Source organism: Centroberyx affinis, unplaced genomic scaffold (genome assembly GCF_046629955.1).
Source record: "Centroberyx affinis isolate AG114_WGS23_722 - 3 ecotype Tasmania unplaced genomic scaffold, CSIRO-AGI_Caff_v1 ptg001738l_1, whole genome shotgun sequence".
Classification (NCBI taxonomy): Eukaryota; Metazoa; Chordata; class Actinopteri; order Beryciformes; family Berycidae; genus Centroberyx; species Centroberyx affinis.
In genome coordinates, this window is record NW_027280142.1 from 113,640 (window position 1) to 257,818 (window position 144,179).

The 144,179-nt window shown below is 42.7% G+C and overlaps 7 protein-coding genes across 12 annotated transcripts; 1 reads left to right on the top strand and 6 right to left on the bottom strand.

The window, feature by feature from the left end:
• Positions 1-812: 812 nt before the first annotated feature.
• On the bottom strand, positions 813-61,896 carry chchd6b (coiled-coil-helix-coiled-coil-helix domain containing 6b). Its single transcript, XM_071528914.1, has 8 exons — positions 61,462-61,896; positions 60,555-60,645; positions 60,022-60,076; positions 58,010-58,169; positions 34,457-34,540; positions 27,935-28,005; positions 16,290-16,425; positions 813-1,113 (listed from the first exon to the last, which is right to left on the bottom strand). The coding sequence occupies exons 1-8, from the start codon at positions 61,543-61,545 to the stop codon at positions 1,090-1,092; spliced, it is 705 nt and encodes a 234-aa protein (XP_071385015.1). The 5' UTR covers positions 61,546-61,896; the 3' UTR covers positions 813-1,089.
• A 186-nt stretch (positions 61,897-62,082) lies between these two features.
• On the bottom strand, positions 62,083-69,752 carry tpra1 (transmembrane protein, adipocyte asscociated 1). Its single transcript, XM_071528898.1, has 11 exons — positions 69,599-69,752; positions 68,353-68,536; positions 67,889-68,021; positions 67,359-67,445; positions 66,612-66,684; positions 66,376-66,455; positions 66,110-66,220; positions 65,945-66,005; positions 65,607-65,709; positions 64,833-64,913; positions 62,083-64,621 (listed from the first exon to the last, which is right to left on the bottom strand). The coding sequence occupies exons 2-11, from the start codon at positions 68,523-68,525 to the stop codon at positions 64,351-64,353; spliced, it is 1,173 nt and encodes a 390-aa protein (XP_071384999.1). The 5' UTR covers positions 68,526-68,536; positions 69,599-69,752; the 3' UTR covers positions 62,083-64,350.
• Positions 69,753-69,972: 220 nt separating this feature from the next.
• On the bottom strand, positions 69,973-72,844 carry trim107 (tripartite motif containing 107). Of its 2 annotated transcripts, XM_071528907.1 has the most exons (3): positions 72,705-72,844; positions 71,547-72,047; positions 69,973-71,495 (listed from the first exon to the last, which is right to left on the bottom strand). In XM_071528907.1, the coding sequence occupies exons 2-3, from the start codon at positions 72,034-72,036 to the stop codon at positions 70,405-70,407; spliced, it is 1,581 nt and encodes a 526-aa protein (XP_071385008.1). In that variant the 5' UTR covers positions 72,037-72,047; positions 72,705-72,844; the 3' UTR covers positions 69,973-70,404. The 2 variants fall into 2 exon arrangements, with proteins under 2 accessions (XP_071385008.1, XP_071385007.1); XM_071528906.1 differs by having other exon boundaries at positions 69,973-72,047.
• A 185-nt stretch (positions 72,845-73,029) lies between these two features.
• Positions 73,030-87,450, bottom strand: LOC139651970 (phosphatidate phosphatase LPIN2). The gene is made up of 20 exons (XM_071528877.1): positions 87,410-87,450; positions 83,645-83,845; positions 83,397-83,492; positions 82,985-83,262; positions 82,364-82,471; positions 81,931-82,039; positions 80,814-81,780; positions 80,548-80,641; positions 80,096-80,283; positions 79,859-79,952; positions 79,671-79,740; positions 79,358-79,450; positions 78,845-78,903; positions 77,796-77,946; positions 77,480-77,628; positions 77,061-77,147; positions 76,745-76,897; positions 75,878-75,992; positions 75,230-75,333; positions 73,030-74,883 (listed from the first exon to the last, which is right to left on the bottom strand). Exons 2-20 carry the CDS (start codon positions 83,834-83,836, stop codon positions 74,733-74,735), a joined length of 3,258 nt encoding a protein of 1,085 aa, XP_071384978.1. The 5' UTR covers positions 83,837-83,845; positions 87,410-87,450; the 3' UTR covers positions 73,030-74,732.
• A 2,720-nt stretch (positions 87,451-90,170) lies between these two features.
• myl9b (myosin, light chain 9b, regulatory) lies at positions 90,171-96,366 on the top strand. The gene is made up of 4 exons (XM_071528884.1): positions 90,171-90,261; positions 94,033-94,236; positions 94,687-94,848; positions 95,107-96,366. The coding sequence occupies exons 2-4, from the start codon at positions 94,053-94,055 to the stop codon at positions 95,280-95,282; spliced, it is 522 nt and encodes a 173-aa protein (XP_071384985.1). The 5' UTR covers positions 90,171-90,261; positions 94,033-94,052; the 3' UTR covers positions 95,283-96,366.
• Positions 96,367-99,861: 3,495 nt separating this feature from the next.
• Positions 99,862-104,905, bottom strand: LOC139651973 (homeobox protein TGIF2). The gene is made up of 4 exons (XM_071528880.1): positions 104,646-104,905; positions 102,259-102,500; positions 100,093-100,988; positions 99,862-99,994 (listed from the first exon to the last, which is right to left on the bottom strand). Exons 1-4 carry the CDS (start codon positions 104,662-104,664, stop codon positions 99,862-99,864), a joined length of 1,290 nt encoding a protein of 429 aa, XP_071384981.1. The 5' UTR covers positions 104,665-104,905.
• Positions 104,906-110,612: 5,707 nt separating this feature from the next.
• dlgap4b (discs, large (Drosophila) homolog-associated protein 4b) lies at positions 110,613-137,891 on the bottom strand. 5 transcript variants are annotated; one of them, XM_071528890.1, is made up of 12 exons: positions 136,701-137,891; positions 136,264-136,478; positions 134,049-134,150; positions 133,078-133,228; positions 131,245-131,497; positions 130,545-130,697; positions 118,799-119,247; positions 117,925-118,013; positions 116,473-116,966; positions 114,449-114,540; positions 111,991-112,161; positions 110,613-110,978 (listed from the first exon to the last, which is right to left on the bottom strand). In XM_071528890.1, the coding sequence occupies exons 1-12, from the start codon at positions 137,889-137,891 to the stop codon at positions 110,736-110,738; spliced, it is 3,603 nt and encodes a 1,200-aa protein (XP_071384991.1). In that variant the 3' UTR covers positions 110,613-110,735. The 5 variants fall into 5 exon arrangements, with proteins under 5 accessions (XP_071384991.1, XP_071384992.1, XP_071384993.1 ...); XM_071528891.1 differs by lacking the exon at positions 134,049-134,150 and having other exon boundaries at positions 116,473-116,960; XM_071528892.1 differs by lacking the exon at positions 130,545-130,697 and having other exon boundaries at positions 136,677-137,891.
• Between the last annotated feature and the right edge of the window lie 6,288 nt (positions 137,892-144,179).

Below are 144,179 nucleotides of genomic sequence, written 5' to 3' on the forward strand. Positions count from 1 at the left end.
AGGAGTCAAACTGTGATCAATAGATCACTCCTCACAGCTATCATTAACAACTACACTCTACTAAAAATCACGCTGACTGCCACTTGTGTGTGTCCAGGAAGGAGTATGTGTACACATATTATAGGTTCGTTAACATTCTGTGTGTCGGCTGTGTGTTTGTGTATGTGTGTGTGCGATAATAAGCCTCTGTCATTCCGAGGGTGGCCAAGCATGTCCATATATAAGTGGAAATGTGCCTTAACTGAGTCACTCACACACACACACTCACACACATATACAGGGAGGGGGTTAAGTGTGTGAGTACTGAGTAGGGCTGTGAGCTGTAGCTCTGTGTGCTGACCTTCAGGGTTATCTAGAAGGTTCCTCCACACCTTGCCGCTAGCGCCAACCCTTGCTGTCGCCATGGCAACGCAGCTAGCAGGGACAATAGGTGGCCGGTCCAGTTGTGTTATTTCATGGGCACGCGTTCACGCAAACACCTTCATGTGAGGACACACACACACACACAGGTTCACCACAGTGGGAAAACAGACAAGACAGACACACACACACACTTCTCTTCACTGTACATCTGTCCTCCACTTCATTTATCCCTCATTTCCCTCGCTCTCTCTTCCCTTCTCTCTTAATGAAACCATGAACACGGCACGCAATCACGCCCCGGGGCCTGCTGAGCATTGTAGGAAGGGTGCATACGACCCCATTCTCTGTAGTGGGAGCGTTATTAGCGCGCCGTGACAAGAGACAGCAATTCGCCACCGGACACACACACACACACACACACAAAGACACACAATCTGCGGTCTCATCACCACCGGATCACTGGGATTTATTTCAGCGACGGCAAGGGTGTGCCAGCGCAACTTGACAATAAATCAACACATCATACACTCTCGAGTGACAAGTCAAGATAATACACTCCAAAAAACAAGATGGATGGTGGGTGGGTGGGTGGGGGGGGTGTTCAGTGATGGTGGATAAATAAATGGATGGACGGATAGGAGAGGGACAGAGGGAGGCAAGAAATGGACGGATGTGACATCCTCTCTCCTTCCCTTCTTCTCTTCCAGCTCTGTTTCTTTGGGTTTCTCAGCCGTGGTTGGTCAGTATGGTCTGTAAGAGAGGGAGAGAGACGGGAGGAAGAAAGGGGGAAAAGAAGGGAAGAAAGAAAAGTCGTCAAATTCTAAATTCATATCAACTAGAACACAAAGAATTCTGCAATTCACAGAAAACAGGTTGCATCATCAGCAATGGGCTGTACCGTGCAAAAATACAGCTATGGAATCATGCTAAAAGTTACCCCAAATGCTCTGCAACAGCCTGACTGCTGCTAGACATCAGTAAGGGACAGCTGAGACACTCTCCTGTTTTGACTAAAATTCTCTCTTAGCTAGAGACTTACGACCACATGGTGCGTAAAGTCAAACAAAAGTTTAGTAATATTTCTGCAGCAAGGAGAGAGCAGTCTTATGCCCAAACACTATGGCGTCCCAAGAGAGAAAAGTGAGCAGACTCACTGCATGGAAGTTGTGGTGTCCCCAGTATAACGCCTTGTAGGCTACATTCAGTGTTGTGTTGTATTGACTGTACAAATTTGATATCAGTGTAGCCCATCTTCACGCACACATGCGTGTGCATGTGCACATGTGCAGGTGTGTGTGAATGGAACTGTGATTTGTTTGGAGTGTTGAGTGCGACCCTTGTTGTAGAAAGGGTGACCTTTGCCCTGGAAATGTTTGGCCTGTGGCGAATACAGCTGGCCTACAACTATAGGTGGCAACACAGAGACAACAGGGCAACTGCTAAGGGGTAGGACACATACATACACGCACGCACGCACACACACACACACTTTCGAGCACATATTCATGTTCAAACGTATACACCAGTAGCTGTGGGGAAAGGCTGAAGTTAACGGATTATTGCCGGAATACTTTGGCCAGACTCTTATGACCAGACCTGAGTGAATTCTCGTGGATTTGCTGTGCAACGGTTTACTGTGATAACAGGATACTGTCTAGTGCAACAGACCGAGTAATCATTCAAACCCTGTCCTCTCATCCCCTCAGGAAAATGAAACCCTAGAGCAAGGCACTTAAACCCCAACTACTCTAGTGGAGCCACTCAGTGACTAACAGGACAAGACAGGTACTGAGGACCTCCCATGTCCAGAATGAATGTGTGTGTGTGGACGTAAGGAGGGAGCTGAATCTTCGTGGCCAAACCTTTACCTAAGTGCCAGCATGATTCAGTATTCAGTATTCAGAGGAGCAAAACAAACACAAAACCAAGCAGTTTTCAGCTGGCACCAGATATCTAATCCGTAACGCACAACTGGTAGGATATTGATGGGAGGAATGTCGCGATCAACCCCAACAATTCTTCCAACAGAGAGTCATACCATTTATTTATTTTGTGGTGCAGAAAGTGCTTAGATTTGACTTGACTTCTAGGTGAGAATGGTATATTGATCATGATATGGTGGCATGTGACTGCAGGCTAGCTAGGTTAGCAGCAACGTGATACACATTGCACACAGTTGTGGTGCAACAAGTTGAGGGAGACAGCGATAGAACACAGACTTCGTGTGGAGAGTTGTGTTTTGTGTGGTTTGGTTTCTTGGTATGCTCTAAGCACCTTTCTGCTGTTGAATGTAGTTACTCTGGCAAGTTCACCTGCTGTTTATTGGGCGTTCCAGTGTCTCAGCACGGTGGTCCCTCAGGGACAACACTGAGACCTCCAACACCGCTCTCTCTCTCCACAACAACTTGAAAGGTTGGTTTGGTCGTGATGCAGCGATCTCGTATGGGATGCTTCAAATCGAACTCTTGGCAGCACAGCACAGTGTGTTATTTACAAATGTGCAGCAGTTTCTCTCTTGTGTATTGCAGCTTTAACAATGGCTTACTTTTATAATGTTATTTTTAGCCCCGCGACAGCATGGGCTCTATGGATCGCTTTGTCGGTCGGTCGCTCGCTCTGTTCCCCACTTTATGGTCACGTGGGTGAAAGTGTGCAGCAGGGAGTTAGACTGCAGACTCTCAATCGGGGGACTTTGGGAGCAGGCGCGTCCAGAAAAGGCAGCACTAGCCCAGTTGGCGAGTGAGATTGGGCAGCAGATTCTCACTGCCATGCATGAATATACACCAATATTTAGTTAAGGTGTTTTTCAGTGCTTCTCCGTCAGTTGCCTACATTCTATTTTTTCGGTTCCACCTTAAAATCCATGGGCTCCTCACTGCCTCAGCCTGCCTATCAAGACTCTGCACTGTTGCCATAGTGCCAACGCTCAAAGCTGTTACAGACAGGCAGGCAGCTCTAGAAGAATAGGATGATGAAAGGACTATGGACGAAGAGAGGGAGAAAGGGGTGGTAGTAGTATAGGAGGAAGAAGAAGGAAGGAGGAGGCTCCACTAATTAATTAATTCACAATTCTCATAATTTGAGAGCAATGGGTGGTGGGGTACTTGAATAAAATGTGAAATAATGCAAGAAGAATACGAGACCAAACGTGATTTTTTTTGATTTTTTTCATAAATTTTTGTATGTATAAAATTTGAAAGCATGATTTACCTTGTTAAACTTGAACATTATATTACTTATATACTGAGCTAGTAATAATAAAATATGAAAAATAAAAAAGAACACGTGTGATTTGCATGTATGTATCTAACTTTAGAGCATGATCTGCCTTGTTAAACTTGAATATTATATGATCTTTAGTAATAATTTGACCAGGCTAGTTAGGGAGCTACTTACTATAGCTACTACTACTATAACTGAATTATAATCCCTCTGTTTCTACCTTCTAGGCTTATATCTTCCGTTTACTTTCTCATCTATCTTACATGATCGTTGTATATGGTGACAGGAATATTCATCATTCGTCATGGCACTGTGGCTCTGACTTGCACTCCTTGCTAGTGGCTGCTTGTAATTTTGGTGATCTGAGAATTTAAGCTCATTCTACTATTGCATTCGTTGTGTGTTGTTTTGGATAAGCGTGTCAAAGAAATGCATGAAAAATCTATGTTTTTAGTCAATTTGGCTGGCTAAGATGAGATAGATACCCAACTCATATTGTATGATATAGTTCCTCAGTAAAATATGACTGTGGTTGTAAGACATTTCCCTTGCCACCTACTTGGAATGTCACAAATCCAAATCAAACACAGCAGACAATGCCATGTGATAACTGCCAACAACTTTTCCTGACAACTTAGCTGACAATTTAGACTGGTTTCTTGCTGGAGACATTTCTTTGGCACAAGATGACAGACATCCAACTTGTGTGACATGTGTTGTAAAAAAAAAAAATTGGTAATTGACATATTAATATTAATATTTCTGCACTTATTTAGCAAATAATTTAGAAGTATTACTCTAATTTCATCAGTCATTATGTTAGGGTAAGTGTTAACTTTATCCATTTTGATATCTCATTTTGGAACAAAACTCTGCAAGGCAGTCTTGTAAATTTGAGGTTTTTGTACCAAAAGACTTTTGAAATGACTTTGGCAAGATTTTAAAATGAAGATTGTTAATGACTGTCTGACATGTGGCATATGAAATGCTCATAGCTGTAAGTAAGCCCATTATAAGGTAAAGCTAGGCACCTCATGTGTCAATACAGATACAAACATACAGACACAAGCACACAATAACACACACACACACATAAACAGGCACAGAAACACACACAAACACACACATAGACACAGGCAGAAAAACACACTCTCACACACACATACACACACACACACACACACACACACACACACAGACACGGGGCGACCCAGGGTTAGTGAAGCATTAGCGAGTGGCTGCTGGGTGGGCTAGTTGGCATGCTAACTACCTCGGTGCTATGCTGGCAGGCAGATAGGCAGGCGGCAGGCTGGCAGGTTAGCTGTTCGCTTGCCAAGTGCATCCGAGGGCATCGCGGCCTGTGCCATTGAATTGGAGATGAGCGGCAAATGTGACAAGGGGATTTAGCTTTGGTGTTCCGCTCACGTCCCGAGATATAAAGAGGAACAGCGTGTGTCTGCATGTGTGCATGAAAACACACTGTGTGTCTGTGTGCAAGTGGCTCTGTTTGTGTGTGTTTACTTATGAGTGTGTGTGTGTGTGTGCGCGCGTGTGTGTGTGTGTGGTGGCGGCAGGGTGTGTTGGCATTACCAGTCTCATATGCAGCAGTGTGATGGGGCACTGTGCCTCATGCATAGTGTATGAAGTACAGCCCAAATCCCAAACTGACCCCTAGCACCTTCAACAGTACACACTTAGCTCAATTTGGTGCCCCAGGCTAGAATTTGGACTGGCGCCACCTACACTTGGTTCATTTAAAGACAGAAACAGCTTTTTATGCACTACACCTTGGGTGGGGAGGGCAGCCAGAGTTTCCAGCTCAAGGGCCACATTGGGACACAGAAACGAGATCGACAGCCATATACAGCGAGGCCTCTGGACACAAATGTGGCAAAGCAAAGTCAGGCAGATGGTAATTTCTTGCGCGGTACAGTTTAGAAGCTTTGTGAACTGGATAGGCAGTTTTTTATTTATTATTTAGCATATTAGTTAGCATAATGCCTGCCCTGTTTGTGTTTATTGGATAGGTCTGAGCAATATGGTATCACATGCAGACTTCATATGAGATCTGTAATTTTATTATGTGGTCTTCATGTAAAGTCAAAGATAAACATGATCTGCTGTTCTTTCCTCTGCTCTCTGTCCTGACTCTATTAGTTGGAATTAATTTTTACACTCCGTTAGTGCAAGAAGAGAGAAGTTGAACCACCAGCTTCACTTCAATACCATTACCTCTTACTAAATGAGTTGGAGAAGCAGCAGTTGTGATTATGCTTTATACACACAAAAATCACAGATTCACACACAGACACACACATCACACAGACACAGACACACAAACACGCTTTCTTCCACCTGCCAGTTTCTGTCCAATTAGTGTTTAAAGGGTGTTGTGTTTGTTGGCTAGATATCAACTTTGAACTGCAGCAGTGTAAAAGCAACAGTGTACACACACAGGGTATGTCCACACTTCTGCAGTCAAAGGCTAATGGGTAACATACAGACAACAGAACCACATGTAAGGACACATCTGCACCACATGCAAGCGAACACACACACATACAAAGACACACACACACACGCACACACACACACACAGTTGACTGACTCACTTGCCTTTTCTCTGTGAAAAACAAAAATAATAGGAGGGTAGAAAATCAATAACTGTCTTCTCGGCTCAGTGCTAACAGCACTCAGCACTCCCTCTCTCTCTTCCTCTCTCTCTCTCTCTCTGGAGGGACGGAGACAGTTTTCAGGGAAGATTGTCACTCACCCACTTACTGAGTGGCCGTGGCTATGGCTGCTTGATAAACACTCAGCCATTCACTGATTACACAGTCAGTAAGACAGTCAGACAGTCAATTAGTCAGTCAGTGAGTGAGGAAGATGCTTAGTCAGTCAGTCAGTCAGTCAGTGAGTCAGTCGGTGAGTTATTTGGTTTGTTGGTCGGTTGCTTGCATTTGACGATTTAAAATCATTCATCAACAAGACAGTTGGTAAATCTTTCAGTCAGTCGGTCGGTCGGTCAGTCAGTGGGTCAGTCAGTCAGTTGATTGGGTGCCCTTGGATACTCAGTCAGTCAGTCAGTGAATCAGTCATCAGCCATTAAATAGTTGAAGAAGACAGTCATTAATCAAATGTATTAAATACAGTCGCTGAAGTGATTTGAAGTGATGAAAAGTCATTTGATGACTGGGTTGATATGAAGAGGTGTAATCAAGCTGTAAACATTAAAGGGGGGAGGGGGGGGGGCTATACTAGAGTGCGTATTTTAATACTCAAAGAAGTAATTAACTGAAATGTGTAGACATTGCCATTTTGCTATAGTTCCTACCCAGGAAAATCACCCCTGTTTCATATACAACAGTTAATGACATAAAAATTACTGATCGTGAAATAAAGTGAAAAATACTCCCACTTTAAAAAATCTTAAACTAAAAACAGCACAGAGCTAAAAACTATTCCGTATTAACTAAAACCTTGATATGCACATACACTGGAGCCCAAGTGAATCTATGTTGAGTTATATAATGAGTTATTCTCATATCTAGTTAAATGTGACCAGACAGGTTAAGGTAAATTATCATGATGCTGGTAATGATATAATGAGAAAGACAATTCTGTTCAAACCTGTAAGAGTAAAGAAACACCTCCGTCTTCACCTAGTGAGTCCTTCTGTCACAATTTGCCCAGGCACCTTGTCTTTACCCAAATGAACTAAGACACATGACAGCTCGAAACCAGCATGGAGAATTGATCACATATTACAGAGATGGTGGTCAATGGGGTGTAGCATGTATGAGACATTTAGCTGGATGCTGATGGAGGGCAATATGGATTTGAGAGAGGGAGGGAGGAAGGTAGAGAGAGAGAGAGAGAGAGAGAGAGAGAGAGAGAGAGAGAGAGAGAGAGAGAGAGAGAGAGAGAGAGAGAGAGAGAGAGAGAGAGAGAGAGAGAGAGAGAGAGACTGTTAGAGTGAGGACTAGGAGAAGCGGCATGAGAGAGAATAGCTAATCTTTATGTGGCATGTGCCTTCACTAGGTGGTCGCCTTGGAGATGATGGATGTGAAGAAGAGGTGGGATGGAGGGAGGGAGGGAGAGAGAGAGAGAAAAGAGACAGAGGCAAATATGTGAGCTAGCATGTGTGTGTGTTTGTGTGTGCGAGGCCATGATGGCCATGATGACCATGATGCATATGCTGATGCAAATACATGTATGTCTGTTTTAATTCATGCGTGTACTTTGTGTGTGCTTGTGTGTAGCCATATGAATGCATGTACATGAGATACATAAGAGTGTCCACTTACTTGCATGCATGCGTGTGTGTGTGTGTGTGTGTGTGTGGTGGCATGTGTGCATGGCCATGCACAAGAAGAGACTGCATGCTTGAGTTTATGAGTGTGTGTGTGTGTGTGCGTGCGTGTGTGTGTGTGTGTAGCAGTGTGCTGCAGGACCAGAGCAGTGCTGAATAGGGTGGCTCTGTTATCAGATTAGAGTTAGCAGGCAGGCCAGGGCTCACAGTGGGGCTCACTGCCTGCTACTACTGATAGCCATACACACACACACACACACACACACACACACACACACAAAAATATTAATTTCTAATCTCTCCTTTCTCTTTCCTTATTCCTCTCCATTTTACAATCCTCAAATCTGACATGTTTTTTGTCTCAGTCTCTTCCTTCTCTCCCCCAGTTCTTCCATCCCTGTCTCTCTCTCTTTCTCTTATAGTACTGATTGACAGAGCCCCCTCCTCTCCTCTCTTCCTGCTTTCTCCTTCCTTCAATATTTTCTGCCATTCCCTCATCCCTCCCACTGACAGAACTTCTCTCCTCTTCTCTTTCTTCCTCCTCTCTACATTTCTTCCATCTCCACTCATCCCTATCTCTCTCTCTCTCTCTTTGCCTTTCAGCATTCTATTAACCCTTCCTCAGTGACAGACATTCCTAAGCCTCTTTCTCCCTCCTTTTCTTCTCTTTCATCACCCTCTCCATCCACTCCCCCCTTGATGGGCAGCCTCTATCTCTCTTTCATCCCTGCTACAAAGCCTCATCCCTTGTTTTTTTTTTCTTTTTAGCTGGAAATGATAGAATTGCCCCTCTTCCTATCAATCACCTTTTTCGTCTGGACGAAGAAAATGTGGGGTAAAAAAGCCATTCAGCTCATTTTAAGGGGAATGGAAGTGTAAACATTTTGAATGTAGTTTCAGTGGTGGCCCTACTTTTAAAAATGGACGGCTCCCACGCAAACAAGTGTGTGGTTAGAAGATGTCAACTGAAATATTTTGAAGAAAAGGAAATACCTCTATGCAGACACACAGACATGCACACATCATATACCCAGATACTGACAACCACACATATGTACACACAGTTGATGGAAGTGATGTTGAGCGCATTTAAACCCAGTGGGACTCATTTGCAAACCCAGCCACTCAAAACTCCTGATTCATCTCTCACACACACACACGCTTTCTTACTAAAGCTCTGAGGGTGTTAAAAGGAGTTCCAGATGAGAAGATGGTGGGCCAATGGAAAGGAGTGATGTTCTCGCACACACACACACACACACACACATATATACATATATCATATTTGGTTGAATTAGGCCCACTACAGCTCCAGCAGGCAGAACCTCCCCCGCTGTACCTGCTGTCAGTGCTGACATTCACCCACACTGGACTCAACACTACACTGACAGTGCATCTACATTTAGGCTTGCACTTCACAACATCTCACCCAAAAATGTTCAACCTTACCATCAGGCTTAATAAGTAAGTTAGTGAGACAGCTGACCCTTGTGGCTTGAAACAGCCCACTCAGCAGTTCAGAAATGTAACTATCAACAAGTCTACAGGGTCGGCTGACCCTGCTGGCTTGCAGCGAGCCCCTCAGCTGTTCAGAAAATGCAGAACTTTGCCAAACTTAACTATGTGAAAGAATTACATCAGGAGCTGGAGTTGAAAATGTCAGCTGAAATATTCTGAGGAATGGACATACACAGACATACACACATTATAGATGTAGACCTGACAGACACATATGCAGAGAGATGCAATACACACATATACATAGATAGTTAATCTGTTCTTGTGTAACTTGAGAACTGCTTTAGTACACCTTGCTGCTTCCTCCTGGTGATGTATTTGCTCTACTACCAATATCTTTTCTAAAGGTATTGGATTGTTCAACAAAGGTTTGCTTGCCAAGACCAAGGTCTTCACAGCCTTGTTGCCTTTACCCTACAATATCCCTAAGTGCTGATTGTACTTGCCAAACTGTTTCTTCAGGGTTTTTGCTGCAAAGGAACATTTTTGATGGCCAACAAAGCTGTTTCTGCTAGAGCTAAAGTGTAAAAAAAACGAGGAACTGAGGGGGAAACACACCACTTACAATCATTTGACTCAATTTCAAGTGAATAACACCTATAATACCTGAATATCAACAGTCTGCTAAACAATCTCTCGCATTTGAATTCCTCTATTAGGCTAGATGGAAGTAACTCAAGTCCCATAAAGTGTGACACGGGGACTCCACACCATTTCCTAACAAGTGAGCTACTCATTCACTTGCTAATCAATTTCATTAAAGGAATCTCATACACTATATATGTACAGTATATACCATACTATACAAAAGCTGCATCAGCCCAAATTGTAGACACCAAAACTTTAGCTTGCCTGGTGATATTGACCTCTCTATACACCTAAAGCATCTTACCACATCCTGCCTTTGTGCTATACCATCTTCCTAAGCTTTTGACAAGTTTCTCCTATATTGTTGGGAATACTTCTGTATCAATGTCAGAATCTTTCCCTGACACTTTCCCCTTAATAGAGATGATTTTTGATTTGCATTGCCTTACTTTCATCCTAGCCCACTGGAAGATATCACTCAACTTGCCAACTTGCAGCCTTTAGTAGGAGGTGTTGTTGTAGACATAGTTGTCATAGCATCCATACACCCTGCTGCCTTCGCCCACCCACAACCTTCCTTGATGCCCTAATGATTGCCTCCATGCCATATATGAGGGGAGATTGTGCACCCTGCCATGATACCAATTTCCAAGCACTGCCACGCTGAGGAATATACCAGTGTTGTAGAGCATATTTGTATGTCTTGAAAATAGCCTTTAGACAGATTTCTGATGATGCTTGGTAAAAACAACACTATACATAAAAATAACACCATACACACATGTACAAACACACCTCCCCCACACACTCTTTCTTTCCAGCGACGCTCCAAATGCCCCAGTTATCAAGGCAGAAATAGAGTGGCACTTAACCAAGCATGTCAGAGGCCAACACACACACACACATACACACATGCACATACTCAAACGCACACACACATGCACTGAGGGTGGTCAAACGCTGCGTTCAGGAGAGAGAAGGGTTCAAATGGGTTAAGTGTGTGGAATCGAGTGGCAAGTGTTGCTCTGATGCAGTTAGCCCCTACTGATAGAGTTTTAAATGGCACGACGCTAGCATTAGCATTCTGCAAATGGGTGCTGCTGGAGCCTTGGAGTACTGTGGAGGAGGGCGAGTGTGTGTGTGTGTGAGTGTGTCGGGGGGCGGGGGACTTAAGTGGTGTTTTTAGAAGTGTTTGTTCTTGAATGTGACTTTGAGGGCGGCTGCGTTTTGTTTCACTGAGCAGGAGGTTGAAAGAGAGAAGTGACGACGAGAGGTACACACACAAACCCTCTCACAAGCTTACACCTACACACACACACTCACAAACCACATATACTAGAATATAAAAACGTCCAACGACAACGACCATACAGTGGCAGGCTATAAGATATTATCTAACGTCACATCAAAGAGAGACAAACCCCACTGACCAGAGATTCATGATAAAGCAGGGCCTTGGTGTGCTGACATTTACCCTGTATCCCTCACACACACACACACACACACACACACACACACACAGAAGGTCCCATATGCATGACAATGGCCCAACCAGTGACATTGACAGGAGAGGGAGTGATAGGAGAGAGGAGGGTGCAAGGCCATATCCTGAAGTAACTGTCTTTTATGGATGGCAGAGGGCAGAATGTGTGAAAAGGACTGTGTGTGTGTGTGTGTGTGTGTGTGTGTGTGTGTGTGTGTGTGTGTGTGTGTCTGCGCGTGTGTGTCATAAAACATAAAAGAATTTATGAGTGACATATAAGCGGGCTGTGCCACTGTAGATAGTGGGTTGGGTGGACTTCAAGAGGGAGAGTGAGAGACAGACAGAAAAAGAGAGATAGATGTTCTAGTGATGTTCAGATCAAGACACTGGCAGAAAAAAAAGACAGACAAGCAGACTGCTGGTTTCATTGGCAAATTGATTGACAAACATGGACAGGCTGACAGAGACATACAGATATATAGAAGCTGCATGAATGAACAGTTGGAAAGGTAAGGAATACCTACAATCTGTACGAGCTGAACTGGGACGGAGCGGACCCCAGTCCAGGATGGATGTATAAGAGCATGCTTGCTGCTATGACTCTTATACGCAAACTGTAATTTTGGTTACATTTTTCACCATGGCACCCCTATGTATATGAATGTTGTTTTGTTGAACAGTGAACGATGCAAAATAACTGGAAAATACAGAGATGCTGAGTTAAAATATGCAACTGAGAGGAAAGATTTAAGTTGTAGGCAGACAGACAGTATTTGACAGGCAACTAGAACCAGAGAAGGATAAACAACCAAATATATTCAAGGGAAGGGTGAAACACAAGGCATCCACTTCAGACAAAGATTAATTTTGAGGGGAAAATATAGCATTCTCTCCTTTTAATCATGCCTTCTACAGTAAAGAATGCGTCTGCTTTAGAAAATCCTTACAAACACATTCAGATAACAAAAGAACAGAGCTTTTAAGCTGTCGGGAGAAGGTTTTCACAAAGCTGCCTGTCGAGCGGTCATGTCACTGTTGCACAAAGCTGAGAAATGACTGCGTCCAAATGTTGTGTCTCTTCTCTAACTCACTAGTTATTTTATCTGCCTGTGACCAACCAATTTATTTTGTTTGTTAGTTTGAACAAAACTGACCTCTTTCCCCACTGTAGCGTACACTTCAAATGTATTTTTATATGCTGATGCGTTGCCGTCCTTTAGTGTAGCAGAGAGGTGGACTTTTCAAAATCACCAAGGGAAAGTATGTGAATCTAATGACATTGGCATTTAATAGCCATATACTGTAACTTGTAATAAAGATAAAATATGAGCTGATATGATGGACGAATATAATTATCTACTTGACAAAAATTATCAAACCTTTTGTACCACCTGTGGGACAAGCAGATTAACACCTTGTTCAGCAAAAGGTAAAATCTCCTTTATTAACAGTCATAACTTTAACAAATGTGTCCTTCAGGGGTTACATAATGTTATATTTTATAATGAAACATGATCCAATGCTCTCTCATGACTAAATCTGCACTGCAGATTGCTCCCTGTCCACCCTCAACCACCTGCGGCAATACTGAAACTTACTGAAACAATCACCTGCGGCAATACTTAAACTCTCATCCAAGTCCTGTACTCTGCCAAGCTGCTGGCCCTGTCAGATCCATTTATAGACAGGCAGACTGGACAGCTGCCTGCGTGTCCGGAGGGGTCCTGGGACTGCCCACTCATTCCTTTTCATTAAGGCTGACTGATCGAAAACCTCCAGGGGCAGCTCCACTCGCCTCCCTTCCCTTTTCAACCCTCCCTGGATATAATATATATGCTATATTATATCCATTTTGGCAAGTGAGTTGTAACTCAGGGTTTGTTACTCAATATTCCCAGAAATTCAAATGATCGTATCCTGAAAAGGTGACAACAGTCTTAAAATAGCTAATATATCCAATGGTATAATGAGTTATACTTGCACGTCAATCCGTTTTTTAGCTGTGGGTGCTACATTTTTCAAAAGGTATAGAAAGTTTACAACAGCTGACTAGATCTGCACTCCTTCGCTTAACCATGTATCTATCTTAACCCTCCATAGCTTCCTCATTCCTCGGCTACTTTCATTGATGCCAACATCCTCCTCTTCTTGCTCCATACACGACCCCGTCCAATCCATGCCGCTGGCGTTAAAGATGCTCCAAATGAAGCATAAGACCGTAGTGTAATATGGATGCAATTATCCCAACAGCTAGAGGTTTTAAAATAGAGGCTGACAGAATCATAGGGAGAGAGGTTTTAGCTCTGAAACTACAGTAGAATATTACAGTAGGCTAAAGTTCACTCGCTGGATTAACAATAGAAGCGCATTGTTGCTTGAATAAATATGTGTGAAATGTCTAGGTTTCTGAAAGGGGCCTTTCTAGGAATTTGTGGGTCCAACAAAGAAAACAATGGCTCTGTGGATATGCAAGCATGCAAGCAGAGCATCTCTGGGTGAACATGAGAGGTAGAGCACCTGACATGTTAGCCTAGCCTAGCCAAGGCCTGACAGAGCTCCATGGCCAGCAGTGCAGATCGAAGCTAATGCACTGGCTAATGTGACAAAGTGTGCAGTGATGGGCAGTGGAAGGGGCTTTAATATGGGGAGAGGGATGGATGGATGGAGGGAGGGAAGTGGAGGAGAAGAGATGGATGAACAGTGACAGCAGCATGGAGATCCAAGGATGAGCATGTAATGGACAAGATTGGTGGATAAGAGAGAAATGAAGGGAAAGGGAGGGTTTTATTTTTTGTTGGAGGACGGTAGTTTAATACATATGAAGCCTTTCAAATTTGCACCTTCAAATCTTAAGTCTACAAACATTCATGTGCCTTTTTACGTTTGAGCTCAGGATAGAGCGCTCTTCAGAAGTCTCAAAGGTCAACTCGAAAATCCAACAGTCTTCAAGAGAGTGGCGCAGGTCACTCTTGGAAAGGAAGATTTAATCTCTGTCAGATTAGCCCAATAAAGAAAGGTTAGATAGAAAAGATTCCAGCGATAAAATGTTTCAGATCAAGAGTTTGCTTCCAAAGCTAGATAGCAACCATTTGAAAAAATAAATAAATAAAATGCCACCACTCTTACAAAATTATTTCTGGCCGAGAAACGCTTGGATTTTTAACAAGTCATTACAGTTCAGGACCATTGATCAGTTGTGGCCTGCGGTGCCAGACAAAGAAATCGATAACACTAATTCTTAATCTCCCTCCAAAGCATAGAGCACTGAAACATTTGGGTTCTGGACTACCGTCTGATTGGGACCGGACCTCATTCATCAGCATCAGTCAAATCTCCTTGTTCTACCTGTTTGGGAGGTAAGAAAGACTTTGCTCTTGCTCTTCAGAGGACAGTGGAGGTTCCAAGCCTTTTCTGGCTGGCAAACAGCCACCCAGCACAGGAGCCAAGTTTTCAGCAGAAACACTCCTCCACACTCTGGTGCTCAAAGAGGGACGGGTGGGGCGGTGATACGTTCGATAGAAACTGAAGGCTTCTTTTTCGTTCCTTTGCTCTCTTACTCGCTCTCTTTTCTGCCTCCCCGATGTTTTCTCCCTCTCTTTCTTTCTCTGGCTCTCATTCTCTCTCACTCCGTCAAGGATATGCCTGATTGAATCTGAATTAAACAAGTGCTGCATGTTGTACAAAGAAAAGAGAAAACAGCTTGCCTCCGCTCTTCACTAGTCTATTCTTACAAAAATAAAAACTCACACACTTGAATTTATACAACAAATGCTCACAAACATAAAAATGACTCACACACCCACGCATACACACATATACACAGGTTGCTTTTTTTTACAAAGAGCACCATCCCACTGGCAAATGGATCTTTTGAACCAGCTTAAAAAGACTGATTGCTTTTATTGTGAGCCTTTGCCTTGCTTTTATCGACCGTTTAAACTGCCAAATTCACCAATTGTTGTTTTGTGCCTTTTATCTACTTTGGAGCCATATCAGTGCATTTTGTCATGATAATAATGTGCAAATTGCCCTATTCATTATTGTTTTTTGATGGAGAAATTGGGTAAAATAAGCACTTTGTAGATAAACGCAGGGTCTAAACGCTTTTTGCAAAAGCATCAGCAGAAAGCAGAATGCATTTCAAAGCACTGAATGCCAAAACTGATTTTACTGCACTAATAACAGTGTAATCTTCCTATCAAAATGTTCCAAAACACAGTGCACAGTTGGCGACTTAGAAATAAGCCCATCAAGCATGTCCCATTGATTTAGGTTCCCATTTGAAGTGTCATAGTAACCAACAAGCAGATTACAATTCTCACAAGTTAACTGTTTTGGTGCAAAATTTACTTCAGCAAGGGGAAAATCCCTGAAAGGACTGTTTGCCTGTTTTTCCTTTCCCCCCCATTGTCAGTGCAATTGTCGAGTACGTGTCTATTCTTCTTTGCTCTCTTAAATCAGATTAGAAGCAATCGAGAAATGTAGTTCTGAAGGAAGCGAAGCTACTCCAAGTACTCTCTGGCCAAGTATGATTACTCAAGGGGTCGGAGAGAGGAGCGATGAAGGCAAACAAACCAGTGGGAGTGGGGAATTGATTGAAAGTGGAGAAGCGTGGTGCTCAAATGCCACCTATCATACAAAAGTACATTCACACATATTACCCATATAAGTGACTCATACACCCACGTACACACACTTTCACACAAATATCCTATTCAAATAAACACACCAGCTAACTGGGACACACACAGTCTTTTCTCTCTCTCTCGTTCTCCCACGCCCACGCACGCTGCTCTTGCCTACCTTCTTAGCTTGCTGGATGCAGGTCATGTACTGTTTGGCCAGGCCGGAGCAGTGCAGGGTCTGCTGTGGGTTTTCTCTGTAGCACTGGAGCACCTGGGTCTGCAACTCAGCGCAGACTGACGCAGTGTGCCGGGGCCTGGGCGGAAACAGAGGGGGGAGAGCAGGGTCAGTGTGATAATAACACAGCTAAAGGGAAGGATTTGCACTGTCAACTCAGACAGAATTTCTTTAGTTAGGTGCTCAAATTCTATTTCAGCAGAGTCTCTTTTGCAGTAACATTTGTCTCCTCATCTGAAATGGATCCATGGAATATGGATGGACAAGGGACTGCCAAGACGAGAAGTCACCTGTCTAAACAAGGGTCCATCTTTCACCGGGTGTTACTGCCATTCGGGCTGCAACCATTCAGCAATAAAAGAAATCATTGATTAGTATTTCCCACTGTCGATTCTTTCTCAGACACTCAAGCCTACTTCTTACGGTTTGTTTGTATTTTGAAAATTACCGATGTACACCGCAGTTCTAAGGACGAGCCTTTGACAAGCCTTCAAATCAAACACAAAAGAAAAGTGTTGGAATAGTAGTAAAAGTAGGAACATGATCGACAAAATTTTCTAATTAAAAATATGTTGCAACATTTTTTAGGTAATACAGTTCCAAAATGAAATGTAAGAGTACATGTAAGGATTTGCACTAGATGAAAAACAAATAGTTGTTTTTCCATAATGACAAAGTACATTTGAATCCAAAGCTATTGCACACCTTTTCCTAAAGGCTTTCCTAAAGGTCCTTTCTCTCTGGCTGGCTTCACAGAGATGCTCTTGGATTTTAAAACAAAACATCGGAACATGGCAGAGCACCTGCACAGTAAGTGTAAATCTGTTTAACATTAGCTTCAGTGCTCGCTGCATGAGATAACTTTAGATGCAAAATATTTATTATGACATGTTAAGAAAACATCCTTAATCTTTAGACAAAACATTGCAGGGCTCTCACTATTATTCCAAGCTAATGTTGGCAGCAGCAGTAAAGATAACCTTAGTTTCAGTTTCTATCACAGATGATGATCTCCACTGTTTGTTTCTTCTTCTCAAGAATAATTATCAGAATAATTGATTATCAAAGTAATTGTTTGTTGCAACCTAATTGTCGTACTAAAATATCAATGAAAACTGAAACTGAAAAAATGATCTGTGGCACAGAGTTGCAAAAAATTGGATTAGAGCTGGCAGTGTGAAATCAAGCCACAAAGACTTTGTACAGGTGTATAAATAATACTGACTTCCTAAGTTAGGCTTAGTTAAAACAACAGTTACAACAGCAGTAACAATATCTGGTTTGTGTCAGGAAACATTGTGTAGAGTAAAAGGGAAAAAGTACTTGAGATTGTTTGGGGTTTGTTTTGTTTATATAGTTGCAGTTGGAGAGGCTAAGATACTTTCAAAGGCTTCAAGGTGCAGCCCATGGAGAGAGATGAATTATGCATTGACAAAGCAGCTTAGGAGTCAACGTCAAACTTTCTCTTTTCTTATCATCTTCTTCACACATACAATACATGCGTGTAGACACAAGCACACAATCACACACATGCACATACACACAAATACACAAACATACAGGTAGTGAATGCTAATCCTACATGAGGGTAATCCTTGAGTGCTCCGTTGCTTGTGGTAATTTACCTGCTGTTGTGACAGAACTCGCTACTGGGAGGATAGGGATATGCACATGCGCACACACACACACACACACACACACACAGAAACAAAGACAGAGACACACAAAGGCACACATAAATGCACTTTATTATCCCCCTGTATTGCATCTTGTATAACCTCTCATATGCACAGATATTGCCCAGTAAAATTCTCATTAATAGGTAGCTACTCGTCTGATTGAATAAATGAATAATGAATGAAGATCATCATGTTATCTCAGTCATTTCTCAGGCTGTATACAACACTACTGTAGATTCTCCAAGTATCTGTAGAAGTGATTGCATTAAGGAATGGTTTTACGTTGAAGTGATTGCATTAAGGAATGGTTTTACATTAAGTCTTCACAGCTTCAAGTCACAGCTTGTTAATAGTAAGGCTAATGTGTGTGTGTGTGTGTGTGTGTGTGTGTGTGTGTGTGTGTGTGTGTGTGTGAGAGAGAGAAAGAGAAGAAAGAGAATTAGTGTTCAATTTGATAAGGAGACGCATGGCCGCATTTGACATGATGGGCCATGCCTATCTATTCTAGGAAACTGACCACTTGAAATTCACACACACACATGCGTGTACCTACGCATGCACACACACACACACACACACACACACACACACACACACACACACACACGCACACACACACACACACACACACAAACACACACACATTGGGCTGCCCCTCAAAGCAATTACAGAATCATGCATCCTTCACATATGAATGAGCTCAGTAGTCCCTGCATGCACTGACAAATAGACACAATCTATTTGTGTGTGTGTGTGTGTGTGTGTGTGTGTGTGTGTGTGTGTGTGTGTGAGAAACATGTTTTGTAAATGCACCGCATGTGTGTGTGCATGAGATAAACTGTACACATGGAGAATTTCTCTGTACTGGTATGTTTATTGTGTAGAGATGCTGTAGTCACTGTGTGTGTGTGTGTGTGTGTGTGTGTGTGTGTGTGTGTGTGTGTGTGTGTGTGTGTGTGTGTGTGTGTGTGTGTGTGTGTGTGTGTGTGTGTGTGTGTGTGTGTGTGTGTGTGCGCGCGCGCACGTGCTTGTGTGTGCAGCAGAGGATAGAGCGACAGGATTAAATAAATCACTGGCGGAGAGAATATTCATGAAAAGAGAAGTGAATGCAACCCGAGAGAGAGAGGGAGGGAGCGACAGTGACGTATGGAATGATGACAAATAACCATCGCAGCTTGCATGGACAAACAGTAACCCATGGCAACCATCCCAATCCCCATTTTCCCTTTGCCACATCGCATGGTGTGACGTGCACTTGGCGCTTGGGATGCCAGTTGACTATTAGCGCTCTCCATATGATGTTTGGCTAACAGTCATTCTGTGCAACTATGTGGGAGTTAGTCCAGTGAAAAGGTGCCATCAAGGCCTCTGTGATTCACTGGCTGCTTCTGATAGAATGGACAAATGGTTTCATTGAGTTGGAGCAAATCAGATCCACTCATCTGAGCTGTGGGTTTCAGTGATTATTAAACAGAATTCAGTGCTTAATAGCCTTACTATATTCACACTTCATGTATATGGGATTTGGGGCTGAATTACTCTCAGTCCATGTGAGACAGGATGGGATTCGTCAAGGTAAGTCCTTGAGTACAGAGAATATTGAAAGCTACACTGAAAAATCAAAATGCTATTGTGTTGTATTAGCCAGCTTAAAATCTGTTGCCAACAGTTTCAATCACGTGATTAAAATGATATCACTGGTTAATGTCAGATTTCGCACTTTGACAGTTGGTGGCCATTGTGAATTACTCCCTAGGGACTAAGAGATAACAGCAACAATAGCCCCAAGGCATTAATCCAAGCCCAAGTAAAAAAAAAAGAAAAGAAAAAAAAGAAAAAACTCTTTCTTCTCTCTATTCAACAAGAGAAATTTTCTGATAGCAGGAGTGTTTTAATAATGGAATCTGAAGCAGAAAATTGCCTCTGCTAATCTGCACCAACTGCCTCGTTTGACTGAAATTAAAGGTGAGCTCTTATTAGAAAAACATTAGCCGCCCCAGCTAGTTTGATAGCTAACTTCTGTAGGCAAAAGAGCCAAAACAACACTCCAATTGCTTTCTGCCTGTGACGCTTTGCATAAATAAGTGCCGTGTCAAGGGAGAGAGATTAGGCTCAAATCGTTAAAGTTTCTCATTATTTTTTGTCTCACCTTGGCAGCGTGTGGTTTTTATGAAGAAAGCTTGAGTTCTGCGCCACTGCAAAGCCTGACATTGGGGAATAAAGCAATAAGAAGAAAAGGGAAAGATCATAAGGGCGTAGCATTTTATTATTCTCTCTGTGTATAAGTTGGTGGGTGTTTGTGTTTGTGTGTGTGTGAGGTGTGTGAGAGGTTATTAATGTATGATGACAAGGATTTGGGTTCCTCTAAACCAGCAGCCCTGGCAGCATACTTCTGATTTTTAATATTACGCTGAGTGGAGGGGAAGAGAAGAGAGGATCAAAGATGTCATGGCTGGGGTGAGATCAAAGGAAATGACAGAGCATGTCTCTTGTATTGTTAGAGGCTTTATAAAGCTTTTATGATACTGTCATAAGGATAACGTTCGTGACATTATATTTTAGCTTGTGGAAATCTTACTTGCAGAATCACATAAAATCAAAACTACAAATTTTGTCCATAAGGCTAACACAACGCTGTCTGAACACTGACATAACTCAGTAGCTATGATTATTCTGGTAGTCATTATAATAATAACTTATCCCACCATTAAACTTATGCAGCAAGCGTAATCCTGAGCTCACAAAAACAATGTGACAATATGACAACACCCCAAAAAACTTCACGAAGTTTAATCTCAACTCCCTGGAAACACTTTACAAAGTCTGTCTCTGTCTCAAAAGGGAATAGCAATCAAAAACAACTACAAGCCGTGGACTGAAGACAGACAGAGCTCCGCCCGTATCTTCATACGCTGACAGGTGGAGTGCTGAGGGGAGATAGGAGTGTAGGAGAACAATTCACACTCTGTTAGCCTGGCTGATTGATCCCCACCGAACTCCCTTAGTGGGAATATGGGGAGAGAGAGATGGGAGGGGATAAGGAGAGTGTTTCATTAAAACAGGTGACATGCGGGAACAAGATAAGGTGCGCATGTGCACGTGTGTTTGTGTGTGACATCTCAGCGCTGATAACTTTTCAATCAGGAGAACTTGCGGTCGGACGGCTCACTCGAATCGCGAGTGACGTGGGGTGAGACATGCTCTTTGGAGCGTTCGACTGCTATCAACCTCCATCGCTAGCCTCTTTATCGACAACAATTTCAATTCCAGTTCTGTGTCATTTAATTTGTAAGGTATGTTTTTTTTTTTTAACAACTTAACTTTTCCTCTGAAACACAGTGTCCGCACAGGGAAAAAGAGTAATGCAATTTCACTGGGTGAGCAAATTATTCTGCACAATATAATATACTGTTACCACATTACTCGCTCACTTAAGCCTCTCATGGTGGACGCTGCATTGCATATAACCCATAGCAACCTATAGCATACCTGGCTGAATGCATGCAGAGTGATAGGTACGGTCTATTGTCCTGGTGTCCTTGTACCATTTGTGCCAATATGCAATTATATCACTACAGAAAATGTTGATACTTTATGTTCCTGTACCAATGTATGTTTTACACATAATAAAGGCTATGGCCCAAAGAAAATGTGCTGTTTAATGCAGTGGTGAAAAAAAGAAAAGTATAAGCCAGTGCTGAGATGAAATTAGATTTGTGGATGGAGTGATGAGCAAAACTGGGAGCAAGACCTGTCTAACTCCACACTGGTCTAATTGTACAGACCAGTAAATTTGACCAGTGTGTGTATTTGTATTCTTGTGCACGGCTGTGTTTGTGTGTGTACGCATTAGAGAAAGAGAGAGAGAAAAAACAAATCGCTCCACTCCTCCGAACTCGCGATGGCTGTAAATAATGTCTGTAACCATAGTAACCATAGTTACTTCAGACTGATATGGTGGCTACCATCTGTGTTTTCAATTTACTTGACACTAGTAACACCAGTAACCAGAGGCATCAATTTATCCGTAAGATTTCAAACACCCTCTGGTTTCTTTTGGTACCGCTTTGCTTTTTTTGTATTCTCTCCTCCGCCCATACACTTCATATCAATGTTGTCTCCCGTTGCAACCACAGCAATCCTCTGCCATCCGTCATTTCTTCAAATGAACGAGGAGGGAACGTTATATAACCTAAGTAGCGCCGCACCTTACGTCACTTAACAACCACTTGTCCAGTGCGCTTCTGGTACACACTATGCAGACTAATAGCATCCGCACTCAAATTTGGTAGCCATTACTTGAATTTTTCAGGTAGTGAGTGCGGTTGCAGAATGTGGTTGTCACTCTCCTTAATAATCGAACTGTCTGTGAACCTTGCAGGATTGAGCACTCCAATGAGGAGGGCCAACCGTATATAGCTGCAGTGTGTACGTAGCCTATTATGTACTCTAGACTCAGGGAGGGAATCAGAGAGGCAGAGGGAGACTGTGCAAGTCACTGTAGCTCTCTCTCTTAATAGTGAATCTTTGTTTGACCACAGCGCAGACAGATCCTGTCTCTGGTAATGGCTAGGCTTTTACTTCTTTGGAAGACACAGAGATCCTGGAGTACAGTAAGCTACAAGCCCGCCTCACTAATTGAACATGCTACACAGGCATACACAGGAATGAGTAGACACATTTAAAGCAGATATAACAAAGTGGGGTTCTAACTACAAACTGTCAGCGGTTACTTCATGGTGAATCATAGCACAGACATACACCTGAGGTTCACTTAGGATCTGTCTTTGCTAACACTTTGAGGGTAAAAAGGTTTTTTAAGAGGATTAATGGATTTTTCAGATCTTAAGGTAAGCTAAGCTGCAATGTTATGGGTCTCTTAGCTGAGGTGTTTTTGGAGAATATTTGTAGCTTGATACCCCAAGGCAAAGCTAATGGATGAACTCCTCTGAAATGCCTCATGTACTTGGGCAAGGCAAGCAGCAAATGGCAATAGATAACATTTTAACACTCAGTATGTCTCCACTGGAGGAAAATGTTTTGAAGACTGACATGGTCTATGTAGGAAAACTGAAAGAAGGAAACATCCCAGGGGGTTTTGAGTTTTCATGCCCTGGTGTTCACAAAGTATCCTTCCAGACTGTGTTCATTCATGGGTTTTTGTACATAAAATTATCCATGAAGACAAACAGGCCTCTCTGAAATGATTTGATTTGGCACTTTTTTAAACTGTTGCCCTCAGACTGAATGTATCTGGTCCTGGAATCATGGCTAGGTACAGGGTAAAGAAATGGCAGCCACAGTGGGACTAACCAGCCAGCCTCTACAACTCATCCAGAGCTGCTTCCCACCTCGTCTTCAACCTCACCAAACTCTCCCATGTCACTCCCCTCCTACACTGGCTGCTAGGGCTGGGCGATATGGACCAAAAATCATATCTTGGTATTTTTAGGCTGAATGGCGATACACAATATAATAATATACAATATATCTCTGTATTTTCTAAGAATTGGGCTAAATGTTCAGTTGTAAGTAGGGCTGGGCGATATGGACAAAATCAAATATCACAATATTTTTGACCAAATACCTCAATAGGGATGACTATTGGTGCTTTCACAAAATATTTACACAATGAGATTTTTGATAAATAATCATCAGTAATGTGGATATAATGACTCAGTGGGTAAAGGCAAATAATAGAACAGCTAGAACAGTCTGGTAAGTTCAGAAAATGACATCACTTTACTGTAATGCAGCCTTTAAAACCAGGAAAAGACAACACTTATGCCATATCACGATATTACGATATCCAAAATCTAAGAAGATATCTAGTCTCATATCACGATATCGATATAATATTGATATATTGCCCAGCCCTACCGGCTGCCCATTGTTTTTTGTATCAAATTAAAAACCCCAGTGCTGGCGGACAAGGCTGTGAGGGGATCTGCACCCCCATACCTCCTCGGTCTAGTCCCACACACCAGACTCTGCTCTGCGTTCTGCCACTGCCGGCTGCTTTTCTTAGCATCTTGGTGGAAAAATGCTCTTTTAAATTGTGTGTATATGTCAAATAGCATAATGTAAATATTCTGTGCTTGCTGGGTTCAAGAGTCAAACTCTGAATCATTTGCCAATCCTGGGATTAGAGCCCAGCACCCTGCATGAAGGTCTGCTGCTCTACCAAGTGAGCTAAAGCACCAGTGTGGCTGCCTGAGAAACATATAAGTATTGTATCTCTGTATTCTGTGACTATATGCGCAGTGTTTGGGTTTTTTTCTTGGTGCTGACTGACTCTACCAACTGACAGATGACTTATACCCTTACATATTGCATTTATTTTATTAGCATTTCACTCTTATGTGATCTTTCTATGGTCACAGGAATATTGTAAGGACTCTAAGGTCCTGACTGTTGCACTCCTTATTAGGGTTAGGGTTAGTTGCTTGTCATTTTGGTGAGCTTCAAATTTAAGTTTATTCTACCGTTGCATTTGTTGTAGGACATTCTAGATAAGAGCAATGCAAAAATTACAATGTAAAAAGTCTATCTTTATCAGACAGTGGTTTGGCCTGCACATCTCTCTCAGGACATACAGGATGCAGTATAACCAATACAACCAATACAGTACATACAGCCTCAAGAGAGGAAAGGATGTGGCAACAAAAGAAAGCATTTTTCACAAAACCAGGAAAAGAGAGAAAAGGGGAGAGGAAAAGAAAGAGCTTGAATCAAAAAAACAGAAAAGAAAGAAGACAAAGGTAGAAACAGTCAGACGCAGTGAGAAAAAGGAGCAGAGGCAACTAAAGAAAGACAGAAAAGGGTAGAGCAATGGATAGAGAGAACAAAGAGGGAATATGATAGAAATAGCAAGTGAGAAAGGAAAAAGAGACAGATTTAGAGGCAGAATTGGGGACAGGGACAGAATCTGTGACAAAGACAGAGAAAGAGACAGGAAAAGAGACATACAGTAGCTAGTTGAAGTGTTGGGCTGTGCTGCAGGCCCTCCACTGCTTCCCCTCCCTTCAGTAGTGGGTAAATAGAATAATTACTGGGTGGTCAGTGTAGTGTGAAATGACAGCGTGACCACGGCACAATGAAACACTGCCCAAATACTGACAGAACATGATGAGCACATGGCTGCCTGAATACAAAGTGTGCCTGTAGTGTGGCAGAGATAGAGAGAGGGAAAAGGGGTGGAAGTTTGTGTGTGCATGTGTGTGTCTTTGTGTGTGTGTGTGTGTGTGTGTGTGTGTGTGTGTGTGTGTGTGTGTGAGTGTGTGTGTGTGTGTATAAACCACAGCAGAGGCACTGAAAAATAATGAGCAACACACTGTGGCTGGACAAAATGCTCCTCCTTCAGCGAACTCATGCTGAAATAATCTTCTAACCTCTTCAATGCAGCAACGGAAAATTGGAATTTTTTGTTAATGTAATAAGTTACACAAAAATTTGGGCCTGAATTGGATGCCATTCAACCCAGTGGACCAGGTGCATGAAGATGGCAGCCTCGTACCCATCATACAGTGCAAGGATGGCAAAGTGTCCAAACACCAACTTTAACCATTGCCAGTTCAGAGATGCTGGGAATGCGTTGGGCTGTGGGATGGGTGGGACGACCAAATTATGTCAAACCAGAGGGCTGACATCATTATGCCCCGGGTCCATTAGCTCCATAGTACTACTACTGTTGTTACTTCCACTACTACAGCTACTAATAACAACAATAAAACATCTATTAGGTGACTTCTAGGACAAAAAGGAAAATGGAAATTAATGTCACAGTTGTTGACATTATTTAACTTACATTAGCAGGTCCAAGTGCATTGTTTTGCTCTCCCTGACGGTCTTTGTCTCTTGAAGTTTATTATGGCTGTTTTGCTACTTTTCCATGTAGCAAAGCACTACTAGCTAATTTGGATCTGCACACGCACGCACACACACACACACAGAGGCACGTGCACACACTCCCACACACACACGCACACAGAAACCAAACTAGCATTCTCACCTTGTTAGGAAATAATAGATGTATGCAGATTACAATGATATTGTAGAGAGTTCGTTGAGAATCCAATCATGCCCCTGCGCCAGGATCACATCAACAAACCATTAAATGACTTCAACCACAAATTTACTCTGCCTTCATTATCCAATGGAAAGGTCTCAAACTAATCAAATACAGGTGTGTGGTCTGTATACATAACAAACTGCAAGGAAAGAGGAGGAGGAAAGGAACACTTGCTGTATCAACAATGAATTATTTCACAACCGTGGCTCAACTTTCAGAACAGAAAAGTGTACTCAAACAAGGGCCTGGCGACCATTTTTAAAACGTTAATTAATTAAACACTTACTAATTAAACCAATATTAAATTACAGTGCTGTTCTGCAGGGAGGGCTCTCTCATTTTTCTGATTTTTTTTCTTTTTTCTGGCAGATCTTGAGTGCCACATGAGACTTAGATACATTTAACACTGCAGACTGGTGAAAATATTTGGGGAAAACATCACTATCCTCACTGGTTATCAGCACATATGTAGACATATGTAGAAATATGTTTAAAGTGAGAGAATTCAAGTTTTAAGGGTGTACAGCAGGACATGAACGCGAGAGAGAAAGAGAGAGAGAGGATGGGGGGTAGGGAAGGAAAGGCTTAACGGGTTGATGAAAACGCTGAAATCCAAAAGGTGAGGATGGAGCAGGTGAAAATAACACAGTCGGAAAACGAGCTGAATTAATTAGCCAGCTTTCATCGGTTTAGTGATAATCATTCACCGTGCACATGGGAAAAGGGAAAATGAATGGCTTTCTGACTAAATTGGATTCACTGAGCTCTCTCTCCTTCCAAAGAGGGGTTAGAATGGGTGTGCCAGCGCCAGTGTGGTGGCAATCCAGTTTCGAATCAAACTGACCTGGTTTTGACAGCAAGTGAGTTCTGAACTCTGCCATCCCAAAGGACAACTTCCGCTCCTTGCAAAATCCTGCTCTTTCCATTTTCCTACCTGGAGATTGTGGCTGCTCTTTACTGGACAAAACTCTCCCTCCAAAATGCCAAGTCTGTTGGTAGCCAATTTACTGCCATGATTGCCACCCTGGTGGTTGCTACAGCACTCAACTACCAGTGACATTTTGTATCTCTGAGGTGGAATAGCAAGAGGTGTAGTGTAACGTTATAAAAAAAGAACACAAAAGATGTTAATGTCAAAATTATAATACTCATTGGAAAGAGTGGAAAGTGGACTGTTTAATATTCCCAATATGCCACATGAACTCTGCATTTCTGTACAAAACCATACACCAGATGTAGTGCCCATGTCAATTCCATTCACAACAGAGAATGCGTATCCCACACCAGCTAATCAGCTTTACACAATTCAAGCTGTCTTTCTGAGCACAGGAATTAATAACAGTGGAATGAAACCACAGAAAATTACACTCTTTCACACATTTCATAATTTCCCCTCATTCTTGGCCATGGCTTACAAATAAAAGGGTAATTTACAGATAAGGAGAGACAAAGAAAGAAAGAAAGAAAGAAAGAAAGAAAGAAAGAAAGAAAGAAAGAAAGAAAGAAAGAAAGAAAGAAAGAAAGAAAGATCCCAACGCTTTAGGGCTGGAGTGGGTGATACTGACTTGTAGATGACAGGTATTGTACTGTCCTCTTTATAGGCTTCTCAACAGACTAGCGGGAGATTTATTTGGAGATTATTTACGAGTATATCCACCAAATTCAACCACACACAAGTCACCTTGCCCTGACGTATTGGGAGTCATCTAAAATAGGCTCATATAATAAGGACATAATTGGGCTGAGGAAGCAATAAGCGAGCAACAATATAATGAGTGTTCTGAAAGGTTCTTTCCAGCACTGAAAATGTTGCCGTAAGGCTTATTCACAGTATTTACCGGATGTGAGCCTCAGCCTTGGTAGCTGCCTGGTTGTACTGTTCAGTTGTCTGCTTGTAGTTGTCAAGGTTCTGCAGAGAGAGAGAGAGAGAGAGAGAGAGAGAGAGAGAGAGAGAGAGAGAGAGAGAGAGAGAGAGACAGAGAAGACAGAGAGAGGTGAGACAAGTCATATTAAGGCAGTATTTTATTGCTCTGCAGACTTTCCACCTTACATTTTTTTTACCTGACTATAATGAATGTTCTCAGGAAGTGGGCTGCTCAGGCATATGCTGTTATTAATGATGTGACAACTTGTTCCCAGGCTTTAACAATTTCCAGATCACAGCATTATAAAAAAAAAAAAAGAGCGTTAAAAAGAGAATGAATTTGGTCCAAGTCAAAGTCTTCAAATCAAGTCCCGCCAATTAGAGACTAACAACTTGCACGTTTAAGCAATATTTCCAGGGTTACAACTATTTTATCGACTTCCAATGAGTCAAGCCTCATTTCAAGCTCTAATAAGCCCACAATGATAAGCTAAATGCGTAAAGCACCATCTGAAATGTCACATTCGTTAAATTAGCAACCTTTAAACCTTACGGCACCGCTAACAAATCTGAATGTTGATGGCCTGTTGGCACCCCATAAAGTTTTATTTCATGCGAGGAACAGTGGCATTTAAACAGCAATTACTACATAGATGGAACCCGTGCCTAGAGGGCATGGTCATAGCACCTTCATCAGTGGCCATGGTGTTAACTACACTGCACTGTGGTTAGAGCTGCTTGCAAGGTGATGTGCTGGCTACGAATGATAGTCAAGAGTGGGTAGTAATCAAACCAACATATTCTGAAATATTTTTGTGGATATTTGGGCATGAGCGGTGCTGATTCTGGCTCTGGAAAATGGTAATCTGTGTTTATGTTATCTGCCCTCACCATATGGTATACAGTCTGTTCTCTAGAATGAGTCCAAGGTGTGCAGTATTTTCAACCCAGCTGACAACCAAGAGTATTGAGAATATGTTTCAGGTCATCGGTCCCATGAGATAAATGATCACCTAACAGACTTTGTGTCGGAACCTGTGAAATATGGTTTGCCTAAAATACCCCAAACACAAAGCCAATCTCTCTCCTCTCCCTCTCTCACACACATTCTCCCCTCCACCCTGTGCAGTAATCACCATTTTAAACCAATAACCACAGCACCCGTGCTTTTCCTTAATTATCCCGTATATTCCCAATAGATGGGGTGATAGGAGAGGAAGATAATTGAAGTGAGTGAGCGGGGAAAGAGATGGGATCAAACACAAACCTCCTCTGCAATCCCTAGTCCTCTATTCCTCCAGTGCCCCTAGTCATTTTCATATCTCATTATTTCACACTGATCCGCAGACATGGTACTCCTGATCTTAATGTCTGGTTTTGGAGAAGATTGAGGTAAAGTCATAGCCATCTTTCCAGTAATCCTACCTGGTACTACTCACTACAATGTAATAATCTGCCCCTCTCTCTTCTCTCCTTTTCCTTAGAGGAAAGACAATGATGCGGGAGTCACAGGCCTAGTGTGGAGGAAGGAAGGAGGAAGACTGAAAATAACGCAAAGTGAAGGACTTCATACAAACTGCTTTGTAAGGATACAAACAATGTGAATTTGTCCAGGTAGAGTTTACCTCTCTTCCCTCTTCTGAGTTTGTGTTCCATTTTACCTGACCAGCTGCATCCTGTAGTGGTATTTCACAATGTGAAAATGCCAAACATCCCTGGGTGTAAGTCTTTATCCCTGCCAGTTATGTTTGTTGGCTGTGCTATATTGGATTATCCAGGACAGGACTCAGGATTAGGCTCCTGTTGTCACTAAGTCTCCCTATTGCCGGTGTATCTGGACTGGGTTTAAATGCCACACCTCCACAGGGGGGCAACTACAGCAGCTCCAGAGGCTGAGAGCAAAGAAAGTTAACTTCATGCCAACTTACTGGCTAAGGTCCCTTCATCCCAGCATCATGTACCTATGGTATTTCAGACCTCAGCCTTCCTGGTCAGATGTAGCATTATAGCTACTGAGTATTAAAAGTTAAAAATAAATGGCCTGTGATTTACCTTCATTTGACAGTGGTAGAGACAAAACCCTAGCTTCATGGACATTAAAAAGGCAGGAAGTCTCACTTCTTGTTGGAGAAGAGTTAACTAATACTTTGGCTGGCTCTCTGGGAATACGTAGTAAGACGTTACTGTAGCCAGATGTTAGCGACTTAGCCTTTAGCTCCAGGCCAAGGGCTCAGTGGGTACACTCAGCAGAGGAAAGCTGAGCTGAAAGTTGAAAGTCGGCGCTTAGCCTTGTGGGACAGCTAGCGTTCGAGCCAAGATGAAAAAGGGTCCACAGGGGCTTAAAGCCCATAGGTCCCACGGATTATGGGGGACAGAGGGAGTAGGGCACAGAAGATAAGGGGTACAGCTAGCAGCTGGTTTAAAGGTGAAGTGAACTTCTAGCAGATGATGTCCATTTTCTGCAAAAAGCTCCGTCCCTGAGGTCTGGAGGTGTCAGGGAGCAGGTGATGTTGAGGTGAGGTAGTGACAGAGGTAGCAGAGGAAGGCTTGTGGTTGTGGGGATTGGCAACCTGGCATTAACTGAGAGGTGAAATGGTTTACAGTGTGCCACCAGTTTCTCATCTCATGTCTCAATTCTCTGCTTTGAGATTTATGAAATGGGAGATGGGAAGGATGTTGTTCCAGAAGTTACTTAAGTAACTCACATCTCTGGTCCTACTAATGGGACAAGGGAATATGTGGAGAATGAGAAGAGAGGGAAGTGTGATGGTAGCGCTTGGATTGACAGAGGTACAGTGTATACAGTTGAAACGGTAGGGGAGTGGGATGTTGTGTGTTGTGTGTGTATGGCGGCATGTGTTTGTGTGTCTGCATTGACACAATAGCCCCCCTGAGCAACAGCCCCAACCCGGCTCTCATGACACCAGGGAGGTGGCAGCACTATCACTGGCATACACACACTCTGAGCTCTTCCCAGTCATCTGCACCAGTGGGGACAAAAGCCCAATGTGGAGAGACAGAAAGAGGGGGAACGATAACCCTCAATGGGGGAAAACAAGGTTTTGGGGGTGTTGGAGAAGCTCATGGAGGGGATTAGTGTGAGTGCATGTGTGTTGTGTGTGTGTAAGCTTGCATACATGCAGGTGTGTGTTAAATGTGTATGTATATGTGTGTGTGTACATGGCTGTGTTCAGTTGATCCTTGCATGCACACTCGTCTGAACACCCTCCAGCAGCTGTGGATTGAGATGGGCTGATGTCAGGATTTGGGGTGGGGGTGGGGTGGGGGGTTTCACGCTCCACACTCGGACGGCGGCGGATTAATTTTTTTTTCGGAGGCAGGAGTCGACAAAGGGGGGAAGAGGGGATTAAAAGAGGTGAATTTTAAACGGAGACTTGTTTACAGAGTCGCTGGGGATGTTGCCACAGGAAGACAGATATACTCCACCTGTACACTAGGAAGAGATTAGGGAGGCATCCGCAAATAGAGAGAGAGAGGGAGAGAGGGAGAGAGAGAGAGAGAGAGAGAGAGAGGAGAGAGAGAGAGAGAGAGAGAGGGAGAGAGAGAGAAAGAGAGAGAGAGAGAGAGAGAGAGCTTGGCACAGAGAGAGGAAGACACAGAGGATGTGCTGGTATGTTTGGGAGGGTGCTACCGTTGCGTGTTTGAGATTTCCAATTTGTCTTTTTGTGTGTGCGTTTGTGTGTGTGTGGAGGAGGGGGAATGCAAAGCTGTGCATTGAATTGGCCACTCTATCACAATTACCTCTGAAGTGACAGCAGGCACACAAACCTGTCACAATAAACACACACACACAGACACACAAACACACAAGCTGTTTTCTCATTTGTGTCAGTAGTGGACTCAAACAGCATCCAGAGCCTTTAGACAAACACACTGTGGGTTGTTATCACCTTTCATCCCTTTGGCAAACTGGACACCAGTGTGTGATTTTGTGTCTGTACGTGTTTCATATAGGGAGTCAACACACACACATACACACATACACACACACACACACACACACACACACAAGCGCAGCCAAGTTATCAGCCTATTAAGGGGCAGCTGCTAAGCCAGAGTAAAATGTTGATTCAGGAGAAGATCACACACCAATTACCAGTGGATTCTCCCTCTAATCTGGCTGGCCTTACCTTTGGCTTGATTCTTTGCTTCAGACCATCAAGACATCAAAACAGCCCAATTGCATGTGTACGTGTGTGTGTGTGTGTGTGTGTGTGTGTGTGTGTGTGTGTGTGCTTGTTTTTGAGTTTGAGTGTGCATCTCAGTATGCAGTTGCAAAAATCAATGAGGTTCTAGGGAAAAGCTCCAACCTCTGAGTCTATCTAAAGAATAAAGGCATTGACTGGTATGCACGCTCAGACAATAGCATTCATCAGCTAAAGATTTCCGCTCTGCACTAACAGGATCTGATACAATACTGATGGTGAAGGAGGCTAAACTGTGGCAAGTGTCATTGAGGACACGCCTCTATCACAAATTATGTCAAAAGTGAAACATATTACTCTTGGCATTCAATTCGTGTCTTTGCGCTTATGGATGTGACAGATGTCAATGCGTCAGTATTCAAGTTTTAAGTGGCCATTTATTTCTGCCCAACTGGAATTTGCAACAGGTATGAGAGAACGAAAGGAAGAAAGATAGGCAGGAAAAAGGAGAGGAGGCATGAAAGGATGCCTGGATGAATGGAGTGATGGATTAGAAAATGAAGGAGATGAGCGGGGAGAAAGGGAGAGAGATGGACGCCGGCTCTGGATAGATTGTCTGTTTAATGCACAGTCCATATAGCCTCTTTATCTCTCTCTCTCAGTGCCTCTCTCTCTCGCTCCCTCATCCGCATGCAGGTCAGCTCCTGAGCGAGGGATGAAAAAAGCGATAGAAAAAGGGACTGCGGCGGCGAGCGGAGAAAGATAGAGCATCCTCCACTCCTCTGCCAATCAGTCTCTTCCGTCAAGCATGGCGGCGTGCGCTGCTTGCTGCACGGTGTACAGGGGCCTTCCATTTAACTTGGCTATGTAAAAGGTTTTCTCAGAGGCCTAAAGGAGGCGAGTGCCAGGGACTAGATAAGGTCCCCTGGTCTGCTTGATGGGCCCCACTGGAGGGAGGGAGGGAGGGAGGGATGGGTGGGGGAGTCAGTCAAGTCCCAAAGAGTGTCTACTGAATACTGCAGGGAGAGGTGTGGGTTTGAGGGAAGCATAAACGTCTGTGAGTGTGTGTGTGCGTCTACCTAGAAAAATATGAGTGACTATAACCTTTATGCACCATTTCACCCCTGCATGAAATCTTCATTGCTTTACTGTGTGTGTTGTTTTCAGCTCATGTCTATACAGTATATCACAAAATGCCAATGAGGGTATTCATGCCCTCTTTCCTCTTCGTCCTTTGCATGTTTGCATGTGCCTGCTGTCTCTCTTTTCCCGTTTCCCTTCCCTTCCCTCCTCTCTCACTCTCTCCATTTACACTCCTGCCTCTTGTCCTTTCTTCCTAGCCTCTGTCCATCCCTAAGAGCACAAAGCACTTTGCTCTGCCCTTGAATCACACACCCGTACCAACCTTGCTCCTTACAAAGCCTGTCTTTTAACAAATCTGCCCAAGTGTACTGTGTCAAAAGCAAGCAACATTTATTAAGCCACTGCGCCGGTGGCTTTTATGGGGTGAAAAATATCAACGACGCATTAGTGCTCAGGTGGAGGCAGTCTGAGATGGAACGCAGGTCATAATTTCTTAAAAGCACACAACAAACCATTTCATCCTCTTGTTTTTTTGTGTGTGTGAAAAGATCACAAGGCTGTCGGCAAAAGGACACGGTGATGAAAAAAGCATGGTACATTTGATTAGGCGACTGAAGCACTCTCTGGGAGATGCCATTCTGAAACCTCTCTCAAGTGCTGGTCCATCAACAGCGAGTCGTGACTCACAACTGCCTGCTGAAACTTTCAATTAATTTACATCTACATTTTGACACTGGTTTGTTGGCTTGACATTTCCAGGATAGCGGAGAGTGCCTGGCGTCTCGACGAGACTTTACACTCCAAGCAGGGTGAGTACTATGCCACTTTAAGACGTGTTTTGATATTTCTGATGTGTGAAGACTGCTTTTCAGTGAAAGCTTACAGGATGTTTTTATCTCATTAGTGAGGTCTCCCGTTATACACGTCAACTTGTCAAAGTGCTTGCAGCATTTCCTCTGTAAACTTAAAAAAAATTACTTATTTATACAGCTTGGCCTCATTTTGGCCTCATGCAAGCCTTCTTCAAATCTTATAGGACCAGAACCTACCAAAGTACACATTTATTTAAAAAATAAGACACTACTTATTGAAACAGCTGCATTGGCTTAATTTACGATCGCAAATATAACAGAGCACCATGAATGCGCCAACAATTATTTTCACTGAACTAGGAATGCTTCACCATATTAAAATAATGAACACCTTTCAGATGAGTTCTGGTTTTGAGGAAGGAAAATGGTCCTTACCTTCTTCTCCAGTGTTGTTAGTTGTTCTTTATAGAAGGCGGAGATGCTGGCCAGCTCCTTCTCTTTCCTCTCCAGCTGTCTGGCCTAAGAAAGATGAAGGACAGAGAGAGAAGAAGAAGAAGACAAAGAAGGAGGAGAACAAGAATAAAAAGAAAACAAAACAGAAGAAGACAAGCATTGCAGATTTTAGTAAAAAAAGAAAAAGCAGATAATAAATGACAGCTGTGGTAGACGTTCTTATTAACAGATGACAGTGTACTATGCTCATTTATAGCATGGCCTGTGTGAATACCCAATTCTGACTGGCTGGGCAGGTCTTAATACATTTCACAGTCATTCAACCTTTGTCAATTAATGTGCTATAAAGATGGAAGCATTCCATTGAGCCATCAGGTGATGCACTAGCATCACAAGAATTTGTAAACACGTTCTGCTGTTGCAAAATGTATGAACCCATATACAAAGAATTTACGCTAACAGACATGCTAGCATCATCTGGCACCAGTTAAGCGATAGATGGTTACCAAGTACTTGCCAAGAAAAATGCAAGCTACATGGGGATCTTAGCAGTGTAGCAGTGAGCAAAGCACAAATAATATTTTAGTCTAGAAAAGATGAATTAGCAGCACTGATATAATTTTTTCAAGTGGCCATGGGAAAAGTGGAATAATACACTCCCAAGTGTGTGTTTATGGCTTCACGTCTGGGGTTCTTATTTTTCCTTCCATCATCGTGTATTACCCCTTACATCCACTACTCTATGGATATACCACAAATCTATGAATAGACAGCATGAAAAGTACATCACATCAACACCACAGATGTAGTAAAACCCATGAAAGAAATGGCTATTAAAAAATTGATAAATGTGTACATAAAATGGGTGGGTCCTTCTCATGCATCAGAACTTACAAGACCACTCAGGTGGCATGTGACTGGCGCGGCGGCTGCAGCGGCTGACATGGCGAGGTTGGCGTTAGGATGAGGTGAAACGCTCTAATATGCCCGCTGTGCCAAACTGTGACAGGCAGCAAGATGGCAGATTGGCTGTAAGAAGGCCCACTGTTTGGGCCATGGCGTAGCAGCATGCAAGCAGAGGAAGATAGGAGGCAGACGTCAAAGAGATAAACAAGATTCTTCGCGGTGAAAACAAGTCGCCGGCTCATCTTAAAATCAGTAATCTAGGTGCACTGGGGATGTTCATTTAAAGAATGAAGGTTCACTGAAGGTGTAACTTGACTTTCCCCGATGGAGCCAACTTGTTTTTACACGCTGAGTCAATGTCATTACACAAATTCATAAAATGGAATAAAAAAATTTGAATTTATTTATGCCAAATATTAACTGAAATTATATTATAGATGTAGCCAGGCTAAAGGGTAATGGAGAGATGTAGCAGAGCTGCAAAAACAGAATGAAAGAGAGGGATAGTCAAAAGAGATATGCATGATGCAAATTTAAGACACTGGCAAGCATTAGCATCATCAGTACAGGTAATTAACAAGCAAACTACGGGGATCCTTTACCATGCCATCAGCTCAATATCTTCACTCACTGTGCATCACTAATCCATCTCATTTTGAAACATCCAATCACAATAGTGCAATGACAGTTTGTTCCCAATCTCTTTATGTGAGAACATGACTTCAAATGTCTTTCTGTTAAAGCACATTCCATTAAAACCCTCAGGGGACAAAGTTTCAAGTGAATTGAATTAAAATGATTTGATTTGAACTAAATAAGCGAGCTGAATTGAGTGACAGTGAGTTGCATATACTGTGTAGAAAACTCTGTGGCCTGGTCAAGGATCTTTAGTGCAGTGTTTCCATTCATCTGTCAGGAGTTTGGTCACACTGTGGAGAGGATGGAGCTGATCAAAGCGGGACCTCGGCACGGAACAGGAGTACAATCTGAGTCATATGACGGCAAACATGCACCGCTCTATAAAGGGATATATAGAGCGTGGGGTGCATATGATGGCTGAATCCTCTCTGGAACGTACACGTTTTAGTCTTATGGGTTTACTCGTGTGAGCCTGTGTATTGATATGAGTATCAAACTATGCTAGGCCACACATGAACACACATTGTTTCCAACCAATAAGGGTAATGAGCGAGCTGGTGCCATGGCTGTGTGAACATGATATGGTGCATGAGCACGGCTGGGAGCGGGGCATGCGACAGGGAGCAATGGGGCAAATAGACCTATGTAGCATTGAAATAGAAAGCCAAGTGTGTGAGATACACATACGCACATACACACACACAAATAAATATACACAGTCACACGCAAATGCATAAACATGCACCCAGGCAAGCACGCGCACACGCGCGCACACACGCGCGCACACACACACACAAACACCACTATTTTATGTCATGGTATAATGGTGACTGATTGCTGTAGCCGCGTTGTGCATTATTGTGTGTGATATGGATCAGATGGAGCAACAGCATCTTCCCTGGGAGATCCACTGATCTTATGTGCTCTGAACTGATATGGTGTGTATACTGTACAGGCACATGCGTGCACACTCTCTCACACACACATATATTGATGTTACATTTAATGTAATCCAATCTAATCTTATCCTAACTTAACAGGCACATGCATCCCCAAAGAGCACACCTGCAAATCCCTATACTGTGTTCACTGCACTAACACACTTTTTCTTTCTGCAGCAGCTGTTTGATGCTTGAGGGCTGTGTGTGCATGTCTGAGTGTGTGTGTGTGTGTGTGTGTGTGTGTGTGTGTGTGTGTAAAATCACCTCTGCCGGCAGCACAGATGATGTGTAATTTTCTAGCTGAATACCTCCCAAAGTGTTGTTGTGTGGAATAGTGGCGGCAGCACACTCACAGCCTCGCTTTAATGCACAATGAAAACATGACATTTGAATAGGAGAGAGAGAGAGAGAGAGAGAGAGAGAGAGAGAGAGAGAGAGAGAGAGAGAGAGAGAGAGAGAGAGAGAGAAAGAGAACAGGAGAAAGGGAGAGAGTTTAAAAAAAGAGGCACCAGCATTGCTAGTGTTGCTTACCCAAGCATCCATTTCTGCTGGCTAGGAGAGAGAGGAGCAGGGGTGAGAGAGACAGAGAGAGTGGAAGGTATAAGAAAGGTGCGGGGTTGAAAGAGATGGTAATAGAAAGAAAGAGGGGGATGAAAAAAGACAGGTGTAAAAAGGGAGAGAAGGAGGGAGGTGAAAAGAGCATGTAAAATGTAAGGGTGAGAAAGAGTGGTAAAGATAAATAAGGGAAATAGGCCCAGTCAGAAATGAAGGGGAGAATGAGAGAACATGTGGGAGGAGAGAGAAGAAAACAAAGCAGTACAAGAAAGAAGAGAAAAAAGGAACAAGGAGGGAACAAGGTTAGTGCAGCCAATCACAAGCAAACTCATTCAAACAACAGCATTAACTATAAGTTACATGTGTTAGGTTGTGAATTAGTGGTTAGTTTGTGATAAGAGCTAATAGGCCAGATGTCTACTGCTGTGTGTGATGTAATTCTGGTCTCCAATACTCTCACAATGCATCACAACACATGTCCCAACATCCATGTAAGTAACTACTTAGCTTGGTAGATTGCTAATGTATTTGCATGCTCAAATGAAAATCGTTCTATGGCTCAGCATGACTTTCATTGTTTTCCTTGCTGTTGTCGTGGTAACGCATGATCTACAGAGATGCAGATCTGGGGGACTGAGTGGACCAGGTCCATAAAGATGGCAGCCTCCTGGACTGACATCATTCAGTGTTGTCTAACCATCCCACAGGGCAATGCGCACCCAGCTGTCTCTCTTCCTCTCTGTTTGAACTAGAGAAAGAGGATGTTGACATTCACATGTTTTCACTGTGAGACAGGTAGGCTATGATAAAAATATTGACTTTTGTGCAGGAAGCTAACTTAGTAAAGTGACTATAAACAACTAAATCAGTGTTAATATCACTTGCATCGGACATTTCCAACTCGTCAGTGGAACACCAAGTACTGTTAATGAAGAAGATCAGCCGAGACGGAGTTGGAAATGTCCGATGCAAGTAATACTAACACTGATTTAGTTGTTTATAGTCACTTTAAGTTACAGTAACAGTATTACACTCGCTTCAGTACAAGTGAACGGCAGTCGGCAGGCAGTGTATTGACCGGAACAACTGGTAAAGCAAAGCATTATGGGAAGGGCTAAAATCCAGTATGCGTGACAAAGGAATTGCAACAACATTGACAACTCTCTGGCACAGCTTATGGTAGCCTACAATGGACAGAAATATAAAAGTCACATTTTCACAACAGAATGAAGAAGTTAGCTAATTAGAGCACAGATACTGTATATCAGAAACATCTAGTGAAGAGGTAATATATCATGATACTGCTTTGTAATTTGCTTCTTTTTTTTCTTGGGGAACAGGTAATTGACCAATTTAACGTAACTTTGGATAATAACAGAAATTACACAGCTGGGTTACACAGTGTAGCCCAGCTGTGTAACTTACACTACCAACTGAGCCACTGTACGTCAAGACAAGCAGTGCATACACATGGTCAAACAAATGGACATAATGCATGGTAGCACTGAAGCTTACACCAAAAAAACAGTCCAGCAGGACTGTCTGCAGTAAACAAGGAATAACGTCTTTTTGGCACAAGGTGTTGCGAGCTAATTTGATAAAAAAAACAACAATAAAATCAACTGGACTTCTTGACTGCAAGTTGATTATGATTATGATAGATGTGAAACAGTGGTCTGCTATGTGAAACAACGATCACACCTAGCCTTGACCAATCTGAAATGAGTATTCAACAAAGTTGTATAATAATATAAACTTAATGCATGGCTAAAGTGGTCCAGATTAATTCCTGTGGCAACATGTCCCACATTTTAAAGCAAGATGAAGAATTACCATATTTAAGCAATAAGCAACAAGACACTTTTGCATCAGGCCTAACAATGCCTCTAGGTTGTTCTAAAATCTCTGTAAATAACAACTTCCAAGTGGGTTACTGCTTTCAGAAAATGGCAGCAACACATCAAGATAATGAAAAGTGAATATAAATATTCAATGAATCTTTTTTTGTAATAAATAATAGTTTTATTGTTCCACAATATAGTTCTACTACAGGTATGAGTGGTTATTTTCTGTTGGCACATTAATATTTAAATTAACTGTTACTCAATCACAGGTGTGTGTTTATTGGGTATTTTACAATGTCTGTGAACAGGACTCAGAACTGAGACCAGGACTATCCGTTGAATAGATTGATTTATAGGCCTCTGTATGTCTGTGTCTAGCAAATGCAGTCATAAAGTGCACTATTATGTGTTACAATACATCTATCATCAAATGAAATAACGCTCAGCTAAAGCACTATAATATACACACCCACAGGACACAAACATTTGGGTGCGTCTAGCCTTAGTCAAACCAAGTGCTCCCGGTCCAGCATTAGACACAGAATAGAAAGGGATAGATTAGAACAGTGGGCGGTTCTAATGTTGCCATGCCTCATAAAAACACCATTCAGTTAAATGAGGTGAGCTCACACAGCCAGTTGTCGCAGTCTGTGTGTCTGTGTGTGTGTGTGTGTGTGTGTGTGTGTGTGTGTGTGTGTGTGTGTGTGTGTGTGTGTGTGTGTGTGTGTGTGCGTTAGATAATCTGTGTAACGGATACAGCCGATGCCATCTGTTTAACCTCCCCACTCTTCAGTGGCTGGCCCCTAACTGAAAGTGTGTATATGTGTGTGTCTGTGTGTGTATTTGTGTATGTGGCCCCCAACAGAGTGCTCACAGGAGTGTGGAGGGCCCATTTACATAGATGATACGCTCTAGAAGAGAGATGGAGGGGCTTGTTGAGATACAGGAATACACACGCAGACAGACACAGACACACACACACACATACACACACACTTTGGTGCAGTCCATGGACCATAGCGGACAATGGCATTTCAGGTCCATCCATTGGTAGTACTGTGGCTCCCTGGTGACCAGTCAGCAGCTTCACTCTGAACACCCAGAGTCTGGATCAACTGACGAAGCAAACATATGGCCTCGAAAGTATTCCAAATAGACAAAGGACCACTTTCACCACGATGAAGTAAAGGTGCTACGTGTAGCATTTTTAAACATTAACATATCATTGTCAAATGAATTGTGTTGTGATTAATTGTATTAGCAAATTACTGTAAACAAATGAGACCATGAGGAAATGATTGGTGGCCTCTATGCAGAGTCCACAAGATGTTGCTACTTGCCCCCCTGATAATGTCAAGTTGAAACATACTATGTGCTGGAGCTAGCATAGACCTCCATGCGTGTTAAGGCCTTTTAGGGCGCGGCAACGGCACCCCTGTGCCCTGAAACCCATTACTTTCTATGGCTTGTGCTGTGCAACGACGGCTTTGTGTTGCACCAAGCAAAGTGCAAGCAAGTTTGTGCTCAAAGTGCAACCTAGTTGAACTTTTGTGGTGCGTGCTGCCCCATGCTGCCAACAGAAACGCGGCACCCAGCCAGCCAGGCACTGAAGGAAAAACGGAGACTTGGCTGTGTCTGAATTCCCTGAATTGTACAACACCAGTTTCTGTTTATATAGAGACCTCGGCAGGAAAACCCTATCTTGGAAACAGGTTTCCAACCAAGAGGGAATAACAGGTGTGTTTTAACAATGCAAAGCCATCTATAGTCCCGCTCATGCTAGGGCATGCTTTTTAGCAAGCGAGAGATACAGTACATCACCATTGCTAGCAACAGCGAAATGACGAGTTTTGTCCACCAAGTGGCTAGAAAATTTCCGATAGAAAAACATTGCGTCCAATCTGAAAAGGCCATTCCCCTCCCTGAAAAAACTCCTCTCTGTCAGGTGAAAAGAAAAGTCTGGACACTCCATGTGTATAGGAGGAAACGTGGTAGTCTACACCCTCCTAGGCTGACATGGGGGTCATGCAACGACGGGGACCATGGAGCACAATGGGAATTGGCAATGACAAAATTGGGAGACAATAGGGGGGGAAAAAAGCAATATTCCTATGTGTCATAAAGCAATCCAACTGATTTTCTGCTAAATCTGACCCAGTCACACACAATGTAAAATCCAGTTTAGAGGCTGCCAGTCTTCTCAGTGATGGTTTTGTTTGTTTATGGCAATATATGAATGCCTCAAAATTAATGTGGTAATGATTTATTGAGGTTAAAATGTTACACATAGCATCTAGTCGTGGTTTAGGACTTTTTTTTTTACAATGGAAATCTAAACTGACAAGTTTGAATTAGTGTGAGTTTAATTTGAATCCATGTCTGTAAAGGCAGCTCTAAATATCTCATGTTACAGCAATTCCAAACAATACAGTTTATTTGGTCCTATAGCTTAATGAATTGACTAACACTGTCAAGGTTACCAGTTTGATTCCAACTAGGGACACATGCTAAAAATGTATGCACGCATTGTACTGCAAGGTGCTTTGGATTAAAGCATCCACCAAAAGGGCATATACTGTATGTACTATGCTTCATATAATGGTACTTCAGCTCGCTGAATTCATTGTACTAGTGACTGAACCAAGCAATAACTAGTTGTACAGATATATAAGATGTATAAATAAATAAATATATGATATATCATGTTGACGTGAACTTCTGGGACAACTGCAATGTCTCTGTCACTGTGGGTTAAAGTGTTTTAGTTTCAACCAATTATTTTGTATCCCCAGACAATGGCATTTTCATTGTAGCGAAGGATTTAGTCGGCAGATACTAGACACTCCACCACCACACAACCTGTAGGTCCCTTAGCAGTGGGCTGGTATGGGTGGGTATGCCTGCTGATGCCCCTGCTAGACACACACACACTCACACACAGATTTAAAGGATCTCAATACATTTGATTTTCTGTGCTGAGCTGAATCATATTTGCTGTGGTTGTACCATGAGGGTCACCAGATGCACCAGCTTGGCAACGCTTCATGCCTGATTTAGACTTGAAACCCCAATGGTCTGGCAGCATGGTGTATGTGTATGTGTGTGTCTGTGTGTGTGTGGGAGTGAGAGAGAGAGGGGGAGACAGAGAATGTGACACTATGACTGTGCGTGTGTGTGTGTGTGTGTGTGTGTGTGTGTGTGTGTGTACGTGCAAATGAGTGACAAAAACGTACTGTTTGTGTGTATGTGTGTGCATGTCACACCAAGAGGACAAGACCTTTTGGTCTCCAACACCACCTCACATGGAGAGAAACGCTTCCTTGGAAATCAATTATGTAAATGCTGAATTATGCAAATACCACATTTGAATAAATCTGTGTGTTTGGGGAGGAAAGGTTTTGGCGTGGCTTTCTACTTGGAGTAAGGACTGGAGAGAGAGAGAGAGAGAGAGAGAGAGAGAGGGGGGGGGGGGGGGGGACAGCTAGGTTGAGGATTAGGCTTGAGAATGTCACTGGCAGACACAGTTTGTGCAGTCAAACTCCTGATTTGGCTTTGTAATTAGAGAGAGAAAGAGAGAGACAGAGAGAGAGAGGCAGACAGAAAAAGGCAGACAGAAGAAAATAGAGAGCTAATTCACTGACAGCTTTCTTCCCGTCATATCTCTATGGGAATTACTACGTTAAGCACATTCATCATGTGTGCCAGTAATAAATGCCATTGGTACAGCTGAGCGCTCTCACCCCAGCCCTCGTACGGTTTATGTTGATGTTTGGCTGAAACTCCTCAGTGTTTGTGTGGAACTGCTCTCAAAAGGCACACTGTGTGATCCATAGCCAGCTGAATGATGTGCGCGCGCACACACACACACACACACACACACACACACACACACACACACACACACACACACACACCTACACACACACACACACACATACACACAATGGAGTTCACCTATATTATGCTACTTTGAGCTGCATTTCTTGTATGAAAGGTGCTATACAAATAGAGTTTATTATTATTATTATTACTGTATCACTTAGAATGCCTGACATACTGTAAGGAAGTACTTAACATTCAACAGAGGTACATACACATCGTGACATACACTGAATGTACAAAATATTAGGGACACTTTTCATGACGCACACTAAGTGTGTTTACATGCAAATTATTAACCCGGTAGCTGGGAATAATCAGGTTATGGCAATAATTTGATTGACACGTTTACATGCACTCTAGTAATGCAATAACAGGGAAAATGGTTTACATGATTCAGTCATAGTTGGATTTCTCTTCTTAAGGAAGTGACGTAGAACTCAAACTTCCTGCCAGTTGTTTTGGATTTTGAACATGGTGCTGCACATCCAGTTACATTTGCGCTCATGCACAGATGTAAAAAGAAACTAAAGAAAACAGGCTAAGGGTATACATGAGCCAAATAATTCAAAAGATTGGGAAAAAACCAAGCTGTGTTAATCGGGTTTCTCATAATGCGATAACGGCCTTTATCCGACTTGAATCCGACCACTTGAATAATCTGGGAATTGCCTTAGTGGACTATGATTGGTTTATTAGTGTGCATGTAAACGCGCTCACTGATGAGATGAATCTGGGTAAAATCTATACCAATCAGGAGGAGATGTAGATAAAAGGAAGCAGATGAGTTAGACAAGCTTTGAGACAATCGAGATGTGCATTGTGCAAAAGGGGCTGCAACTCAGTATCAGGAAGATGCCCCCAAAATTGTGTCCTTCACGAATGTAAACAAATGCTAAACCACAATGCAAACAGGAACTGAAAAAGCGAAAGTGCATACAAGGTGATTTCCACAGGTTAAGCCTACATTGACAAGTAGCTGGTGCATTTCCACAGACACACTTGGAGTCAAAATATCACATTGCTGCTCTCTCTCACACATACACACTCACAAATGCAGAAACACACACATGCACTCCATGCGCACAGCTTCTATCTGGAAAGCAGGTTCAAATACATATGCATGCATCATCACACAAACACGTGGGTTTGCACACACCTGTATGCATCCACATACATACATATACACACGAGCGCACATGTACACTCTAGACATACAGTAGAAACACCAGAGGCATGAATTGGTTAGTCTAGCTGTTTGCTCATTAAAAGTGTGTTCTCCTCACATAGCTGGGGGAGGCTAAATGAATTAACACTTAATCATCAGTCTGCTTCCCCACCATAGACTGGCAGAGAGAGAGAGAGAGAGAGAGAGAGAGAGAGAGAGAGATGTAAATTGAAACAGACAAAGAGTAGTGGTGGGAGGGTAGGAAAGATGGACGAAATGACAGAACATGAGAGTAAAAACAGAGGGAAGGTGGTGAGAGACAGAAAGAGAGAGAGGGGGGGGGGGGCGGCTAGGTTGAGGATTAGGCTTGAGAATGGAGGAGGAGAGGAGAAACTATAACCACTGGCATCTTCTCAACTCATTTGGTCCAATTAGGATTTTCTCGCATTCAGCTTAAAATAAAGTGATTTTCCGCAAAGTGAAACTTTTAAGTCCAAAGATCCAACTTCTCTACTAATGAATTTCAAAATGCTTTCTTTGCTCAGGAGAAACTGTATTGACTACAGCAGTTTGACCCAACTGGGTTCTGATTAGGTCTAGCAATTTAAACTCACCAACAGGAACATGTCCAGACAGTGTTTTCAACTTGACTACCTGTACAGTTTCACTTGGTTACATTTGACACTTGGATTCTACTTTATTGACAGGTAGGAACGGTAGCCAGTAGCCACAGGGGACAGTTAACAGTCCAAATGTCAAAATATTAAATGTTTATGATTACATTTCAAAAATCACATTAAAAGGAAATGTGACACTAACTTCACATCAAGGTCCCCCCCCCCCCAAATGCTTTAATTAAACTATAACTTTCACTAGAGTATACCAGAGCCCAAGACAGTAGATTCAATGTCTCCAAACACAACTAGGATGCTATTGGGGGCCGACAGCAAGGGTATATCCCTGAAATTCCCCAATCCTCGAAGGCCCCATCAAGTCAAATGTAATAAAAAGCCATTCAATTCATTCCCCAACAATAAAGGGTATGTACCTTAACTATTTTTTTTAACGCTCAATAATAAATTTAACTACTAATTAAATATAGCCGCAAGCGGTGATGGCTGGGTTCATGCCAGTACAGCAGCCAGAGCTGAAACATGGAAGTTTGCATTAAGATTACTGTCAGTCAGTCTTGTCACATTAGGCTGTTGAGCAATCAGGCTCCAAGCTATCAAGTTCTGATACTGAACAATATAATAGCAAGTTAAATCAATATCAATATCCAACTTCGTATTGGCTTTACTGTGTCTAGCTGTACACTCAAAATGCCACTGTTGGGGGCGCCCTGGTGGCTCACTGAGTAGAGTGCATACCATAAGGCTCAGTCCTTCCCGCAGTGACCCAGGTTCGAATCCAGCCTGCAGTCCTCTCCTCGCTCTCTCTCCCATACCTTCCTGTCTCTCTCTCTCACTATATCTGTCCAATAAAGCATAAAATACCAAAAATAAATCTTTAAAAAATCTGGTCGGATCTGTATGGAAATTGGTGTGCATGTTCCACATAAAGGTTGGAACATGATTACCATACCACTTTCATAGCGATTGGTGAAATTCTGTTTGAGTTATACACCAAAATGTCATAGGCCATGCCCACTTTCACTAATGACACCAAACTTCAGATTTTGCCTAGGACATGGTCCTAGAGCATGTGTAGCGAATTTCATGCAATTTCACCAATTGGATTAGGAGATACAGTTTTCTGGCCTTTGTGGCGCCCCCTATTGGTCAATATTTGAATGGCTTTGCACACATGTTCATTCATTATATCTGAACATGTTGTCCAAGTTTCATGATGATTGGACCATCTACCACAAAGTTATAACAATTTAGCTTAAAGGCCATGCCTCCTTCACAACTTTAAGAGTTAATATCTTCAAAACTACAGTAGATACCAACAATCTATGAACAAAATTTAAAGAGCGTAGGACGATAGATGCTACTGACCAATTGTGGTGGTAATCGGTCAAACGGTGTAGGAGGAGATGTTAAAAATTTGTTTTTCAAATAATCCAAAATATCTCAAAAATTTTTCCAGGTGGACCGAGGGTCCTTATGGCAAATTTGTAGAGTACAGTTAGGTGGACATGTGTACCAAGTTTCATGTAAATCGGACAAACGGTGTGGGAGATACAGCCCTTTAAACTTTTTATTTTTGACCTTTAATTATAGCCCCACCATCAGACCGATTATAATCATAAACACATCAAAATCAATAGAGTTCTTCCTCTAGGGGTTATCAATGTCCATACCAAATTTTCAAAGATTCTTATAAAAACTGTTCAAGTTATCGTGTTCACACGAAGGATCTGCGGCGGACAAGACGGTGGATGCGGCGGCAGCGGGTTATATCCCCGAAACTCGATATAATAATTATGTAAAATGAGGCTATACCACAGGCAGAAACAGAAGGGCTTTATTTGTTACTACTGCCCTATGTTTCGGATCTTCCAACATGCAGAAATACTTCTTCAAAAAAGCATATGTTCAAAACATGAAAGAGGTATGCCATATGCTTTTTTAGACCCATACTGTATATATTTTGCAGGTGAAATGTTTTACATTGCATATCAAAGATGTTTTCCTTACAAATTTGCTTCAATGTCTCTTGATAAATGAGAGATATGATTCACAATCTGTAAAAAACTCAATAGATCAATTGTTCTAACCTCATACTGTTAAAGCAGATAAACTGCCCTATAAATCAAATCCACTTCAATGACATGGGATTTACAAGATTGTCCACTGATAATCTGACCCCAATCAATGCAACTTGAACAAACCTCACCCATTGCTACAACACTAAACGTTACTTCCCTGTATAGGAACAAACATCTGGAAACGTTATTTTTCCGCTAGACAATAATTTTCGTCCGACTGTCTCATTACATTATGACCGCTTTCTGATGGGAGAGGTATTCCACTCCTACACATTTGGCCTTTGGACCGGCAGGATTAGCGCTAGGCGTTCCCCCCTCTTTCTCTGCTCTGCACCGATCAAAATCTCCTCAGCCAGTGTGCGCTCTGCTCGTCAGCAATTACCGTCACTTGAGACGATGGAGCTGTGTGTGTGTGAGTGTGTGTGAGTGTGTGCATGCTCAAAGGGCTTAGCTGCTTTTACATGCAGAAAATATGTCAAGTCTGTGATTACACTAGCTGATAACAACTGGTTTAGCCGTGTGTGTGTGTGTGTCTGAGGCATTATTGTATTGCCTATTGCCAGTTCCTATGGGAGAGATATTTGGAGCGTGTATCTGTGTGTGTGTGTGTGTGTATGTGTGTGTGTGTGTGCGTGCGTGTTTCTGTGCAGCTCCACAGTATGTCACACCTGCAGATTTAAAAGCCATCACTATGGCAAGGGCTGACGTTCGCCCACTCAATTTCAACATAAACCTCTCTCACTCTACTACCATCTCTCATCTTTGTCCTTCAATCCATAACTTTTCTTTTTCATTCATCTCTCTCTCGCCTCTCTCTCTTTCTCCTGGATTCTGCACGCCGCCCTCCTTTCTTTTCTCCTTCCCATCCTGAGTCCACTGCTCCCTCTCTTCCTCTCTCTGCCTCTTTGTCTTTGGCTAACAAGCAGTGTTAGCTATCTAGCTGGCTGGCTGTCGGAGTCAGACATCTGAATCCATTACCACGCTCCAAGTCTCTCCTCTCCGCCTTTCAGCTCCTATAGTCTGTCCCTGTCCACATTTTCCAGCAGCTAGCTAGCCTAATGCTGCCATATGCTGGCTGCCCCAGCCGCTGCCTGCTATAATGTTGGTGACAATGACTCTTCAGTCCTCTCTCACAGGTGTTCCCTGGGAGAAAGAGGATGCTGGTAGATGGACACAGACAAATATAGTGTTCGCTGTGTACGCACATGTATATATGCTCACAAATACACAGATGTGATGCAGTCAGGGGCTTCTAGAAAGAGGAGAATCCTTCATTTCTGTGGTGGTTTTGTAATAGAGATGCTGCCTGTGTATGCGTGTGCATGTACCTGTATGTGTGTCTACATTTGCAACCAACATGTAAGGGATGATGAATAAACATCGGATGAACGCACACTGTTGTTGGCCGATAAAAGATGCCGCCTCCAGGTCAGCGGGTGACAAGCTTAGAGTTGTATTTCAACTGTCTGATTTGTATTGTCTGGTAATCTGCTCAACGCTTATGTGCTATAATCTGCTGAAAAACAACGGATGCACAGTTCTTATTTTAGGTATATGCTGTAGACTTGGGTCAAAAGAAAAAAAAAATTCATCCAGATATTATTTTGGGATTGGCTGAATACACTTGAACCATCCTGCCCATGGTGCTAGAAAGCAAACACTCAAAGCATCTGAAGTGATCTGAATTGACAGATTGACACAGCCATTGGCCAGTTTGTCCAAATTCAGTGATAAGAATGGTGGGATGTTAAAATTGTTTGTTGCCTTCACATTGCAACTCAAATCTATGATTAGTCAATGTGATACAGTTTCTTTCAAAAATGCCACTGCTGAGATAATATTTAAGATTATCAACATTTCAGTTCTCTGTCTATGTCACCAGGGAGCTAAAGGAAAATCTAAAGGGAACCATAATAGGAAGGTTATTAGGAGTGTGCTGATCCAACAGTACATAGATCTACTCACGTAACACTAGAGAGAATTATAGTCTGCTCTGGGCTGTGTCTTAGATGCAGCAGGGTGGCTAGAGAGAGCGTTCTGTAACTGTAAGGTCACAGGCTCAATCCCTGCAAAACACAACATTTCCATCCTTGCCAAGTGTCTCTACACTGCAGCAGGGTAATACTGTTAACATGTGTGACATCAGCCGCTGAGGTCTGAGTGTTTGTGTGATCTCGTCTGACTTTAATGAATGTTGGGTTTTCGTGCTGGTTTTCATCATCTTTCTTTTGGACAAGTCAAACGCTGTGCTGTGACTCATCTCTCCTCATCCTGCCCCACACATACACACACAAGAGGGACAGGGAAAGAGGGGGTGAAAAGAGAGAGACAGTAAGGGAGAAAGAGAGATATAGAGGATAAGGAATGAGAGCTGGGAGAACATGTTGCCCAGGAGCACATGTTGCTGTGCAGAGCACGCATCCATCCTCCTTTATTTCCCCTAGCAAATGAAACATGCTTCAACACTGCCTTCTAGTGACCATTAGAGGAATTACATCATGTTTCCTTATCACTTCACAACAAGCTTGCTCCTTTATCCAAATACTAGACTAGTTAGCCCAATCAATAACCCATAGCATGCAACCAGAGGTGTTGATGTGGTAAAAAAGTTATTATGTCTGACTTCACAGCAAGGGGATTCCCTCACCATCTGAAATGATTTTCACATTTCTTCACATTCCTATTAAATAAGTATCATCCGACTATAGCATTTACCAATACACAGGACATGGTGGAGCTACCAATTTTGCTATTAAACTTGAAATGTACAAGACTGGGAGGCCATAGCTTTTTTCTACTAAGCTTTTACTGAGCAGTACCCTCAATTTGAAAATCAATAGTTGCGCATGGTAACTCAGATCAGTGGTTCTCGAGGGGGTTCCAGGGGGTCCCCAGCAAAAAGGGGAATAACTTATTTTCACTATAATTCCATCCATAAGTAACACAATGACAGAATGTATGACTATTTTGTCATGGGTTTCATACACTTTCTGTAATAAAACATCTAAAAGCAAAAATCTTATCAGATGGGGGACCCTGGGACAAAATCTTATCAAATGGAGGTCCGTGGTCTAATTTGTGTCAGTTTGGGGGTCCTTGACGTGAAAAAGTTTGAGAAGCACTGGCTTAGATCACAGGTGGAGCCTTTTAACAGGGTCTACTGGCTTAACGACTCATCTAGTTGCCTCAGCGCACTGAAAATGTACATGCTCATGCTCAGCCAATCAGGGTGAGCCTACACAACCCTGTGACGCTCCACCTTATATAAGTCAAGTACCTACACTCTGCATCCACCTTGTCTGCATCCATGTCAGCGACTCGTGGAGCAGCAGGGTGACTTAGAGGGCTCTGCATGTGATCATAGAATAGAGCTACCATGCGTAACTATCATTCTACTTCACACAGTCTTCACCCTCTAATGGGGCGCTATTGGCTTAGGGGGCGAAGCTCGATCACTACGCCCCCTGCTGTGACACTAACATACCGCATCACAAGCCTGATTGACTGTAACCAACTGTGCAAACAAGTACACCAGTTTGTCCCTCTCCTTACATGCTGATCAGTGGTAAGGGAACAACCCTACTGCAATGGCTTTAAGTCTTTGAATTGAATTCAATTAATGCTATACCCATCAGTGTTTAACATGTGGGTCTCCAAGCATAACAACCTAGACTTACTGATGATCCAGCATTTTAAGACCATCACCATAGTCCTCCTATTCGCAGGTCCTGTGTTCCAGAATCAAGCACAGACCTGGAAAAAGACCCAGCCACATCCAACAATAATAATATCTGATGAATGGACAGGGTGTTGACCAAGACGCAGCTGTACAAATGTCCTCCACACTTATTCCACTGAATAAAGCTGTTCACACCATGTGTAGAATGCCCTGGTATAGCCACAGGAGGGTCTCTGCCCGCCAACACGTAAGCTTGTGAAACGCCATCACAAAGCCAGTGAGCGGGCCTCTGTTTAGACAGGGGCTTGCCAACCACTGTCTCTCTATAGCACACAAACAGCTGTTTGTCTGTGTGCGTCTCGGCATAGACGTGTGCGCCACATAACATGCCAATGTGCTCAGTGGGCAGAAGCAATGCAACCTTTCCCCTCTCTCTCCAGCATGTTGAGGAAGATAGAATGCATCCAGCTGATTAGGTCCTAGACCTAAAAGAACTTTTAATGTTCTTACGCATAACTGGACAATTGTAAATTGTGCAGTTAATTATAATTTCATGTGTATGCATATGACTGCTGATCTCTGCTCACACTCTGCACTTTAACAGCAAAAATATGCAAATGGACAACTGTTCTGGACTGTCTTTGTGTCTTTTTATCATGTGATATGTTTATTCAGTGTCTTGTTTTTAATGTTTGTTCCTTTTAATTGTGTCCTTGAAATTGCCCCATGCAACATAGTTAAAAAGATAAAAGTTGTACTAAATGTATTTGAACTGGAACTCTGGCGCTCCGTGATGATGCTGTCCACTATTAGTTTTCCCCTCTAGACAGGATGACAACATGCCTTTCCTATGTGCAACTAAAAGCAAATCCCACAACAGGCAAGTGGCAAACGTTCACCTGCAACCCCCACACAGCAACACAACAGGTATCAAAAACCTATTCCTCTCATCCATCTAGGAAGCTTTGGAAACTCAATTACTTAAAGCAGATGCTTGTTCCTGTGTGTGTTTGTGCGTGCGTGTTGTTCGGCACTGAAAGCCTGTGCATACTAATAGCATTTTATATGCGGCACAGATGACACCTCCAAGGCGGAGAGAATAGACAGGGAGAAGAAAATGAACACAGGAGGTGTTAATGAAAGAAAGGAGAGGAGAAGAGACTAGGTGCTAATGTAACTTGTCTCTTCCGTGACTTTACTCAAGGTTTAACTGTTAGCCTGCCCTATACACAATGCTAGGCTTCAGTGTACTATGTGTAGGCATTTATATACCACCCTTACAAATATGGCATAGAAGGAATGGGGATTATCAAGTGTTAGGAGGGAATGGATTTTTCTACTGAACAAAAAAGCAAACACTACAGTGACATATGCTGTTTTTTTAATAGGCTTTAATGATTGATAAGGACTGGATTAGTGCAGCATAGATAATATTCATGTTAAGAGGATATAGGGATTGAACAAACGTGAATGCTCCTCATTTTCAACTGTGCAAGCTGGAGTTTCCCCCCCGTTCCTCTAAGGTAAATCAACGCAGAAGACGTGCACGCACAGGTACACACACACACACACACAGATACATACATACATACACACACATATATACACACACAAAAATAGTCACAGCGGTGGCGGCTGGTGCTGAGACAGGAGTAAATGGCTAATGTGAGTGTTTGTGACAGGCAGCCTGAGGCAGAGTGGGGAGCAGCTCAGCTCTCTGACAGGTGTTCCCTCCACACCTCGCTCACCTCCTCCTCACCCCTACACTACCACACAGCCTGCATGCTGGGGAGCTGGGAGTGTGCAGGGGTAAATAGGCTGGCTACATGTGTGTTTGTGTGTGTGATAGTGTGAGGGGAGTGTGTGTGAGTGCGCGCATGGGTGTGTCTGTGTATTTTTGTGTCTGCGTGTGTCTGTGTGTGTCTGCTTTTTCCTCTGAGAAATAAGGCAGTTCCCAAACTATTCAAAGTGGAGTGTTTTATGGCGGAACGGGGGAAGGGAGGGAGGTAGAGAGACTTTTCCTTTAAGCCTCCAGCTGCGTTCTTGCTGGTGGATGTGAGGTCGACAGAAACGGGAAAGCTAGGAGGGAAGCCCACCTGCTAGGCGGAGAGATTTGAAGTAGTGGAGGAGCGCTTGAGTCAAATTCCCATGTACTTTGAATGTCCTCAAAAGTTGAAGCATTGCAACAAAAAAAAATAAAATAAACCAAGCACATCTTTCTTTTTCATGTTTGGAATAAATTCAGCTAGGTTTTTTTTTCTAGGTTTTTAAGTACATGTGAGATATGAGAGGAGGAAGAAGTCAAGCTGGAGAACAATGAATGTGTTAGAGAAAAACAGTTGAGGAGAAAAACAGTTGAGGAAAGTGAAAGTCAGAGGTGAGATTGAACAAGAGGGACAGGTGAGAAAGGGGCCCCCCTCCTTTCTCACCTGTCCCTGGAGATGGGTTCACATAAACACTGAGAAAGTTAGATGCCAGCACCCTGCTCTCTAGGGTTCATAAACACACAAACGAGTGCGCACACACACACACACACACACACACACACACACACACACACACACACACACACACAAAGAGTGTAGTATCATTAACACCTGAACAAAAGTTCACACACACACACACACACATAATTCTACTCCATCAACACCTCCATGCAGCAAAAACCTCCTTCCATTTACTTAGACACCCACACACATCCAATTCTATTCTATACACCTGTACACAGCAAAACATTAAGCTTCCTTTTTTTTGCACGTGCACACCACACACACACAAAACCTTTTTGTCTGCATCTTGACATGAAGACGCTCACACACCTGCCAAACACAACCATCATCAAAGACAGTTGGGTCAACACATATTTTCTACCCTGTCCAACCACTGGCAGAATGCACACAAACGCACATCCACACACACACACACACACGATGTATTGACTCGTCCTGTCAGGAAAAGTAGAAAACAAGGCTGTGAAGAAAGAGTGTCGAGTCTCATTGCGATGCGACATCATTAAATGTTGGGAGCCCATATCACTGTAAGCTAAGCCAATGGCTTCATTCAATATTCATTACAGCTAGCTGGCACACCGAAAAGATGCTGCAGGACAAATCAATTGTAAGAGACAGAGAGAAAAAGAGAGAGAGCGAGAGAGAGAGAGCGAGAGAGAGAGAGAGAGAGAGAGAGAGAGAGAGAGAAAGCGAGCTGTGGGGAATCCACCATGTTTCATTGTAGGAGCAAAGTGAGTGGTGCATGCTGTATGTGACAAACACAGAGGAAGGAATCGCAAATTAATGATCTGCAATAGATCACTGCTCATCAATATACGTGTCAGTAACACTCCCTCCAGGGTTAACACAAACAGACACATGCACATACAACACACACACTCTTGCATGTCTCTTGCATGCAATGACAAGTACCGTCACATACACATGCGCACACACACGCGCACACACACCCACGAACACACACTCCTAGGTGTAAACCCTTCATCACGGTGTGGAGTGTGTCCAGCTCGAGATAAGGGCTGTGGCGGCATCATGCGGCCAGTCAAGCATATAGAAGCTGCTGTGTGCTTTTAAATGGCCACTTCACTCCATCTTCTATCCAAATCCTCAAGAGTCTCTCTGGGTATCCCTTCTCTTTTATTCCCTACACTGCTGGTTGAGCCACTGTCACACTCATTTAATCTGATCATTCAATCTGTGACAGGAAATTATTTCAAAATTCTGTATGATACATGCACATTACAAGTGGTTGGGACAAAGCAGGACTGGTTGTGAGACAATACTTACGTCCACATGCACACAACAATCAAATTATGGCTCTTACTTTGATTCTGAGAATAATTCACTTCTTAAGCTGTTAACATACGTAGCAGAAGAGGGCTTTGTTCATATTCCTCTTTTCATCCAATCTTACATACTGTGATGAGTGATATACACTGTTGAAATAGATCGTGCTTGCTCCCCTATAGGCTATAAGCACCATCAGTGAGTTCCCTCCTCTAATAAACTGCAGCTATATTGCTCCCTTATCATTCATGTTGCTCCCACATCTCACTCTCTCACACAATTTATTCAGTGCAGAGACCCACAGCATGAAGTCCAGTTGTAAGTTACATAACTTAAAAACTGAAAACTCAGATGGACAAGCTTGCTCAGAGCATGGTGTTTACATGTCCACACAACCCTCCCAGTAATACTGCAGTACTTTCTAATCACAGTGATGATACTGCAAACACAACCTTAACCAAAGCAGCATGACTTAATAAAGACGTTTACATGACCCATATCTTAACTGTATTCCCATACTCACATTAAGATGCATCACTGGGGTAGGGCTGGGCGATAATTCAATATTATTGTTTATCGTCTTTCAGTGGAATCATATCGTGATGATATGAAGATATTTTAATATCGTGACACACATTTCTGCTGTCTAAATTGATGATGACAAGCAAATTTTACTTAAAAACTCTCATAAAATGAGGTATGGTAGGAATATTATTTGAATATTTCTGTTTTGTTTGACATCACACCTAACATTACCATTCAGTTCAATGAGATGAACATTAATTTGATTATTTAACGTGATTTTGCATACATGAACCATATCGTGATATATATTGACATAGAGAAAAATCCTTATGATTATCATGATATTGATTTCAACCCTATCACCCAGCTCTATTGGGGTGCCTGTAATTATAGCCAATGAATGCCAATTTCCTCCAATCAGGAGGAGCATTTCCATAAACTTTGATTAATGATAGTGGCTGTGGTTTGATGACCGTCACCTGCTACTGGTTGATAATCACCAGTAGCTTGCCTGCCAAGATAGCTGTGAGGTGATGAAGAAATACATTTGGCATGTCAAAAATTCTTGCTTAACAATCGATTTCAGTAAACTGAATCAAGCCTTTGGGCGTCAGTATCAGTAATACTTTCACATTAAGCAGAAAGCAACATTCAGATTGTCCCAGTCTTTTTCCTTTTCCCCAAAGTGGTTGATGGTCTACTTTTACAAAAAGAGTGTGTGATTTGTCCTCTGCAGTACAGAAACGTGGGTTGCAGACATTGCTCATGATATTTTATCTGTAATTGGGTACAGAAAGTGCTATTTCGATGTCTGACCAGTAGAGGGTGCTGATTACCAGCACAAAGGGTCTGTCTAGAAGGAATAGCATAAACATGCAATCCACAAAAGACACTACCAATCCTGCTGAATAATGAGCAATTTACAAAAATGCTATGGGATAATTGTTTGATGAAGTCATGTTTTGATTTTAGCACATTGCCTCATAACTTTGAATTGATGAATTGTAGTATTTCTAGTTGGTATTTCTCCCATGTTTTCTTTTGGCCCATTTCACCCTTTTATTTATTTAAAGGGTTCATTCAGCTTGCGGCCAACAAGTCATTGGAATTAGCACTCACTAGTAAATAACTTCACAAGAGAGAGGTGAAAAATATTCCCCAAACAATCTGCTTTTATGGCTAAAATGTCTCTGAGGAGATGGAAGACTTTACACAAGTGTCAAGTGTTTTTATAGCCAGATATATCATAGGAGGCTAATTGTTGGTGCTGGATGTGTGAGTTTATTGTAATAAGCCAACTGCAGTGAGCATTTAGTGCATGAAGTGGTTTCATTGTAGTACTAAAATAGAGATGCAATTATGTACTGAGCTCACAGTTTGGGTCTTGTCAAAATATCTTACGTGGTCTGTGGAGAACCTTTTATTTGTATTTCCCCTTTAATAAAATCCTCCATGAAAGTAACCTATTTTTAGGTAAACACAGCTAGGAAGCTTTGAAACGCAAAAAAGACATACACTCAGAACTAGATCAAAGATCAAGCTAAAACTACTACTACTACTGTGGCAATGTAAAATGGTGGCAAAACGGTCAAACAATGAACAAAACGGTTATTTTAAACAGATTTTGTAAGATTAACATTCTGCAAAAAAAAAGTGGCCTGAAGTGAACAGAAGTGAAGTTAAGCCAAAGTGACATCAGTTAGTTAGCTTGAACCATTTCCCCAGGCCAAGATGTGCATTATGACATTTGTCTTGTGAAATGCATTTCCACATTTTGTTATATGGATGCTATGCTTGTTTACAATCCTACATAGATTACTACAACATGTGGTATTGGGGCAACATTAGATATTACCCTGTTATCTAAACCAGTGATTCTCAACCTTTTTCCTATCAAGGACCCCTAATTTAGTCCATATTAGAGCCACTGACCCCCACTTCATGAGATTTTGTCTCTCGGACCCAAATCTTAGAATATTTTTATTGTTATGATATATTGATATGATTTTGTCCAAAATTCCATGACTATCTGTGTTGTAAGTAGAGAGATAACAGTCAAACTATGATCAAAATAGTAATTCTTCTACATTCTCTAATTGTGTTTACTTATTGTAAATGAAATAATGGTAAAGTTTAACAATTCATCAATTTGCTGGGGACCCCCTCAAGGACCCCTGGTGGTCCCCGGACCCCACGTTGAGAACCACTGATCTGGGGACAGATAGTGCTGTCCCCAGAGATACACAGATAGACAAAATCACATCATATCCTGTAACTTTGTGGACAACGCTGACAGGGGAAGGGCATCTTTGTTAATGTTTGGGAAACTACTTTGAACAACCAACTAAGACAGAAATGAGAAGTTAAGTTTGGCTGTTCCTGCAGGATCTTCTTTTTGAATTGAGTGTTTGTGGCTCATGTTTCTTGATATTATGATATTATGTCATTTCCCCTGATGAACAGACTGGACATTGGCTGCCACTGTTTGGATTCAATGTGTTCCTACTAATCATTAGCCCTAAAGCTCAAGCTTTGAGTAGAATTGGTTGAAATGATGGATCAAATCCGAGGGAAGAGAAGAGGGAAGCTTTTCTAAGCAAAAATGAGTGTGAAACAGAAAATACAAATAGGGTGTGTCGAGCAAAAGAACCACTTGTACCCTATCTGCTACATTAGACAGATATGATACCAAAAAATAAATTAAATCTCTTGCTCTGATCTTATCACCAGTGTGACTCCCTATTTGACCAAACAGGCCAACTCCAGTCGTAAAACTCACTGCTCAAATCAGTGGTGTAAAGTAGATTATGAGTTTGTCCTGTTAGGCCCTCTAGTGGAGAGCAGGCCTAACTCTGGTATGGCCCCAGGATGACTCCATGCATGACTCACCAGTATTTTGGCCTTCTCCAGCTCTTCGTGGGTCTTGCCTCTCTCAATGAGGAGGGCTGGGGTCAGCTCATCCAGGCCCCATGTGGCTGCGGCAGCCTCTCTCTCTTTCTGGGCCAGTCTGGCCAGCTGCTCCTGCACCAGGGCCTGTTCATGCTCAAACCTGAGGAGGGAGAGATGAGGTTTTTTTTTTTAACCTTTATTTATCCAGGGACAGTCTGCTGAGCATGTGTGTTTTCTAGCGCTGGCCTCACCCTCCTGTCATTGCCGCATGCCACTTCTCCTTCTTTTAGTTTCTCTGTTTGCTTCTGTCATTATTGTTGCCCATGACTCTGTCAATGTTTTGCCCGGCACCTATTGCATGATAAGCCATCCCGGGGGGGGGGGGGGGAATCCCCATTTGCCTCAGCCCGCCCAAGGTTTCTTCCAAGTTTTCCTACTAGGTTTTTCTTGGGAGTTTTTCCTTGTGTGCATTTAGGGTCTAAGGCTAGGGGGTAGGTTAGGCTATGTAGAATAGGTAGATTGTCTGTCTTGCTAAATCTGCTCTTGCCTACCTTGTGTTTTTTGCTATGTTTGTCCTACATAACTTTGTTCACCATTGATTGTGTTTAGTTAGACCTAGCTAGACACATTCTTTGTAAAGTCCTCTGAAACATGCTTGTGACAAAGGGCTATATAAATAAACATGACATGACTTGACTTGACTTGACTTGACGTGTGCTCTTTTTCAGCAAGGCTCTGCTGAAAAAACACAGGGTTAGACAGATATGGATTTTTGAAGGCCAGTGACAGTACCATTATTTTTGGATTGAAGCCAGCAATATCCACTATTTTGAGACAATATTTTTTTACCATGTTCATGCCCAACAGAATTTTGTTCTTAGCAGTGTGGAAAACCCTCTGAAACAGCATTTAGATTGTGAGACACTGAAACATTTTAACCAATGATGATGATGGTGATGATATGATATCACATTAGAATTAATTCGGGTTAAGGGCTTCCCATAGACAAACAGTGTAGTATTGATCAATTACACAGTGTATCCTATCCATCATATTGTAAGTGGATGAAACTGACAGGCCAATATCTTATTTTCAATAAAAGGCCCAATATATCTCTACTACCCAGGATAGCCCCCAGTCTTCCAAGACGGCCACTGAGCACCTTTACTGGATCAGTTGGGTGTCTCGTCTTCAAAAGCACTTTGACGGCAGATGGTGTGGGAGGGGGGAGTATTATTCATTCACTTTCTCGCCCATATCTCCATAGTTGGTCCAAGGATTTGAACCAGAGGCATTCTGGTTCAAGCTCCCTTACACAGAAATCCATGAGGATTGACTGCAATACAGAGTTTTGCTACTGGCAACACTCTCTTCAAAAACATAATTATATTTAATCATGTCTAACAATATCCCAGGAAACAGCATTACAGTGTGAGTGGCTCACTAACATTTGTTGGACTTGCCAGCTGCCAATAAGTCTATAGGCTCAGGCTCATGTGAGCTGGTGAGCATTCCAGCAGCATAGCGACACGTGTGTTGACATAAAAACCTCAGCATGTCTGGAGGACAGTGTAAATCAACACAGAGCGTTGACAGGTCATTTGGCATGTATACATTCCCCATAAACACTGCACATTAGCATCAAGTGTCTGCTACTTTATATACGTCAACTCCACTGGCGATCAGCTGAATGTGGCGGCACAGATGGCTCAACTTAAAAGCTTGTAATCTTCTCCTGGCAAAACCTAATATTTGCCAAGTTGAAGTTGGAATAATGCATTCATATCTCAGGTAGACTTCAAATAGTAGTCAAAGCTATTGCACCATTATGAAAAATTATATACCAAGTTATGCCAAGTTCCCCTCCAAATATGGTGAAGCTAGGTGGCAGCAAAGAGGGTCAGTGGGTTTATCACTCCAAGGTCTGCTCTCTGTTCTCAAACTATTTTAGTAGGTGCACATGCACATATGCATGCATGCACACACCATTCCTTGATATAATGTACACCTACTTTTTGCGTATTTCCTCCTGTATTTCTGCAGCAGAGGGTCCTGTTGGTTTTGGACCTGAAAATCAAATGGGACAAATATTACAGTATGGTACCCCACATTGAAAATACTGTCTTTTCACCACTGCCTTTGTTTACAAAGTGAATTGAAGACATTTTATTCACTCTGAAATTTGTTGGATGTTTGATACAAGAACCAACAATTATGTGACAGCTACATATGAGTTTTCCATGTATTTTGAGGTTGTATAAGAATGTAAACGGACCTATAATATAAACAGACATTTTGAGTAATGAGGGGTTAAACCCATTCCAAAAAGTTTCAAAAACATGTTAAAATATTCCAACATATATGTGCAAATCAATTACACACAGTATATTTACTATATTCTGTCTACTTTTATGAGCAAGAATCTAAAAGTACACAAACAGCAGCAGAATTGACCTTTATCCCAATTCTGTACTCATGATTCACTGTATGAGGTCCCCATGGGGACTCTATGGGTAGTGAGAAAGGGACTTTGACTGGGACGTACTTGGTTTGTGACTGTCAGGCTGAGACGGTGGTGGCTTGGTGCCGTCAGACTCCTGCGCCTCTCTCATCCGCCGCAGCACGTCCTCTGAGAGCTGGACAGGAAGTTGGGAATGAACACACACAACTCTATTTTAAAAGCCCTTTGAAGTGCATACAGTACACGTTTCTGTTCTGGGAGCAGCAGGGTGTCCCAGTGTTTAAAGAGTCTGTACTCAAGAGGACAAAAACATCTGTCCTACTGAAGTGTCCTTGAGCAAGTCACTGACTCCCTATGAGCTCCCAAGGGTGCTGTCAGCTGAACCTGACCTCTGACCTCTGACCTCTCTGAGGAGGGCGACAAGCCAAGAGAATTTGACTACAGGGATCAATTCATTATTTCAGTATTATCGTTATTAGTTGTCCTACTGTGCATATCAGGTGAACACGCTTACAAACTGTTGGTTTATGACAATGATCAGCAATGTGTCTCTATTAGCAACAACGTCGCGCCTAACTCATTTTTGCACCGTTAGTTGTTACTATTTTATTACACTGTAATATCAATCCCATTTGTGACTGCCGACATGTCAAAGCTACCCTGTTGACATTCCGCCTACATGTGATAAGCTAAGCTGCGGGGAAACATGTTGCGTTATGGCTGCGTAAAATGTCCTGGGCTCTCCGCTTAACTAGTTTTAACTACACGTCTGTCTCATTTTACGGACTATTAAGACACTACATGACAGCGGGTTAACGGTGCATGCCTGAGACAGGGGGGATATGACTGAGTTCATTCGAGGACATGGGACCTGACAGCCCATTTTGTTTGTGCACCTCGAACCGACACCGCCACAAAAGCACACTAGTCATGACATTATTATTAGCGTTCAAACTTTACCCCTGAATTTCTCCAATACAACGTAACCTACCTTCACTCCTTGAATGATTGTGACCTTCTCCTCTTCGTCCAGTCCGAATGACACTTTCCTCGTCGTGCTTCCATTGCCGCCCATTTTGACCTGCCGTCTATTTCCACCTGCTTACAAAATTAATAACCCCTGTCCAATGTTTTGACAGGGCCACAAAAAGGAGAAAACGACTGGAGTCGCCGCCACAGCGACCGGTGGGTAAAATACTCCAATAAAGGTCACTCCGTCTCCGCAGTATCGTCAAAGCTCATTGGTCGGATAAAATAATTCGGACCCAATTACATTTGATCATGTATCATAGGTGGACGAAGGGTGGATGGGAATTGTAGTCGTGTAGGCCTTCACGTGAAGCCTCACTTGTAAAGCGTCTATTTCGATTAATAATATTTCAAGAAAAGGAAGCATATCCAGGCTTTATCTAACCGTCATGACATCGGCACATGACATGAGGGAAAATTATGCGGGTAAAAAAAAAAAAAAGCCTTTTCCAAATTGTAGTACCTTAAGGAACCAGCATGTGGAGTCCTATTCTAAAATAAACTGTAGTACCTCCACGAGCTATCACATGGATTCCTATCCCCAAAAAGAAACTACAGATGTACAGAAATGAAAGAAGGCATGGTTTAATTTGTTGCTCATGGAATGCTCAACACATCACATTAATATGGGTTGAATATTCTACAAACAATGCACTTAAATAAAAAAAAGAAAGGCAATTTACATATCATTCGCAAAATGGTTTCACTATCAAACATCTCCAAACATTTTGTGTAGCATGAGACTGCACTTTCATTTCATATCCACGCACCGTGAATTAGGTTCCCGACTCATCAACTCTTGTCACCGCAAACTGACATCTGCACTAGCACTACTGAAGCTGGAAACAGCCCAGTGCCCAAGAGCACTCCAAATTAAATGGAAAATATTTGAAGAGCCAGGCAGAAATACTTTGTTGGCCAGACATATACTCTTTACTGTGCTGTGGCTTTACAATGATGAAAAAATAAATGTCTCCCTATATATATTCTGCATACAGGTCACTACTATATATGATATAATACTGCTTGCTTAAATACAGTGGCCCATCTATACCAAAAGTATATCACTTCCAGGGGAGAACTCAAGTACAAGCAACATTTGCTTTGTAGGCATAAACAAAAGTAAAATAAAAAGGGAATTTCCTAACTTTGATTGGAATGATGTACAGCCACGACAATACTTATATAAGCCCTTTGTAAGTTGTGAAGTTGACTGCAAACTCCTGCTTTAGGTGTGATGTGAGGTGGTTTGAATAGTGATGTGAGATATTGTTGGAATTTAACAGAAGTAAGAATGTAATTCAGTTTGGAGAACCCAACAATTCAATCCTGAAATTTATCAGAAAAGAAAGGAACAACTTTCTGTCCCCTTGACACAAACTGAACATTATCCATCTTCTTTGATGCTCAACATTAAGTTACAGAAGAAGTAACTGCCCCAGCCTCTTTTGGTCAGCTGCAGGAACAAGTTCTTATGCTTGTAATAAGACTGAAACAATATCACAAAAAGGACATCACGGTTATTGTCATCTCTGTGGTTAACTTGAGTGATTTTGTTTATGGTCCAATTTCATCAAGTGTAACTGCATTTGTGAATAACTCTTGCACACAGAAAAGAGAAGTTAGCAGCAAATAAGAATTGAACTTGGCAACAGCAACCATCTTGCAGCAAGCAAACCTACACTGGATATTTTCATATGAAATAAGGGCTTGTCCAACTTGGAATACTAAAAAAATTGAAAACTTCTGCACCTTCTTGGATGAAATCACATACCTAAAAAAATATCCTAAATACATTTAAGTGCCATTTGCTTCTCCACGTTGACCACAAAGTCAACATATCTGCATTCAATAGCGGGAATGATTTCTCTGGTATAACATAAAATAAAGCAAAACTCTAAAATAAATAAAACAGAAAATAATATGACAGGTAGAGATGTTTTGGCCGAGACACAATGAGAAGTCCATTTTGTGTCTCAGCGCTCCCTAGCAGCAAGTCTTGCAGATGCCTGTAGCACTGTTCTTGACCTTTCACATGGGCTACCAAGCCTGTATGTAGAAGGTACTGATTTTCTTATCAAATCACAATGATAGACATGACATCACGCTACTGCCTTTCACATGTTAACAGGAGGGAAACAACAGCACTGACTTCAGAAGTCAAAGAAAAGTCCACTGATCAGAATGAATTAGCATGAATAAGTCCTTGCCCTGTATAGAGGAGGCACGGTGATTCAATACAAGCCGATTAGCTAGTTGAGTCACAAATCTAATACAAGGCAGCTGGTAATAAACTCAGTTGAGTTGCTGTTACTTAAATAGTAAGCCTTGGATGGGAATGTACAGATGTTGGGTTAACATTGAATGAAGATTAATTTTTAACCACAGACTCGAGTACGCAGAGGGGGCTAAAACTTCAAAATCTTTGTGGATACCTGCAGTAGATACCTAAAGCAGGATGTAAGGAAAAAGTGCTGAGACTGGGCAGCAAGAACCAAAATGAAAGGACCTAACAACCAGAATCAATGTGGAGTCTGTAAGAGCCATGATGGGGAACAGCGTCCTTGGTGAGGGGCTACAGCAGCAGCGCACTCTGCTATAGCAGCAGTGTTATGAAGCAGTTGCTCAATTCACAGTACTCCAGATAATAGGCTAGCATAGTTCTCTCCTCACTCATCCAGGCCTCATAACAAGACCAAGGATTCCTTACTTGGCCTCCCACCACCTTATTCTGCAGTTTTCTGGCCCCGTCATCCAAACCCCTACCCGTCTACCACACCATCTTCCCGCATGACTTTCAAGTCCAGCCGCCTATCCATCTGTGACTTCGTCCATCTTCCTCTCCATCTATTCACGCATTGATAGGTCTCCAGCGGTCGCTGTCGATACTGTTAATGCTGCTGGCCCCATAGGGTCCGGAGGCAACATCGTCCAGGTAGGCTCCTACCATACCAGCTATGGCAGGACCCGAGCCGTCAATCTGGGTGGATGAGTAGTAGAGGCCCTGCTCCGTCAGCTCCTTGCGGCCCAGGCTTGTAGAGGAGGTTGGGGGAAGGTGGACGTCGCTTTCGTCTGGTTCATCTACCTGTGACTTATAGGAAAACAGGATCTTGGGCTCCGAGCTGAGGGGGAGGAAAAAAACAGTGAAAGACAGTTGAGGATGGACAGAAAATTGAGAGACAGAGAGAATCATAACACCGCTGATATAAGCCAGAAATGCAGACACGATACAGAGATTGTCAACTGGGGCAGAAAAAGGAAACAAATCAACTAGTCTCAAGTGCAACAATATATACGGCTGCATATGAATTGTGTACGATTATTCTTACGTACCCAAAGAATCCTTTGAGGAATGTGACATAAATGAGTGGAGCGAAGATGGAGAAGTACAGGAAGGTGGTGACGTCCACACAGCTGGTTCAGAAAAGACAAAATAAAGACCCACACAGCACTTCATCAGCCCCATTACAAATTAGGGCATAAGTAGATCAACAGCATCAAAAAAGCATCTCAGACAGCACATTCAATAGGATCTCAGGGAAGAGGTGGGTGATGCTAGTCATTAAAGGAATAGTCAACCCATTTAGTCATGCTAGTCTACCATGATAATAGAAGACCTTGAAACTAGATTTATTGATTAAACTCCCAACAATCTTATTTTTAGCATTTCTCTCTGATTTTAACAGTCACAGACCTTTCTCCAATTTGGTAAAAGGCCCATTTAATTAGCTAATTTGTTCCAATTCAGACTTGTCCTCTTGTCATTACAAAAGGTTAGTGCATCAGAGCACTGGAATGTAAAGCAGTAGAATGATAAATGCTGGTGAAAAAAAGTGAAAATGTGACACAGCAGGGGAGGAAATAAACATAAAAGGTACAAATGTTTATGTGGAATTGATTTAAAAGTAAGTAGACTACAACTGTTCTAATCTAATTTATATTTTGTCTAGCCATTAGTTCAGTCATTTTAGCTTCATATGTTAAAGGCAAGTCCAATGACTCAAACTCTCAACCTGTAAAACCTGAAAATCATATGATATGCATTGCTATGTGGTAACAATACACCAGTGTGCTGCTACAGACAGTTGTCATGAGGAGTATACTGACCAGAGTCCCTCTATGATACCAGCACACAGCAGGGCACTGCCCAGCCCCTGGACTAGGTTCAGTAAAGACAGGATGGCAGCATACACATAGAAGCTCTTCTTAGCTAAACAGAGGAAGCAAAAAGAAGATAGGTTAATAGAGGCAGGTTAATAGAGGCACATAGCTTTCAAAGAGACAGCATTATTTGGTGGTTTGAAGTGCATTAGGGACAGTGCAGCACATCTTCACAGAATGTTTCATTAAAGATTACCAAAACTCCTATTCAAAATCTGATGTGTAATCTTTAAACTTCTTTCTGTCCAGTTACCAAGAAGATGTAATGATATCTTATAACTTACATGGCAGAGATATCTTATCCTTCACTGGAGTTTTAGGTAAAATGACAATCAAAGAGTACACCTGTAAAAAGAAGGATTTCACTATCAAATCAAACCTTAGACATCAGGTATCTGTCATGTTTTTTTCCATGCACTGTTACTACGGCATAGCTATAAGCTACTGACCAAGAAGAAGAAGCAGGAGCTGGCCAACCAGAAGTGTCGTCCTCCGTGGCCGTAGATGTTGAAGTCCTCTGCAGACAGGTGCCTGTCTGGATACAGGATCTCTAGTGTTCCCTGACAAGAACATACATGAGAATGACTTATTGTCCATTTCAGTAATACGAAGAATGATCAAAACCAATTGCAACAACAATTCCTATGCCATTTGTCATCATCATATATCCAAAAGGGTCTATAACATTTTTTAAGAGCTTATCATCCCCCGTTACCTGTGTGATGGAGTAGCCCAGAGCCAGCACAGCAGTGATAGCCAGCACTCGCTTTATACTGGACTTGCTCTCCAGGTGACCTGATTAAAGGAAAAGGAAAGCTTCAGTTGTGTTCCATATATGATTCAGGGCTGAAAAAGCCAATTACAAACTGCGCATTCAAGACAAATTGGTGTGAAAAAGAAACTGAAATTAAAAAGAAAAATTCAGAAGCGAAACTAGTTGAGCAAACTAACCAAAAGCCAGTCCCAGGATGATGACACTGAGCTCAATAGCCAGCAGGAAGAAACGGGTGATTTCCCACAGCACCTACAGGACACAGATCATCATAAGAATCAACTGTGGCACAGAGTAGACCAGCCATGTTATAACACACACTGATCTAGAACAGAGGCCTAACGTTATAGGCCATATTCACATTACTCAGCATTATATAATCCTTTATGTTCTCTTCTTCAACAGTGCATACATGACAGTCTGCTATGGGAACAGCAGGTCACTGTGAGCACCATAGAGATCTGTCTGGTATGTGAGGAATGTCAGCCATGCCTTTAGTTTTCAACATGAAAGCCTTGCGAAGTCATGCAGCAGCTCCAATCAGTCCTTCTGGGCACTTAATAAAAGAGCCGTCTGTGACACGATATGGCAGATGCTAATTCAATCCAGCCGGCCAGCTGGAACTGCAGTGCAGGCTTGCTACTAATATACAAGTATTGATTCTGCAACGCTGCATGACAGCAGTCAATCATGTCTTAACTGTATGACTGCAATTGCGACTGTTTTGCACTGTTTGGAAGAAGCCCAATAACACATCATATAGCATGAGCTCAAGCCTGTACCATTTATGTCCAGCCTATATCTATACCAATAACCATCTTATCACTTATGCACTGTTGGAAGTGGAGTGGGTTAATGTCAAAATTTGCAATCCAATGCCCATGTATGTTCCAAAAATGTTATTTATGCTACATGTGCATCCTTACCTTGTCTATGATGGTGGCAGCACTGGATGCACTAACTGTCATGGACACTATAGCCCGGGTGATTCCCACTGCTGCTACCACAAAAACCTGTGGACAAACAGGTTATGTTAGACAAGATGAAATGTACTGTCCTCAGGACACATGAGAATGTTAAGGGGCCCTACACAACACAGCTGACTTACAGAGACTCCTGTCCCAAGAAGAAACAGATGACAAAGAACAGGAGTAAAACAAGAAAGAGAAATGCATCAGTAACCGTGTCACAAGACAAAGGTTCAGGTTAAAGGCATTACAGGTGCAATGTCTCGACAGTCTTGTTTGGATCAATACCACAGTGAAATCTCCAGAGTCTCAAAGGATTTGCTTCTGCCCATTTGGACACTGATTAGGTTGAACACAAGGTTAGCCTAAGTTTAGTTATGTGTTGAAATATTTCTGTTAATCCATTGTGTTGGAGGATGTCAAGTTCAAGTTCATTAAATACTCATTGCGTTAGATGCTAAACAGTGTGTCTGTGGTAAGTGGCCTACCAGCAGGTAAAAGGTGATGAAGATGGGGCTGGAGGTAAGCCGTATCTTTGCCCTGGCTGAGGGCAGCTTCCACATCAGGAAGATGAAGAAGGCCACGTTGGGCACCAGCAGTAGTAGATCCCAGAACCTCACCCTAAGACAGAGAGATGGATGTGAGGGGGGGAAAGAAGTAGTTTCTAAAGAAGTAGCTGTTTCATCTGCAGTAAAGATCACAGTTGTAGTCGAAATCTAGACATATAGGCTATTTGTGCCATCACAAATAGGTTTACAGATTTTCACTTTACTTTTCACCTTAAACTGTAATACCCATGCTAATGTTCAAGCACTAGAAATATGGAACCTGTGTAATATTTTTATTTCCATTTTTATTTCTGGCACTGTCACACCATGGCTTCAAAGAGAAGGTATGTTTAGCCAGCTGGCCCTTTCTTCATTTCAACAATCATTTCTCTGGTATTGTTTACCTGGAGTCTCCGATGTCCTCATACAAAACCTGTAGACATTTGTGAGGCTTGGTGATGTTGGCCTCAGAGTCAGGTTGCCAGGTTGGGAATGCTGATGTGTTCTCCAGTGGTGTGGGCAAAACACTGCCATTGTATTGCGCGAACCTCACCACAGGAGTCACTGTGGCCAGCATGGTGTCAGGGCCTGGGGAAGAAATCAATTTGATTTTGTCAAATATAAATTAGAAGCTATTCCTCACAACAGCAGAGGCAAAGATTTTATTAGTCGTGTTTGAATATTCAGGATTTCCTCTTGCTTTTAGAGAAGCTTGGGTTGTGATGTGATGTGGGATTTGTGCAGGGAAGATGAGGTTATGACAATTTTTCGTTACAAACAAGGATACTGGATCCTTTTTGAGAGACATTTACAGGTCAATGAGAAGACAAAGCTGGATCCAATTCATATGTCTTATACAAAACGAATAAAAATAGCTTCCATACCACAATGAGGAGAATGGGTATTTTGCACTTTCATTAGTTAGTCAGGTGAGCAAAACTACAGCTACATATGTTGGAAACCCCTAATGACAGCAATGCTGTTTTTGCTACAACGCGTGAGCAGTTAACACTAGCCAGCTGTTTGTTGTACCAGGCAGTCAGGCACCTGTTCAAACTTCTTCCACGTAGGGCAAACATTATGTAACGAGATTGTGTTGATATGCTGGACATGTGTAGTGTAAAATCAAAGTTTCAAACAGTAAAATGAATATAATCTAGTTAACACAACAGATGGCGAATTGTCAAACTGATACCTAAAAATAAGTAACGTTAGAGACGCCAAACACAAAACAGTCAGCTACTGAAAATGTGTAAAATTTTACTGGAGCATTCGCTAAAGTTAGATAGAATTTTGTCAGCACGATGTAACATAGCGTTTAACTTGCCAAACGTCAGCTAGTTTCAGAGGGATTAGCAATATAGTTTAATCAATTGCGACGAATATCAGACAACGTTAGCTAAAGCTGCTACTGCTACTTCTAGCTAGCTAGTCATCTCGTGATAGACCGTTTGTAAACTAAAACTATAGTCTCTGTGCTTCGGTTGGACAGTAACAAGTTTCGTTACTGTTAAACTAACGCTAGCTACCATACTTACAAGCAGAGTACCTCACGTTGGCATCAAAATAAACACCATAATCCTGGTGCCAATGCAATGAAGCTGACCCTAACGTTATGAGAGCTTGAAACTGCAAAAATGAATAGCTTACCAATTCAGAAGTCTCAAATTCAAGGACACAAATGCTCTGCAACGTTTTCACTAATCACACTTTTAAGCTATCATAAACATTGCGGTCGATCAATAAATTGAACGCTAATCGACGACATCGCTGTGCTGAGTAGTTTACTAACGTTACAGCCTAACAAATTCCCCCAGTGGTCAGCTGACACACTCTCGTTGCACTAAACTAGCGAAACACGTATCGCGAGATCAGGTTTTACATGCTAGGAAGAGGTTGTCATCTATAATGCCCATGATGATTCATTTTTTAAATTAAGACAAGGAAAATGCAAATATCACAAGTAACATCGCACAAAGGAATGACAATATGTGGCAAAAATGAAAATCGCGATACTAGGATTTTCAAGGAGTTTATTTATCAGGCACATTTAAGAAGTAAAAGAATCCAATGTAGGCTACTACACAATTGTTTTAAATAGTATCTAGTGCAATACAGAATTACATCCACATTAAGATATTCAGTTCTTGAGGTAGCCCTGAAGATAATTTCATTTTAAAATGATTTAAAACACCATGAACAATTAAACTGCACAGCACAATAGAGTAACTGTCAGAGAGACACTGTAGACACACTGTCCCTCTGGATTAAATGTGTGTATTGGCCTATATATGTTGCTAAAACTCAGAGGTTTTTTACCCCTTATGTGGAGGGGAAAGAATAGTCTCTCAAAACATGTACTTTGTACAATGATTGACTATTGAAAAAGTCCATTGTAGACATATTGTTTTATATCATTATTATTATTGTTGTTGTTGTTGTTGTTGTTATCATTTTTATGAGCAGATAGTAACACGTGCCTTGGGCTGCCCTGACATCATCCTGTAGGCCAGGTGCACAGGCTCAGTCAGGTTAGCCTTAAACGTGTACACATGCGTCTTCCCATTGCTGGAACTGATGTTGTAGAAGCTCAGTCTGTGGGTCTTGAAGCTCAGCCTGATCTCCAGCCTGCGGGACGCTGTGGTTCTCTTCAGCGGCACATCGTGAGCCTGCTCAAAGGCTCTCAGCCGGTTTTCGTACCACATCAGGCACCAGGAGCTACGGCTGCTCTCCAGGGCACTGGGCAGCCCGCTACGCGCTAACTGCCCACTGTAGCACACACCAATGATCCAGGGAGAGCCTTCCAGCTCCACCACCCAGCAGTGATCGCCTCCGTAGAAGCTCTGGCTGCTGAGGACCTGGAGGAAGCTGCTGAACCTCTGAGGAGAGGATGGGTAGGGCTGTTTGGTAGCGCTGAAAGTCACCGTCTTCAAGTCCTCTGAAAGGACGAGGTTGGGGTGGGCTGTTTCGGGGTCAAAGGTCACCTCAGAGGGGTTAAGGACGCTTCGAAGGGAGCGCTGAAGCTCTCCGAGTCCTTCCCTCAGCTCTGCATTCATCTGTTCCAACTTAGGACAAGCCCGCGCTGGGTTGACTTTCGATTCAACGCGGTCTTCCTCCTCTTCCAAAGGCTCGGCCATCAGCTGCACGATGTGTGGTTGCAGATCGTGAAGCTCCTCCTGAAACAGCGCCCCATCATCTTCAGTCAGCAGGGACTCGGCTCTGAGCATAGCCCGCCTCAGCTGCTCAGTCAGCTCAGCAGCCTGACTGACTCGACAGTGTACGCTCGCCTCGCCCGGACACAGCTCTTCTTCAACCAGCTTCGTCACGTCCGCGCTGTAGCTCAGCGTCAAATCCATTACCTGCTCTAACAGCTTGGCCGCTCTCTCCCTCAGCTGGGCATTAGCAGCGTTCACCTCCGCCTCCCATCCCCTCTCTTTCCTCAGCGCACCCTCTGCCATCTCCAACTTGAGGGTCAACTCTGTGACTTGAGATGCCAGCCTAAATTTAGGTTCATCCATTTCCATCTTGGCTTTGGCGTTGCCTTGTTCTTTCTCCAAAGAGAAGGGGTGGCCTGTGGATCCCGACCCAATTTGAAAGCCATCTTTGCCCTTACGCTCCTGAACACCAGCATTTTCTGACTCCTGTAACTCCTTTAACTCCTTTAAAGGACACACCAGGCTCTCCTCTTGGCTCTGGTTGGCTGTCACTAGTTCCTGGCGGTCTTTTGCCTCCAATATTTCTGTAACAGAGCTAACATTACCCTTGAATGTTGCAAAGCTGACTTCCGACAGGTTTGTGGTGGTGTTGGCTTTCCCTGCAGCGGCTTTGTAGGTCTCAACGATGCTGCACATTTTGAAGCTCTTCACCAGGGCTTTGGCTCCTTGGTACTCAGCCTGGCACTCGGGGCAGCAGTGTTGGTCAAGGCCTGCTCCCATGGTCTGAAGGCAGGCGAAGCAGTAGATATGGCCACAGGGAAGAGAAACTGGCTCAGAGAAGAGCTGCAGGCAAATGGGGCAGGTAAGCTCCAAAGCCAAGGCTTCTGGGTGATTCCCTTGAGGAAGCTTTGCATCAGTCTCACTCACTGACATGATGGCGGGCTCTAGAAAAACAGACAAATGAGGGTAAAGATTTAAATCATTTATACACTACATAAGCATATTGTGCATCCTTACGTGCAGCTGTAAGAAAAACTAACTGGAGTTAGACAAACCCTTATGCATGAAACCCCTCACAGATAGGCTATGCCCAAGGTGAGCAAAAATGCATATTACATTGTTAAAAACAGGCCAACCATGGTGCTGAATAAAATTATTTCTGCTGTCCTGATTTAAAATAAACAGAATATTCCGGTTGCAGGAAATGTTTCTAATGCCCACATATGGGCAGGAGCAAGGTCCAATCACACAGGCCATAAACTGTGACTCTGGCAAGTAGCGCGCTTGTTTACTTGTTCGCCGAGTTTCGATTTCCACACAACAGGCAACTCTTACTTCAGCCCAATCTAGATAGCTTTCATTTTCTTCAGTTCCTAAAATCTAACTTACCATGTTTGCCTGATTGCTGTAGCACATACTTTTGATTTCAAATCAACCTTGTTTGCTTAAAGGAAAATATATATTTATCAGCCTATTCTGTGTATGTGTGCATTACACTATTACATTACACATTACGGACCTCCCACCCACTTCTTCACGCTCCTAGAAACGACTAAACATCAGGTTGTCTGTATTTACTTTAAAAGGAAAAACAAACTCACCTTATCCACCAAAACAGCCTATAACCAGTACGGTTTCGTGGCGAGTCTTCCTGTTCAGAGTCAATAAAACGCATCATAGCGCACTGACGTATCATACAGCAGTTACCGATGGTTGGATCAACAGCCAGATCACCACGACGCCTTTCATAAACAGTAAGCAGGCCAACACTTGTCTACCTCATCCAGCTTGTGCACTGCTGTTCACAAACGTTTTGATTTGCCAAACCATTTTCCACTCTGCCCCACTATCTAAAGAAGTGATAATGTGAGACAGGATCAGACATTTAATGTAATTTCTTTATGGAAATACAAATAACATGGGTAACAACCACGCTTTGAATACTGGAACAAGAAAAACAAGAAGTATCATATTTCAAATGTAGTTTATATTTAGATAAATGTGGTTAAAAAAGTACCAACCAACAGTGTTCCTCACCTCCAATGCACTGCATCTCCACAGAGTCCATGTTCTCATTTTGGATGACATCAAAAGATGCTCAAAAATAATAAATATAATAGTATCATTATAGCACAAAGGCACAGTGCCAGGCCAAACCATTACTTATCAATCCCTCTAAAGGCCTGTTTGCTTGTCTCTGGAATGTAACGGACTGTGGATCTGAACCACTTCCCATTCATGTAGTATAAAATCATTTCTAAACTTGGTAGTCTAGTACCTCAAAGGAAGACGGGAACCAAATTACTTTTGTGAAGCACTTGCTTCACAATGATCATTTGCTCAAATCCACCTCCTATTGCAGTCCTCATGTATGACACCAAACTGATGCTAACTAAGCATCACCACCAGATATTACTCCACATCATTCTATAGGCCTAACTCAGTAGTCAATACTACACAAATTAACACATCTTCTCTTCATGCCGCTGCGTCCAAAATCTAGCTTCACATCCAGAGCTCTAAAGGGATTTCACTCTCCTGAGTAAAAATATAATTTCAAAACACTCCTGTGCTTGAACGATTGAACTAACTGCATTGTTCAATAAGAGCAAAACCCAGCCATCTCATACTCCAGTTGGGGTCAAATACACTCTAAAAAATAATAAAGCATTTCAAATACATTCTTAATCCATATTTGGTTGCTTATTACATGGGGCTATTAAACCACCTCCCTATCACACTCAAGTCCAGAGACATTCTCTGTTGTCAGCAACACTGACACACACAATCTTTGGATTTTGTTTTTTGGGTTTTCTCATGCCCTAAAATCACTATAAAAGAGACATTTTCTTTAGTCTTTTCTCATCAACATTATCACTGCTATGAGCTTCAAGGAAAATCAGTCACAGAAAACAGGAACAGGTAGTTACACTGTTTTGGCATTGAGAGGGTTTAGGCATCATTTGATATCCCAAGGACATCTGATACAGCTCAATGTCTATTTCTATAATCTTACAAACTGTTTTTGGTCCATGTTTGGAGCTCAAATGTGTGCCAATGTTACAGTCACCATGCAGATATACAATCTAAACTCATACATGGGAATATTTATGAGACTGGTACAGTACAGTAACATAAAAACTAACATAAAGTACTTTGAGGAAGTTGTGTCTTTGTTCATGTTCATTTTAAGGATGCTCACATATATTTTGCAAATACAAATTGCAAAATAATATGTAAATGGCCATGGTCTGCGTAAGAGCACTGAGATCAAGTATTGCATAGCAGCCTACAAAGTGATTCTTGAAATGTACAGTCCATGCCCATATGATGCGTTAATTTGGCTCTATCTGTGAGTTGAGTGAAAAGACAATTGCCTTTGTGTGTTTCCAGTTGGTTCAGTGTGATAAACAGGCATTGTAGAGCTGGCAGGTCGATCAAAGGCAATATTCAGGCATAGAGGAAAATCTTTTCTAACTCCTTTATGGAAAAAGAGAGAAGGAGAAAGAGAGAATGCAAGAGAAAGTGTACGTGTCCATATGCTTTTGTGCTTGCCCCCCATTTGTGTGTTTGTGTGTGTATATGTGTTCTTTGGGGGGCTTGTGGGGTGGGGTGGGGGTCAGTGGTGTCTACAGTAGTGCGTCCAGGTCCATTTCTGGCAGGGGCTCCCTCCAGTAGGAGAAGTGGCTGTAGTCGGGGCAGTCAAAGGCAGAGGACGTGCAGCCCCTGACAGAGAGGACCGGGAAGAAATGCTCCACGATGTCACCGAGGTGGCTGTACCTGCAACACAAACACACACACACACACACACACACACACACATAGACATAAATGGGTAGGCACACTCAGGAAAGATGACAAGTGACTGAGCATGTGCTCAGGAAGTGGAGTGGTGAAGTTCCCTGCCTCTGGAACAACATGTGTGCCCCTGTTGTCCTAAGGCTGAATCCCACCAGAGCTTTCTCTCCTGTGCCTCCTCTCTTCTGTCTCCCTCTCTACTTCCCCACCGTCTAACTAAAGAATAGAAATACTAAAAGGTGAGTGAACTGCACGCTCTCATAAAAAAAAAGAAAAAAAAAAGTGGCTGTACAGTTGTGTTCCTCTCCATCTTTCGTTGCACACTTACGAGGACTTGTTCCCTTTAGTCTTCTCCTGGATGAGCTCTCCTTTGGGGTTGACAGTAAAGATCCTGGTGTCAGGAACACCAACCTGCTTATAGGCATAGGCATCCTGCAAAACAGAGGGCAGTGCAATGATACAGCTAGCTTCAGTGTCACTTCAAACTTTGCAGTATATACACTAGCCTTACACACTATATACAAGGGTCATTTGGACGAAACAGCAGTAATCTGTCTATGAATCATTAGCTTCTTGACCATGGTTATGCTCAAGACGGACATAACGAGCTTAGCTAAGTGTTTATTGTTTGTCCACATGCAAGCCCAGGCTGTATTTTAGGCTTTTATGTTTCTCACACCTCCTTTCTACCTGCTAGTCTTTCAAGTTTAAGGACGTTTGGGGTGTATTATGGGATGGATGAGATTGACCACCTATTTAGCTATGGATAAAACTAAATAGGTGGTCTCTGCCTTTTTCACCACAGGAGCGATGTCTTGTGATTATGCGCAAGCCAAGGACTGTGGTAGAGGCTGAAAGCACTGCTTTGAAAGCACTGCACACACCACTTAGCCCTGGGAAAGCCATGACTTGCATTAGCCTTGTCACTGAAGGGCAGCGACAGTGCTGAGAGTGGGCAATGGGCAGAGCTGCTTACGTTGGTCCTGTTGCCGAACGCCGCGTAGAAGGGCCGTCTCTGGGGGTTGAACAGGTCCCTGATGTCAGTCAGACAGGCGACCTTAAACACCTCTGGTTTCTTCTCAATCACCTCTCTGCATAGATTAGGACCGACAGTTCATGGATAAAAGTGGATATATGTGTCCTCGACTCCTTGCATACAATTGTGTATTTTACAAAATGTAGTAGCTGAGTATTACTATTTACTGGACACCTCTGTGATGCAGAGGAGAGACCACTAGAGGACAGTAGTACATGGACTTTCTAAATAGTGATTTTTTAACATTTCATCAGTGGATCTGCGCTTTAAGAACAATTTCTTTTGTAACATAAAGATGAGTTTGCGGGCTATTTTATAGGCCAATCTAATTAGCTCAACCCTATATTTATGCTACAAACCTATCAGCCTAGAGTATTTGACTAAGCCTACTTAACACAGATGGGATTTGGAGAAGCTTTGGAAACAAATTATAGGTAGTAGCTTTAGATAATAATTTCTCCAGAATAATTTGGAGACCCATTTGAATACCTTCCCACGACCTGCCCTTCACTCTTGACCCAGACGTAGAGAAACTGCTGTAGGACATTAGCTTGGTAGTAGTATACATGCTTTAGTAGCTGTGTAGTATTTTTTAGTAATTTTGTCTGTACCACGTATACTATAGTACCTGAGTAGTGGTATGTGTACTAGTTACCTGTACCTGGGCCAGCAGTGCATGGACTGTAGGATTGGGCACTAGTTACATAGTAGTATGCACTATCAAGTGTCTGTGTAGCAGTGATATCCTACATACTATGTATTGGTGTGGTACAGAAAAAAGACCGTATAGCAGTATGTACTTGTTACCTGTGTAGCGCTGAAAAGAGGCTGCTAGGAGCCAGCAGCACAGGGCCTTTAGGGAGGACTGTGCCTTTGTCGTTGACCCACTGAAGGTAGTCTTTCGTGATGCCAGCCATACCTATAGCCCGTGCTGAACAATACAGGAACTTATAGCCATTTCTGCAAGAGGAGAGGAAACCATGTTACCATTACCATTAGAATAGAATAAAAAAATAGTTAGGATTAAAACAATGGTGAGAATGGTCTCATCACATGTTTACATAAGTCACATCTCTTCCCATTGGACTGGTGACAACATCTTCCATAAAGTATTTTTACATACTGGTGTATTTTATGGTAGAGTTTGGCAACGCCTTGGTGTGTCCAGTCTTTACCAAACTGAGGTAGGATATGACCCAGAGCATCAGACCTATAGGAGACAGAAAGGCTTATCATAATACTGTTAGCATGTGCACACGCCCATGCCCACACACACACACACACACATACACACACACACACACACACATACATAGGTGAGATGAGGACTATTTGTTCTCACAAAGACAAAAGGACATACATACACTCATACATACACACACACACACACACACACACACACACACACACACTGAATGCCATAAAGTTGCCAGCGATTTTCTTTTATAATGTATCTTTCTAAGGATTTAGGAAGTCTGTATAAATTGTAGGTTGGTCTATTATTACACTACACCTTACAAGGTAACATGTGGTTGTTTTTACTTAGTGATGGTGCCGTCTATGTCCGATATGATGACACGGTCATCCCAGTTCCACAGGTAGATGGCGGCCTCACAGCGACAGGTGCCCTGGTATTGAGTGGTCACACTGAACACCACCTTGTTGGCCCCTTCACGCAGGTTTAGACGCCTCTGGTTATAGGAGAGGAGAGAATGAGCTTTAAGTAAAGTGGACTACACCACAAGGAAGCCTGTAAAAGCTGGCAGATCTAGCACTTTCTTTTCCTTGTGTAGAAGTATATATGTGTGTGTGTGTGTGTGTGTGTGTGTGTGTGTGTGTGTGTGTACGCGTCTCATACTATCTGTTCAGAAGTGAGACGTAGTGACTTGCGGTACATCTGGCTGATACACTGGGCAGTGCTAATGGTGTCTATTGATAGGCTGGCTGGGATGATGGCTTCTCGGCCTAGCCCCGCCTCCACATCGCTGTCCATGTCATCCAAAGTGGCCCTGGGGAAAACAGCACATATGCATCACCTCTGTCTGTGTATGTGTGTGTGTATGTGTGTGTGTGTGCGTGTGTGTGTGTGAGGCCAGTGGTTTAACACTTAATTAAAGTTGCCAAGCTGGTGCCTTGCTGATGGAAGGGTTAGGGTTATCTCTCAGCCATAACTCAAAATAGAGGTCATTTTACTCTGATGTCTACAAGCAATACAAATGTAAACAAAAAATGTACCCAAACTCACAATAAGCTGTCACATACTTATTAAGGTCTGTGTGCTTAGTAAATGTTGTCCTGTGACTTTTCGCTAATGTGCATCATGGTCTGTCCTTCTATGTTATCCTATCTCTGATACTCTGCTACATGTCATCTTGTGTAACTGGCTTAACATTGTCCTCTGGTTTTGTTCTTAATATTTGTTTTTAATTGATATTGCCATTCATGAAATCTGGCCAGGGACTATAGATGAAAACTGGCCTTTGTGGCCAACTCTGGCACAGAATGTGCATTAATGTGCATTATTTCTGCCGAATAATCAAAACATAAATTAATAAAACATACTGGTAGTACTTGTATCAGTCTCTCCAGAAATCAATTTGAAAGTGAAATAAATATCTGTAATCCAGTACAATCAAACCTAAGCACAGCTAGCAGTGGAACAGCAGTGGATCAACAGGGATCACCAGATTCCAATTTAGAAATGGGGTTTCAATCCATCTGTTTTTAGAGTGTGTGTGTATACATGCATGTGTGCAGGTAAATGCATGTTTGTATTTGGCATTCATTTGGCGCTATATTTGGTAAATGCATAAGCATATGCATATGTTTATTGTTTTATGTATTAAATAACTGTTATACTGTTTAATGTGTGTTGGATCATTTATAGGTTCGCGTGAGGTCACTTACTTTATTGTGGAAGGAACAGGGACTGATGCCTCCTCTTCTTCCTGCTTTGAGTTCTTTGCCTGAAAGACAAGGAGAAGGTAACATTATTAGCTACTACTTTCAAGTGGCTATAGTGTTTCAGGAGATGACAAATAGACAACTCCTGATTGTTTTCACCAAACACCATTCACTTCACCCCTGAATTGTTTCCATGTCTCCTGTCCTCATTCCTATTACATGGATATAACACAACACAACCCTAGCTAACAAGGCCACACCTACAGTATACAACCCATTTAAACATCATGCATGGATGGATTATTGCAATTCATTATAACAAATACAAACATCTAACTTTTCCTCTGTTGCTGACAGTGCTAAAACCAAATGAAAGTGTGTAGAGATGTCTAGACATGCAAGGCTAAATTAACTAGGGTAACAATAGCAAAGTTCTGTACACAATAATCCAGCACAGAGGGACCAGTGATTAAAAATCAGAATCAGAGTCACTGGAAGGAGTTCAAACCACTCTACCTGGTTGGTGTCCATGTCTCTTCTCCTCCAAGAGAACCACCAGCGGCCAGACTTCTTGGGCATCTTGTCTTTCACCAGCCGCTCTATGGCACTCTGTATGGCAGACACACAAAAACAGGAGGCAAAGGTCATATTAGTCCTGTCATCATCCTCACCAGCTCACTAAGATTAGCTGCTTCTCTCCTGCTATTTTCTGTTCTGTATTTGTGAATCTATTAAACAACTTAGTAAGCATGATTGTTGCTTTTGAGTGAAGATGAAGGAAGCAGAATCAACATTATTGAGGTAATGTTGTGTAAAAACAGCAAAATACCTTGGGTAGATTCTTCTGGAAAGTTTGCATTGACAATACCATCGGAGCAGCCACTGCCCAGTTATAATAGCTGTGAAAGATGAAGCAAGCCAATGAGCAGGCATAGACATTGAGAAGATCCAACTGAGCAACCACAAAAACCAACCAAAACAAATCAATTTAAAGTATTTCTGATTCCTGACTCTTACTTGGAGTTGATGCAGATGACCAGGTTTGGATCCTCGATGATTCCTGGGTTGTTGACAAAATCCTGGTACGTCACAATGTGCTCCATAAACTTCTCTGGATCAAGAGCAAAGCAAAATGTATACATTACAGTTGATTTAACCCCATTGATAGAACAACTTTCCTGGGAAATTCCCCTTCAGCCATGCACCAGTGTATATTCCAAACACCAACACTCTTACACACTCTCACCCCCTTACCTTTGTTGATTTGGCTGGTGTCGCCCTCGCGTCCGCAGAGGGACATGCTGACGTCCATGTGGTAAGAGGTGGAGTCTGACAGATACTCTGTACCACTATCCATGGCCCCGCTGCCCACTGACTGAGGCGACTGGGTCCCTGAGCAGGAGCTCTGCTCTGCTCCCTGCCGAGACGCTCCCTCTGACTCACTGTAGTTACAGCAGATATTTGCAGTCATTGAGACGCATATCACATCCATTTCATCTCCATTTCATCACATTATACAGAGAAAACAACAAAGGAAAGTTGTTATTTCAGTGACACTGTTGAAATTAGTGCCTTCATTTGGGTGTCATTTTCAACATAAGGATTTCATCAATTTAGACCTCAGATAAGTGACCATTCAGATATCATTCACAAATTAGTCATTCATATGTATTGTGTAAAGGATGACTCATTACTTGTCTTCTTACCTCTTAGGGAAGTAGAGTGCAGCCACCTCAGGGTCCAGCTTGGTCAGGTCATCCAGGTAGATATCTGGTGGTCCCAGGTCCTGACTACGTTTACCTGGGACACAATGACATGTGAACACAACTTGTCAAAATTGACCTACACTGATGTAGGAATTCTTGTTAGCCCACAGCCTAAAATGTGACTGGAATGATGCATAGAGTCTATAGATACAATGAGAAGAATAAGGAACAATTAATAAAAGGGATAGTTGAAAGGAATAATTCACCTTTCTTCTTGTCCTGCTGCTCTGTTTTGGAGGCTGCTTCAGAAGAGATCGCCAGCTCTTGTGCAACTGTCCAACTGGCCCCAATGTCTGTCACTCCAAATTTCTCTGCAGCCTGGTTGGTCAGTAGGCCTTCTGTTGACTTGTCCGTCACTCCAAGCCCGCCCTCCTCCACCCCTCCCTCAGTGTAGGGGTCGATCCCACTATCACCCTCACTGACAGGGACGCCATCTGTGGGACCCTGTTCACTTGGTTCGGATAAGACACTGAGCTGTTCTGGATTTTCTTTGCCATTTGATGATTCTGAACTATCTGGGCCTGTTGCTGTTATGGAGCTAGCAGTGGCTAAGTTAGCCGTGTTGTCACTGACGTCTGCTGTGACTGTGCAGGCTTTGCTCTCTTTATTGGGTGGTTTTTGTGCATTGTCTGTTTTTGCAATGCTGATTGTGCTATTTTTGCTTACAGGGCTAATTATATCAGTCACAGTGCTGACAGGATCAACACTAGTTGTGCTTTCTTTGCTGGCTAGGCAGTTAACATGAGCAGCATTAATCAGGCTAGCTGAATGAGCAGAGGACTTTCGGTGCTCTTCCTGCTCCAGGAGGTCCTCAGCTGACTCCACTGTCTGTGGCATGTCCATTTGGGGCTCGTGTGCGAGTGTCTGAGTTGAGTCCATGTCAATCATCAGTGATGATGCAAGAGACTCAGAGAGCTCATTGGGGGTGGAATGGGCTATGTGAGGGCTTTTCTCCAGGGAGAGAGGGGTGGTTTGTATGGAGTGGCTATCTAAGTCTAGGGAGCGAGTCCTGGGTTGTGGCCTGACCACCGTTACACTGCCCACTCTGCCACAGCTAAATACAGGTTCAAAGCCCATATCGAAGGAGTCCTGTCTCTCAATGGTGCGGAAATGAGAACTGTCTGAAGGGGGGATGCGCTGTAACTCCACTGACAACCTCTCCGACTGACACAGCTGTGAGGGAGAGGGAAGAGAGTGCCGTTTGAGACACTGTGTTTCAACATGACAATCTGAAAACTACAGGATTACCACAGCATGAGTAGGCACTGTGATAAAATTACATCATACATCTGTGTGTGTGTGTGTGTGTGTGTGTTTCCATACCTTAGGAAAACCTCCCCAGTTCCACTGCATCTGAGGTCCAGAGGACTCTTGAGGTTTCACCAGAAGCTCAGAGTCACTCTTAGGAGAGGATGACCGACTGTAGAACGCACTAATGGGAAGGAGGGAGATAGACAGAGACAGAGACAAAGAAAAAAATAGATTAATGTTAGGAGAGGAGAGAGTGAATGTGGCAGTAACCTGGCTTGTGACTATAAAGTCAGATGCCTGAATCCTCTGACCAAATGGGAAAATCTAAGCAGGAAAAAATAATCAGTACCACTCTCCCTCCAGTACCACTGTGCAAGGCACTCAATCTCCAACTGTTCCAGTGGAGCTGCTCAGTAGCCGACAGTAGAAGACTATGGTGATGATAATAATAATAAAATAAAAAATAACAACAACAAAAATAACAATAGAGATTATCCTTCCTCACTTTTCAGAGGGTGACCACTCTCCGTCTGAGTGTGGGTGAGTGTCTCTGGCCTGTGTGGCCCCCAGCTCCTCAAATGGCTCCTCAGACAGTGAGTAGTACACTGATTTACTGTTACACACACAAAAAGACACATTTTTTTTTAAATAGTGTGTTGACATCAATGGACTTAAATTATTTTCCACTGAAATTAATGAGCAACAAATGAAACAATGTCTGAAAACTATCTCCTTCAGCTCTAAGAGAAGAATGAGAAGAAGACAACATTGCAGAGCCAGTCAAAGACAATGTGCTGATATTTGTTGTATTTTATTTGTAGAGAATACCACTGTGGAAAATCTATGAACTCTGCGCTATTTCTCAAAAGTGTATTTTCACCATTTACTGATATAAAGCCCTTGTTCTGTCTGCATGAAAGCAAATGTTTTAGGAGTATTATTAGATAATATTGCACACTTGTGATATACCCCAAATTTTAATGGCTGTGATGCAACAGTCTTCTCGATCTCCTCTGCAGTTCCATGTAATCAGGAAAACTCAGGGGAAGCTAGTGAGAACCCTTGAACAAGTGGACAGATCAGGTCCATCGGAGCAATGTATTTCTTAATTTTTTAAATCACTGACCTGGCTTTCATTGGTGTGACAAGCTCGTCTTTAGCAGGACTCTCCTGCTCAGCCTGGTCCCTCTCTCTGTCCCGCTCCCTCTCTCTTTCTCTTTCTCTTTCGTCCGACGAGGAGCTGGCTTCCTCTCTCAGTTGGGTGTCGGAGCGCATGCGTTTGCGGCGGCGTTTCTTCCTGCGGGCGCCTCCCCCGGCACTGGAGTGTCCCTCTGTGGTCTCCTCTGCCTCCTCAGGGATCTCGATAGGGATTGGGGAGGTGCAGAGATGGGCTGGGACTCGGGACTGAAGGGGTTAAAAAGAAAGTAGGAAGTGCATTCATGACAAGAGGACTGCCAACACAGTTCCGAGAAGAAATCTGTGAACATGGATAATTTGCAGATCTGAAGCCAATTTCCATCAAATGTCAGTCATCATACCTCCATATTCTCATTTTCCTCCACAAAGAAAGCCTCTCCATTGTCCCCCAGTTTCATGTGTAGGTGAACTGGTTCTCCATTAATCTCAATGTCCACCTAAAACACAACAACAACAACAATCAATGTACGTGTCGGTGAATGAAAAAGAACACAACAAAGAAGTAGCAACAGTGACGATATTGGAGCGAAAGGGTCCCAGTGAGAGAGAGAGAGAGAGAGAGAGAGAGAGAGAGAGAGAAAAGGCTCACCACTTTCTCTTTGGAGCGCAGCACACCCAGCTTGCCAAAGCGGACGTGAAAGGGGGAACACTGGAGCGATCCATCAGGCTGGCGCACCACGATGACATCAATGCCTCCGGTGAGTGTGGCGGGGTTAAGGCCGCGGTACAGCTCCTTCACCGTCACAAACACTGTCTCCGCCAGCTGGCCCACAATGTTCATGATCTGGGACTAGAGACAAAACACAGAGAGAAAGAACAGTGAGGCTGAGTGGCATTACACAGAGACAAAAACTATTTGTCATCAATAGGCTCTATGGTCGAAGCCTAATTCATGCCAAGTGTCCTCTTGTTAAATTAGCCTTTTTTTACAGACAGTGCCTGTTTCACAATTTGGCTGAACTGGCCATGACATGCCACTTTTCATTTCCGCAGTCACTCATCTTCCCAAACAAGAAAAATTACAATGATTTTGAAGACCAATACCAAAAAGCAGACAGGAATCAGGAGAAAATGGCTAATGTACCATATGCTGTCGCTTACATAGTACACTCACCTAACAAATATCCTATCATCAGAAAAACAGCTAGATTTATAGATATGACCCACTTCCTTACCCAGTTGAAGAAAAGACTCAAATATAAAGAGATTTCAAAGTTCTAGACCACGACTCCCCAAGCCTTCCGTTTGAATGACTGCAAACTGAGATACTCATGTTTTGACCAAGCAATATTGACCTTTGGAATCAGATCTTGATGAATAATGGACTAAAGATCGACAGCTGGGAGAGAGAATGAGATCTATCTCAGACGCTTATCTAGAAGTCACTGCAAGATCAATAGGAGCTACTGAGGTCATTTCCAGTCACGGTGATGCATGTGAAAGGCTTGTTGGGTGGAGAGTTCCACCCTAGATATCAGTGAAAAACCGTAAGGACAAGTAAGAGACCAAAGAGGGCACAAGTTAATTTTCAGTCAGGTCAAAAGGAGGGTCAACAAAATGGTTTGCGTTATGCAACCTCTACTCCCCAACAGGCCAGAACATGTCAGACAATGAGTGTCTTCAAAAAGTCAAACTTTTCCTAAGGCTAATGATAACATTACATTTGACCTAGTTTGCACCTGCATCAACATTGCTGGCCAGTCAAATCTGCTTTTGTGGAATTCAGAAACATCTAGGCTACTCCTAGTCAAAGCATACAGTGGCCTTATTGGACTGTTTATCCTTGTAATGTCAAGAGAATTTTCCTTATGAAGAAATACAGGCTATAATACCTTGCACTACTAAATTCAAAGATGCTCCTTTGAAGTGAAATTTTCATTCTGCAGCAAACCGAAGCAAGAACACAAGACAGTCTAGTTGGAAGTGGGCAAGGTCTGAAAACATGAAGCCAGACCTCCAAAGCATGTTTGGCCCAAAGTCCCACATTACCAATCTCATGTCTTACCCAGAGCAAAGGATGCAGGTGTCCCTTCCCAACCAGGCCTTGTTCCCTTGACCTCCCTTCTGCCACTATCTCCTTCATCCCCCACAATCCTCAGCTGCCTCTCTAGGCTCAGTCCAGTTAGCCCCCCATGTCTCCCTCTGACTGCATGTAAGGATACATTTTGTTAGCTTTGATGACTGAAGCCTCACTACACTTCAAAAGCTTCTACAGTAGTTTAGCCTAACTGCTAAGCCTAAATTCACACTTCCCCACTCGCACTGCACATGACAGCCAGACCAGCAGTTTCTGAAAGGCTCGGACAGTTTATTCAAATACGCTTGGCATGAACATGCACACACACACAAGCTGATCACCAGACACATTCTGGGCTTGACCACAGCTCTCTGGGCCGTAAAAGATGAGCGACTCTCCGGCAACCATCCTCTACCAACACTGGAAAATCCTTCACAGTGAAAATTTCAGCCCTAGGCCTAGCCAACTTGGGAGTACCTCAGGCAAATAACTTGCAAATTTCAATGGATATCACTGCCAATGCTGCCTATGGGAGAAGACAGGATAGAAAGGTAGGCCTATGTTGAAAAATAAATATGATGTCTAACTAATAGAGCAGGCAATAGAGTGGCTGTGGCTAATCACCTTCACAGTGTAGTCAAGCCCCAAAACATTCCAGAGAAAAATGTCCACAAGTGTAAGCTAGCCCATCAAGAAACTGAACTAATGTAAATGGGGACTTGGAAAGCTCCAGGCCTTCTGGTGTGAATTACCCCTTTCTGTGCCAATTCAGGCTTTTCTAGATGTACTTGATTTAGAGTGATACTTGACTGAAACAACAAGGTCAGCTGTATTTAGGAGGCTGGAAGAACACAAAAGCCCACATTGGACAATGGTAGCCAGTGTGAACAAAATGAACAGAGATGGGAGGATGAGAGAAGGGAAAGATGAGAGATGAGGAGGTTAAAAGTGATTAACAGGGACCAAATTATGTTTTTTATCTGTATCAGCATGTTGTTACTCCTGCACTAGACTTAAGCTATCCCTGCACTTATTTTACACAGTGTAAATTAGGGCTGGGTGATATGGTTGAAATCAATATCATGATAATCACAAGGATTTTTCTCGATATCAATATATATCACAACATGGTTCATGTATGCAAAATCATGTTAAGTAATAATCAAATTAATGTTCATCTCATTGAACCGAATGGTAATGTTAGGTGTGGTGTCAAACAAAACAGAAATATTCAAATAATATTCCTACCATACCTCATTTTATCAGAGTTTTAAGTAAAATTTGCTTGTCATCATCAATTTAGACAGCAGAAATGTGTGTCACGATATCAAAATATCTTCATATCATCATGATATGATTCCACTGAAAGACGATAAACGATAATATTGAATTATCGCCCAGCCCTCGTGTAAGTTGACTTAATTCCCAGCTTCACAGTTTTTAAGCATACGTACACATTCATACCTGGGAGCTGCCTTGTCGTAGATAGGTAAGGCACTTAGTTAAGGGAGAGTATTGCTCATTCACTTCTCCTGATGGTGGAGGGATTCAAACTAGTGACCATAAGCTTGATTCCATCACTCTACCCCATCCACCCCACTCAATTAGACAGGCAACTAGGCCCACTTGACATTTGTTGTGGATGTTAACCAATGCCAAATGTGTCATAACTATACTAGTTTCCCAATGCCTGGAGCCAGCCAAGTGTGTGGAGAGCAGCCTTGTTTGTTGAGACTGTGGGTGAAAAGTGCATTTCTTCAGAGATTTGTTCAAAAAGGACAGGGATCTTATCTGATGCCCAAGATCCAGTTAGTTATCCAAAACGGCTATCATTATAGGTTACATATCGTCAATTTAATGTTTAATCCATAGAGTACAAACACAAACAACCTCTGAAACGTTTATCAAGCTATCAAAATGTATACTGTATGTATGTTTGTATGTATGTCCAATCCAATGTTGATCATCTGTAACTCTTTCCAGTCGACAGCCAACACTTTAAGGGCTCTTTAAGAATGAACATTTTGTTCGACCGATATTTCACCCGCTAGACGAAACTTAATTCTAAAACGAATAATAAAAAAAACCCTCTTATTTTTGAAACAACAAGAGCAACGTATTCACGGTGCAGGACTTTAAAAAGAATGTACTTACCAGGGTCAGGGTTTAAACCTGACGTGTCTGCATGTTTACTTAGCACGATAAAAAAAAAAAAGTAAGTTAAAAACAATGCAACTCCGCTACCTGTGACTAGTTAACATTTTCCACGTCTGCTTAATATGTTACAGTAATAGTGTTTATTCTACATTAATGTTAAGAGAGTGTTGAGGGACTTACCTTTCGGATTGCCTTTCAGTTGGAAACCATAAAACCAGGATGCTTCCTAGTATGGTGCGCCTGCGCAAATCACAAGTGAGAACAAGTCAATCAGTAGAACAGCCAATGAGCGCCCTGGAAAAGGTAAATGACCCGCCTCCTATGTATGTTTTGTAAACAAAGCGTGTAGTCATGCATACATGATTTAACTTAGGTTTTAAGTTGCCATTATAACATATGAAATAAGGAAACCTCGGACAATGAATTGATAACTTTAAAAGACTTGTATGTTGATTCCAGGAGGACACGCCAGCTCTAAATACATATCTTAATAATGAAGACAAAACTGTTAATGCTTCATCTCTTCTTTAGTCTACAGCTTTCATTAACATAATCTGCTGACAAAGATAAGTTATTGTCGGCAGTGCATTATAGCTGGATGGTGCACGTGATGGAGCTGAAGTGGGCATATATCAGGATTAGCACAATATCTGAGGGAGGCCTGTTAGTTTAGTGACTGCTTGTCCAAGTGACCAACTTGTTGGAAAAAGTTGTGGTTTATTGTCTTAATGTCAGGGAAGTATAGTTTTGGTACAGATTTTTAAGTTTGTGACATCAACACTGCCGACAACAATGCATCTGAGTTGGATTTTAATGCCAAGGTGACCTCTACCCCACAGTGCACTGATACAGTGTGGAATTAATGGGTCATAAATGAGTCTATGAGAGACTCAATTCCCCAGCTAGCATGGCAGGCACAAAGCACTGCCCTCCCAGCACCATTACACAGGTCACACTGTCACTTCAGCATTGGGACTGCTTCAGGTTTAAGTAGCAATACTAGCTTGGAGGCACCTCACTGCTGAGATGACCCTGTAAGAACTATATGCCGTTTAAGTATGGCCTTAAAACTATTGGTTTTAGACTGGTGAACTCAGGACCAGGACACTGAGTCAGTCATGTAGTCATCCATGTTTTTCAGCCTGGTACAAAATACTGTTACATAATGCAATCCATCATAAACCAGAAATCCCATCGAGATGAAAGAGGATGCATTTGGGGTTTATCAGATTATTTAAAAAGGAAGTTCAATCAAGACACTATCAATGTTGATGGGTCAATAACCTAACACAGTTTCACCCAATTTCCCCATGGGGAACATTAAAGTTTAATTTAATCTTATCATATCTTAGTTAACTTATTGTACGTAAAATGAATGTGCACAGATAGTGACCTTAGATTATCTTTGAATTTTTTTGTGGCAAAATTATCTATCCACCATTTTACAAGATGATTTGTAGCACAAAATTATAACTTGACATTTGTTTATAAAATGTAAAACTGAATGATGAACTTCAAGTAACTTTTTTTTCTTCCAAAAATTGATATAGAGCATTTACAATCAAACTTCTTGATCTTCTGTACCATTGCCCATGCTGAGCTGGAATTTGGGGGACTCTCCGCAGTAATTGATATTTTTCTAAAATGCATGAACATGTAAGCAAATCAATTGGAAATGAATAGTCAGAATCATTTGCTGGTCCATTTTATGTCTCAAATTCATCTTTAGATCATGAAAATGTAGACTTCATGAGTACGCAGCAAGAGGGAGCAATTTCACAACCCTGCCCCATTGTTTTTGCCGTTAACTACACATCTTCATTCATCGGAGGGTTCACTATGTTTGAGATGTCAACTGGTTTTGGCCAGCAGAGGGCATCCCTGCACCTATATACAGCCTGGTTAAACTGAGAAGCCTCCTTTCTTTTCCTGGCTGTTCACAGTCATGCTCTGTATCCGTCTGTCTACTTTTATCTAAATAAAACCAAGATAGTCTGCTTTCACTGCTTTGAATGTTGACTAAAATGTGCATATGCTACATAACTCCAGTAGAGGACCACTGAAGAACAGGCTAACGTACTTGAAATAAATCTTTGGAGGAATTGCTTTCAAATATCCCTAAAATATTTATGCATGTAGGTAGACACCAGCAGAGGAATGTGTGTTAAAAATAAAAGATACAATTAAAATGATTAAAACAGAACTTACATCCCAGTATTAAACATAAAGGTCTATTTAAATTGATTTAGTGAAGACAGTGGACGTTGAATACTGCCCTTAGGTACACAATACCTTAACAGAAAAACCAGGTGAAACAATCCTGAAAACTCTTAATACATTGGAAACAGGTTTGATGGAGTAAAACAGCAGTAGTCTAAGCCAATAGATGAGTCAGCACTTATTTTTGATACAGAATAATCAAGTAGATTTTCCTTGTGTGTTTCTTGAACTTAGCATGATGGAAAAGAGTGTGAGCTACAAAACAGATGTCCCAGCCATGACATGACTTAAGGTGTTCCCTGCACATTCAGGGCCCAGTGAGGGCCAGCCAAACTGCCTATTTAAGGAGACCCATAGCCTTAGGCTTAACAAACAATAAGAGGACTCTGGCTTTTAAAACTCCAACATCTGCTCCTATGTCTCTCTCTCTCTTTCCATTCTTCCATCCACCCCTCCACCACACAGAGCCTCCTCCGAATGTTTGGGCCCTTTTCTCTAAATAAGGCAGCCTTATCGTAGTTCCTGTCATTTCAACCCTTTTCCCAAACATCCCGAGCGGCGTCTGTGGCAGTAGCAAGCTGCAGCCTGTGCATTCTTTTTCCTTGTATGGAGAAATGGTCTGGACTGGGACGCCTCTGTTTGGGACAGCCCGGCCTCTCCATTGGCTGGGGCAGAAAGGGGTGGGACCCATGGGGAGTCTGATGCTTTAAACAAACTTTTCAGTAGGACTGCCTGCTTCCCTTCCCACTGCTGTGTCGGACCAAGACAAAAGGAGCTTGAAGGACTCCCAAATATTATTACCTGAAGCCAAGGTGAGAAACATTACAGTGTCTGCCTCTGTATTGCATGTATAGTATATATTTAGTGTTTGGTGTAGTTTAAGAGCACTTGAGGTCTGAATTCTTGGGGTTCAGTGATACAATGCTCAACTGTCAGTGCTGAGAGTTGTGAGGGGAGGGATAGAGTTACAGAGGGCTACTGAGCTGGATCCTTGGTTCAGCTGCTGTGGGGCTTTCCTCCTCTGTTGATCAAGGTGTAGAGAAGGTCCACCTTGGACCTGTGTGTGTGCGTGTGTGCGTGTGTGTGTGCATGTGTGTGTGTGCATGTGTGTGTGTTAGGGGTTTACTTCAATCTCATCACAGCAGATTAGAAAGAGGAATTTCTCTATGCCTCTGACCCATTTAGTTCTCTCTGTCTCTCTCTCTTGCGCTCTCCCTCTCTCCTGAACACACACGCACACATACTTACACACACTTCTGATGGAGCAGCTGTCATATTTGTCTTTTTATAGCTGATGAGAGCTTAAGTTCCACTTCAGTGTGTTTGGGTTTGGAATTCCTTGGCCTTAGTCTTCACTCACTGTGAGCAGTGGTGACATAGGGTGAGGGATGACTAGCTGACTGTTTGATGGCATGAAGGTGTGTGTGCGTGTGTGTGCGCGTGTGTGCGCGTGTGTGCGCGCAATCATGCATACTGGACAGAGGGGCTCTGTCATCCAAAGGGATGAGGGGGGGTTCACAGATTGACTGTGGTGGACAGAGAACAAATACAAATCTCAGTACGAGCCAAGCTGCAGCACACCAGCCAAACGCTTACGTCGATGAGGTCAAAAATAGTTGTTCTCAGCCTCTTTGTGAATCATTGTTGATCCACTCTTCAAAGAATGCAGAGGAATTTAACTGTTTCCACAGCGCCGGGGTCAGCGGCACTGGAAATCCATTTTTCTTTTCTCGTATCCTCAAAAGCCAACTTGTGAACTGATGAGATAATCACACTAGTCAAAGAACTTCACAGACAGAAATCTATCTTATTGATGACTTGAAACACCCACTGATGCAGTTAAAACACCAATCAGCCTCTCTCAGGAGACAGTATCCTCTCTCTGGAGCCAAAAAAGAATGTACAGGAGAGAGATAACAGGGGCATTCCTAAATTCCAAAGCCTCAACTTGGACCATTTACATTGGAGCCACTTCATCTGAGCCCCAATAAACCACTTAACAAACTAATTATCTTGCAGTCACACAGTTGCAGTGCAATTTGCTAAAAGGGTCTGGGTAAAGAAAATGAGGGGAATTGTGAGAAATATTTACCATCAGGGTGGGAGAGAGAAAAAACTCTAATCAGATTAGAGAATTCCTCTGTTCCCGAAACCTTGAAATGGAGCTGGACACTGTTTTGTTTCCAGCTTCCTCAATGACTTTGTCACACAGTGACTGGGAGAATGGATGGGCAGTGGGCCAGCAACACACACCTTTCAGATCTCTTTGCTTTTGCTGGCTAACGGATGAGTAGAAGCAGCCAAACAGTAGCCAAATAAAAGGAATGACTGATCCAACATGTTTCTGTCTTGAGAGAAGGGAGTGAGTGAGTGAGTGCAACCACTGCTGACAAACTCATTTTTTTCAGTACATGTGACATAGAATAAGCTTTATTTGACATCCAAGTAATTAAACGTGATATATGTACTCTCTACCCAGTGCCTTTATACTGAGAACCCAAAAACATTTTTGGATTTAATGTCTTCATGTAATGGAGTAAATGCTGCTCTTGTCAGTTATGAAGTTATATTGTTAAATCACTTATTCATGAAGAACAGGAGTTGGATATACTGCTTTGCATTGGCAATAAAAGGTTATGATGCTGTCCCAGTCACATTACACTGATGAGAGCTTTCAATTGTATAGAGATCAATTGAGGGAGAAACTTTATACTCAACAGAAAGAGATAAAGGACCGGGTGTAGATAGGCAAACCTGCTCTAACTAACACAGCCTTCAATAGCTTTTCAGTGAGGCCTTTGTGAATCACACAAGCATCAGAGGCAGCACACAGAACATTTTAGGACTACTCCACCCAATTAAAAATGGTAACAGTCACACAGGCAGTGCCCTTGGAGACAGAGGGTTTATGAATATAGGGCAGCAAAGAGCTATTTATATAATGTTTGCAATACAGTACTGTGTAGCCATAACTATAATGTGGTATACTGTACAAAGGGTGCACAAGTGTTTCTGGCCACCGACTACACAAAGTGTTCATGTTTTGTTGGTTTCAAAAAGTCACTTTTTATATGTTAAAAATTACCTTGTTTTTGCTTAACATAAAAAAACAAAGTGCTTTATGTTATTTACTGGTAAATATCTACAGGTTCTTGTTTTTTCTAGACAAAATTCCAATTTATAGTTATAGCAAATTTGATCACTGACTAGCAGATTGAAGCAATTGTAAGTGATGTTGAATTTAAATTATATAAAATTGATTTCAAACTGAAAATAGTCAAATGTAATTGAGGCAACTCTGCTTGATTGAAAGCAATACGCTCACATCATCATGCTCTAGTTAACCATGCCTATCCAAAACCCAATAATTGTTTTTTCATGAAATTTTGGGATTAACATTCCTGAAATGGTGAATTTCCTAAAAATTATTGTATAATCTGTCCTGCAATAAATAAAAGCTGTGTTTATTTCATAGGAGACATATTCGGTTTCCAATGTGTTTAAATGATAATATGTGGAGACAGTGACACATACACACCTGGCCATGAGTAATGTAATGAATTACCTGGTCTGAGAGTTGAGCTGTAGGATTGCCTCCCCAATATGTACGATTAAACACAGTGAATTTTAGGATGCATTTGAAACATTATTTTGATGAGATCTAATATTGCTGAAGAAATTACTGTCATTAAGCCTTCTGATTTAAACTTTCGTACATGCACCTCTCTTTGGAGAGATTTGTAAGATGTGAATTTGTGACTTGATCATTGCCCATGAAAATATCTCACCTCGTAAGGGAGAGAGCTTTGGTGTGAACATCTCACCTGAGTGAATCACTGAACTGTGTGAGTTAGTGCCACATATTAACATCACCTCAGTGCCTCTCAATGCATGATGTCATACCTCATCTATGTGACTCATCAGCCGCATTCACCTGTTTCTTTCAGTACAAACCAGCCAGTCCGTCTATCCTCTGTCTGCTACTGCCCACTGGGGATGACACTATCACAGCCTGCATGCACACACGCGCGCGCACACACCCACACACTCACTCACACACACACACACACACACACACACACACACACACACACACACACGACAAGTCCTTGCAGACATGAAATTGACTGACAGGTCTAATTCTGGCAGCCTCTGAAGGTAACTGAAGTGTGCAGACATGTTATTTTCACACCCATCACTGTAGCTGACTCTGTACCAGACCTATGATCTGCTCTGAATTCAGGGAGAACGTGACTCTCTCCAGAGAGGGAGAGGGAGAGAGAGAGAGAGAGAGATGATTAACAGTTCTCCTGCTTGGGGCAATCTAAACCAAAGAGCGTAGTCTAAAACAACAAGATGAATGTGATGCTCTCATTTTTAGCATTCTGATGAACAATCCAGACAAAGTGCATACATTCCCATGGTTAACCACATCCAGTTTGATTCATCTTTTCAAACTGGTTGGTATTCGAGTCAAGCTTTGTTATCAAACAATATTCCAATGCCCCACTGCTCCCTGATAACAGTACAGCATTAGCATCTTCTGCTCTAACCCATGAACCTTGCCTTTTGACCGTGTACAGGCCCAGATCCAGCTGCCACCATGTCAAGCAAGCGTGCAAAGGGAAAGACCACCAAGAAGCGCCCCCAGAGGGCCACCTCCAATGTCTTCGCCATGTTCGACCAGTCTCAGATCCAGGAGTTCAAAGAGGCCTTCAACATGATCGATCAGAACAGAGACGGCTTCATTGATAAGGAGGACCTGCACGACATGCTGGCCTCTCTGGGTAAAGATCCTTGTTCCTGCTAGCGAGATAAGCCGACTTCAACTGAATAACACTGAGCTTTTATGGTTACAAGTGCAGATCTGGGGCTCAAATATGCCGCTGCTTTGAAAATCTCTGTTCAGATATAAGGCTATTGCTTGGTGGTATGTACACAGAAAAAGGAAGGGTTCTCAAGGGTTGTTTGGTTAAGATAGTGGCATTATGTAAAACTGTAATGACTCAAAGAATAATCTGACTTGGTGAAATAAATCAAACAAATAAATAAATAAGTGTGGCTGGTTCTTAGAGATTCTAGAGCCATTTGCAAATCTTTCTATACAAAACCAGGCTAAACGACTCTTTATAGCACCAAAAAGGGTTCTGCTATGGTACAAGCCTCAAGAACAATTCCCTGTTATTATATAGAAACCAGGGCAAGAGGATCCATGTAACAGTGTTGGTTGTCCTCAGGTAAGAACCCCTCAGATGACTACCTGGAGGGGATGATGAGCGAGGCGCCAGGGCCCATCAACTTCACCATGTTCCTCACCATGTTTGGAGAGAGGCTCAACGGAACAGACCCCGAGGACGTCATCCGCAACGCCTTCGCCTGCTTTGATGAGGAGGGATCTGGTGAGACACGAGAAACACATAAACTGATAGAGAGAGAAGTAGAGACACAGAGTGAGAAGGAGACAGATTGACAGACAGAGTGGTCCTGTATAGCTCAATGGGTACCATGGTACTTTGATTCTGCAAAGCATTTTGGATAAAGATGTCCACCTAATGGCAAACGTTAGAGAAAGTATACTTCACATGATGGCATCTTGTACCAGCTGTTCCATATTCTCTTTTGCATTCTTAACAGATGTTTTTTCATCTATGATCTAGGTGTAATCCACGAGGATCACCTGAGGGAGCTGCTGACCACAATGGGCGACCGTTTCACAGACGAGGAGGTGGATGAGCTGTTCCGCGAGGCGCCCATCGACAAGAAGGGCAACTTCAACTATGCCGAGTTCACCCGCATCCTCAAACACGGCGCCAAAGACAAGGATGACGAGTAGAGGGAGGAGACTGCCTCGGGTCCCCACACACATACTGCACCGCAAATCAATCCCTAGTTCCTACCTCATAGACACCTGTAGGTATGAGAGAGATTGGATAGGAATCCACATTAGGAAGATACTCTTGTCTTTCATAAGAGGGCAAAGGTGGGTGTGGGCATGTTGTTCACAACTATTGCATTCATTCAGATCTGCACGTTTATGAAGGGTAGGGGCTCGGGATTCATTTGGGATCCAGGGCAATGTTCTGTAATGCACTCCTTTTCAACTTTTATTGTCATTGAAGATTATCCATGAAGAGAGGTGTATCACAGTATTTCCATTTCAGACAAGTCTACTGCGGCTTCCAACTCATTCCTTCTGCTCTTCGCAAGAACTTGGATAGGTGAAAGTGCATCAAAATAGGCTTCAGCCACTTTGCCTTCACTTGTTCTGGCCTTTGTAGATCGGTGCAGGGAAGCTGGTTTGACTTTTGAGATGTATTAAAAATCGGTGTATGTATGTGGGCTGCCAAATTCAGCACTACATACCAGCCATGTTTACCTCTGCCTGCCAATTAGCTATCACACCTGCACAAGCACTGCAAGAATTCTCCCTCTCTACAATAGCTGTAGATGGAGATGGGATGAAGACATAAATAATTAATTGATTTTCTATTCTATTATTGTAAAGTTTTGACAATCAAAAGTGGTGAGAACTTACACTTGTTATACCTAAGTGTATCATTCCACAATTACCTTGAAATGGTACAACTCAAAAGTCTAAAATAACATTCCCCCCATCAGCTGGTTGTGTGTATTTGTTGAAGGATCAAGTAGGTTGTCAAAGTTGTGAAGGAATTCAGCCTTGAAATTGTTCAGTCAAATAAAGTCAGTCTGCTTATGCCATTGACCGCAAAGGAACTGTAGATGTTTGGGATGTTTTAAAGTCAATGTACCACGTCTGTGCCTGACCATTGAAAGATCCTCTCTTTCAAAGAGGTGCCTCCCAGTCTCTCTCATTTCAAATGTTCAAGTCACTTAAATGTCCACTGCAACTTTGTAACTTTTATATGGTAAAAATAAAATGTTCCCTGTTCTCAAAAGATGGTCTTTTTAAAAGGAAACACACTACATTCCATTATACCATTACCTGACAATTAAAGTATATTAAAGCATTTTCTATCTCTGCTGTCTCTACCCAGTAATCATGTCATCTGGTGGAGACTGGGCAGTACATTTCCAGAGTTATTGCTGGACACTGGTCATGCCCTCAAAGGCTTTGGTCTAAAATTATCCTGCACCATGTTTTTGCCCTCTTGATAACATCCCTACTGCTCTTTAAAAAAAGAATGCACCTCCAGGTTTTAACATCTATTGGTCTTCTTGCAATGTTACGAAATTTACTGGTTGTTCAGAAAATAAATCTTAACTTTGATGGGTAACAAAAGACCGAAGAAAGAAGAAAGAGAAGAAAGAAGACTTATGAAAAACTGAACTTTTATTTCTCTGAAATGCTTATACAAAACACACATTTAAAGTTAAGGCATATATTGCACAGACTATTGAAAAGTTTTTATGTAGCAGGGGGTATACTCCCTCAGTCCTAGGTTTAAGGCACAGCAGCCAGTCATACTGCCAATGGTCAGTCATGATTCACAACATGAACTTGAAAACATTTTAGAATGCATTTGGTTGTAAAGAAACTACACAATTTGAGATAAATTCATGCCAAAACAAACAAACAATAGAAGAAAATAAACCTGACCTTGAAGATATTTACATGCATCATCACATTGTCTGATCGGAGTGTCATTTTCCATCCTAAAACCCAATATAAAACCTAGCTATATAAAACCTTCCTGTTTAATCCATATTCATATTCAGCCATTTCCAGTATCACAACCAGTAATGTGTCGTCACAGTGGCATGATGTAGCGTTGATAATAAAAACATTATTCTCTACTTAGTATTCTACATATGACCCAAGCCTGACTATGACCTGTGTAAAATGAGGTATAAATGCACATCACTCTAGTGAGTACCTGTAACACAACACCCTAAAACCCTCTACTGACATGTACAGAGCACAACTGAGGAAACGGCAATGAGGAGGGAGAAAATAAAAACACAAAAACAAAAGCAGAAATATAACAGAGGGTTGGAGTTAGAGAGTTCATATCTGTCATGAGTAAGAGAGAGAACATAATATTTTGGGGTGGTGGGGGTCAGTGCTCAGCAGTAATAACTGACAGATTTCCACCTTCGGTCTTCTCTTACTCCTTGCACCGGCAATATATAACCATTTGACAGACCATGGTTCAATGGCACTGGTAAACAATACAGTATTGAAGACAGAAAAAAGAAGTTCTGGACCCATATGAACTGATTTCTGAAACAATGATTCACCTCACAATTCTGCTACAGTATATTCACATAGGAACCCAACTTTTAGTTCCACACCACGCAACTGTTAATAGATCTGCAGTTGGTATTCAGCCATATATTGTGGTATGTTAAGACAGTTTCATGGAAACTACAACCTTTATGATCAGAAATTCTATAGAACCCATTTCACTAAACACAGGTGGAAAGTACAGATGAGAACATGTTGAAATGTGTTTCTGTACCTTCCTAGGAAAAAAAAAAAAAATCAGCTAATCAGATCAGCTATTTCAGTATATCTGCTACATTTGCTTTGCCAAGACACTAGAAGCACTGACTGGAACGTCCAATATTAAGACATTTTGGTTTGAAATACAATGACCAAATCCTAAGGCCCCAATGATTGGGAAATCTGGACAATTAATCAATCTCTTCTCCAAATAAGAGGGCCCCAAAGCTTAAAATGTTTTGCACCACACTTCATTTATTGAGGAAAAAATGAAGGTGGCACATCTCTTAGCAAGTATAACGTTTCATTTCCACATCAGGGGCCATAAGAGCTTGATGGCATCAGTTCACCAAGCTGCTCACTTCACCACTAAAATTGATTTCTGTAACAGATCCAATGTGACCTTCTCCCCCTCCCTGCAAATCCCATACAATTGATGAAGGTCGCATAAAGTAACAGACATAACCACTCCTTTTTCATAGATACATAGATATATAGAAAATACTGCTTGTTTGTTAAGATACTATTATAGAATGAAACTGGCAAACAGAAAGAAACGTGATACTTGACAGCTTGTGTTTTTTGAGGGGTGAGTGGTTGAGATGACAATTCATGAGCGCCACTGAATCCCCTTAGCTATAAAACGGCAGGAAGACGGGGAGATGGGGGAGAGAGATGGGGACAGACACATAGGAGGCAAGTCATGCAGTCAGGCTCACTGCAGTACAATCAATTTCCCTTCCGCTCGTCTCCTGCCACAAAGAGTGAAAAGGGAGGAGGGTGGTGGAATGCTCACTAAGGTGAAGGACAGACTAAATAAAAAAAACCAATAATAATCTAAAGTGCACAACTATAGTGGAGCATGACGCTGGTGTGGAACACAGAAAAACCTCATGTCCTCCTTTTTAGCCTGAATGGGAATGGGTGATAGGCAGCCTGGCCAGTGATGATGTCAATGCCTTTTTTACATTCAAGAAAGTCCAGTACTGCTACTGAAGAGACTAGCTCTGCTGGTGCTGGCAATTACACCTATTAAAATTTGATACAATTTAGGGATATTTTCCTCACCCCTCACTGAGAAGTTGGAACAATGGAAAGGGACTTGAAAATGGCATCAAAAACTTTGTACGATACAACATTTATCCTGCATTGTGGAATGTTTGTTTCGAGAAATGGCATCGAAGTGTTCTTACCAGCAACAGCTTCCATCGAGAATAGCATTTTTAAACAATAAAAAGTTGCTTTAAACAGCACACCTCTAAAAACACCTTATGTCCATCCGTTGATTTTGTCCCAGTTTGCACAACATATGAACTACTGCCGTGCATTCTGCAGGCACAGGCTTCAGTGTCAAAAAGGGACTAACGATGAAGATACATTCTCCTATATACAGCGTTGGCCAGCCTTTGGGAATGTCTGGCTCTCTCCTCCCTTACGTATGCACACAGATAAAAAAGGCGCTAGTTTGAGCTCCTAGTTAACAGTTTCACTCACTGTGCGCAGGCTGTGCTGTGGGCCCCACGCTGTGGTGATGGGTGTTTTTACCACAGGATGGGGGCTGGGTTGTCTGGCATCACCGTGGACCACGCTCCATACGCTGGGCACCACTGCTGGATTCCTCTGTGAGCCACTACTGCTGCTGCTAGGTGAGGAGGGCAGGGGCTGAAGAGTAGGGGGGAGGTGGGAAGCTAGGCCCAGAAATGGCGTGATTGTTGGGGTGGAGGAGGAGGCTGGGGCTGAAGCAGGGAGAGGAGTTGAAGCTTGGGCCGAGGCAGAGACTGGGGTGCGAACGAGAGCTGGAGACAACGCCACGGTTGTAGCAGGTGATGAGTTTGGAACTGTGACTGGGATTAAGGGGGATTTGTGGAATGGCAAGTAAACTGGGACTCCCGTGGGGGCTGGGAAGGAGGAGATGGCTGGGGAAGGAGCAGCTGGAACAAGCGCTAGAGCTGAGCCTGAAGCAGTTGACAGTGGGGCTAGGTTAGGATCAGGGACTGAGGTGGAACTTGTAGCTGGGACAAGGAATGGTGATGGCACGTGGATTGGCCTTGTAGGTGGCACTGATGAAAATGTAGGGCATGTAGTGGGAACTGGAGCTGGGGCTGAGGTTGAAGCTGGAACTGGCAATGGAGCCGAGACTATGGCTGGAGCTGGAGCTGGAGCAGCAGTAGCTGGCTTCTCAGAATGAGGCTGTCCTAAGACTGGGGTAGACACTGGCATCAAGGTTGGCAAATGGGCTGGGATGAGTTGGAGCTGGTTTGGGCTAGAGGCTCGAGCAGTTGCCTTCTCCAAGGGGCTCCACAAAACTTTAGCCATGGGGAGAGGAGATTGCCTTGGAGCTGAGACTAAGACTGGAGCTGGAACTGGCACAACTGAGGCTGCTGAGGACGGTGGCGCTGGGCCAGAGGTTGCTGCTGACACTGGAACTACCATAGCCTTCTCCATCAGACTCTGCGCTCTGGAGGGATCCATGACTTGTTGGTTGTCCTCTGGAGGCGGGGTGGGGCCCATGTCACTGCTGTTAGCACTGTACTCTGCCGCCACCATCTCAGCCTTTACAGCTTCTGCAGGTCTGCTCTGGCTCTCCTGAAGTCTCTTCAGGCTCTCCTGTTCTGCTGCTCTCTGCAGGGCTGCATCCACCAGCAGCCTCAAGTCACTAAAATCCTGGGTGGGGAACAGCTCTGGAGGGGTGGGGGGAGGCGTGTTGAAGAGCCCGCCCGTGGGGCTAGCTGCCGTTGCTGTGCTGGTGATAAAAGCTGCATTAGCCCCATGTTCCTCTGCTTCCCTCAGCAGACTTTGTGTGTCCAGCTTCATCAGGGCCTGGACAGAGCCTTCCCTACCAGGGTAGCCTGCTCCCGTCAGAATGGCTGTTGCTGTGTTTCCAAGGAGACTGAGGTCCAATGTAGGGGCAGAGCGGATGACGGATGGGCGTGGTTGAGGCGGGGCGGTGGAGGAGGGGCTTTCAGGGGAGCTGGCTCCACCTCCAGTGGAAGAGCGGCCTTCACTCTTACCACCAGCCTTACGGGAGATGGTGAACTTGGTGGGGTCTTTGCCATCCTTGCGTAGCAGGTCGGGGAGGAGGCGGCGACGCGCATTGATGAACCAGTTACAGATCTGGAAACAGAAAAAGACATTTCTGCCATTAGTACTACTGACACTGACTTCATGCACGGATGTTTTGTACTACTATTAAAACACCTACAGTATGTGAGAAACATTCATGGTGGTGGGGGCAACACAATTATGCCACTGTAGACCTTTTTTGAGGGCCTACATTAAAATTACTGTTATGTCTCCATGGAAAAGGTTTTTTGTCCAGACAGGACAGACACTAATAATTAGTCAGATCCATAAGTCAACCCAGGCATCACATTCAAGATCTAAAACTGATTCATGGCCTGTGATTTGGAGTACCAGACTTCCACCCACACATTTTCTATCTCCATCTGCATACTAGGCCTTGCTTACCCCCTCTAGTGGTACAGCCTCCCACACAGAGAAAAGAGTGAGACAGAGATGAGAGCCCTTAGACAGCTGGCAATAATGAAGGTCTGAGCTGAAATATGCTGAGCCACAGAGAAGCCAGCCAAAGGCATTCCAGTGAACTGACTACATAACAGCAAATTCTGCTGCCGCCTCACTCTGATCTACAACGCTTTATCTAATGCAGCTCATCTGTTTGTGCGTGTCTGTGTGTGTAGAAGGAAAGAGGAAATGTCTACTATTGGTGCGATGAAGTGAAAGCTAGGGAAGGCTAGGAAAGTGTTATTCTCAGCAGTGCAGCACAACACAGCACTACCATCTGAATATTGTTTTGCATTCACTAAGCCTTTCACTGAAAGGCTGGAGCAACTAGTGATAAATATCAGTATCACAATTATGTAACATTAACAGATCGGCACAAGAGTGTATGCATCAGGTAAACATATTATAATTTATATTATACATTAGACAGGCATTGGGACTGTAGCATTTTGAGTAGGGTTAGTGTGGCTAAATTTAAGCCAGTGTGGTGTGCTGGCTGTGGTCGACCCTTATTTGTACCCATCTAGGTGAGGACATTATTAGTAGTTAAACAAATGCTCAGTATCAAATCAATTCTTTGACAAATGTCTTTGCAACATAATACATAAAGAATCTAAACTTAATCTGAACTTGATCAAAATTCAGGTTGATCTGTAAAATCCACCACAGACAAAATACGCCACTGACAGATGGAAATATTTTTAGCACTGCATGCGTACTTACTGTATATTTCCATTTACTAAGAAAAATACAAAACATTTAACTGGAACAGTGGGAAGCACAACTGGCATTTCCCAAGGCAAGTGCTGCTGGGAAGAAAAAACAGACAAAACAATAAACACCCTCCTCACAAACTCACCTGAAGCACAGAGAGGCTGGTCTGGCCTGACAGACTGAGTTTCTCCTGCTCTGAGGGGTAGGCGTTGAAGCGGTGCTCATACAGCCAGCTCCGTAGAACCTGCACGGCCTCCTTAGGCAGGTTGCCGCGGCGACGGCGCTTCCCCGACAACCCTCCTCCTGACAGGTCAAGTGGGGAGCCGTCATCGCTGTCCGACATGGCCGAGGAGTGCTCCTGCTCCCGGAGACGCTCTTCTTCCAGAGCTGAGGAATGGGAAGCGAGTGTCAGTCACTTTCACTGTTATTGTACCAACTCTTTTGTTTACCCAACCCGTTTATAAATTCTACAAGTGATTTTGCATAAAAAGGTGACCTTTGGTGCATCTTTCGTACCACAAATCAAATGCGGGGAAAGAAAATAAATGTTCCTGTCTTGTGATTGGCTATAGGCTCCATCTGGACATCTGCAGAAATGGATTTTGGTCTCATCCACTTTCATAAACAAATTTGCAGAACCTTTGCAACTTTCAATTTCTTCTTTGCAATGGTTGTAGTCAGGTGAGCGGAAATTGGTCAAAGAAATAAAAAGGACTAGTTTGCATGAATCTGGCTCTTGGCAGTAAACAAGTGCACAGACCTTGCCAGTTAAACTTCTAATTTTTGCCAAATTTAGAGTGAGGTAGACTAGCTAAAGCAACATAGGCTTAACACATGTTTTAAACAATGGCTTGAACTTTGTTGTGGTTTTCAAATATATGGTTGGCCACTGGAGGGAAATCTCTCCTCAAAATGGAGCATGCCTTATCCCTGGGGTGGGCTATAGAATGCAGTAAATGTCTTTCTCTGGGTCTGGCTGGATGAAACCTGACCCCTGGGGCAGCGCCTGTCTTCACAAAGGAGATTGTGTGCATATCAACATCACAGTGGCCAGTAGCCCAGGAATCTATTGACCATGCAAAGGGGGCTGTTTTCACCTCATGCCAGTGAAGCTCAGACTACTGGGGCAGTTGACAATCTTTTGAATTCTACATTCCTTTTCAATGAGAGTTGTATTAGTTGTATTCCATTTGCTACCCTAAGGTAGCAAATAGTTGTATTCCATTTGCTACCCTAAGGTAGCAAATGGAAGAAAACCTGGGACTTCAGATTGGCCTATATGGAAATTGATAAGTGAATCCCCAAGAACGCCAATATTTGTCATATTCTGCCTCAGCTGAATACTGCTTAGGTCCAGTATTCAAATATTTTGCAAATGCATTTTCCTATTTTCTAATAAATTAGTATAGGAGTTTCCTGTGATCCTAAATGCACAATGTCACATGATGTACAGATAATTAAAATGCCTAGATTTCCGAGGTTAACACTATGAGATTAAGTCTACTTGAATGTAAACTCTGCAACATTCTTCCAGTCCATAAAAATCAGTGTCCCATTCATTAGCAACAAGGCAAATCCATGATTTACATGACATCACAGCCTAGTGTACTTCTGATTACTGGCTTTGGGAGAGAAATGCTGACGCCCAGTACAATACTGCATTCCATTTCTCAGTAGGATCATGGATGCATCTTAAAAGTTTTGTTATAAAATAATCTCGATCTATCTAAATCCAGTCCATTTGCAAAATAATTTTGGTTATCCAAAAATCAAGATTAAAAAAAAAAGTTTTGGACAGATGTTAGTGAAGTATGTCACATCAGCAACAGCTAGCTAACTTTTTGCTAGGCCATCTCACAGGCTGCCCTACTGTCAAACTGGTTAACTTTTTGTTTACAAAATGTCCCCTCTGCCGACATACCAACACGTTGGTAATCTGTAAGGCCTGTGGATGTGGTTCAAGTGTTTTATGGATTCTTTTTACAATTTTTTTTAAGCCCACTGGCCTTCACAGCATTCAGTTTTAAAGAGCTCGCCACTCCACTTAACTTACAATACACACAGCTTTAGAAGTTAGAATTTGAATCTGACCAGTGGGAATGCCAGTCGACCAGACATTCAACCCCAACTTTGAGTTAAGGTCGCTTTCTCGTGTTGATAGCGAGATAACCCAAGTCAAATTATTTACACCAATTAAAGCCAGTCGAATTATGCAAGTAGGGAAAATTAAGAGCACAAACCTAAGGATTGCCTTCGTAAATTAGCCATCTGGAGCGCACAAAGGAGTCAGGCAGGAACGCACACCCTCCCGCATGTCGCTCCGCCAGATGGACACCATGCCTGCCTCCAGAGATAACTAGCTGGCTAGCTGTCCCTCCAAATTCAAACACAAACACACGCTGCATTTGCTCGCAACAAAAAGCCGCATTCCAGGCAAAACCAACAGCAAGACACACTAAGCTTACAGACAGACACTTTGAGGGTGATAATCGCGCATGGCAATGGTAAAAACACGATGCGAGAACTGCTCACCTCGTTTGAACGGTTTCATTCTTTGTTGACGGCTTGCTTGAAAACACGCAGCTGTCCAAGTTCCTTGTTGTACAATGCGTGCCCGGGAGCCAAGCGTTGGTTGACACAACGGGACTTTCTTCCAAGACGCTCAAGGTGTTGCGCTTTTCAGTGAGTTAAATAGCTCGATTTTTCGATTCTGCGGCATAAATATGTTCCACCGTACAGCCTGTTTCCATCGCTTTCCCCGCTTTCGGCCACGGTAAATGTTTTCTGATTTGTGTCGCCTGTTCCCTTTACCTGCACGCAGCAGCGCCAGCTCTTTGCCAATCTTGACAGTCGGAGCTGGATTGATCCCGCCTTCTCACCAGTCGTGACCCAATCACGGCTCTCCATTACGCCTCCTCGGCAGTCGGCATCCAATCACGGCTCTTCATTTCCAGTAGACAGGCACTATGTCATCGTGAGTGACGGGCGAACCATTTCATTCAAAATACAGCAGACTACAGTGATTGAAACAATGTTATTTTCCCGACATGGCACTAATTCCACGGTCACATCAACACTAACGTCGCTATATAAGGCAACTAAGTAATCTTTTTAACAACGTGATCGTTTCCATCCTTGTATGCAAGCTCCATCGCCTGGATAGGCTTTACGTAACGTTAATCAAAACGATGGTCTAGTTACATAAATCATAAGCATCGAAATCGTCGGTGGGCGACCGCATTTGGCCACTTGGTAATATTATGGGTCACGATATTTCCACCTACACTGTATGTAGTGTCAGTCTTGCTCTGTAATAGTTAATATCATTTATACATCTACTCTACAATCCAGACTCCAGTGTTGTAAGACTGGTAGTTAAAGTGGACCTAATAGTGTTGCAGCATAGTGGGGTCCTATGAACCCTGAAAGTCTTTGAGGGATTCCAAGATTTCCCCAGCAAAATGAACAATGGTTCAGATTTGCTGTTTCATTTACTGGACTATAGCACAGTAGAAAACGGTTTGAGCTTGACTATTAATCTATCCACATCACCATGCACATATAGACCGTTATACAGCTCCCTAATTATATGTGCCTTATACGTTTACCTTCTATCAAATATAGCTAATACAGGGTTGGAAATACAATTATACAATAAATAATACAGGTTTGGAAAACACATTTTGAATCTGGTAGGTCTTTTGGAAACACTGACAATCAGCTGGATGTAGTTTTATCTTTTGTTTTAGGAATGGACTAAGTATCCCAAGAAGACTTTGACAGAAAAATGAGACCACACAGTAAATCCTCTTCTCCTTGAAACCCATAACGATAAAAGAGTGAGCAATATAGCCATAATGAACCTTTTGAGAAAGTATTGTGTGCATTTTATTGAATGTTACCTCTCTCCATTATACATTTGAACAACCTCTGAAATAGTATAAATAGATCTACAGCATTGTAAAAGATGACACATTTCAATCTTGTTTTCTTCTTATTTACAGAGGATGGTTTTTAACAAGCATGGGGACAAGGTAATTAGAATTTCATCTTAATATCAAGGAACCCATTTACTCAGCTGCAGTATTGCACATATACTTTTAATGTTACCAGTGTAGATATAGTGACAAGAATCTTAGTAAATCTCCTCATTTTATGAACAACACATCCACTCACCCACAACTTTGCCTCATATAACCCTTTTATACTAAACCCCAAAAACCCTGACATACACACAGCCTATACCTAGAGTATTATTGATATTGAACAAATCCTAGTCAGTAAAATATGTGCTTGCTTCGTAAAATATTTGTTCTAGTATTTTTATAGACAATTTTTGCTACATCATATCTCTTGTGGTAAGAGTGTAAGTTCTCCTGCCCCTCACCCCTTTCCCACTTCTACACCCAACCCAGTGGAACGAAGCAGAGATGCTAATGAGCTTGTTTTTGCTAGCAGGCCTTTGGACTATGGGAGTTGGATTCACTGGTATACCAACTGAGGTATTCTCTCTTCCTGGGACAACCCTGTATCTCTTTTCTCTCTATTGATCAAAAGTGACTTCATTCTCAGTCTTGGAATGCAGAAAATATGGCAAATACATAAGACAACCTCTTGTGGATAGTCAAATTATTACCTGTGATGATGTAATAGTGTGATCTTTCAGTAAAAAAAGTTACAGATTTAAAATGAAAGGGTAACATGTACATTGAGTATTACAGAGGAGATGGCCACACTTAAACTAAATGACAAATCGTTCCTCCTTTTACTTTGTTACAAATGAAAATGTGTGAGAATGGCTTTACTAAATTTTATGGATGACAACATATTGCATGAACTTTAATATTTGCTTGACATAAGAAAGTGCGAGGCTGATCCAAATGTTGAAAAAGTTGTGTCAACACAATTTGCTGTTTTAGCAAAAGCTGGAAGTTTGACTGTAGTGTCTGTGAAGGCAGAAGCCATGATACCTGCTATGGGACCATTATCACCTCCAAATCAATGGCTCACAGCAACAAAAAACCCACAATGGAACTGTTTGGATCATGGATAACCCTCCCCAGGAAATGGACCTAGGTGTGTCCCAGTGATAGCGGTAGTTCAGAGGTGTGTATTGGAATGGACCCTGGTTTAAATGTATGAGATGGCCTCTCTTTTCTCCCTTTAAGTACGTGACTGACATCTCGGCATTTTACACCATTCAAGTTTTAGCAGGCCGGAAGAGTATTGCCTGTCATTTTTGTGATGGTTAGATCATAGAACAACTTTCTCTCTGCGCCCCCCCCCCCCCCCCCCCCCCCAAAGTGTATTCAAGATGCCATATTGTGTTTGATCTGAATTCAAGTCACTAGGTGCAGACCTAGAGTTTTGTACAACATGTAAGGTTGACAGCTCTCTGCAGGGTTTGGGCCCGAAAATCTATCTGCAGCAGAAAATGAAGGGAACAGATACTTTATGCATTACGTTTGAGTAAGTGTTTGAAATAAATATTCTTAAAGATGGCAGTGGTTGCCTGTGGTTAGGAGAGATTTATCAAATTACAAAATCTAGTTATTGAACCATATTTTTTGACTAAAACCTAACCTGTGCATGGATATTAGACATTTACTCTTAGAATGTATTTATTATTAAGACTGAATATCCAATATCCAATATCCATAATGTACAAATCATAATACACAAAACATGACAATATAAATTAGTCATGAATTTGTGGAAAACATGGACACCATAATTCACTTTGTCCCCATAGCTGATTTCAGGACAACTTGTCAGACAATGAGCTTTTTCCAGGCAGTCAGAAATCAAATCAAGGCAGCGACAGAGGCGTAGCCACACAAAAGGCCTTCAGGTGCTAACGAAGCTATCCACCCCAGTCAAATGGAAGGGGCAATGAGCGCAGCCAGGGAACAGGCTATTGACACCCCCTAGCCATTTACCTAGCTGAGAGTCATCCCCAGCAGGCAAACACAGCCGCAAACAAAGGCCTGCCATCAAGAGAAAGCTCTTGCCAAGAAAGGGAGAGAATGGCGGTCATTAGGCTTTTCCAATTCAAAGCCCCAGGCTGGATTTTTGGATCACAGTGGGTGAGGAGGAGGCATTAGAGCAGCCAAACCAATAGGGTGACATCACAATAGTTTAACATAACTAACCAGCAAGGGGAAGTTGGGTTTGTGTGCTGACCATTTGGAGGCAACCAAATGTGAGTGGAAGGCAGGCAAACAACTCAGTGAGACTCATCTAAGGCAGGTCAGGGTCGACGTTATTGCCAGCCATGTCATTTTGGTGTGAAATCGTAAAGTGTGTCTATAAGAATAACATATAAACCAAAGAGATTTTGTCTAGTTGTAGGCCTCTTCTACTTGTGGAAAATGGCTTCAGACAAGATGAGACAGAGACTTTGTAAACATCTGTAATACACACAATGATTGTGTCCCCTTCATTCAAAGCAGAGAGTAACTTGAATGTTGTTTGATAATGTGAATGCCTTTTTGTAATATGCATCTACTGTATCTCGCATTGAGAACTAATCACTGATGCCCTCTAGAGGTCATTAGTGAAACTACTGCATTTATTATAAATGGGAAGTGAAAGTTTCCAGCCTGAGGAGAGGACAGTGCAGTCAGGTTAAGTGGAGAGTGCAACACATGAGCACTGTGCAACTTTTTAAATCCTAGTTCAGGCTCTGTTTACCAGCCATCACCTTTCTAATTTGGGGGTCAGAATGTCCCAGTTTCCTAGGTGTCCCTAGTGATGGGCAGGTCTGGCCACGCCTCCAGGCATGCACACTTCAAAATGTTAAACTGGCAATATGTTAAACCCCAGGCCAATGTACGGCGTGCCTACAGCCCAGCCCTTAAAAAAGAGCCTGAAGATTGAATGAAAAGTTAAAAATGATAGAAGGTTGAATCATTTTCACTCATTTTGTTAAAAGTGAACATGCCATTTTACACCGTTTCTGTTGAGCACCCTGCTACTGACATTTAAATAAAGGAAGAGATGAATTTTAAACACTGAATTCATCTTTGGCTTATGCAATCTTCCATGAAGAGAAGCAGACAGCATTTAATAAAATAAATGATGGAAAACACAATGATCAATATATGTAATGCTTTAATTAAATATTTTTCTTCAAATAAAAAAAAGTGTGGATTGTTGGGATGAAGTTTAATGGGGAAACAATAATGGTGACAAAGAATTGAGATTGTTTTTGTTGTTGGGGCAAAAAATAAAATCAAAATCAAAATGCTTTTGAAAATGTAGTACAAAATAACTGCAAGACATGTAAATCCTAATGTGTATCCCCACAAACAATTACAGACAATATCATCCTGCATACTCAACCTGCTGCACTACTCGACTAAAAACCCTGGGTTCATTTGAAATGCAAATGAATGGATGCATGCTAAAGTGAGGCTAATAAAAGCACTTAAAGAAGCATTAAGCTACACAGATGGAGCAAAAATCCTGACTGAGTTTTCATGTATCTGCAGTAACAGAAACACAAATGGCAATGTTAATGGAACAGAGAGAAGCAAAATAGCTTAAAAAGGAAGTTAAAGATGTTTTCCCTACAAAGAAAATAATAGTCTGCATATTATGGCCGCTGTCATACCGACTGATACACGTCCTGAAAGTTTTTGAGAAGATCCTCATGCTGGGTCATCACATTTATATTGGGATGTGCTTTCATTCAAAATCAAGAAGCTAAACTTTACAGATTTTCACCAGAGTGCTTACAATCTTGGACACAAAATATTTTCAAAGACACACACGAGTTTTAGCAGTCAGGAACTATCTAATTATAAATACCCCTTCAAACCTGAATTTCCATTTCAGTATGCCACAGTCCAAAAATATTCTTAACCTGTTCTAAATGGAGGTTTATACAAAAAAAGACAAATAAAAGTAAATAAATAGATACGACAAGGAAGACATAGATAGGTGTGAGTTTGTGTGGTATGTGTGTGTGTGTGCTGTATGTAGTGTGTGCAGTGTGTGTGATGGCCACAAGGTGGTGTTGTGCAAAGCTACAGGATGGCCAAGGATCTGGGAAGAGAGGAGGAGGATGGGAGACAGAAAAGCAGAAATGCTTGACCTCTGTCTGCTTAATAGATTTTATAGCCAAGATAGAGGAACGTTTAAAACAGTCTCGATATAGTTTCTTTAGGAGATAATCATCATAATAATAATACCTTTGTTATTAACAATTTTCAGAATAATCAAGAGAAGTAACAATAAATGACAAAGTTCATCATCTGAGGTTTTCAATGGCAGCCTCGAATGAGGAGTCTCCTGCTTCATAGTCGGTCAAGCCCCAAAAGTTCACTTTTTCGTTTTGCGTTTTTGTTAAATATGGATTTGTTGCCACCAGGACCAGCCTATACCTGTATGAGTGTGTCACAATGTCCCAAATCTCCCTCCCTGCAGTCCTGCCCCCCCAGTGGTCTTTGAGAACCGGATTTCTCCCCCCCCTACCCCTCCTTCATCCATCTTTCTTTTCTGAGTAGCTCATTTACATTCCAATAGTTTTCCTCTCCTTTTTTCCAGGTATTTCAGAGACAGTTATCCGTCTTGTCATCCCACCCTCCATCATTCTCTCTCTCTCACTCTCACACTCTCTCAGAGGCGAGTCTGGGCCTCGGGGACATAGATCTCGATGCTGTCTGCACTCTCGGTGGCTGAGTTCTGGCGAAACGAGGCTGCCTTCTTAGCAGCCAGCAGACGCTTGCGAGCCTCCTGCCTCTGCTTCTCCGCCGAGGCCGAAGACGAGGTGGACGAGGAGTCGGCGCTCTTCTCGCGGCCCAGCGCCGGCCGCCCCTTACCGGGCTTCTTTGGCACTGGAGGGGCCGACTTGTCCTCGTCCTGCAGCGGCGGGGCGATGGTACATGCCAGACAGAAAAAAGGAAGAGGAGAGAGGGAGGAAGCCATGGGTGGAGAAAGCGGAAAGACAAAAGAAAAAGGAGGAGAAACGAGAGATACGAGAGAGTGAGAGAATGTCATATGGAGATTGTCCTAAAGAAGTTCTGCTATCTGTTCAGGCAGTTTAGGCAGACATAGGACTTTGACAAAGACATTTTAACAATGGCGATGATTTACGTTAAAGCTTGGGATAGTGTTTAGCTCTTTTAGGTGTACAAGGTGATAAACAGAAAAACGCTGACAGTATAGACAATAGGTAAAAATACACACAACGTATATTTGAGACAATACAGTTATTAGTGTGACAAAAACATTTTTCAAAGACATCAAATGGTAACATGTATTGGTGAGCACATTGGATAAAACGTAAAGAAAAAATGGATTAAGGCATCACAAGACACACAATCACCACATTTGCATTGCCAATGCAACACAAAGCTAGAGCAGCTCAAAGCAGGTTAACAGACCCGTGACCATAGGTGTACACACGCTGACAGACACACACACACACCAGATTCACAGACAGAGAGAAATTGACAAAGACAGACACATTCACACGTGCACATGTGCATACAAACACAGACACTTAAACAGAGATGGAGCAAAGCAAGGCTGCATTCTGAGGAGCATGAGCCAGTGCATCTTAGCCATGCTCCACTGCAAACCAACACATAATTTCCTGCACCATGCATGCTCAAAGCAGGGCCTTCCGCTCAAAAACGCCACCGACAGCCCTCTTTGAGATGAATTTTTCCATGCATGCATAAAGGGATCTCGCTGGCCCCTTTGCGCCGGGCGGGGGGGCCCCGTTAGTGCTCACCCCACGCGGGGACAGGGTGAGTCGAGGGGGAGATAAAAAGAGTGGGAGAATGGTGGTGGTGGTGGGAGGAGAGAGGCCGGTTTCGGCGGCTTTCCTACCCCAGCCAGGGCACTGGGCAGCAGGGGTGGGAAGTACCTTCCGCTCGGGGGGCGAGTGGGCGGCCGCAGAGGACACCGGCTGCCAGTCGTTGGACTTGAGATGGTAGAGCTCGTCGAACTTGAGGCTGATGTCCTCGATGGAGAGCTGCAGCAGATCCCAGAAACCGGCCAGGTCCTGGGCTGTGGGCCGTGGATTGGCATTCACATTCTGACAAGAGGAGCAGGGAGAGGGGAATGAAAATGAATGAGTGAGGAGGGAACACAGTAAAATGGGTGGTGATGAGAGATGATGTACAGTGTATGAAATAAATAAGGTGAATGTTGTGGAAAGTAATGTATTACAGGATAAGGAAAAGGTTAGAGTTACGACTTAATAATACTGGAATACAATTAATTTACAGGCGTAGGGTAAAAAATAACTCTGTATGTCGTTAAAAACTGAAATGGAAAAAAAAACCCATACATGAATCTTGATCCCAGTAAGCTGCACTGGTATTATTTTCCTTTCCCCCCCTAATCTCTCATACACAAGTGCTGCTCTTTCCACATTCAACACTAGAGGGAGCCATGTTACAGCACAATATTTTAGTCACGCTGTATTCCACACCAATATAGGTGATTAAAACAGGCATCTATCCTTTTGAGTAAAAATCTCACAATTTTAAAATGCTGTCTACATTGCCAACCGATTGAATATTGAGCCTGTATATCAACAACCAAACACTGTTGTTTTAAGTTTAATCACCACTGAAAATGAATATTCCAATGGTACAGTAAATAAAAAAAATAAATTAAGTAATGCACAATATGTCACACAAAAAACAGAACACAATCATTGAAGATCCACAGTCAAGTTAACATTAATAGTAACAATAGACTGTCCTTTTACTTATTTGCAAAGAGTGCCTGTCTATTGGTTATCTATGCAAAGTCTGCACAGATGGGACAGATAGATATAAAGCTAATCCTGCTCCAACTTCTTTTCCTCTGACAGCCGCTGTGTTTATCATGCTCCAGGCAGACTGGCCTTTGTTTGGCCGGCGCTGCTCTGTTCTCCCTGGTTTCTGTAACAGACTCAGCATATTTAGCAGCTGCACAGACGGTTGTGACCTCAGTCCAGACTCTTTTGGCAAAAACACTGCTGCCACGTTTTATCATGCTAATTCACCTGTCAAGGTCACAAGACTGCGCGGCATTCTGCTTTGTGTTGGGTTACAACAAAGTTTGATATGCGATTACGTTCACAGCTGAGACAATCTACAGCTGAAGATCTGTCATGTGGCTTTTCAGACAGATATCCATCATGTCATGTGCAAAATGTTTAATACATGTTTAGTCATTGCAAAAGGATGTTATGTATTTAGCTAACAGAGGTGGAAGATATGTCTTCCAGTATGAAATAAGACAACAAAAGGTACATACTCCAAGATAGAACAAAACATGAAAGGAAATCTGCTCAACAATTGATCGCCATTAAAATTCTAATAGATTATTATTATCTGACTCATTTAACATTGTCAGCTCCCATTCTACACTCAGACGCGCACTGAACATTATGACAAGATACTATGAGGATCATCGCTCAGAAGCACTGCATTAGCTATGTTACACTGTGTTACACTACAACAACAATGGCTGAATTGCTAGCTGAGTGCTCATATGAGAGACAGTAATACATTGGGACAATGATGGTGCTGAATAGTCGCTGCAAAACAGAAAACAAAGTGCTGTCATTAGCAGAATGTCAGCCCGAGGTCAGCTTTGTCTCACAGACACTGTACTGAAATCAGTGTAATGATGTGATGCAGATCAGAGGGCTTAGTCTCTCAGGAAAAAAGGTATGGCATAGTGATATCAATGGCCATTTAATATTCATGGTTGATTTGCTAAACTAATAGGGCAAAATGTTAAAGTTATTTCCCTTTGGTGTAACATCAATAGTTTCCAGTACTTAACTGAATGTTGTCATGGGAGCTCCTGAGCCATCTTGTTTATCAGTAGAGATATCACATGCCAACTTATGCTGTCCTTCCAGTCTGAAAATCAGACTCCTGGCACATATACCAACTAAAGCAGATCGACCAAAATACAAAGTAATATACTGTATACGAAGTAACTTTTTCAGGAGGTAGTATCGGTAATTTGCAACTATTGATAGTAGAGTAAGAAGAATGCTGTTGGTGAAAGGGGCACACAGTGTCAGAGCTTAACAGCTAACAAGGTCACAGTGGGTGGGCTCATTAAAAAAAAAAAGAAAATGCTATTTCTATGAGTAAGATCACAAAGTATTATTTGCGTGGAGCCAGACTGTGTTGCAACATTACTACTAGTACTGTTGCTTCATTTGTTACTTTGAATATCACACATAATCACAGCATTTTGAAGAGGCTGAGAGTTAGGTTGTTGTGGCCGTTTGATGCCGTGTTGTCTGAGTCCTCATGTCATGCTGTGATGCGTGCGTGGGTGTGGCAGTGTCACAGAGAGGTGATACCTACCAAGTTTTGTTCACACAGTCCTCTGAACTGCTGGAACTTCTGGGACATTAGGAGCTGGGCACTTCCTACTGCACTGCGGACCTTCCCCAGCACTGCAGAGAGGAACACACAAAAAAGAAAACACACACATACACACACATACACGTTCATGAAAACAATAGTCATTTTATTGATTGTGCGTCTGAGATGTATCCTGTTACTCTATGAAACAAAAACCCAGTGTTTACTTGAAGCTGTCATGGTACACTAGAGCAGTGGTTCTCAACATGGGGTCCGGGGACCACCAGGGGTCCTTGAGGGGGATCCTGGGGGTCCCAAGCAAATTGATGAAATGTTCATCTTCAGCATTATTTCATTTATAAGAAGTTAACACAATTAGAGGATGTAGAAGAATGACTGTTTTATTCTCAGATTTGGGTTTGAGAGACAAAATCTCATCAAATGGGGTCTGTGGCCCTAATGTGGACTGAATTTGGGGTCCTTGATATGAAAAAGGTTGAGAATCACTGCTCTAGAGCATGTCTACATCAGATTCACAGCACATCCTCTTGTACACCAAGGGTTCTCTGCCTTACTGATACAAACAGAGATACAAATATTGTAATGATGTACAGGGAACCATTGACTGGAGTGATTTGGAGGTAGTATTTCATAGATGCAGCTGAAGTTGCTTGCCTCAAAGGGAACAGTAAATTGGTGCATTTTGCTGATTTTTTGTAGTTATCTACAATCCTTTTCGATTTCCTTTGATTTGCATTTGAACACCTTTATATACAATCCCCTTGTAACACAGTTACAAGGGGACACAGTTTCTCTCTCTCAAAAAAAAAAGCATAAGCACAACAGTATATGAACATTTAAATCTTACAATAATACCAACCCCAGTCCCTCACAAAGGAAAATCAAACCCAAAGCTTGGGTGTCTAGACATTTAGGTGTGCCTTGCAATGCTTTGTCAAACCGACTCCACAGGGTGGCATGAGGAGGATTACAGTGTATTGGGCAGTGTTATCCTCTTTAAAGGCATCTAAGCCTATATAGATACTCCCGACCTAAGCCAGTCTGTCTTCACTATGGTAGTCTGTTGCTGTACATTATCAAAACTAGGACATCTGCCCTCACAAAACTGGGACTCCAATCTGATCATTGGGTTGTACAGTTATGGCAATGCGATTACAGAGTAGTGAAACCAAGCTCTGTACTATGGTTTCACGTCAGATTTAATGCCGACTTTGCCGTAAAAGGTCACACACATGCCCATTCAAAACATGCATATACTAAATACAGACACACAGACACACACCCCCTTGTTCATAGATGGATCCAGCCCTCCTGATATGAACAGAGCTTCCAGAGCCTTCCCAGTGTTTGTTTTTGTGTACAGTATGTGTGTGTGTGTGTGTGTGTATACTGCAGTATGCCCTGTCAGGCTGATGTTGAAGCGCTAATCTAATCTGGAGGTTTAATCAGTTCCAGAGTAGATTTGTGTAATTCTGGGGATTACAGGCCTGCTTGTGTGGTAACCCCAGGTATTACCGCCTCATCCCCTCCATGCTGTGTGTGTCTGATAGAGTGACTGCAGGGCCGGGGGTTGAACCCTATATCCGAGCTCTGAACCAAGCACTGAGGTCGGTCAGTGATAGATCTCTGGGCAGAGGCACAGGATGTGGGGTTCTTTCCAAGGGACTGTGGACTTTTGATTTCAGTAATAATTTGACTGTAGATTTTGTTTGAGGACTGTTTTCTGGGCCAAGTAACTCTGGGTATGGCCTAATTTTTGAGAGATGGACATTCATTATGTTGACCCAGGAGTAAACCATTTCAAATTTAATTGGATATTATCATCGAGATGAAACTGGGTCATACTGTTTTGGGTTAGGGTTAGGGTTAACTGATGAAACACGACTCGATACTTGTACATCCATCTCTTGCTGTTATGTCGAAATAAAACTTACATATCCAAACTTACTAGATCTAAATGACAGAGTATTTAGTTAAGGGGGTAAAAGGTTGGTCTGTCTTACCCTCCTCTGACAGCTGGTTGTCTTTGGTCTCCTGATCCATCTGCTGGCACCAGCCTTCCATGCGTCCCGTCTCCGCCTGCAGCAGCTTCAGGAACCAATGGCCGTCTCTCCGACACAGAGTTCCACCTCCTCCGCTCTGGGGGGCACTGCTGTTACTCCCATTCCCACTCTCCAGCCAGGGGTCCGGAGGCGGCAGCGACGACGGGTCCAGCGCTGGGTCCAGACTTTCAGAGAAAGAGGAAGAGCTACTTCGCGTGGTGGAGCGGTTGAGGATCTGCCTGGGCGGCGGAGGTGACGAGGCGTCACCAGTGGCGTCTCCGTTGTCTAGAGAGTTCCGTCCAGGGGGAGAGTGCATGGACTGGCTGGCGCTGTTGACCATGACTTTCTTCTCGGTGGGCCTGGCGTTGTTTGAGATGATATGGGAGATGATGGAAATGTCCTGTGTGTCCGAGTCTGTTTCTTGCTTTGAGGCCATGCTACTGGAGCGACTGAGCCTGAAACAAACAACAGGGTGAAACTCAATGTTAACTGGCCTTAATTATGCCTTGAAATCAAAGAGATACAACTTGAATTTTCAGAGCAAGCACTTTAATTTTGTCAAATCACTTGCATAATCGTGGACAAGGGAAAAAATATGAACAACAAGAGTAACTAGCAAATCCTAGTTCCATACAAAACCATGACCGTGACATTAAATTCATATTACATCTACTCTGAGTGCACAAATAAATCTCTGTTTGTAAAACAGAAGACCATGAAAAGATAAGAAATGTTCCAAGAATGATCTCTCCATTACTGGAACAAACATGTAATGCTGTGTTCTCGACACTGAGCCACTTCATCTCCTGCTGGTCAATACATGTATAAATAAAAAGAAGACGACTATCGATCAGACTAGCTTTGCTTTGCGTACATGATGATGGTGCACTCAGACTGGAAGCAGAAGATATCATATCACTTGGCGTCTAGCTTCTTGTTTTCATAAATGAGGGCAAAATGCTTGGTTGGGTAAATTGAAAGAAAGGGCTAAACATTAATGCTGTCTGACCTTGAACAATGTTGACTTCCTATTATTAATCAGGAAATGCTAAACAAGTGGAGATTCAATCAGGGATGGAAATACTATGAATGCTTGGAGAAATCTTTTCCAGTATCGGAAGATGATAAGAATAGCAAGAGATTGTGTTGGTTTAGCAATCCCCAGACCTGGCTTACCCTCTGACTTTTCAGACACAGCTGAGGGATTGTCAGTCTCAACAGCAAAAATGTGTGTACAATATAAATAAAAACTTAGGCAAATGACATTCTGAAAATTTTTTTTATATCTAAATAACTGACAAATTCAGACTCAAAGCAACTGCTTTGTACAAAACTCTGCATGCAAATATAATTGCCACTGCTTCCTGACAGGAAGCAGTGGCATGTTGTGACTGGGACAGGAAGTGGACTTACTGCCACCCGTCCTCCACCTGTACTCCAATTGACTGAAATCTGGCCAATGGCGGGGTCTCCTCTCGTTGAACTTCCTGAATACAGTCAACCTAAGAACAAATAAGCGATGATATCAGCAAAAGGCATTACCAGTAGTGACTCAGAGTTAAAATGAATCAAGTCAAACCTGTGAAAGTGGAGTCTGAATTGAGAATCTTAGTGTAAATAATTACATGGACCCATAACGCTGACCTCAGACTAGCACAAGAAGAATTGTGTAGGGTTTTTCATTTTCTAGATGGTAAAACAAAGAACATCAGAAGAAGAAAAAAATCCCTACAGTTTCTCCCTCAGTTCAGTGCTTGGTTTTTCTTTAAAATATCATGATTAATGGTTACCCTGCCCATTGCCAATACTAGCTTTGAGAAAAAAGGTTTGTAAATGTGCAAGTTTTGGAAAATGGTGAAAAGGACTGTTGTTTCAGCACATACAGAGGGGAAAGTTATGGTTGAGGGGAATGATAAATATGCATTCTATGCTACTAGACTACAGTATAGTGCTCAGCAGCAACACGGCCTCTAATGATAGGAAGAAGTTCACCCTAATGAGACCTCTAGCTTGCAAGCACATTTTTGGACTTGAGGTGACACACTCAGACATACCCATATACCACAGGGGATTAATGTAAAAATCCTCTTTTTCCTGGATTCAAGCTCAAAGGGGAGGATGTGACACACTTGGAATATAAAAAAACACTATCTGCACTACTGTTAATGATTGTGATGGTACACATTCAAATGAAACAGCACTGACTCAACTGTACCTGCCCTGATTATTGTAACAGCCCTGACCTAAATGTAATAGTACTGACCGCAGCAAGAGCCCCATCACCTACCTGTATGCCAATGGAGGACAGTTTCCTCCTGGGTACTGGGACCACTTGGGGCTCCTCTGCCACTAGATTCCCTTTGCTTAGTCCCGTCTTCAGGGGTTCATGCTGGACTACTGAGTTGTTTGTCTCAGTGGAAGCATTGGCCGTGGTGGCGGTGTTGGCGATGATGGGTTCTCTCGGGGTGGCAACCGGAGTGGGGATGATGTGCGGGGGGCGGGAAATACCCCGGGCCAGGCTGTTGGCACGGGTGCTGTCAAGGCTGTCAGAGGAGTTGCTGTGAGCGTGGCTGGACTGGCTGTTGACCTCTGACCTGCGGTCCTGCTGGTCCAGATAGTTGTCCTGGGCCGACTCGGTGCTGCTCTGCACTGTCACTGAGATGTAGGGCTTGGAGGTGGTGCGGGGTGGCACTGGTGGAGGAGCAGCCTTCTTACAGGTGGTTATGCATGTAGAGACTGAAGGAGATGGGAGAGAGAGAGAGGGGAGGGAGATACGGGAGAGCAAGAAATGAGAAAGAGAGAAATAAGGGAAAAGAATACGATGAAGAGAGATAGAGATGTTAGTTTAAGCAAACCTTTGTGGGTTGATCTCAGTAAAACAAAAATGTCCCAGTGAAAGAGTGGGTCTAAGTACGAAGGGGTACTACAAAGGAGCTTGAAACGTCCCCTAATTGCTCATCAGTATCATTCAAATAATTGACTGGCGAGTTTTCTCGGCTGTGTCACAAGCAAACCTCACCATGATGCACATGAATACACAGAGACATTACTGCATGAGGGCTGGAACACCAGCAGAGACAGGGAAGCGTCCTGTAAAGCGGAAAATCAAATTAAGCAGAACAGTGAACAAACATACCATTCCACACAGGTGGCTAACATGAACACACACACACACACTTCAAAGCCTAGACCTAGAGTCAGGTGATGTACAGCAATGTGACAATGACCATGTGACTCCTAAGACAGGACATGGTTGAGTAGTTGAAGAAGGCCATTCATCAATTCGCACCATTCTATCAAACCACCAGGCCCCCAACCAAACCCGACTGCACACTGGAGGGGATAGCAGAGGTACATTAACCATGGAGAAAGACTAGAAAGAAAGAATAGAGAGAGAAAAGAGAGAGAAAGAATTGTCCAGACAAACCGACAACAGACAAATAGTGTAATAAGAGGTGACTTGTCACACAAGTTCTGCATAATCAGCACTTTACCAACTTATTTCATATCAGGAGATGCACACAATTTCATGACTGGATCTGTAATGGGACATGAAATATGCCTTTTCAAATTCGAGACACTTTTAAGCATTTTAGCCGATTATCACAACACCACATGGCCAATCATACTGTAACTATCTCTGTTCAGTGGCCATTGAGGTTGCTCTTCTACCACTGTACCAAGTTCTGGAGAAATGGGCAGGGAGGATATGTCTAAACCGTAAATGAGCCTTGTTTGATTGGGCCAATAATGGATGGTTTGCCTCTTCTTATGTCTGCTGATAGGCGCACAAATTTTGATGGTGTTACGTGAATTCATTCAGAAGTCATAGGCAATGCATTTTAGTGAGAAGCCACACCAACTGCCATGCCGTGCTTTGGCCATTTGGCATGAAGCGTGAATTACTTAGTTCTTCCTTGCCCCATGACCAACCTTTCCGCAAATTTTGTGCAAATCAATTCATACTGTTTTGAGATATTCTGCTAACAGACAAACAGACAGAATGGGGTCAAAACAAACCCTTCGTCCAACTCCGTTGGCGGAGGTAATAAGCAGATTTTACTGCTCAAAGAAAGCCTCAGTCAAGCATCTCCACTCATTTCCCTGGCCCGCGCTTGTTGGAGTACTTTAGTTCATTGGCCATGTCAGACTACAGTTTCAGAGCACAATGCAGGCTAATGCAGCCACTCATTCACTGCTCTCAGCATCTTATCTATAGACCATCTCAACTGTCTGATGAGGACAACGGTTACCCTCTCTCAGTCTGGATTGTATTAGTGAAAATCAAGATAAATGGAGGTGAGTAGACATTCAGCCAGTGATCAGTGTACAATAAGAGATCAAGTTAGCAGGTTAAACATGAAAACATGAAAAATCAAACATGAAAAGTAATGCAAAATTGCAGTGGTGTGCACTTGTGATATCAATCAGATAATTTTATTGGTAGGTTTCGTTGATGATCACAATATTCATATGAATCAAAAGATAACATACACAAATTTCCCATGCAGATAGATTAGCAATAGTACTTGAAAATGTCATACAAAGACTAAAAGACTCTTATGTTGACTGTAACTAAACTAAAGTCTCTGGTGCCTCCTATCAAGAGACCACAGAATTTTGCTCATGCTCCATAGATGGTAAAGGCAGAGTATGATGCTGGAGCGCTAACACTTCCAATCTAAACAGGGCATTTCACTGTAACATTATGAACCTTGTGGTTGCTATTAAATCCTTCTAACAGAAGCTTTACTTTACACCACACTGGAAAAAACTGTGGAAAGCTCATGGAACCCATGGGAGACCACAGAACAGAGCTAGGACAGAGAGAGGGACAGACGGCATTTTGAGGCTGAGCAGTGGGAAGGAATGTTAGTATAAATAAGAGCAGTCATGACAACACCAAGCCTGTTTCGTAGCCTGATACGGAGCGAACAGGCTGGCTTGACAGTACAAATGGCAAAGTACATTAACAGCCATATTGTTATTCTGTTGTGAAAACTGCAATGAAATAGGCTAAAAACATTTGGAGCTAAAACAGCCCAGTTGTCTACAACAGTTTATGTTGCAGACAACTCAGCTTTGACGCAAGTGAGTCTGCCTTATGCAGCTCAATCAGAAGGGATAGGGGATTGACATTGCAGCACCACAAAATTGACCATGTGGCCTAATTATAGAAAGAGGGGTTGGCTTCCAATTTAGAGAAAGCTCGCAAATGCAAATAGCCATGATCTTCTGAACATTTCCTGAGATAACTTCCTAAATGTCTCATTTTGGGATGAGAGGAAATTTGTATGACAGCATTTGATGAGAGCAAATGTGAATGCCATACCCTGTGACACCCTGTGTGCTCTTACAAATATTTCAAGGCCTAGTATTGCTTCACTGAATCTTGTTGTGCTTAGAAATCATGACATATCCAAGGATTTTGAAAAAGCCTAGCAGCAAATATGTGAGCTTGCTGCAGAAAACACTCAAATAAAAGGCTTGTTGTTCAGTGTAATCCACACTACTTAGCCTTATCCCCAGAGTGTAACTTCACCTAATGCTAAACTCATATGACCTCATGCATATTTTGCTCTCAGACTATAGTCCTAAATTGTTTAGCTAACCCTGACCATCTTCACACAGCTGTCAGCCAACTCTTTCACAGAGCCATATCAGTAGGTGTGGTGTTTGGTTGAATAAGCCCCAAGATACCTGAACTCCTACATATGGGGCAGCTCTTCACTCCCAACTGAATGGAACATGCCACCTTTTTACAGGAGAGAACCACAGTCTCAGATTTGGAGGTGCCGAAAGAATGAAGCCAAAAGGTTGACATCATCAAACAGTAGAGACACCGCCCCACTATCGGCAACCTGGACACTCTCCAGACCTCGGCTGTGCTTTGATATCCTGTCCATGAATATCAAAAATAGGAGAGGGGAGAAGGCACATCCTTTTTGGAGTTCAATGTCCACCTTGAACAAGCTTAATTTATGCCAAGAATACAATCAAAGCTCTCACTCCAGGTATATGAGGATCAAATGGCTTGCAGTGGGGGTAGCACCGGTACCTCACACTCCTGCAGGATACCTTGGGACCTTCTGCAACCAGGATGTAAACCGCATTCTTCCTCCTGAATCTGAAGCTCAACCATTGGCTAGACTCTAAGCACCTTGGCTTAGACTTTCCCAGGGAGGCTGAGCAGTGTGATCACTTCATAGTTGGAACACACCCTCAGGTCCCCGTTTTTTAAAGACGGGTACCAGCACCCAAGTCTGCCCATCCAAAAGCTGTTCCGAAATCCGAGCGCGATATTGAAGAGACGTGTGCCAACTATGACACTCCAACAATATCCGAAGCTGTCAACAATTCAGAACAGATCTTGTCCACCCCTGGCATCTTACCAGACAGAAATACAGAAAGTCAGTTTAAGAATCCTGCAGTTTAGTATCCATCTAAACTATCTAGGTGACTAGCCATGAATTATCCACCAGCTTCCAACCTCCATCCATGCCTTAGGAGAAACCTGCTGAGACAGTCCTTTGCTGTCCATTTTCCATCTCTCTCATCTCTTATGACAGAGATAGATGCTGGGAAGAAGAGGGTCGCCACTGTTGTGGCAGCTATGTGACACACTGGCTCCACTCCTACATTCCAGTCTGCAGAATTGTGCGTCAGTGGGAGTGTTTGCGAGGGAGCATGTGTGTGTGTGTGTGTGTGTGTGTGTGTGTGCATGTCCCCGCGTTTGGATACCTGCCCTGCAGTTCTCCAAGTGTCACATCGTGCTTTCATCATTCTGAACAGAATTTACCCTCGAGTCTAAATACCACAAAATCTGCTTTACTCACAAAAAACAAGCCGTAAAATCATAACTGACATTTGCCTCTGAGATTAGACAGGAGATAAAGTATTATGGTTGGTGGGGTTATTCCGGCCATATTGGTTATAGCCTATAAAATAGAATCTAGCTGTTTTGTGACAAAATGCCTTTAAAGGACAGAAGGTGCACGGATGGCAGGAACTTGGCTGAAGTACTGTTTCCCAAAGACAGAGGAAGAGTACACAGCAGCAGAATTCAGACTGCTTCCTATACTTGCCTTACAAAGCTCAGCTACACAAACATACACAGCTGTACAAACAAACAACACATCCTTGATCGTACCAGTAACTGACACTAATTTCCATGCTGACAAAGCTTTTTCTAAGCCGGAACACCCATCTGCAGCAGTTACGGGTTGTACAAATGGTCATGTAGCTAAATATTGTTGCTTCTTAATGAAGCTCAGGCTGTATGCAGGAGCTGTTGGCATGCACCACTAAACCCCTCCAATCCTATTCAACAGAAATGACTAGTTGTTCTTGCTTGTCCAGAAGGGAATTTAACAACAGCAACAACCAGGCGCTTTGTGCCAAAATGCTCTGAGTGGAATCTTGAGTGGGCGCTGGGCACTGCTGTTTTCATGCCATCTGGACAGTGGGGCTGTTGTCCACAGCAAGGCCCAGTTCACAATGTGATGTTCAAGGCAGGAAAACAATTAGCTGTTAGACGCTTTAACAGTTAAAAACAGTTGCTGGCAACTACATGACTGCTCACCCTCTCACCGGGGCACAAATTGAAGTTCTTCATGACTTAGTAAAAGCAAATACATTTCCCACAAGTTTATATATAAGATATAAAGATGCATTAGCAGAGCAAGTCAAACTGTGCCAAGGGAATATTTTGTACATCTTTCAATTTCCTTGCCCCGTTTTCCCTGCAGCTCTAGCTTTCTCTTTTCTTTCTGCTTTCTATCCCTCTATTGCAATCATTCTCAATTTCTTCCTCTAGGTCAGCCGGTCGGTTTTCAATGAGCCACTGGAGCAAAAGTGTAGCAGGGAGAAAAATACAAAAAGAGATAATTACACAGCAACCCAATAGTTATTACATGAGGGTGGGTGACACAACCAAAATGTGTGGGAATGCGTGGTGGCCTTGTTTTTCTCCCCAGTGGCTGCTGCTGTCACTGGTAACAAGGTGCAGATTTAGCACCTACTCGAAGCCTCCGGGTGGTTGGTGAATGTCAGCTTACCAGTGATTTACACGGTCATTACAAAAAATATATGGGTCAAGAGGATAAACAGCATGCTAAGTTGCACAGCTAGGACCTTTAGTGAGGATGGGAATGTCTGTGTTTTCGTTAGTAATCAGGGGTGGAGTGGGAAAGAATGACGGTTGTGGCTGCAGTGACATAGAAGTTTGGAGGCAAATTAGGTGTTGCTCTTTTTCTTCCTGTTTAGGTTGCAGTCAATGTGGGTCACAGGTCAATATGGAAATTATAGTGTATGGAAAGTAATATGGAAAGGTGGTGTTGGCACATCATTACATCCAGCAATATGTTTCTATTCAAATGGATGAGACATTTATTTTTCATTATGAAGGCAAAAATTCAACATGAAGTTAGTTAAGTTGTTATTTCATACAATTCTACTGTATGAGTGGGCCACAAGTTTGACCAATGGCATTCAAATGGACACTGAAAAAAGAAATTTTGGTCCCAAACCATTAAAGTGCCTCTCATCTGACCAGAACAAACAAACACAGCTAATGCATGGCAAGGTGCCACTTTATAAAACAGGATTAGTTAGTTGAGGACAAAAGGGAGAAACAAGCCACAACCCAAACCCACTTCTCCACCATTTTGGACCTGCCAGCTTTTCCCATTACCCAACTAAGACACTAATCTCTCCACACAATATAAGGAATTTGGACTTTATATAGCCTGAGCATGGTTACTGCTGAGGGGTTCATTCCACTTTGTGGCAGTCAGACCATGCAAACTCCCTAACCCCCTCTATTTACAACATCAACACTGCATGTAGCCAAGACCATGCCATTGTTCCATTCCAACTACCATTAACAAACCGCTGTTTGTAGTTTATATCTGGGTAAAGCAAAGTCAACTAGAACTTGAATGAGGTTGGTGATCAAAGTACAAAAAAAAAATGCAGAAATCAAAAGTGCATCAGTGTAGTGTAGCAGCTTGCCCCCCATTTTCGATATGGTGGACTGAATATATACAGTATGTGTTGAACATGCTGGTAAAATTTAATGCACAAATGAAACTCAGTATTTAGTAGGACATGATGATGCCATATGAAACAGAGCCACATGTCTGCAGCTGATCCTGCAGCTAACACCCAAATATTAGTGTCACACAGCGTGCTCAGGACGGGGAATTACTCCCTTACTGCTGTTTTATTGCTAGTATTGATGATGATATGCAGATGGTATCTTGGCTACATGCTGACTATGGTCTAAATTAGAGTGATAGTAAAACTGAAAATAATAAATAAATAAAAAATAAAATACAAAAATTTACAGAGATAGGAAACTTTGGTCAACTCTAATGAGCTAGAACCCAGACGATAGTCTCCTCCCATAGCGTTCTGCAGTTAGCCATGGGAAGGTTCTGGAGAGATAATTAACTAGGCTAACCACAACTGACATCACTGCTGGTGGAGCACATCATTTTAGGGCCTAAAAATTCCAAATTAGGTAAAGAAAAAAATGTAATATACTATTTATTTTGCCCAGTTTTAGAATGTATATTTTAGGCATTACTGCTATATTAGTCCGTTTACAGTGGAGAGAGACAGGAAAGATGAGAGAGACAGAGAGAGACAGAGAGAGAGCGAGAGAGACCTCACCAGCCTTACCAAAGCCCAATCCAAATACATATCACACAAATTATATATCAAAAAAGCTCTTCAGCATGGCATCAGGTTAGCTCAATGCAGCTAGTGGAGAGGTTACAGGGGTTTCAAATGTTAAGTTTTGTTTAGTAGTTGAAATGGGTTCATCCTCTCATTGTGAAAATTACAGAATGCGTCATTTCACTGTTGAGCCCTGACCCAATTTGCCTGTCACCACGTCTTGCTTATTTCATCCATCGAGGAGGAAAGGACTGAGGATGAGTGTAATGGTCGGTGTGTGCACTACACCATATGTGCCAGGCAGTGAGTCTCAATAACTCAGAGGGTTGCATTAGAGTTGTGTCAAGAGGCAGTTTCGGCCCTGCTTAATTCTGGTCTTATCGAGGCTGCTGAACTACTTCCAGAGTAACCATAAAAATATCAAGCGGACTGGTTGAACTGGTCCTCTGCGGTGGTCAGCTGGAGCTGGACAAGAAGCTAGAACAATGAAAGACAAAAGATGGAAATGAATGCTCCATTAACTCTCAAACTGTTGTGCATCACTTGCCAAGTGGCCTGCTGCCTGCCAGCTGACCCCTCTGTTTTGTTTAATCCAATAACAGCCACGAGACACAGACAGCCCGGCCTGAGCCTCCATCACCACTCTCCTGCCACCAAAACCATTATCCTATTGAGTTATCTCATGAAATGTTTTCAACGACAGCAAAGCTACAAAACTGTAAAGTCTACTAATTAAATCTGTGCTCTAAATGGGATATAGTTGATGTTGCTATACAAAGGCCACTGTCTGGGACAAAAGTGGGGCGGCCATCAAATGATCCCTGCAAATCTGCCAATTTTCCATCTCAACAACCTAAGAAGAAGCTTTAAAAGGACACTTGAATGCATTTTATTGTAGGCACCCATGGGCCCAACCAGACAACTAAGTATAACTTGTCCTCACTGACTCTTTCTCCCATCACATGCTTACACAGGACCCCACTTACCCTAACTCCCATAGTGGAGCATCACAGCATCCATGGGAGCGCACATGGTGGGAACATGTGCTCCTGATTTCAGCAACACAGCACTCTACTGAGTACATGGTAGGGGATACTCAATAATTAATATAGTCAAGAGTGCATTAAACAGCGCCACTGGAGGCATGGAGACCATAAAAGGCAACAGAGGCAATTGAGGAGAGAAGATAGCAACTCAGCAGGCACTCAGACATTTATCTCAAGACTCAGAGGTAAGAGTTGGATGGTGCTGGATGGTACAGCTGTCTCAACTTGCTAGGTACACTAAAACAAATTTTAAATTTATGTACATGTCACTATTCATTCACCATATGGTAACTAGCATGAACATTTCTCAATATTTACAGTATAGTAGGCCTGGAGAAAATGAGCAATAGAAGTGTTCAGTGGTTTGAGTGAATCTCCTCTTTGTTTATGATAACCTAGATATGAACGGCTGGAGTGAACGGTCATGTTTTAAATGATAGAGAGTGAAAGACAGCGTGAAAGTCAGAATGCCTATATAATATAACTTATATTATACATAGCTTATATTATATTAGCTTATATTATATAAGGTAGGCTTATATTCACCCAGGGCACGACATTAGTGATCCAAAAAATGCCTGTCACACTGGCTTTTAAGTAAGTTAGATGTGCAAAGAATGAATGAAGTGATGAGGAGGGCAAACTAAGTGCAACCAGATCAAACAGAAGTTTCGAAAGGTAAAGATGGTCCAGTCACCTCACACCAGACCGAAGACTGTAGTATGTTATAGCATGCTAACGTTAACGTTACTAATTACAGCTGAAGCCAAGCTCAGCACCATAAGCACAACAAAACCGTACGCTGTTTCCAACATTTACAGTCAAAACACTCACCCTCCAGTCAAGCGCAGAGAAAAGCGGCGCACGGCGGTGTCTTGACTCGACGCAAGGCTGGAAGATTTATAAGGCAGCTGTAACGGGAGTCTGTGTCCACTGCCTCTGTCAAGCTGGGGTCCGGGATAACAACAGCCGGGTTTTGGTTGCCTTTTGTTTTGACGAGGAGCAGTCTCTCTCCACCCGAGGGAGGCGTGGCGGGAAATCTGCTGCTGCCTTCAAGTGCGCCTCGGAAAAGCTTACTTCACAGTTTGGAGGTCGTAAATATGACTTGTCGCACAAAGTGCCTTTGGTCGGAAATAATAACAAAATAGACCCTGTAACAAGAATAGTTTTTTGGGGGCTGTTGTTTTATTTTAGAAAACAACACGACGCTACTTTGTGCTGGAGAAAAATGCGCATCAGACATGTACGTTAATATGGAGGTTATATTATTTATTAAAAACAAAAATGCATGATAACTACATTTGAACATAGAGTGAAAATAAAAACATGCATCAATACTGATTGTTTACATAAAATGCCAAACAATTCCATATAATAACAACATACAGTGGGCTGACATGTCCATGCTCTCTGCTCCTTTGCTCACATCTCAGCTGGAGCATCATGTGTTCAGTGACCTGATGCCCAGGTCACTTCACTGTGCACTGAAAACAATTTGACAAATCCCTGCAAAGTGTCCATGAGCTTGCTGTCTTCTAAACTTTCAGGCACAATAAAATCTTCTCTGGTGTTTTGCTTTCCCTCACAGATGAGGTGAGCGGTCAGGGTGAACCACACTTCCTTTGCACTGACAACTGCAAACTAGCTGCCTAGCAAATGATATACCTGTGTCTTGCACACTTGTCTCCATGCTGTTGATATGACAATAATCATAACTTCTGTGTTTCTGTAAATGTCATTATAGTTAGTGGACAGAATTTGCCATTGACTTTGACATCAAACAAAACAAAAAGAAAATAAAGGAAAATTAGGGTAAAATGTATTGAAAACTGTACCACAACACACCTAAACACATAACACACTTAAAGTTATTGCAACACAGAAGTAGCCTATATAACATTATTAATAGCAAAGAGCTGAATAGAAGAAACAGTTCGGAGAGAAAACAGGACAGAATACTGGCTGCCATGGCGACAAAGACTTTTGGCAAAGTGGATCAAGGATGAAGATTTTTAGCTCTCATCAGCTTCCGTAGGTCTCATTTGGGTATCAGGTAGATCTCATTTCCTCCAAAGTTACCACATCATGTATACTTCAGGAACGCCCACTTTGCAGGTCACTTGGCAGTAGGCCTAATCACATGTCTTGACAAAGGTCGGAGAACCAAAATGCTGACAGAATAAAGCAGCGTTTGTAACTATGTGTAAGCGAGATCAATTTTTTTTTTTTGACAAAGTATTCGAAATTAGCACCAATCAGAATCACACTAAATATGGGTCCTGTGTAGGTATCGACTGTTTGATTGGAACACAGCGGCAGTAAATTGACACTCTCCCAGTCATATTTACCACTTTGTTGTAACGTACAGTACATGTACACTCAACTTGCAATTGCAATATTTCTGACAGCACATGAAGGCAGCATATTGTCTCTGGTCTGTTTTGAAGGCTCTCGGGTGAAGAGCGCCGCGATGTGGACGCTCTGCGGTACCAACCCAAGTGGCTGCACCCTAAACTTGAGATCCAGGCTCCAGTTCAATTGTGTGTTGGTGCATGTGTGTCTGTGTGTGAGAAAGAGTGAGAGAGAGAGAGAGAGAGAGAGAGAGAGGGAGAGAGGGAGAGAGAGAGAGAGTATGGGTTGGTGGGTGGTTGAGTGTGTGTGTGTGTGTGTGTGTGTGTGTGTGTGTGTGTGTGTGGGGGAGGGGGGGGGGGGGGTGCATGAGTTGAGAACTTGAGATCCAGGCTCCAATTCAATTGTGTGTTTGTGCATGTGTGTCTGTGTGTGGGAAAAAGAGAGAGAAAGAGAAAGAAAGAGAGAATACGGGTTGGTGGGTGGTGTGAGAGTGAGTCAGTGAAGTCTAAATGTCCAAGTGACACGGTTTCTATATAATCTATATATAATATACTTGTGTGAAAAAGCACCTGTGTTCCAGGATGTGAAGTATGAAAAAGGCAAACCAGGATCTATCCAACTGAGACATCCACAAATTTGTGGCCTTTTCGGCAATTATCAGTACAAAATAACATCTCCGGCTGAAACAGAAAAGCTAACCTACTTATCTCCCTTCATGGGGTTCAGGTTGAATTTCTCCTATGCAATTCCCAAGGTGAGCATTGAGCTAAATATAAATGCACCCCCTCAGTATCCTGTCATCCTCTCAGAGAACCTATGAGACATTGTTAACCTATGCAAAAAACTCCCAAGTTCCAGGGAAATGTCATATCAAATGTTTTGCAGTGGCGACTTGGTTAAGGTTGGTTTTTGGAGGGGAGAGGAGCTGGGTCATTGTGGGTTTCAAATTGTTACCTGGGAGTGTGGGAAAGATGCGTGGTCTGTCTGTCTCCAAACGCTGAAGAAAAATTGCAAGCTGTTTCTCCTTCGGGGCTTTGTCCAAGCCAGTGGCTATCAGGTATGAGCCGAACTGTTCTTTCCATATCTTCCATGGGGCAGAAAGGTCGTCTAGCATGGGCAAGAGAGGCTGCATTTGAGCCAAAATGATGGTGTGTGCATCTGGAGGACTTGTGTCCCACCCAGGACTGAAGGTGAGCACTCAATGTGATGTTATGATAAAAAAAACAAAAATATATTTTGGCCCACGTGTGGTAGTGACTCTAACGTAGGGGCGACAACTTGACAATCATTACTAAGGTTTAATGTATCATGTCTTATATTTGTTTTACATATTAGCTAGAACTCCCGCTGTGATAATGAACTTAGTTCTGCAGTTATACAAGTAATTTAAATTTTTTTACTATTATGAATTCAAAGAATTATTGTGAAGATTGTTGTTCATTCTACAGTAATCAAAACCTCAAAGTATATCTGGCGTATTTTATGAATATGACAGAAAACAATCAGATTGTCTCACTTGTTATTGTTATTTATGTGTTATTTGTTGTTAATTGTTATTTGCCCATTTGATTTGGGTTGTCAGGTTATTAAGTAATTAATTAAGTAATTTGAAATCTGGTTTTTAGCTCAGCTCTGCTTGTGGCCAGCGACTCACCAGTGCTGGTGCTGTAGGTGCGAACAGTGGTGGCAGTCGGAGGTGGCGACCCTGAGTCCATGGACGCCGTGTCGTCGTCTTGGGAACAGCCGGCTTGGATGGCTCTCAGGTAGCTATGGCTACGGGATCGGAAGCATGTTGGCATGGGCAAGTCTGGAGGCTCCGGGTTGTCCTGAGAATGGGAGCGGGAATCTCTGAATGTGGACTCGGAGCTGCGGTCCTCATAGCGATGGCTCATTTCCAGGTCCCGTAGCTGGATGGAGGAAAGAATCAGGTTGGTACAGAGGGCACAATCTGCCTTGTTGACAATAGTCTCACAGTAAGGAGAACAGCGCTGCATGGCTGGGTCCACATGTGCTGCATGTATGGGACTGCAGTAGCTGATCCCAACAGCACTCCAGCACTTGAACTTACCACTAACTGCCCAGCTGACTGTGTCTGTAAAGGGCAATCCACACCTGTGAGGCACATTTGGTAGGATGCAATAAAATGGCACCAAAAGGGTCAAAAGTTATATTGCATGGGAAACTACAATTAGTGCAAACTAGTGCAGAGCTTTATGTATTGGCCTCCTGTTTCCCTTCAGACTCACTGTTTAGATGGGGTATCATTTTACTTGTTAGATGCATTATCAATTTAAAAGTTACAGAAAACAAAGCAAGCACCAAAAACTAGGAATCACATTGAAACGTTTTTCGTAAGATGTATATATAAATTGCATGCTTATAAAAAAAAGAGTCAACTATTTCTGAGACTTGCTTAAAATTCATGAATGCAGAGGGGGAAAAAAAGTGGCACAGCTTTTGAAGACTAAGAAGCAGCCTTGCAGATGATGGGTTTTCATATTCCATTGACTGACAGCAACAACCTGACTGGGAGCCAAAAATTGTGTTTGTAGCAAAGGTATTTTGATGAAGCACTCAGTGGTGACAGAAGGAAGGAGGCGAAGAGGGGAGTGGAAGAGAGAGAGAGAGCATGGAAGAGGATGGGGGAGAGAGTCTAGTTATAGCCACAGTCCACGTTTTTGGTCAAGTTTTGGGTAGAGATGATTTTAAGTAAAAAAAAAATGTCCCATACTAAATTTATTTTGTTTAGTTGAAAATGACACAAGTTGAGGCACAACAAGTCCAAATTATAGTCCATGTTGGATTTGCTTGGTATTTCACTGCACATGCAAAAGAAATGCAATAAATTCACGCATCAGCTCACTCTGAATTTCTTATAATGCAGTGACCTGTCAAAGATTGGGTCCAAATCTCATAGTAAAAGCTTGTAATGCCTCATTTGACAAGCCCATTGAAATAGATCAGAGCCAATTCAGCATAGTTGTTCATCATTTCAGTGACCTTGTCATTGGGAGGCTAATAGCTCTTATGTAAGTGGATGAATTAGACCTGAAACCACCAATGTCACTCATTCAACTTTTAGGCTCAGAACATTAATATGAGATACATTTGGGAAATGGGGATTCTTTGTTCAATATAAGCTCATTTTATTAATGTCATTCAAGCTGTTATCTGTGAAAATGCCAATTTTACTAGGGGAATGAGTGTTAGTAGCTCAAGGCAGAAGGCAGTGTCTTTGAAAATGACTGGTGATTTGGAAGTGGAAAGTTTGCTAGGAGCTAAGTGATGTAAATTTAGAGGAAGTACAAATGTACTCTTAACTCATTAGAAGAAAATCTACTAGGCTAATGAGAGAAAGAAATACACAAACAGAGAGAGAGGGAGAAAGAGAGAGGGCTGTCAGGCATGCAATAGTTTGGGCTCTGTCAGTGTATAAAAGACCACATTTCACACAATCCATCTCTCCCCTGCCCAGGCAACCTCTGACCTGTCCAATACAGCTGCTCCTGCCCAAGGTGCTGCAGGCCTGGCTGAAGTCATCGTCATCCCAGCGTGGGAAAGATGAGCCTGAACCTCCAATGCAGTCTAGGTTGTCCAGGCTGCGGTTATTGGAGAGCTCTCTGAGAGATGGAAGACAGCTGGAAAAGGGAGGAGGATAAGAGGACAAGAGAAAAGAAAAAGGGGATATGTGAGGATATGAAATGTGAAGAAGAAAAGTAAAGGCAATGTCAGGAGTGCGTGAGGAAATGTTCAAGGGAAAGATGCCAAAAGAGGCGATGTTAAAATAGGAAGACAGGGACGGAGAAGGAAAACATGGATCAGGGGAGAAATGAAATGGCCAGCAAAGAGAGGAATCAGGAGAGAGAAAAAAAGGAGGATTATGTTGTTATTTCTTTGAATAACTTTCATTTCACTTTCATTTATCGTCATGAATCCAAATCTAGACTCCGTTCAAAAATCATCTAATTTTAGCATCAAACATTATAGCATCTGAGCATGCAAAGCCAATGATGTCAGGCCACGCATATACACAGCTAACTGTGCCATCATGGTGCCAAAGTCAAAGAACATTAGGATTACCATCAAATACCAGCTCGAATGAAATGATTAGTCTGTTTTACTTGGTCTTTGTTGGCACACAGTGATAGTAACATGACAGTAAACTGCCATGCGATGGTCTCTGGACACATATGCCCCAACCCCCTCCCCCGCCCGCATGAATAGCGGCAAACTGAGCATAGGGCTACATTTTACCTAAAAGCACCAGGGCAGATGGTATCTAGAAGCTTGAGGGAAGCTGGCAGTTGGAACGGGCATGAAGTTGGCAGTTCGAGTTTGCCGCTGACTTTACAAACTTCTAATGGGGGCTAGTGCAAGGTGATTGATCGGAGGTCATCCAATCAGGAATAAGCATTTGCACCGCACCCCCAAGAAGCAGCTGACAGGCCTATCACTGACCTGCTCATTGACCTGCCCAGCTGGTGCAGAGAGGACACACTGTGGAGTGGAGACCACAGGGCATCCAGCTCCCCCTGCAACATGGCGTAATCCAGGGTTCTGCTGTTCATGTCAATCAGGGTGGAGCGCGGGGTCGGATGGTCAGGGATTGGCAGTTGGAGTAGGGTTAGTCATTCAAGCACGCTTTAAGGGGAGTATAAATACTTACATTTCTAAACATAGATCTTAAAGGAAATTCTGTTTTATTATTTTTTAGATGTGCTGAGGAGTGTGTGTACTCCTCCTCCTGATATGTAGAAATGTGTGTGTCAGGTAGGCCTGTGTGTGAGCCTCAAGCTGCTGCCCTCTTGTGTCGGTTAACTAGAGTTGTCTTTTCACATAATACTCATCAGACTGTGATTGTGATCCAACCAGAAACATGCCCACTGTTAAATTAGCTGCACATACTGGGGAACTAGCAATGTGTCATTTTGAGATTGTAACCTGACAAGTTGAGGAGCAAAATTACAACAAGAGAAGCAAGAGCGAGCTTTGTGATCTACGCAGGAAGCATGTTTATTGCTTTTTACAGGGATCATCACTTTCTGTAACTGATCCCTTCACTAGGTTTTGCTCTTGCTGCGGTTTATAATTGGCCGTATTCTAATCCTAGCAAATTTCTAATGTATGTTAGGGCACAAACTATCAATTTATCCTTTGGTTTCCTAAAATTCAGATTATATTGCACTTATTTGCAAAGAGCTGAAGTACAGTCTAGGTTACAAATCACACAAACAAACACATTATTGACTGTTCTGTTGATTCATGGTTCATGACAGAGTTGGTAGCCATGAAGCATGGAGTTGGTTGTCACAATTAATCTGTTTTTATTGCTGTAAAATTGGCACATTATTGACACTTTATAAAGAAATCAAGTTATTTGTTAATATTATCCGAGACTCATATTCAGTAAACATTGTGTGGGTTTTGAGCTGATGACTATTATTTACATGTTTACAGGAATTTTCATCGAACAACACAAATGGAAAGAACTACATCAACAAAGTTCAAATCTCAATTATGACATTTATGTGTGTTGCTTTGTGTTATTTGTGAGGAGTGTATTGCTGAATACAGTATGCGTATATCTGAATGCTTTGTTCATTGGCAAAGTCTGACATATGAGCCCATCAGTGTGGACACTGAAAGTGAAGTTTTTTACCATGTGTTAAAATCCAAAATATAGACCCTTCTTTTTACATTGTTCAGCACAATATCAAAGCATGGATATCTACAGCAAAAGTTTAGCTTAAAATACCTTAATGTAAGGAGCAAATCATAGCATATAGTTTTTACACATAGAAACTAGTTTTATCCCAGACATCACCAGATGTAAGTTACCAAAATCCGTTGCCAATTAAGGACGCTGTGAGCGCCCCAACGCAAATCTACAAGGATTTTTAGTCCTGAAATCTGAGCAGACATTACCAAAAATGGTAATGTTGTCTGGTTAAATTTGTTTAACATTGGCTTGGAAACAAATTAATGCGTTCAAATGCTTTCAATCTTTGTCATTTCTGAAAAAGCCTAGTCAAGTCAACAAAGTCCCACTGTGCCTGCACCGCACTTAGTGCAATATTGTCTGCTTCGGAAAGCATGTAATTTAAAGACAGCGAGGCACAAGCTCAGTCGGTCAGAGAAGATGAGGCTGCTTTGTGGTGATTTACTGGTTGAGTGCAAACGGAAGAAAGTGTCATGTTGTGTAAACTATACTAACGCTGTCTGTATCTTCTTAGCCAGACTGCGGCCTTGCAGGACCATCGGTAAATCACGGCTGAGGAGATGACAGTAAGGCTCCGGCATGTGGAGGACGGCAGGGAATCTGACGCCACTTAATTCTATGCGCGAATAAGCGCAGCTTGGTTGACTCTGTGTGTGTGTGCGTGTGTGCGTGCATGTGTGTTGTATGCATTTGTGTGTTCCTCTCTTTAGTATGTAGGAGACTGCATATGAGCCATGCCATGAGCTTAGGTTCTTAGGTATTCTCCTTTTACTTGATTGTTCGTGCCAATCAATCTTGAGAAAAAAATATTTTTCTATGTGAGTACATGGGTATCTCTGAAAACAGCACTTTGCATATCCATACATTTTAGCATAAGGCACTCTCCCTTGTTATTAAATACTAATGTGTACTGCATAATAATATACAGCTCTGTGTTTCAGTCTGTTGTCTTACTTGCGTGGGGGTAGCTGGTCGCTCAGAGACTGCTGCGTAGCCCTGAGGTAGCTCTGGCGACGAGCGGCGGTTTTTGGCGAGGGTTTGGGGCTTCCCTCCGAGTCGTCGCTGTCCTCCATGTCGCCCATGGCTTTCACATAGCTGCCGCTGCGCATCCGCCGACATGGTATTTCATTGGCACCCCCGCTGCGGCCTAATGTGCTACTCCAATCACCCTACAGGCAGCATCAATCCGCTAAAATTAGTCTTTGGTTTTCTTACAAACTGTGTCATCCCTGTATCACTGTATTGCTGCTTTTCATGAGAATGCTTTGATTTTTCATTAAACTATACAAGATATGGGCTTTTATTTTAGAGATCATATCATTCTCCTGCGCTCTCTAAATTCATTCAGTGCAACTTATCTCAAGCACTACATTCACTTCAGGTCTACTCACCCTTCGCCCAACCTGCAGGTAGTTGCAGGTTAGCTCCTGTTGGCAGGATTTGGACTTGAGCATGGACCTGTCCAGAGTAGCTGAGCCCTTCTGGATCACCTGCCTCGGCTGGCCCATGGTCAACGTGGACCAGGAGCTCCCTTTCATAAAGTCACTATCATTGATCAACATACTTGCTCCTCCTCCTCCTCCGCCACCCCCCGGCCCAGGAAGTGCCTGATACTTCATGTCGTTGTTGCTTTTGGAGGAGCTGATGGTGTTGTAGCCGCTGTGGATGTATCTGCTCTGACCTCCCTGGCTGTCGTGGGTGGTAGGACGGCCCAGAGTCATCATGGCCATGGGGTTACGGTAGCTGCTCAAATCGCTGCTGTCCAAATCGTCCGAGCTCCAGTAGCCCGACATGTTGGAGCGTGGCCGTCGTTTGGCAGTCCCCTCTGATTTAGTACCCCGATCTTTACTCTTGGATCTGCGATTCTGCTTCCCTCCATCTTCGGTGCCGGACGAGCCTCCACCGCTGCCAGCGGAGCGTCCGTTGATGTTTCCTTTCATGTTGTGGCTCTCCAGTGACTGGGACTTTGCGAAGAGCTTCTGGACTGAGTGTAGCATGTAACGGATGCGACCCGGGCTGTCTGTGCGCTGCTTGGTGGCAGCTACCGCAGACGTTCTGTGGAACTGCAACGTGCTGAAGCCATCTCGGCCGCCAGGCAGCTGCTTATCAAACTGCTCCAGCAGATTGGGTGGTACCTGGTTCTTGGTTGCGTGATGTGATATAGTTGCTGAGCCACTTGTAATCATGGGTGTCCGTCCACTCATCCCTGCCATGCCTATGCCCATCCCCATGCCCATGGACATGGACGTGCCCATGGTCCCTGTAGTTATCCCCCCAATGCTATCCCCAGGCGGGGAGAAGTCAGACTGGTCGTAGGAGTTGTAATGGATCCTGGGGAAGGTGCTGCTGTTGGACAGCTGGTTGTTGAGGGGCAGCATGCAGTCTGGTGGGAGGGAACCGGGGTTGGCTGAAGGGTAGTGGTGGGGGTCCATGGTGCCATAGTGGTCCATTGTGGGGCTCAGCAGGTAGGGGCTACGTGGCAGGGTGCTGGTCTTTTGGGGGTAGAGGGCCTCCGGAGGGACTGAGGAGGGTTCGCAGGAGTCAGACAGGTGTCTGTTACGGTTTGTCCCTAACCCTTTCATGGTGGTGAGGAGGGGCCCAGACCTCTAGAAGACCCCCAGGCCAGGGAGAGATGAACGACGATCTCGAGGGTGACTCCTAGGACAGAGGAACAAACAGAATGAGAAAGAGAAGGGAGAAAGAAAACAAGGGGTTTAGACTATGTACAAAAGTACTGTGCATCATGCACGCACGCACGCACGCACGCACGCACGCACGCACGCACGCACGCACGCACGCACGCACGCACGCACGCACGCACACACACACACACACACAGAGAAAAGACTCAACAATGCCTATCAGTTCGGCCACACAAACACACCCACTTATGCACAGAACCAGACTACAAACAGGCTAGCTGTAGGGCTGTGAAAGAAATATTGTGAGGTGAATAAGCCAGCTTTCCACTGCCTCCCACAGTGAACATCTGTGCTGCAATGCTGGAAATGGATGGAACAACAACAACATGTGGAACAATGACGTGCTGTAGCTAGTGGGTCAGGGCATGCTTTATGGGAAAAAGAACAATCACTGGCAGTCATCTGCAACTACAGACACAGTTATGTGGAGCTATGTTTAACTTGGATGTACCACAAGAGTAGTAGAAGCAGCAAACAAATGTCTCCTCTTTTCCATCTACACACACTCACTTTAATCCTTTAAAGAACGCTTGTCATAGCACAAACATTCCCATACATTTGCCTCAATCAACACATTTTGTCTTAAAAGTATCAGTAGAGCTTTTGAGTGAATGTATTTGCCTTGTTCGTCACACAAACTAGGATTACAGATTTAAACCAAGTGAATTCTTGGAAAGGTTTAGTACCATCATATGGCAGCTTTATTCAAGAAAACTCTATTTAAAGTATTCTTAGCTAGGGGGGCTAGGTCTCAAAAATCTGTCTCTGGGCAATAAATGGTCTATGACTGGAAAAAGCATATAGTTGTGTTAGCATGGAAGCCAGTTGAAAGCTAGAGAGAGGTCCCTTTTCTCAGGCCCAAGATAAAACCGTCTACTCTGTGTCTGTTCAGCTCTGATAGCTCTACCTGCTGCTGCCTCTCTGCGTGTCCCACAGGTTAGCTGTGGTATGGAACAGCCTAATCTCTGGGAGAGCCCTTTCTTTCAGCTGGTAGCGCTCTCTCTCCCTCCCATCTTTCCATCTGTTTCTCTCTCTCTCTCTTCCTCCCCCTTTCCATCTCTCTCCCCTTCCCACCTCCAGTGGGTATCTCTGGCACTGGCCACCGATCTCCCGTCCTGTCTCCACATGGCGAGCCAAGGATGGCAGGCAGACTGTGATAGTGAAACCAGTAAAGAGGATTGGACCGGCGGGTGGTGGGCGGTGGGTGTTGGCGGCTACACCTCCTTGTCCTCCTAGACAGGCTGTGCCAGTGCCCTGCTTGGCAAGGTGGCAAGGATGGTACTTCTTGTTATGGAAAGGGATGGATGATAATGGATGAGGGTTAACATGTAAAGGCTCTTTGTGGGTTTCAAAAATGTGGAAGCCATATTCAGAACCTCCAATTATGATAGCCAACAATAGCAACTCCACACTTGGCTCAACATTGCATAACATTAGCTTATTTCACATTTTTGCTAGATGTGAAAAAACCTTTTCAGACAAAAGAAAAGGGCTAAATGAAGGTGGCACAACCTTTCACAGCTTCTCTCAAGTTATGCTAGTTATGCATTAACGAGGTATATGCATGTGGAGATGTGGCTACAAAATTGGCATGTGAAAGAAAGCCAGAGAGCAGCCATTCAAGCCATGCTTAACAAAAGACAAGGAATCATATCTCAGTTCAGCATCCTATCACCACCTAGTCTGCACTCCTCCTGAGAAAAGGGAGTCAGTCACAGTGTTGGATGAAAGGATGTGATTCTATTTTTCTATATGAATAGATAAAGTATGGTGAGTATGAATATATTTTCTGTCTCTTTGCTGCTGGGCTATACAGTATAGGCAGTGCTCTCTTACGTAGAGCCCATTTATTTCCATTGAAGCAAGTCTGATTCTCTATTGAAAGCCAAAGGATTCAGCGCTCAACAACATACATGCTGCTTCCTTATCTTAGTTGGTGCAGTGAATGTACTTTTAGGGATTATTGGTCTGCCTTGGGATTACAGGTCATTTGAAAGAGCAGAACTGTGTAGGACTTTGAGTTTTTCTTTACTATGTGAGGAGTTTCCTGAATGCATCTGTCATTTATTATTAGCCCTTCAATGGCAGTCGTTGGACACTAGAACTAAAAAATATACATTTTAAAATCAATCTCATGTCTCTCAAATGGCTAGTCTTCAGACCATTTCTTATGTGTTCTGGTGGATATTTCTTATATATATATATGTATTTCACTTTTCCAGGCCATGACAGTGATAGGAAATAGCTGCCATATCTCAACAACTTGCTCTACCTACAACCCTGGTCCTCCAACAACAGCACAAGGGACCAAAAGCATGTAAGGAAACAAATATGCTTGAGCTCTGTGCTATTGTTAAAAGGCCAACACAGTCCACAAATTAGACTCATTTATTTATTAACATGTTGATGGGAAGGACATTTACTATAAATCCTTTAGAGTACTAAAAACCTGGAGAAAACAAGATAATTGCAAGCTGCAGTGCACTGCAAGACTGACGGCAAGTGGTGGGAAGTGAGAAAGCAAATCGTTTACAAAATCACATCACATTTAATTCCCATTCCCATGTGAATCAATTGGCATTCACTGTTTCAGAGAAGGTACCTTTGAAATTTATTGTGTTGCAGGTGTGGTACAAGTACGCACATGCACACACACACACACACACACACACACACACACACACACACAATTTATATACAAAACCTTTACCGGATATCTATTCATTACTTCACACACCTCTGGAATGGACAATTAGCTATTTGCAAAAATCTCTCCATATAAATTATAAGCCTCACATTTCATGCCGCCACTATTAGCATGCTGCAGGCGCAGACTCATTTAGTGTCATTAACAGAGCCTCTCTGAGTGCCATCTCCGCTGATAGGGTCAAATCCTCTAAATCCTTTTACGCCACATTAGCTAACTGCCTCATATCCCGCCGTGACATGCCACTCAGCTAAGCTTAGCATACCCTCCTCAATGTGTCAACCAGTACAGCTCAAAATGACAGTGATAGTCACGTTATTAATGGGGGCAATATTGTATGCTAGAGCTGATGGAAGCAAGCTTATAGTTTATCATAACCACACAGACTACAGTAACTGCAATGTGTCTACTGGACTCAAAACAGGCCACAGAGACAGCAGATGCAGAATTTCTTGCAGCATTTTCAGAATCAAATGCTTCCCTCTCAATGGTACAGCGGCTTGAAGTGCAAGGAAGTCAATGCCATGTTAATTTACTTTTCATTAAGCAGGGCAAACAGTGGTGTGAAGATCGAGCCTGGCAGCTACTATTTATGCATCATATATAACCACTGATGGCATTACTTATAATTATGTCTGCCTGCTACAGTTTCGCTGGCAAGTGAAAGAAAAAGAATAGAGGTCAGGAGACACTCTGACCCTCGACGAGAGAAAGTAAAGAATTAAGATCATGCTACTGCATTTGTTAGCTAGCTGCTAGACAGACTGTGTGTGTGTGCATGTCTGTCTGTGTCTGGGTGTACCCCGGTGTACAGTACATGTACAGTATGTGCTCACCAATGCATGCACATATGAATGTTAATATGCCTGTGTTTGTGTGTGTTTTTACACCCTGCTAGGAGCTTCTGGTGGCAGCATCTCCCTGCCTTGTGCACTGGGGAGCTGCCATCTGCTCCTCCAGTGGGAAAAGGGGAGTTTGGCATAGTGTCCAATTCATGACCTTACTCATTCTCTCAGCCGCCACTAACTCAGAGTCTGAGGCAGTTCACTCTTGTGACCAGAAGAGGGCGATCACATTCAATACAATCAGAACAACCAATGTTTCTGCCAAGTTCCATATTGTGACACTGATCTTTTCAGGTGTGAGCATATTCTCACACACACGCACACACACGCACGCACGCACGCATGTACGCACGCACGCACGCACACACACACACACACGCACACAGTATACACAGTATACACAGACCGGTATTCCCCTGATGGTGGGGCTGGGAGTAGTGGTCAAGCAATTCGAATTATTCTGTATGGGAGTGAACTTGTGAGGCATATGTGTTTGCAAGATAATTACAAGATGATAACTGTCTTTGATTGCTGTTGTGATTTGAATTTCCTTAGTTGCCATCTTAAGTTATGAGAGTTTGCTTGTTCAAGTGAGAAGTAATTGAATCATGTCAGCCACTCAATCCTTCAATGATTAAGACAAACGATTAAAAGCTGGAGCTCCCAAAGCTGTACTTGCAATATTATTTCTTTTCAAGCACTCCGACATTTTGTGATGATCCTTATAAATCAGTGTATGTATCTGAGTGTCAGATCATGGGCAGTGTTTTAGTTTAGATGTTTAAGAGGTTGATGGTTATTTGTCAAAGGTGCTACAGTGTGGGGACTAAGGTTTTGGCATGAAAATGGTCAAAACTAAAGATACTGAATATCAGCACAAATTATTGGCTATTGACAGTATCAATCCAAAAATACTGGGATCATTACCGGCCTTAAAAACACATATGGGTTGAACCCTAAAAGGGACCATTCCTGCATAGAGAGAGCCCACAAGTCTGATTCATTATTAGAGGGGGATCAGTCTGTCTGTCTGTCAGTCTGTCTATTTTTTCAGCCTTCCCTCTATTTAGCTCCTGTCTGTCAATACTTGACTATGAAAAAGTGTCCAAAGAGTATTCTGTCCATTCTGATTCCCACACTACACAGTGTTCATATTTGTTGAACCACAATGTGTTTCTGGCGTGAAATATGGTTCCAAATCCAAATGGAGTCCCCAGTCCAGACAGGCAATGAGAGAATTCCCATCAACACACCACGACGGACCTAAACATCCACGTTTCCAAATTCTAAACCATCCAGGTTGCTAGACTCTAGAGTCCAGGTTGCCAGATTTTAGGAGTCTTGGCTGTCAAATTCTGGACCATGGTGCCAAGTTTTAGACTACGAGCCTATGGGTTGCCAGATTTTTAGATGAGTAGTCTCTGGGTTGCCAGATTCTAGACCAAGACCCTGTTGGTTGCCAGATTATAGATTGGCAAATCTGTGGGCTGCCAGATTTAGATGAGAGAGGGGCTGTGCAAAGGACATCATCACATCATCTCAGCAACATTGTACAGACAGGCCAGTTTGTCAGAACACAGCTCAGTCAGCCAGACCTGAGCCCATCTGCTCCATAGGCTTACAGCACTGCCCTGGAAGACGCTCTGTGTGCGTATGTGTGTGTGTGTGTGTGTGTGTGTGTGTGTGATCAAGTGCTTGCTAACGAGCAAGTGTGTGATATGTGCAAAGAGTGAGAAAGGAAAGGGTCTGTGTGTGTTATGTGTAGGAAGAGCAGCAAAGAACACCAAACGTACTATTTAGACAGACTGCAGGTGAGGAGAAAGGGACAGAAGGAGGTGGGGAAAAAGGTGTGAGTTTCGACGGCAGCGAAAATGAAAGCAATCTAAAGGGAATGAGAACGTGTGAAAATGTGTACATGTGTTGTAAACTCATGCTCTAGAGGAAAAGAGGAGAATAGAGGAGGAAGGACAGGGAGGAAGAGACAAAGAGACAGAACGCAGTAGGAGGGGAGAAAGATAGCAAGCAAGAGGGAGAGCTTTGGAGAAAGAGAAAGAGGTCAAGAAAGCCAGAGGAAAAAAGATACATTGAGATGACATTTTGAGTACATTTTATAGCACATGGCATAGATAGAGCAAACACTGAAGTTTTTAGTTGAGAAGAGGTATCTAGGTGATGCTGGCAGGGGCTTTGTTGTGCGTCAGCTGGCGGTGTGTTCGATGTACAATGTGTGTATCCCTGCTAAGACGTGAGGGTGTAAATGGGAGTGGACGTGTGAGGCATATGTGTGTGCAAGACGTTAATTGCCTATGATTGCTTGTGTGATTTGAATTTCTTAGTTGCCATCTCTGTTTTAAGTTACGAGGGTTTGCTTGTTCAAGTGAGAAGTAATTGAATAATTTGTCAGTCACTGAATGCCTCTGAGTGCTGAGTGTTTCTGAGCGAAGACACACATGCACAAACACTCACTTGTATGTATGTGTGTCACGTAATTAATAATAAATAGTGTGTGTGTGTGCGTGCGTGTGTGTGTGCGTGTGTGTGTGTGAAGCAGGCTAACCTTGTCCTAATTACACTCTATCTGTTCCATCAGTGCTGTGCTCTGGCCTATTTTCACAG

Bases quoted from the DNA above. Each gene is read 5' to 3' on its own strand.
- chchd6b (XM_071528914.1), bottom strand. From the start codon at position 61,545: ATGGGCGGCAATGGAAGCACGACGAGGAAAGTGTCATTCGGACTGGAC. The intron at 60,646-61,461 runs GTAGGTTACGTT...CTTCCTGTCCAG, and splicing joins CAATCATTCAAGGAGTGAAG to CTCTCAGAGGACGTGCTGCG. The intron at 1,114-16,289 runs GTAGGCAAGAGC...CCTCTCTTACAG, and splicing joins GCATCCAGCAAGCTAAGAAG to ACCATACTGACCAACCACGG.
- tpra1 (XM_071528898.1), bottom strand. From the start codon at position 68,525: ATGCTGGCCACAGTGACTCCTGTGGTGAGGTTCGCGCAATACAATGGC. The intron at 67,446-67,888 runs GTAGGCCACTTA...GTTTGTCCACAG, and splicing joins TCATCACCTTTTACCTGCTG to GTTTTTGTGGTAGCAGCAGT. The intron at 66,456-66,611 runs GTTAGTTTGCTC...TCCTTTAATCAG, and splicing joins CATCCTGGGACTGGCTTTTG to GTCACCTGGAGAGCAAGTCC.
- trim107 (XM_071528906.1), bottom strand. From the start codon at position 72,036: ATGTCAGTGAGTGAGACTGATGCAAAGCTTCCTCAAGGGAATCACCCA.
- LOC139651970 (XM_071528877.1), bottom strand. From the start codon at position 83,836: ATGAACATTGTGGGCCAGCTGGCGGAGACAGTGTTTGTGACGGTGAAG. The intron at 79,741-79,858 runs GTAAGAGTCAGG...CATCTTTCACAG, and splicing joins GTCATCTGCATCAACTCCAA to CTATTATAACTGGGCAGTGG. The intron at 75,993-76,744 runs GTAACAAGTACA...TAATCTATGCAG, and splicing joins CTCTTTTCAGCGCTACACAG to AGAGGTGATTGAGAAGAAAC.
- myl9b (XM_071528884.1), top strand. From the start codon at position 94,053: ATGTCAAGCAAGCGTGCAAAGGGAAAGACCACCAAGAAGCGCCCCCAG. The intron at 94,237-94,686 runs GTAAAGATCCTT...GGTTGTCCTCAG, and splicing joins CGACATGCTGGCCTCTCTGG to GTAAGAACCCCTCAGATGAC. The intron at 94,849-95,106 runs GTGAGACACGAG...TCTATGATCTAG, and splicing joins CTTTGATGAGGAGGGATCTG to GTGTAATCCACGAGGATCAC.
- LOC139651973 (XM_071528880.1), bottom strand. The intron at 100,989-102,258 runs GTGAGTTTGTGA...TTCTGTTTCCAG, and splicing joins CCAGCCTCTCTGTGCTTCAG to ATCTGTAACTGGTTCATCAA. The intron at 99,995-100,092 runs GCCAGTGTCTAC...CTCCATTGCCAG, and splicing joins GCCCATTTGCCAACCTTGAT to TTCCAGCTTCAACCTCAGCC.
- dlgap4b (XM_071528890.1), bottom strand. From the start codon at position 137,891: ATGAAAGGGTTAGGGACAAACCGTAACAGACACCTGTCTGACTCCTGC. The intron at 130,698-131,244 runs GTGAGTCGCTGG...TGCCCATGCTAG, and splicing joins CACCTACAGCACCAGCACTG to ACGACCTTTCTGCCCCATGG. The intron at 116,967-117,924 runs GTAAGTCCACTT...TGTTTGTTTCAG, and splicing joins CAGGTGGAGGACGGGTGGCA to GCTCAGTCGCTCCAGTAGCA.